Source organism: Mobula hypostoma, chromosome 1 (assembly GCF_963921235.1).
Source record: "Mobula hypostoma chromosome 1, sMobHyp1.1, whole genome shotgun sequence".
Classification (NCBI taxonomy): Eukaryota; Metazoa; Chordata; class Chondrichthyes; order Myliobatiformes; family Myliobatidae; genus Mobula; species Mobula hypostoma.
In genome coordinates this window covers 165,937,636-166,081,814 of record NC_086097.1, presented here as the reverse complement: position 1 = coordinate 166,081,814, position 144,179 = coordinate 165,937,636, and the positions used below count along the sequence as shown (strand labels likewise).

Here is a 144,179-nt window from a genome sequence, read left to right as displayed (position 1 = left end):
TTCAGAGTCATGATGAATGATGTTATCCACACCAGTTCAGAAGATGATTGTAGGTTAATAACTGTTCCTAAACCTAGTGGCATTGGACCTAAGGATTCTGTACCTCCTGCCCAATAGTGGTAGCGAGATGACCTGCATAGTGGGGTCCTTGATGATGGATGCTGCTTTCTTTTGGCAGCATTTGTAAATGAACTCAATAGTGGGGAAGTAGGACTGATTCCTATTGATTTTCCTGTGTCCTGAATTGAATGAAAACATGCTCCCTTCTTCTAATAGCTCTTTTGATTTTGCTGTAAACATCAGTAGAACACGGTTACACATAGAAACCAGAGAAACACTTACTGCTCAAGGAGAGATGTGGAGACCGACCCAATGAGCCAAAGAGCCTTTTACCATGCTGCATGGCTCTATCTACAGCTAGAACAGATGGTTAGCAGTGGAGTTCCCATGGAATATAATGCCTTCAGCAGGTAGTCAGCATTACAGTGAGACCAATGGCTCTCCCTGTGACTTATATAAAAATTGTAGAGCAACTTTAAGGGAGGGGGAATCCCTGAAATTGTAATACTATATTCTGCATCCTGTTTTTTTTTGTACGAGATCGATGTACTTGTATATGGAACAGTCGATCTGTGTGACATGTAAACAAAAGATTTTCACCGTTTCTCAGTACATGAGATAGTAATAAACCATTTACCAAATATCCAAAAAGAATTCGAACATACACAGAGAACATAGAAGAGTACAGCTCAGTACAGGCCCTTTGCCCATGATATTGTGTTGACCTTTTAACACTCTCCAAGACCAATTTAACCCTTCCCTCCAACATACCCCAGCAGTTTTCCTTCAATGATGTGCCAGTCTAAGAGTCTCTTAAATGTCCTAATGAATCTGTCTCTACCACCACCCTAGCAACATGCGCCATTCACTTACCACTATGGGTAAAAGCTAGTTCTGCCAGGGGAAGAGCCTGGGGAACAAAAATTTCTTGTTGTTCTTTTATCTTTTCCTTGTCAAATAGATTGATTTCCAGATTATTAATGTCAATTTGTTCCTTTGCGGTTTCATACCTCAGATAGATGCAAGCATGGCATCAGAATCTTCTCATTTTACTCTTTTGTTTACAAGCCTTGAAGCTTTTGGAGAAAATATTACTTTCTTTCCACCACATTCTTCTAACAATTTCTTTACATGACTTCAGCCTTTGTGGGTTTTGCTTTTTTTGTTCAAACAATTCCCTCATGGTTTTTAGAAAGCTTTTTCATGTATACATGGAGAAGTTGTTTACAGTGGTGCCAGGAATTGTCTCTCCCTAAAATCTGGAACGATTCATTTCTCATTTTATCTTGATCATTAACAGATGATCTACATGAATGTATCATTCCCAAATACTACACTATTATTAGAGTCTTACTTACAAAGATGCCATTAAGGGAATTAGTTTTGCTTTCAATTAGCATACAAGACAATAGATATGGTGCCAAGTATTCCCTTTTTAAATGGCATGCCTATACTTGTAATTTTAAATCTGAAACAAGTTTTGTCTTCATGCTTTAACTTCTGTAGTTGAATGAAATGAGTAAAGAATCATACTTATAAGTCATCTCAAGATCTCAGAAAAGCCATTTAAACTGCCGTCACTGTACTATGTAGGTAATATTTTTAAAACAATTTACGAACACCAAGCTCCCATGAATAGTGGTACGATAATGAGCAGGTAATTCATCTGCACACAACAGACTGCAGAGGTGGGAAACTGCAGCAACAAACAGTCTGCTAGAAGAATGCAGTGTGTTGAGCAGCATCTGTAGGAGGAAAGGGGTTGTCGACGTTTCAGGTCATCGGGACAGCTTCTATTGTTTTAAATCATCTGGAAGACTTGCATAAGGGATACATATTAGATTTACCTTTGAGAAAAAGTGTCAGGGCAATGATGGCGGCAAGATACATGCTGGTGAGTATCAGGATCAGGGACAAATAGTATTAGCCAGGACACTAATCATAGAGGTTCACATTTACTGGAAGGACAAGCAAACCAATGTGGCTGTCTTTTCCCACCATCATCCCCAGTACTCACTCCTTAGTTAGTCAAAGGGTCATGCAGCAGAAGAAGAGGTCCCCCTGCCCCAAGTGCATGACAACCATCTAGTATGCTAATCCTGTACTAATTCCATTCTGATATCTCCATAATCCATTAACTCCACCAGATTTTACCATCACTGATATACCAATATCAATATACACCATCAACTTACCACAGTGGAGAAACATCTTTAATCACTGATCCATTACCAGTAAGAAAATAAACAGTGGAAACTTTAGTAAATTACCAAGAGAGAAAAATAGCATTGGATTCCATACAGTGTCAGTGTTTTATTCAGAACAAAAAACAGTATGCAAATGAATAGACGATCAATTTAATTTGCACTATGGAGAGGGATAAACAGTCAAGGTCTTAGCATGAAACTTTGATTGTTTGTTCCTTTCTATAGATGCTGTCTGATCTGCTGAGTTCCTCCCACATTTTGTGTGAGTTGCTCTGGATTTCCAGCATCTGCAGAATCTCTTTTGTTTTCAATTTAATTTGTTCCAGCTCTTTCTGAAGTTCACATTTGTGTTGCTGCCTCAAAGTACCACGGTCCAAAGCTGATGTTAGCTCTTGCTGCTAAAACAAGAGTTTCCTCAGCTGCTATAGTTTCCATCCACATCCCAAATATGTGCAATTGGCAGATTAAGTTGCCATATGGTAAATCACCCCTAGCATTGAAGGCTAATTGGTGAACGAGAATGGCACTGATGTGAAGGAGAACAGGGTACGTGGAAATACGTACAGGAATGGGACTGATAGAAGTCAAGATAGTTGTGGTCTCCATCAAAGTTGTGGCTTAGACCTAGTTGTTTTTAAATTCCTATGGTTGATTTTGGAGACAGGGAAGGGAGTTAGGGGTCAGGTTAGAGCTTTGGATCAGTAATGCGGAGGAATTTAGGGACAAGGATGAGGAGGATTAGAGGTCAGGCCTCTGCTCTGCACACCTACAGCTTTCCATACTCGGTTTAGAATGGAAGAGGCAAATTGCCTAAATAAATTTGGGGTACCTGAGCAAGGCAGTCTCTGCCAATGCACCTCATGCAGAGTCCATTGTCCACACAAATCCAAGACTGGCTCCCTCAAAGAAGCTGAACATGATATAGTGCAGCCAACTTGATTTGGTCCTATTGCATTTACATGTATTTTTTGATTTAGGAATGAAGTGAAAAAAGTCACTTTCATGTCTGCCTCTGAGCTCCATTAGGGCTGGTCTAAAATGTCAGCTTAATTTTAAAAGCAGAGAGACTTGAGAAAATCAATAGAGATGAAAGGAAATATAAACTGCTGGATGATTATTTCTGTTTGAAGTCAGAGGGGCAATTACATTAAAGAAGTTACTGCTGGACTGTTTCCAATAAGGCCTCTAGTCATACAGATCACGGTACTACAGCAGAATTTAACATGCATGATGCATGCAATCCTCTTACATGGCTGAATTTCTCCAGTTATTTCAGCCCAGGTGTTAATCCACCGGAAGTTCAATTAACTTCAGTCAAATGTCTTTAATCGGAAACATTTCAGATAATTACGTTTTCAGGTTTCAGTAACCGAATTCAACTTTTTCTTAATCCTTTAAACTGTGTAATATTCTTTTTTTTTCAGTTTTCACAATACCCTAACCTTGCTTTTATCGTGTTTCATCCAACACTTCAGTTAAGCTCCAGTAATTATTTGCCCAAGAATTGTAATAGATGACAGGCTGCCTAAAAATAAAGTTTTGGCCTCAGAATTACTGAGGATATGATTCTTGTCATTGTACCCACCTGTGCTGACAGTTGTAACCCAACTGAATGCAGAGGCACCTACTCAGCATTGGTTTGGTAGTTACTCGTGAAAGAAAGCTGAATTTACATTTATATAGTGCCTTTCACGTCCTTGGGAGATTTCAAAGCTGCTAAAAGACAATGAAGCACTTTTGAAATGTAGTTCCTGCAGTAACAATAGGAAATATAACATTCAAGGTGCATGCAATGAGGTCCCACAAACACTGCTGACCAACAAATCTACTTTTAATGATGAATTTTGTTTAAAATGCAGACGCTGGAAATCTCAAACAAAATTAGAAAATACTAGAAATACTCAATTGGTCAGGCCACATCTGTACAACAACAACCAGACATTTCGGGTCCAAAACTAGGAAAGAGAGAAAGCAAACAAAAAACATAACCTGCTTGTTAACTGTCACGTTAAGTTATCTGGTCTCATATTGCCAAGAGATGTTCACATCCTTCCCCCATCTTCTCTCCTGATGAAAACTAACTGAATTGCACACAGCTGGGACCTACAGACAAGATAATCAGCCAGGTTTCCTGGAGACACAGGGAAGTCTACAGATACTGGAATGGAGCAACACACATAATAAAAAGCTAGAGGAAGAGGAGGCAAAGGGCTGAAAATGTTTTATAATCTGTGCATAGCAGTAGGGCTAATGCATAGTAAACTGAAGGAGGGAAGAAAGGGAAGCAGTTAATGGATCACAAGTACCTGGGATCCTTGCTAGCCCAATTGGGTATTATTTTGCCTCTTCTACTTATCACCTCCCAGCTTCTCAAATAATTCCCATTCCTCAACTCCATCTCTGACCCCTCTCACTGGAATTCACCTGTTACGCATTAACCAGCTCTTGCTCCTCCACCTCACTCCAGTCTTTCATTCTGACTTCTGCCCTCCTACCGTTCAGTCATGATGAATGGTCTTGGCCCAAAATGTTGACTGTTCATCTCCCCCTATAGATTTTGCCTGTCCCGCTGAGTTCCTCCAGCAGACTTTTCTTGTGTATTGAACAGATTTTCTGTTGCTTGTCGAGAAGCCAAAGAGGATCAGCTAACTAAAACAACAGGAATTCTGCAAATGCTGGAAATTCAAGCAACACACACCAAAGTTGCTGGTGAACGCAGCAGGCCAGGCAGCATCTGTAGGAAGAGGTGCAGTCGACGTTTCAGGCCAAGACCCTTCGTCAGGACTAACTGAAGGAAGAGTGAGTAAGGGATTTGAAAGTTGGAGGGGGAGGGGGAGATCCAAAATGATAGGAGAAGACAGGAGGGGGAGGGATGGAGCCAAGAGCTGGACAGGTGATAGGCAAAAGGGGATACAAGAGGATCATGGGACAGGAGGTCCGGGAAGAAAGACAAGGAGGATGGGGGGGGGACCCAGAGGATGGGCAAGAGGTATATTCAGAGGGACAGAGAGAGAAAAAGGAGAGTGAGAGAAAGAATGTGTGTATAAAAATAAGTAACAGATGGGGTACGAGGGGGAGGTGGGGCCTTAGCGGAAGTTAGAGAAGTCGATGTTCATGCCATCAGGTTGGAGGCTACCCAGACGGAATATAAGGTGTTGTTCCTCCAACCTGAGTGTGGCTTCATCTTTACAGTAGAGGAGGCCATGGATAGACATGTCAGAATGGGAATGGGATGTGGAATTAAAATGTGTGGCCACTGGGAGATCCTGCTTTCTCTGGCGGACAGAGCGTAGATGTTCAGCAAAGCGGTCTCCCAGTCTGCGTCGGGTCTCGCCAATATATAAAAGGCCACATCGGGAGCACCGGAAGCAGTATATCACCCCAGTCAACTCACAGGTGAAGTGTTGCCTCACCTGGAAGGACTGTTTGGGGCCCTGAATAGTGGTAAGGGAGGAAGTGTAAGGGCATGTGTAACACTTGTTCCGCTTACACGGATAAGTGCCAGGAGGGAGATCAGTGGGGAGGGATGGGGGGGACGAATGGACAAGGGATTTGCGTAGGGAGCGATCCCTGCAGAATGCTGAGAGAGGGGGGTAGGGAAAGATGTGCTTAGTGGTGGGATCCTGTTGGAGGTTGTGGAAGTTACGGAGAATAATATGTTGGACCCGGAGGCTGGTGGGGTGGTAGGTGAGGACCAGGGGAACCCTATTCCTAGTGGGGTGGCGGGAGGATGGAGTGAGAGCAGCTGTACGTGAAATGGGGGAGATGCATTTAAGAGCAGAGTTGATAGTGGAGGAAGGGAAGCCCCTTTCTTTAAAAAATGAAGACATCTCCCTCGTCCTAGAATGAAAAGCCTCATCCTGACAGCAGATGTGGCGGAGACGGAGGAATTGCGAGAAGGAGATGGAGTTTTTGCAAGAGACAGGGTGAGAAGAGGAATAGTCCAGATAGCTGTGAGAGTCAGTAGGCTTACAGTAGACATCAGTGGATAAGCTGTCTCCAGAGACAGAGACAGAAAGATCTAGAAAGGGGAGGGAGGTGTCGGAAATGGACCAGGTAAACTTGAGGGCAGGGTGAAAGTTGGAGGCAAAGTTAATAAAGTCAACGAGTTCTGCATGCGTGCAGGAAGCAGCACCAATGCAGTCGTCGATGTAGCGAAGGAAAAGTGGGGGACAGATACCAGAATAGGCACAGAACATAGATTGTTCAGCTAACTAATCCTGGTCATAGCATGTGGAAAATATCCTTCATGAAAGCTGGAATTGTGACTATTGTTAGTAGATAATGGAAGCTAATAAATTCCTTTCTTGTAAGGAAATGGAGACTGAAATCTTCAGCTGCGTCGTCAATGACCCTCTTTCCACCATAAGGTTAGAAGTGAGGAACTTCCCAATGTTCAGTTCCATTGGCAATCTCTCAGCAAATAAAGTCTTCCACGCCTGCATGCAGCAAGACCTAGACAACAACCAAGCAACAGCTGATAAACCATAAACACAAGAGGTCCTGCAGATGCTGAAAATCTTGAGCAACACCCACAAAATGGTGGAGAAAAATAGACTAGGTAGCATCTATGGAATGGAATAAAATGCCAATGTTTTGGGCCAAGGCTTGATAAGTCAGGCCTGATGCAGGGTCTCGGCCCATGGCATCGACTGTTTATTCCCTTCCATAGAAACTACCCGACTTGTAGAGTTCCTCCAGCATTTTGTATGAGCATCTGATAAATGATAAGTGACATTTGTGCTGTGAAGGTGCTTGGAAATTACCATCACAGACAACAGCGAATTGAAACCACTTTCCCTTTACATTCAGTGACGTGACTGAGTCCCCCACCATCAGCATCCAAGGGAAGGGAGTCTCCATGGACCAGCCACATCAATACCAGGACAAATGCCAGAACAGGTCAGAGACAGGCTACTTTGTGGCACATGACTCACCTCCCAACTCTTTTCACAATCTACAAGATGCAAGTGACGGTATGCCCCGAATTTGCCCCGGTGAGCGCAACAACACAAGTCATGTCCAAGACAAACCAGCCTGTCTGATTGGCACTCCATCTGGCGACGTAAATGTTTATTCTCTCCAAAGTGCTGCACTGCAGCTGTGGTGTGTACCATCTACAGAACGCACTAAGGTTACAGCCCCAGGCTACTCTGACAGCACCTCTCAAACCCTTGACCTCTCCACCAAGCAGGACAACATCAAAAGGTGAATGGGTGCACCACTACTTGATTTGGAAATATTTCATCAGTCCTACATCTAAATCATGGAACTCCCGCATCAATAGCATTGAGGGAGTGGGTCCAACAGAGGGAAAGCTGTTATTCAAGGCAAAGGCTCACTACTGTCTCTTCGAGGGCAATCAATGAGTCAGCAAGAACTGCTCATCTCGCCAGCAATACCTAGTTCCTGAAAAATAAATTAAAAGAAATCACAACCAGTTAGGTCCCTTTAAAACTTCAATGCCCTATCAAAAGCTGTAATCTCACTAATATGCATCTTCATCTCCAAGTCCAACTCTTCTCTGGTAACACTCAGCAGTTCAGTCAGCACCTGTGGAGAGGTAATAGTTCAGATGGAAGACCTTTCATAAATAATGGTTATCGGTCTCAGATCTGAAACATAAACTCCTTTTCTTCCTTCCACAGACACTGCCTGACTTGTTGAATATCTCCAGTTCTGTTTTGTTTCAAGTTCCCAACATTTTTAATTTGGCTTTGTATTTCCAAATCTACCAGCCCAGGGAAAAACAGGAACATTCTCCCGTATAACTTTTCCTTTCGGTTGAACTCGCTCCTTCGTTGAAATGATCACAAGCAAACTGAGGACTGTTGCAGTGGGTTACAAATTTGCTGATGAGTTATGATGCAGCAGGTTGAGATCCCATTTCAGAATACTGATATATAAAACTCAAGAAGTTGCAACTAAGATGAAGTAGTGAAGAAGTGCAGCTTTGCAGGGGAAAAGTTCAACTGAGATTTTATAAGTGCTTAACTGTTTCCTATACAGCCTGGTTGATGAGATTACAGAAGTACTTTGTTGTCTGTGAAACAGCACTGGTTATTGTGTAAGATACCACAGAGGGCAGCACAGGTAGCATAACAGTTAGCCTAATGCAATTACAGCGCCAGCAGCTCGTCTTCATTTCCCGACATGTACAAACTCCTTCCTGTCCGTAGGTAGTTTATATGTTCTCCCCATGACCACATGGGTTTTCTCTGGGTACTCTGGTGCTCCAGTTCCCTTCCACTTTCCAAAGGCGTACAGGTTAGTACGTTAATTGGTCACATGCGTGTAATCAGGCGCCACCGGCTCATTGGGCTGTGCTGTGCTGTATCTTTAAATAAAAATTAAAAATTAAAAATACAGATGTTCTTCACTCCATCTGAAGCAGAATCATGAACTGTACAGATATAACAGCACTCCTCCGATAAGTCATGATGCAGTTGAGGTAATGATCTGCTGCAAAGATGGAGCTGTGTCACTTCAAGGCCAAAAGTTTAATTACTATCAGCAGGGCCTATGCGCTGGAGGCTAATTTCCCTCAAGACTTCCTGAAAGCAATTAGAGGATGTTTGAGCATTGCTGCCGGTTGAAAATTAGTGGCTACTCTTTAACGCCAGATGAAAGAGTTTTCAAATGACTCCCTGGATCCTCTCTTTTCCTCAAGGCAGTCTCGCACCTGGTATGTGTGGAAAGTGTGAAATGACAATTATATGGATAGATCACAAGAAATTAGAAGGCAAGTGTAGCATAGTTCGGAAGCAAACAGCAAGTTGGTATTTATTGTAAGAGGATTGGAGGTTAGAAATAGAGAGGTCGTGTTACAAGTGCACAGGGCATTCATGAGACCAGACCTGCAGCACAGTTTTGGGCCCAAAGTTTAAGAAAGCATATACAAGCACTGGAGCCAATGCAAGAGATGCCCAAAAATAATTCCTGGGATTAGAAGGTTGCCCTGTCGCAAACAGCTAAAGAAGTTGTATAATATTTCTCGGGTTTGATGAAATAAATGTTTCCACTAGTGGGAGAGCGTCAAACAAGGGGATGTAATTGCAAGATAAGGAGCCAGTCATTTAAGATTGAGGTCATAAAGTCATAGAGTCATAAAGGACTAAAGCACGTAAACAGGCTGTTTGGCCCATCTAGTCTACACTGGCCTGATCTTCTGCCTAGTCCCAGGATCATAGCCCTCCATACCTCTTTCATCCATGCACCGATCAAGCTTTTCTTAAATGTTGCAATTGAACCCACATCCATCACTCCCACTGACAGCTCATTCCACAATCAAGCCAACTTCTGAGTAAAGACTTCCCCTAAACATATCACCTCTAGGTCTAGTCTCAGCCAACCTGAGGGGGAAAAGCCTGCATTCATTCACTCTATCTATACCCCTCATACCTCTATAAATTCTCTACTCAGTCTCCTATGCTCCAGAGAATGAGGCCCTAACCTGTTTAACCTTTCCCTAACTCAAGGCCTCACGTCCTGGCATAGGAATTTCATCTCACAGAGGATGCTAAATCTTTAGAATGCTCTACCCTGGAGGGATATGGAAATATTTACGAAGTAAATAAACTAACTTCTGAAAGATTAGGAAATTGGGGAACTGACACAAATGAGGAATTAAAAAGTGGGCAGAACAGATTTGATAATAGTGAATAGCAGGACAGGTTTGAGTAGCCAAGGAACTGTCTCCTGTTCCTATTTCCTTGTGATCTTGTGTAATAATAATAGACATGCAGCATTTTCATCATAGCATACCATCCCCACCTCCTCGGGCTTAGTCAATGTCCAACATTGTGCTAATTATTTTTGTCATGCTTAGTTTCTGACAAAGGTATAAGTTACAGGTATTTGGAAAATGATATTCTAATAAATAAAACTTGTTTTCTGGTGGGACAAGGACTGTAGACCCACCCCCCCCCCAGAATAATGTCTAAAAAACTCATCAGTTACCATTGTTTCTTAAAAGAGTTTAACATGTGAGGGTGTGGGGGCGGGGAGAAGGTTGAGGTCTGTATCTTGCAGAAAGAAGCACCCTGCAAGGTGCAGAATGAAGTTAGTAATATGTATGAAACCCCATCTGCAACTTAAGTGTAAAATCAGATGGAGATGCCCCTTTCATTTCCAGCCCAGTGAAGGTGGTAATAAGCACAGAAGAGACTCCCCTCCCCCAACAAACTGAAGTTTCTCAATTAGATCAGAAAGTTCACTTCCAGTTATAATCTGGTCTGCTCCATCCTTCATTCTTTCCCTACACACTTCCATGATACCTCATCATGACAGGTGCCTTCTTACCTCTTTTCCATAACATGACTTATTCCTGTCCACATACCCTTTGGAAAACCTTATATCATGGCAACTCAAAACTGGCAAATCTCGGTAGTTTTCCTGTTAGGCATCCACAGCTCATGGATTCAATTTAAATGAGAGCCAGTTCACAAAATGTCTTCTGTCTGTTTGCTCATCTGCGCAAAATCCAACAACAAATCCATCTAACATCTCAGTCCTGATGCTGCTTATTTCGCTTGTTGTTGGTTCAGGCAATAAAACAGTTGTTTATCTTGGTCAAAATATTGTAGATGTCACGTTTCCCTAGCTTCACACTTACAGGCAATTTTGTGGGTAATGAGTCAAGGTGAAAGATATAAAAGGAGGACTAACTAAAAGCAGCCAGTAGGCACACTGCAAGGTCAAGATCTGGGTCATAACATGCTGATCTGGAATAAACCAAGAAAAGGCTACAAATCATTACTTCCCCATGGATCCATTTGAAAGGCATACCTCAGCAATGCACTTTTTATTGGTTTGTGTGAATTTCGTACCGAACAAAGTGTCAGAAATTATTGGCTGAGTTTGGCAAGTATCAGGCATTCCTCAGCAAGTACATAGCTTGCTAGGTTAGCAGTGAGTTGAAGTCCTAATCGTTAACCTGAGCACAAATTCTAGGCTGATATACTACTGCATTGCAGATAGAATGCTACAAGGTCAGAAGTGCCATCTCCCAGGTGAGACTTTGAAAGTGTGAGCACCTCAGTACCTTCAGGTAATCCCTTGTAACTACTGTGAATACAATATCTTGAATTTAATTTTATTGCCATAGGCATCATACATACACGGTGTATAACTTCCATGAAAATTAGGTTTTTGCAGCAGCAACACAATACGTTACAAACATAAGTTAATGCAAATTTAAATGAACATAAATGATACATAACTTACACTTGTTCGGTACAGACATGACACAAATGTAGCTTGAGAGAGAGAGAAAAAAATACACTGTACACTAAGGTAGTGTTAAGATTTTTCAGGTGATTTCAAGAACCTGATCATATTGTGGAGAAGCAATTTTAAGCTATATTTATCCTTCAATCAATACTACATTGTTGCTTGTGGAAACTTGCCTTTCAGAGATTAGTTGTCACATTATTCACCTTGCAACAACAATAATATTTCTAAATTTTATTGACTGTGAAGTGCTTTGGAACCTCCTAGAATCTAAACTCTAGAACGTCCCAGAGTTTAAAAGGAGACAGCTTTATAGAGCGGGCATCCGAGGAGCAGGCGACGATGTAGAGGGAGACAGTGTAAGAAGGCCTTGGTTCAAGGGGGCTTCGCCGATAACGGGTTGAGGCGAGGTAGGTTGCCTGTGTAGAATACAGACAGGAGGAACATGTGTGAGGCCAGTGTTCTGTGCTGGGTGTCAGATGTGGGAAGTCTGGAAGACTCCCAGCCTCCCAGATGGCCATATCTCCACCAGGTGTGTTGAGCTGCAGCTCCTTAGGGACCGCATTAGGGAAATGCAGCTCGATGACCTTCGTCTGGTCAGGGAGAGTGAGGAGGTGATAGAGAGGAGTTATAGGCAGGTAGTCACACCGGGGCCTCGGGAGACAGATAAGTGGGTAACAGTCAGGAGAGGGAAGGGTAGGAGTCAGATGCGAGTGAGCACACCTGTGGCTGTCGCCTTAACAATAAGTACTGCTGCTTGAGTACTGTTGGGGAGAATGGCCCACCTGGGGGAAGCAACAATGGCTGCAACTCTGTCACAGAATCTGGCCCTGTGGCTCAGAAGGATAGGGAAAGGAAGAGGATGGCAGCCGTGAAAGGGGACTCTATAGTTAGGGGGTCAGACAGGTGATTCTGTGGACGCAGGAAAGAAACATGGATGGTAGTTTGTCTCCCAGGTGCCAGGGTCCCGGATGTTTCTGATCGTAAACACGGTATCCTGAAGTGGGAAGGAGAACAGCCAGAGGTTGTGGTACATATTGGTACCAACGACATAGGCAGGAAAAGGGAGGAGGCCCTGAAAGCAGACTACAGGGAGTTAGGAAGGAAGTTAGGAAACAAGACCACAAAGGTAGCCATCTTGGGATTACTGCCTGTGCCACCTGACAGTGAGTATAGGAATAGAATGAGGTGGAGGATAAATGCGTGGCTGAGGGATTGGAGCAGGGGGCAGGGATTCAGAATTCTGGATAATTGGGACCTCTTCTGGGGCAGGAGTGACCTGTACAAAAAGGACGGGTTGCACTTGAATCCCAGGGGGACCAATATCCTGGCTGGGAGGTTTGCTAAGGCTACTTGGGAGAGTTTAAACAAGGTTTGCTGGGGGGTGGGAACCGAACTAAAGAGACGGAGGAAGGGGCGGTTGGCTCACAAATAGAAAAAGTTTGGTGACAGTGCGAGAGGGAGGAGAGACAGGTGATAGAGAAGGGACGCGCTCAGACCGGTGGTTTGAGATGTGTCTATTATGAACAAAGCGGATGAGCTTAGAGTGTGGATCAGTACTTGGAGCTATGACCAGGAGTGCAGTACTGCTGGAGCGCACCGGAGCGCCACTCTGGCACCTTTGTAAAAAAAAAGTCAAAATAAATAACCGGGGAATTTAACAGCGGCCACATATTAAATAGAGGGAATTTTACGGAAGCGGAGGTTGGGGAGAGGGGCTGGTGGCTGGTGGGGAAAATACCACTAATAACATTAGGATATTTGATCATTTTTGGTGAAATCCTGGAGCTGTGACTGTTTTTTATTTAGGTATTTGTGAAATTCCTCCTCGCTCAACCCATTGTTCCTGCTGTAGCCTCCCGCCATTTTACAGATCCTCAGTCTCTCTCCAGCACTCGTTGTTCGAGCATTGTTTGCCAAGAAGATAAAAATCTTAGATCTTTTGGAAAGTGGCATGTCGCTTGCTGAAGTGGGCCGTAAGGTCGGTAAGAACGAATCCAGCATTTGCGCAATAAAGCAGAAAGAAGCTGAAATTCATTGAAGTGTTAGTGCTACCCTTACAATGGCAAAAATGGTCTCTCTGGTTCGTGATAAAGTGCTTGCAAAGAATGAGAAAGCATTAAATGTGTGGCTAGAGGACATGTCACAGAAGCATATCCCTGTTGATAGCAAAATTATGCCTGAAAAAGCATAATTTTCATACTTGATTACTTGGTTCCAATTTAGGTGGCTAAAAGTGTAAAAAACTTATTTGCTTTATTTCTGTTATTTTTATGCACTGCCAAGCGCTGTGGGCCCTGCTGTCTGCTTTGACTCAGGTGTACTAGTAAAGCTACATCTGTGGTGGTCCATGGATTACTCGCCAATACAAAAGTAAATTTTTCTCACTAACAACCCTATGGCTTCTAAGCAAACAATGTTAACTTCTTTCTTTCGTAAACAAGCTGAGGAGTGTAACAGAATAACGTACAAGAGACTGATAACAGTAAAAGTGACAAAAGCTGTGTTTCACCTGCTTCTAGTTCAAATTTTCTAACCGGGTCCAAATGCAGATCTGAAAGTAATGGTCCTTCGAAGTCAGGCTTGTATCCCTGTTCAGATGTTTGGACTGAAGAAATATGGATGAAAAAGAAGGAAACGTATCCCTGGTTAGACTTCAAGGATGATAAACTTAGGTGTAAAGTATGTGCAAACAAAAGCAATCTGACACTTTTCACTTCTAAGGGTTTGAGGCTGTCAAATGAATGGCAGATGTACCAAGTATCCTATGATGGAGCCAATCGAAGTACACGCTTGAAGTCTCTCAGAAAAAAAATTGTTGATCACAAACTATCAAAAGCTCACACTGCTGCTCTAAGTGTTGAAAATATAGCTAATGAAGATGCTCTTGGAAAAGTTTGAAGAAATTACCTTAACAAGCAACAACAAAATTGTCTTCATTAATTATCTACAGTTTCTTACTAGTCTTACAAACAACTTGCAGCACCGTATGTTCACGGCAACATCCTTGAAAGGCTCTCAAACTTCTAAGCCTCTTTACTTGCTTGATAATTATATTTTATGATAATTAGTGAGTGTAACCATGCAATACTTTGTCATACTATTAAATTAAGTTTTATATGTTTTATTGTACCAGTTATACACCGAAATGTAGCAATAGCTTTAATCTTGTTAGTGTCTTAACTATCACTATATTTCTGTGGAGCTCTGGAATTCATATATTTCTTTCATCTTGGTTTAGTGCTTGACATTATAAAAAGCCCTATTCATATATATGTCACACCCAATTTATATACCTGCTCATTATATGAATGGGGCAAGGAAGTTGCCCAGTACATGAAATGAGCAGGTACACAAATTGGGTGTGACATATATATATAGAGCGGATATAGGAAATGGCAAGCATTTTGTCAGCTCCGGCACCTAAAAAATTAGCACTGCACCCCTGGCTATGATGTTGTGGCCATTACAGACTTGGATGGCTCAGGGGCAGGAATGGTTACTTCGAGTGCCAGGCTTTAGATGTTTCAGAAAGGACAGGGAGGGAGGTAAAAGAGGTGGGGGCATGGCACTGTTGATCAGAGATAGTGTCACGGCTGCAGAAAAGGAGGAAGACATGGAAGGATTGTCTGCGGCGTTTCTGTGGAGGGAAGTTAGGAACAGAAAGGGGTCAATAACTCTACTGGGTGTTTTTTTATAGACCACTCAATAGTAACAGGGACATTGAGGAGCAGATAGGGAGATAGACTCTGGAAAGGTGTAATAATAACAGGGTTGTCGTGGTGGGAGATTTTAATTTCCCAAATATCAATTGGCATCTCCCTAGAGTGAGGGTTTAGATGGGGTGGAGTTTGTTAGGTGTGTTCAGGAAGGTTTCTTGACACAATATGTAGATAAGCCTGCAAGAGGAGAGGCTGTACTTGATCTGGTATTGGGAAATGAACCTGGTCAGGTGTCAGATCTCTCAGTGGGAGAGCATTTTGGAGATAGTGATCACAATTCTACCTCCTTTACCATAGCATTGGAGGGGGATAGGAACAGACAAGTTAGGAAAGCGTTTAATTGGAGTAAGGGGAAATATGAGGATATCAGGCAGGAACTTGGAAGCATAAAATGGGAACAGATGTTCTCAGGGAAATGTATAGCAGAAATGTGCCAAATGTTCAGGGGGTATTTGTGAGGTGTTCTGCATAGGTATGTTCCAATGAGACAAGGAAAGGATGGTAGGGTACAGGAACCGTGGTGTACAAAGGCTGTTGTAAATCTAGTCAAGAAGAAATGAAGAGCTTGTGAAAGATTCAAAAAACAAGGTAATGACAGAGACCTAGAAGGTTATAAGGCTAGCAGAAAGGAGCTTAAGAAAGAAATTAGGAGAGCCAGAAAGGGCCATGAGAAGGCCTTGGTAGACAGGATTAAGGAAAACCCCAAGGTGTTCGACAAGTATGTGAAGAGCAAGAGGATAAGATGTGAGAGAATAGGACCAATCAAGTGTGACAGTGGAAAAGTGTGTATGGAACCAGATGAGATGGTAAAGCTACTTAATGAGTACTTTGCTTCAGTATTCACTACAGAAAAGGATCTTGGCGATTGTAGGGATGACTTACAGTGGACTGAAAAGCTTGAGCATGTAGATATTAAGGAAGAAGATGTGCTGGAGCTTTTGGAAAGCATCCAGTTGCATAAATCACCAGGACCAGATGAGATGTACGCAGGCTACTGTGGGAGGTGAGGAAGGAGATTGCTGAGCCTCTGGCAATGATCTTTCTATCATCAATGGGGATGGGAGAGGTTCCGGAGGATTGGAAGGTTGCGAATGTTGTTACATTATTCAAGAAAGGGAGTAGAGACAGCCCAGGAAATTACAGACCAGTGAGTCTTACTTCAGTGGTTGGTAAGTTGATGGAGAAGATCCTGAGAGGCAGGATTTATGAAAATTTGGAGAGGTATAATATAATTAGGAATAGCTAGCATGGCTTTGTCAAAGGCAGATCGTGCCTTATGAGCCTGATAAAATTTTTTGAGGATGTGACTAAACACATTGATGAAGGTAGAGCAGTAGATTTAGTGTATATGGATTTCAGCAAGGCACTTGACAAGGTACCCCATGCAAGGCTTATTGAGAAAGTAAGGAGGCATGGGATACAAGAGACACTGCTTTGCAGATCCAGAACTGGCTTGCCTACAGAAGGCAAAGAGTGGTTGTGGATGGGTCATATTCTGTATGGAAGTTGGTGACCAGTGGTGTGCCTCAGGAATCTGTTCTGGGACCCCTAAACAGTGATTTTTATAATTGACCTGGATGAGGAAGTGGAGGGATGGGTTAGTAAGTCTGCTGATGACTCAAAGATTGGGGGTGTTGTGGATAGTGTGGAGGGCTGTCAGAGGTTACAGCAGGACATTGATAGGATGCAAAACAGGGCTGAGAAATGGCAGATGGAGTTCAACCTAGATAAGTGTAAGGTGGTTCATTTTGGTAGGTCAAATATGATGGCAGAATATAGCATTAATGGTAAGACTCTTGGCAGTGTGGAGGATCAGAGGGATCTTGGGGTCTGAGTCCATAGGACACTCAAAGCTGCTGCGCAGGTTGACTCTGTGGTTAAGAAAGCATACGGTGCATTGGCCTTCATCAATGATGGGATTGAGTTTAGAAGCCGAGAGGTATTTTTGCAGCTATATAGGACCCTGGTCAGACCCCACTTGGATTACTGTGCTCAGTGCTGGTTGCCTCACTACAGGAAGGATGTGGAAATCATAGAAAGGGTGCAGAGGATACTTACAAGGATGTTGTCTGGATTGAGGCGTATGCCTTATGAGAATAGGTTGAGTGAACTTGTTCTTTTTTCCTTGGAGCAACAGAAGACAAGAGGTGACCTGATAGAGGTGTATAAGATGATGAGAGGCATTGATCGTGTGGGTAGTCAGAGGCTTTTTCCCAGGGCTGAAATGGCTAGCATGAGAGGGCACAGTTTTAAGGTGCCTGGAAGTAGGTACAGAGGAGATGTCAGGGGTAAGTTTTTTTATGCAGAGAGTGGTGAGTGCGTAGAATGGGCTGCCATCGATAGTGGTGGAGGCGGATATGATAGGGTCTTTTAAGAGACTCCTGGACAGGTACATGGAGCTCAGAAAAATAGAGGGCTATGGGTAACCCTAGGTAATTTCTAAGGTAAGGACATGTTTGGCACAGCTTTGTGGGCCAAAGGGCTCGTATTGTGCTGTAGGTTTTCTGTGTTTCTAGAATCAGAAATGGCATTATACAAATGCAAATTCCTTTTCTTCAACTACTAATACTGATATATCAGGTATTATTGAAGTCAAATGGTTATGAGAAAGCAACAAATCATTCACTCCAAAGAGCCTCAACCACATCCTGAACACTGCAATTCTTCCCAATGAATATTCTTACCTTCTATTCTTTGGCCTTTAATTTGTTTATCTGAATTCTTTAACTATGGCCTTGTGCACATTTAAAATCAGGTCAGAACTGCTTTACATTTCTTTCATACATTGGAAAGAGAATAGACTGAAGAATTCATACTAACTTTCTAAAGGTGAAAAAATAACTCTATAACAGGCTTCCTTGCGTATTTAGATCTTTATATGTGAGGATACATGAAGAAAGAAAGCTTTGCGTTTGCAGTATGTGGTGTCTTTCATAGTCTTGGAACACCGCAAAGTTCTTTACAACTAACAAGATGTCCTCATCATTATCATCAGCAATGCTGCCATGAGGTTGTCAGAGTGAAGTTGTGCAACAGGGATAGGATTGTGGAAAACTTTGTTCAGGGGTCATTAAGTTAAAAGGCCAATGTCTCATTTGTTTCAGTGAACATGTTAACAAGTCGTCAGCTCAAGTTTATTGTCACTTAACTACATATGTGTACATGGCATACAATATATAACCATATAATGTATATAGAAACAAGGCAACGTTTCTCTGAAGCAGGATGTAAAGCACAGTAGTACATATATAATACATGATGATTTATGAAGGTAAGGATAAATTCAACACACTTAAATAACAAACTAAGGTTCATTAATATTAATAGATTAGATTAGATTCAACTTTCTTGTCATTGTGCCGAATACAGATACAAAGCCAATGAAATGCAATTAGCATCTGACCAGAAGTGCAAAAGAATAGTATTATTTACAAAATAACTGAATAAAAAGTAAGTGCTACAGCATGCAAATATAAAAGTACTGAGACAGTACAATATGGATGCAATACTGCTTAGCACTGTGATGAGGGGTTCAGCAGGGTCACAGCCTCAGGGAAGAAACTCTTCCTGTGCCTGCAGGTGCGGGAGCGGAGGCTCCTGTAGCACCTACCGGATGGGAGAAAAGTCCATGGTTAGGGTGAGATGCATCCTTGATAATGTTTTTCACCCTGCCCAGGCAGCATTTATGGTATATGTTCTCAATGGTGGGCAATTGGGTGCCGATAATCCACTGGGCAGTTTTCACCACACGCTGGAGGGCTTTGTGATCCAATACAGGACAATTGCCATCCCACACTGAGATGCAGTTGGTGAGTATGCTCTCAATGGTACAGCGGCAAAAGTCTGTCAGTATCCTGGGACAGAGGTGAGCTTTCTTGATGCTCCACAGGAAATAAAGGCACGGTTGCACCTTTTTGATCAGGATGGAGGAGTTCAGGGACCAGATAAGATCATCAGAAATGTGGACACCAAGGAATTTGAAGCTTGATACACACTCCACTACAGCTCTGTTGATGTAGATGGGGACATGAGTGTAGCTCCTGGCCTGCCTGAAGTCTACAATGATCTCCTTGGTCTTCTGGGTGTTAAGGGCCAGGTTGTTGTTGGTTGTTGCTGGACAATCCCCTTTGATCAGGCCAACCACTGTGGTGTCGTCTGCAAACTTGATTATGGAGTTAGAACCGTGTACAGGAACACAGTCATAGGTGAAAAGGGAGTACAGAAGGGGGTTCAGCACACAGCCTTGAGGCACGCCGGTGTTCAGGGTGAGAGTGGAGGAGGAGAGGTTGTCTAATTTAACTGATTGGGGTCTGTTCGTCAGAAAGTCCAAGGTCCAATTGCAGAGGGATGAGCTGACACCAAGCTGGCAAAGTTTGGCGATCAGCTTGGAGGGAATCACAGTATTGAGTGCCGAACTAAAATCAATGAACAGCATTCTGACATAAGAGTTGGAATATGACTTGGAGGCATCTTCAAGCATTGCCACCACACTGCAGCTCAACAATGGATCTTGGGGATGAACCTGGTCTAGAGTGCAGGCAACATTATTTGAACATTTTCTTATTTGCCTTGTAGATAACCTCGAAACTAGCAGGAATCTTGTCCAAGTCAAGGTGAGGCATTATGGTTCAGCACCTCAGTTTAACATTTCAGTCATAACACAGGATCTCCAACTTGCTTACTCACTCCGCATTGGACTAGTGTGAGAGCCTCATTTCTGGGGTAGGATTTGAACCTACAAGCTTCTGATTCTAAAGCAAGACAGCTACCTACAGCTGGCAACAAGTACTCTGTTAATAATTTTAAAGAATTGAATACTATTTAGAACTTTTAACATCTATATCAAGCAATCTCGCGCAATGAAAAATAACCATGCAGGAGTTAATACTAGGGTACACTAATTGTCAGAACTGAGCTGTTACAATGTCATGAACACTTGCAAATAACATTTGTTGAATCTGCTTGCTAGTTGTGATTACAACACAATCTCTTATTGTTAGATTAAAACAAATGCAAATTAAAGGTGATTTGGAGAGAATGGAGCAGTTTAAAACTTGCTACATTTGTAACTCAGTACACATGACAGTTTTGACACTCAGCTTGTTTCACCATTCATCCGGTTTCAGGCAAAGTTAAGTGTGAACAGTAGGCAGATTGACCTCATTTTGGATCAATGGGATCAAAGTGAAATCATTCTCCAGAGTGAAAGTATTTCATCAGATTAAAATTCAGTGTTCCAACCAATACTTCCTCCATGAACCCCTGCTAACTATTAAACTGTTCCCTTTGGTCCTGGTATAACAGCAGAACAGGCTGGTTATATGTCTTCACAATAAATAATATGAATTATTACAGGATGTTGGTCTATCACAACTACAACAGCAGTAAGTAACTGCATGTGTTTCTGGATTGGTTTTCACGGAACTCTGGGCTTATTCCAGATTCTGTGGATCTTGGAAATGTTCAGTCAATTTCCGTGAAGCTTCACATTCTACTTACCTGTAAAATTCTCAGAGTGTTCAAAGCCTCAGTCTAGCTAACATAAAATAAGGTATACACATCATTTTTAACACAATTATATCACTAATTAAATTAAAATTCATTAAATTAAAAAACAGTTTTGCTCAGGGAATCAAATGTTGGAAATGACACACAGTTGTCATTCAGTTTATGACACTACCCACAACATTATTGTGTTTACTATTTAATAAAGTACTCTGAAGTTTATCTTAAGCAACTTTTTTGTTTAACTTTGTTAATGTACTGTACACCAGGCTATAACGAGGATAGTACATTTTGCACTGGAAATTTTGTTTTTGAATTTTATGTTTGTCAAACAAAGATTTGCTATGGAATACTTAGTCCAAAGCCCCATTAATCATTTCCAAGTGAAGTAATCTACTAGCTCAATTTGGAGTAAAGCTCTCCCTATACTGACCCTGACTTTAGGTACTAGCACCACTTTTCTGAACCACAGAAATTCGTGTGCTAAAGATCTTGCAATGGTAAGAAGCTGCCAAACTTAAACCCAGTGGTGATAGGATAAATAATCACATCAGCCTGTGACTTGGAGGTGTTGGTGCTTCCTCAAACCTAGATGCAGTCATGGGTTTGGGAGAGGCTGGTGAGTTGTAGTGTTAGGTAGATGGGGATACCAATCAATCAGGCTGCCCTATTCTACTTAATGGTGACCTTCTTGACTGCTGTCATCAACTGTTTACTGCTGCCTGGCCCGCTGAGTTCCTCCAGCATTCTGTGTGTGTTGCCTAGATTTCCAGCATCTGCAGATTTCCTCTTCTCTTATCAGTTAATTTTGTTTTTGTTTTCAGAAAGTCCAAGTGCCATCTAGTAACACTTTATCTGTACTTGATAGCCTCAAGTATATTCTTTTACATCATGAGCTACCCTTTACAAATCTAAGTTGGCTGGAATAGCTGACTCTTTCTCAGTCAGTTTGATGTATTTATCCATGTCACTGAGCATGTGTATGTTTAATGTGGAGAATATACATGTGAGAATATTTTGCATTCAATCATGACATATGCTTCCTTTTGGAAACTACAGCACACAAGGTACTTACTTTGACTGCCCACCCTAACAATTAATCCATGCAGAGTGATCGTATGTCATTTATTTAAGCCATAAGAATCTGTGGTGAACTTCAATTGGGTAGCGCAGACTTCTTCTGTTCTTATACATATCTTCATGACCCACTTATATTTTAGCAGGAACATTCAAGCCAAGAACTTCTATTAAGTAGTACCATGTTTTCCATATTTATATATGCCACACAAAAGAATTTGAATGCAAAGTTGGTCATCCGATAGAGGACCCAAGAACTGAGATACTCTTTCTTGGTCCACCTGGACAAGAATAGTGGTGACATACGGTTTATCCTATAATTCTTAGTATCCTTCCCCAACAAAAACCTCTTGGTCACAGTTTTCAATTGGTTCAATACTTTCAGTTGCTTCCTCTACCCATCATCTTAAAAAGTGCCACCTAATATCACAATTGAATGATCAGCTTTGGCTTTAGGGCTGATTCTAGATTCCACAACATTAACACACAATAGTTTCTCTCTGTTTAAACTTCAGTTGCTAAATTGAACCACTCTTTATTTTTCTGTTCTCAAGAGAACATAAGTCTAACTGAACAAAATGCCTTCATTACTTAACATTGGCATAATTGGGTATTCACCAAGAAGAAGGCAAGATCAATATGTTGATATTAGAGCATGTCCACATTAAAAAGGAGGAGTTGTGGGGTAATTTGAAAAACATTAGGGAGGATCGGTCCCCAGGACCTGATGAGAAATACTGGGTGGGGGGGGGCAAATTGAGACAATCTCTAGTGCTTTCACAGAGATCTTTTACCTTCTATTTCCAAGGGTAAGGTCATAAAAGACTGGAGAATAGCCAGTGTTGTTCACTTGTTTAAGAAGGGCAACAGAGATAATCCAGGAAATTATAGGCTGGTGATCTCTACATCAGTCATTGGGAAATTATTGGACAAGATTCTTAGTGATAATATTTACCTTGTGGCGACCCACTTTCTGGCACCCACGAACCGGCTCACGAAACAGCGCGCGCAGGCAGAGGGCCGGCAGCAAAAAGGGCGCCAGGCCATCTTCACCAGCAGGGGGAAAATCCCGCGCGCAGAAAGGGTCTGGGAATATGCATTCCCCACAGTAGTCCCGCCCAGGGAGGGCGGGAACAGGAAGGCTTTAAAGCGGGCCGCGAAGTTTGAATAAATGTCTTTCATCGCAACTCTAACTCACCGACTCCGTGTGGTTATTCTAGCGCTGTGTGTAGCACACCGCTACAATTGGTGACCCCGACGGCCCAAACGATATTTGGACCAGAGATGACCGACGCTGCATCTGTTCACGCAGTTTCGTTAAAACTGCCACGCTTCTGGACGCTGCGACCCCATTTATGGTTCGAACAAGCAGAAGCACAATTCCACATTTGGCAGATAACCTCGGAGTCCACTCGCTACTACTACGTGCTGAGCTCACTCGACCAGGAGACTGCTGCACAAGTTGAGGAGTTTATACAGTCGCCCCCGGAGGACGGCAAATACACAGCATTCAAAGCCCTGCTCATAAGGACTTTCGGACTCTCACGGCGTGAACGAGCACGCCGCTTAATGCACCTGGATGGTTTGGGAGACAGGCTGTCGTCAGCATTAATGAACGAGATGCTGGCCCTGGCTGAAGGACACAAACCCTGCCTCATGTTTGAGCAGGCGTTCCTAGAGCAACTGCCCGAGGACATATGCCTGCTGCTGTCCGACGCAGAGTTCAGCAACCCCCGGGAGGTGGCAGCCCGAGCAGATGTGCTGTGGAATGCCAGGAAAGAAAGAGGGGCATCCGTCGCACAGATCACCAAGCCGCGTGCCCAACGACAGACCAGACCAGGCCCGGCAGCAGAGCCTACAAAACCCGGCGACGGGAGTGAGGAGCCCAACGAACAATGGTGTTTCTACCACCAGCGGTGGGGCACGGAGGCCCACCGCTGCAGACCGCCCTGCAAATTCCCGGGAAACGCCAGGGCCAGCCGCCGCTGATGGCTACGGCGGCTGGCCATCAGGACAGCCTCCTGTATGTCTGGGACAAGCAGTCGGGACGCCGCTTTTTGGTCGACACCAGAGCGGAGATCAGCGTCTTACCTCCAACGAGTTACGACACCCGCAACAGAGAACCGGGACCCACCCTGAGGGCCGCTAATGGCAGCACAATACGAACCTACGGCACCCGCACGGTGCGGCTACAGTTCAGCTCCAGCCGGTTCACGTGGGACTTCACACTGGCCGCCGTGGCCCAACCACTGCTGGGGGCAGATTTTCTACGAGCCCACAGCCTGCTAGTCGACTTGCAAGGGAGGCGATTAGTCCACGCCAAGACTTTTCAAACGTTCTCCCTGGGTGAAGCACGGTTGCCAGCCCCACACCTGGACTCCATCACGCTGTCCAACGATGAATTCACCAGGGTCCTGGCGGATTTCCCATCAGTACTGACACCGCAGTTCACGGCAGCCATGCCCAGACACGGAGTACAGCACCACATCCCGACCCAGGGACCACCCCTCCACGCCCGTGCTCGAAGGCTTCCCCCAGACAAGCTCCGACTGGCGAAGGAGGAGTTCAAGAAGATGGAGGAATTAGGGATCATACGACGGTCCGACAGCCCATGGGCCTCCCCCCTTCACATGGTGCCCAAGGCAACGGGGGGCTGGAGACCATGCGGTGACTACCACAGACTGAACGAGGCTACAACGTCAGACCGCTACCCTGTGCCGCACATTCAAGACTTCGCAGCAAACCTACACGGCGCAAGGATCTTTTCCAAGGTAGACCTCGTCCGGGGATACCATCAAATCCCTGTACATCCGGACGACATCCCCAAATCAGCACTTATCACCCCGTTCGGACTTTTCGAATTCCTCCGAATGCCGTTTGGTCTAAAGAATGCCGCACAGACTTTCCAGCGGCTAATGGATGAGGTGGGACGTGACCTGGACTTTGCATTCATCTATTTGGACGACATCCTCATAGCCAGCAGTAGTCGGCAGGAGCATCTGTCCCACCTCCGCCAGCTCTACTCCCGCCTGAGTGAACTCGGCCTTACAATCAATCCAGCCAAATGCCAGTTCGGACTCGACACCATCGACTTCCTGGGCCACAGGATTACTAAAGATGGGGCAACCCCGCTGCCCGCCAAGGTAGACGCGGTCCGCCACTTCCCCCGACCCAACACAATCAAAGGCTTGCAGGAATTCGTGGGTATGGTGAATTTCTACCACCGTTTCCTCCCCTCAGCAGCCCGAACCATGCGCCCCTTGTTCACTCTAATGTCGGGTAAGGGCAAGGACATTACCTGGAACGAAGAGGCCGCAACCGCTTTCGTTAAAACCAAAGAAGCCTTGGCAAACGCCGCGATGCTAGTGCATCCCAGAACGGACGTTTCTACTGCCCTCACGGTGGACGCATCCAACACAGCAGTCGGTGGAGTGCTGGAACAACTCATCGAGGGCCGCTGGCAACCCCTGGCGTTCTTCAGCAAACACCTACGACCACCTGAACTCAAATACAGTGCTTTCGACTGGGAGCTATTGGCACTATACTTCGCAATCCGACATTTCAGGTACTTCTTAGAAGGTAGGCCCTTCACCGCGTTCACAGACCACAAACCGCTTACCTTTGCGTTCACTAAGGTGTCCGACCCCTGGTCGTCCCGCCAGCAGCGGCATCTGTCCTACATCTCCGAGTACACGACGGACATCCGGCATGTCTCTGGAAAGAACAATGTCGTGGCAGACGCACTTTCCAGACCGTGGCAGAGGCACAGCAGGCAGACACTGAGATCCCCAGTTACAGGACTGCTGTCTCCGGTTTGCAGCTCCAAGACCTCCCCGTAGGCCCAGGTGAGAGGACCTTACTATGTGACGTAGCTACTGGCCAACCCCGCCCCGTCGTCCCAGCAGCCTGGCGCCGGCGGGTGTTCGAATCCATTCACAACTTAGCGCACCCCTCCATCAGGACAACTGTCCGGCTGGTCTCCAACAGGTTCGTGTGGCATGGACTGCGTAAACAGGTCAGTGAATGGGCCAAAACGTGTATACAATGCCAAACGGCCAAGGTGCAGCGGCACACCAAGGCTCCACCGCAGCGGTTCGAACCCACCCACCGGAGGTTCGACCACATCCATGTGGGTATCGTGGGGCCCCTGCCAGTGTCACGAGGAGCGCGGTACCTCCTAACTATGATAGACCGGTTCACCAGATGGCCAGAGGCAGTCCCGCTCAGCGACACCACCTCCGAATCCTGCGCCCGAGCACTGATCGCAACCTGGGTAGCACGCTTTGGGGTACCGGCCCACATTACCTCCGACAGGGGCGCCCAGTTCACCTCCAGCCTGTGGTCAGCTATGGCCAGCCTTTTAGGATCACAGCTACACCACACAACTGCCTACCACCCACAGTCGAACGGACTAGTGGAGCGCTTCCACCATCACCTGAAAGCGGCTCTCATGGCCCGCCTGGAGGGGCCTAACTGGGTGGACGAACTTCCCTGGGTCCTGCTCGGAATCCGCACGGCGCCCAAAGAGGATCTACACACTTCGTCGGCCGAGTTGGTGTACGGCGCGCCCCTGGTCGTCCCAGGAGAGTTCACACCAGCCCCAAGGGGGCAAGAGGAAGAACCCACAGCAGTCCTGGACAGACTACGGGAGAGGCTCGGTAACCTGGCCCCCATACCCACTTCACAGCACGGACAGAGCCCAACCTGCGTACCCAAAGACCTGCAGAACTGTAAGTTTCTTTTTGTACGACGGGGCGGACACCGGGCACCACTACAGCGGCCCTACGAGGGGCCGTTTAAGGTGATCAGGAACAACGGGTCCACGTTCGTGCTGGACATTGGGGGGAGAGAGGAGATTTTCACGGTGGACCGACTCAAACCGGCCCATGTGGACTTGGCGCAACCGGTCCAGGCTCAGGCACCGCGGCACAGGGGCAGACCTCCCAAACAGAGGCCGATCCAGACTGTGGACATTGGGGGAGGTATTGCCGGTTCCGGGGGGGGGGGGGTTATGTGGCGACCCACTTTCTGGCACCCACGAACCAGCTCACGAAACAGCGCGCGCAGGCAGAGGGCCGGCAGCAAAAAGGGCGCCAGGCCATCTTCACCAGCAGGGGGAAAATCCCGCGCGCAGAAAGGGTCTGGGAATATGCATTCCCCACAGTAGTCCCGCCCAGGGAGGGCGGGAACGGGAAGGCTTTAAAGCGGGCCGCGAAGTTTAAATAAATATCTTTCATCGCAACTCTAACTCACCGACTCCGTGTGGTTATTCTAACGCTGTGTGTAGCACATCGCTACAACCTTATATTTGGAGAAGCAAAGCATGGACGTTAGGGATAATCAATATGGCTTTGTGTGTGGGACATCCTGTATCACAAATTGGAATGTGATTTTTGAGGAGGTAATGAAGATGACTGATGAGGATCAACTTTCTCTGGAACATCAGAGGCTGAGGAAGACCATGTGGAAGAACATAAAATTATGTTTACCATGATTGTATACGCCACACAATCAGATAGTTATCAGGTTCAAATATGGCCCAAGTGCAGAGTGAGACACACTGAAGCAGGTCGATAGTTCGCAGACTTTAATACGAATGGTGTTAAAGGGAAAATAAAACAATAAACACTACGCCAAACAGGGCTGTTAGCTAAACCTCTCAAAAGGAAAACGAAGCCTAAACTATGGCTGAAAAGAACATCTAAACATTAAACGAATACTGCTAGTCTTCAGAGTCAGTTGACTTGAAAGTCCAACATCTCAGGGAAGGCCAAATGCAAAACAGAAGCGAAGCATTGCTGTGCTCTGTCCAGATCTCGACAAGCACTACAATGACAAGTATGGAGTTAAATACTACCATAATTAAATATTAATTAGTTGACATGTGCAAATTCACAAGCGCAGTTGCCATATCTACTGCACTGCCGAATCCATGGTTGTGATATAGATGCCGTCGGTATGGTAGAGAGGGTGTGTTCCTGTGCTATTCTATGTTCTATATTCTGATAAAAAGTCAGAAACCTACAACTAGAATCACACAAAAAGTTACCTCTGTAACAGAGAGAAATTCACATCAGATCTATGGTATTAAAGCAATAACTCACCACTGGACCAGTAGCAATCAGATAGGAGAAGTTGGGAGAACACACATCAGTGCTCATTGACAGATCGGAGGTGGAAAGGGAGAGCCATTTCAGCTTCCTGGGTGTCAATACTTCAGAGGATCCATCGCATGTCCAACATTTTAATGCAATCATGAGGAAGTGATACCAACAACTTTATTAGGTGTTTGAAGAGATTTGGTATGTCACAAAAAACTGTTTCTAATTTCTACAGAAGTACAATGGAGTGCATTCTGTCTTGTATGGAGCCTCCAATGCATAGAATCAGAAGTGCCTGTAGACTTCACAAGATCACAAGACAAAGGAGCAGAAGTAGGCCATTCGGCCCATCGAGTCTGCTCCACAGCTCCCCCATGAGCTAAACTATTCACCCATCTAGATCCAATTTCTGGCTTTTTCCCCATATCCCTTGATACCCTGACTAATTAGATACCTGTCAATCTCCTCCTTAAACACCCTCAATGATCGGGCCTCCACAGCCATATGTGGCAACGAATTCCACAAATCCACGACCCTCTGGCTAAAAAAATTTCTCCTCATCTCTGTTTTAACTGGGTACCCTCTAATTCTAAGACTATGGCCTCTTGTCCTGGACTCACCCACCAAGGGAAACAATCTTTCCACATCTACTCTGTCCAACCCTTTCAACATTCGAAATGTTTCTATAAGATCCCCTCTCATTCTTCTATACTCTAATGAATACAATCCAAGAGCCGACGGACACTCCTCATATGTTAGCCCCTGCATTCCAGGAAGCATCCTCGTAAATCTTCTCTGAACTCTCTCCAACATGAGTACATCCTTTCTAAGAAAGGGGGCCCAAAACTGCACACAGTATTCCAAATGAGGTCTCACTAATGCCCCATAGAACCTCATCAACACCTCCTTACTCTTATACACTGTTCCTCTTGAAAGGAATGCCAACATAGCATTCGCTTTCCTTACCGCCAATCCAACTTGGTGGTTAACCTTTAGGGTATCCTGCATAAGGACCCCCAAGGCCCTTTGCACTTCCGATTTTTGAATTTTCTCCCCATCTAAATAATAATCTGCCCGATTATTTCTTCTTCCGAAATGTACAACCGTACATTTGTCAACGTTGTATCTCATCTTCCATTTCTTTGCCCACTCTCCTAAACTGACTAAGTCTCTCTGCAACCTTTCCGTTTCTTCAACATTTCCTGCTCCTCCACCTATCTTGGTGTCATCCGCAAACTTAGCCACAAAACCACGTAATCCATAATCCAAGTCATCAATATACATCGTAAAAAGAAGCGGCCCCAACACCGACCCCTGTGGAATACCACTTAGTCAGCTTCTTAATGGCATGACCATTCCCACCATCAAGGACATTTTCAAGAAGCTCAAGGCGGCAGATTCCATCACCACCTGGAACATGACCTTTTCTCATTACCTCCATTGAGGAGGAGGTACAGGAGCCTGAAGTCCCACACTCAGCATTTTAAGTACAGCTTCTTCCTGTCTGTCATGAGATGTCTGAGTGATCCATAAACCCATGAGCACCACCTCCCTATTCCTCTTTTGCACTATCTATTTATTTCTGTAACTTTCAGTAATTGTTATGTCCTGCATTGTACTGCTGCTGCAAACAATTTTCACAACAAACTGCATACCAGTGATAGTAAACCTGATCTTAATTCTGAAACTAACAGAAATTCACCTCTGCACCAATGTGGGGAATCAAATGTCTCATAACTGAGTTAGATATGGCTCTTGTAGCTAAAGGGATCAGGGGGTATGGAGGGAAGGCTGGTGCAGGGTTCTGAGTTGGATGATCAGCCATGATCATACTGAATGGCGGTGCAGTCTCGAAGGGCCGAATGGCCTACTCCTGCACCTATTTTCTATGTTTCTATGTTTCTATAACAGTGATCGTCAAGGTAGTCATGTATATATTTAAATTATCACCAAGGAGTCAACTACATTCTAACCCAAGATCCAGCAATGAAGAATCAAGAACTTCAAACATTGTACCCACCTAACTAATTAGGAAATCAGATACACAACCATTATGTCAAATGATTTTAGAATGGGTCAGGCTTAACTGATCCAAACAAGTTCTGGAAAGTGGGAAGAACCATTTTGATTTAGGATTTTCCACCCTGCATTGGAAGGAGTAATGTGCCCTACCTGATGCAAGTATCATCAGGAGTCAATTGTCAACCCCACCTCAACTCCTCCATATGGGGGATGGGGTATTCCATCTTTCAAGCAGCCTGTATTGGTCTGAGTTGAAGTGAAAAAAAGGGATCAGCAGAAGCAAGCCTCAGATGTTATTCTTAAAGTCTGAGATGCACACCTCCGGAAGGAGGCATGCCCATAAAGAATGGAAAGTGACCACCAAGCTGAACATGGTTTGACATTTCTGGTTCTGTTTGGTCAGAGGTGTATATGTTGCACAACATTCATTCAAGGAAACTTAGACACCTTTCAAGTTTATCTTCAGTTTTATTGTCACAGTCATACTTACCCAAGGTATAATGTTATGAAAATTAGCATTTTGCAGCAGCAGCACAGTACCTAACAGTACAAATATGACAAACATAACTTACATAAACTTAAATTAATATAAATTATACATAACTTACATGACAAAATAAAAATAACATCATTAGTGAAATTTGAGAGTGAAAAAAAACTCTGAGGAAACAAGACTGTGAGGAAGAGGTTGTTATTGAGGTGTGTGTCTTCAGGGTCCTGTATCTTCTTCTTGAAGGCAGTATCAAGAAGAGGGCACAGCCTGGATGGTGGGGCTCCCTGCTGTTGCTTTTCTGAGACCTTGCCTCTTATAGATGTCCTCAATAGCCCAGTAGGGTCAATAGGTACATTTAATGTCAGAGAGATGTACGCAATATACATCCTGATATTCTTTTTCTTTGCAACTATCCACGAAAACAGAGAAGTGCCCCAAAGAATGAATGACAGTTAAATGTTAGAACCCAAAGCCCCCCCAGAGCTCCTCTCTCCCAGCAGCAATCGATGACCACCCCCCCCCCCACACCATCCCCACCAGCAAAAGAGCATCAGCGCCCTCCACTGAGCACTCAAGCGTGCAGCAAAGGATCAATAAAGACACAGACTTACAATACCCCAATAAGTACTCGTTCACCTGGTAACTTGACATACCACAGGCTCTCTCTCTCTCTCTCCCCTTAATAAAGGAAAAAGAGATGTCCCCATTTCACAGCAAGAGGAGAGAGTTGTACCAGTGATGGGACTAGCTGAGTCCACTACTCTTTGAGGCCTCTTGCATTCCTGTGCATTAGAGTTTCCGTAACAAGTTTTGATGCAACCAGTCAGATCTTTCAACTGCATATCTGTACGCTGTTCCAGACTCGTCACAAAGTCCTAGAGATCTTCTGGGAGCAGTGTTTTGATCTCATCCCGTACCTGAAGTTTGCAGCAGCATATGAGTCTGCAGGTAATAAAGATAAACTGAGCAGCTAGAACAAAATAATAAAAGGACACGGTTATCTATAGGAGATTGCATATTCTCCCCATCACCACATGTGTTTACTGTAGGTGTTCTCATTTCAAAGAAGTACAGGTTAAGGTTAGTGAGTTGCGATGTTGGCATCAAAAGCATGGTGACACTCACAAGCTGCTCCTAATACAATCCTCATTGATTTGATGTGCTGCGAACAATGCAGTTTACTGTTCATGTGACAAATAAAACTCATCTTAAATCACATTTTTAACCTGTTTGAAAACAAGTTTTTAAAAATGGAGGTCTTGGTGGAAAAGAATGTTGAAGTGGCTGGAATATGTGGAGATGTGAGGTCAGATGACCATGAAATCATACAATAGAGGTGGCAATTACACCTAGCATCTGCATGCTGAATATGAAACCTTCAAAAGTAAGTCCAAGTAAGTTATGTATTCTATTATTTGATTCTAGGAAACATTATTTTTTCTGTTATATTTTAGGATCCTTGATCCTGATTTGAATTCAAACAAGAAAAGCAAACCTGAAGAAATGTTTGGAGTTAAATGTGAACGTCTATCTGATTCCTTTCAAGATACAATTGGTGTGTGTGGTCTAAAAGTGATTAAATAACTGCAAAGTTCTGGATTAGAAGCAACAGAATAGAATAAACAAGAGTGTAAGGTTGTGACATCAGAAGAGGGAGAAAGCTCACATTTTCTGAAACTTTTAATGGTTTTTACTCAGCGAAACCCTTTGATAACATTCCAGACCGACATTTAATACTAATTGTAACCAGAAAATATTTTTTGACCTGAGCACAGTTGTCCTTTGCTGACAAGGGCATGTCAAAGGAGTCTCTGACAAATGGTTTAAGTTTCATTTCATCCTCTAAGTAAGAATGATGGATAGCAGGAAGATAGAGTTGGAAATATCCTCCCTTCTTGAAGCTATATTTGGCAATAAATAATCATTTTCCAAAACTTTTCCATTTGTTATACAGATTGTTCATTCCAGCCAGAGAAACGCATGTTGTCACAGAGCAGGAAAATCCTGATTTATATCTGCAGATAAATATGTTTCATGTCCACAGATACTCTCAGCTGAATGGGACAAAGAAACCTCCTCAACTAGGCTAGAACAAATCTCTTGTAGAGAATTCAAAAGCGCACTGGTAGGCGCAACTATCTAATGAGTTTCTAAAAAGAAATTGGAAAATTGCATTGTTAATCCAGGCTGATTATAAAATATGCAGACCATTTGCTGATTTCTTAATTTAAGCTGTTTGAATCTTTATTTTATTCACTTTTAAAATAGATCTCAAACCTACAAGTCTCCCGGCCTCATGTGAATTATAATTTGAAGTTCCTAAATTGATTTCAGTCAGATTACCACACAATGGAAAGAATGGTATATGTTGATTAAATTCATACTGATAATTAGGCATAAATCTATGATTTTATTTTTTTAAGAAATTCCATTCCATCATTGTTTGCTTTTTTTTATCACCACTGGTAACTACATAAAAATTCTCAGTGTTGACCTATATGAAATCGCTCCTGAGCCATCTCCCTAAGAGGTGCTGGGTAATCAGCTGTGTTTATTCAGAGGTTCTGTATTATTGATGGGAAATCAGGCTGTGTTAACTGTTAGTATTTATATTAATGGGCTGAATCCAGCTTGACACCCACCAATCTTACATTCACCATTAGGACATGCCTGAACTTAGTCCATGTCTTGCTAAATTTACTGAGAAGTACAATGATGGTGCATTTGTTAGGAGCTAGGAGTTTGAGCAGTTTCAATATGTCACCAAAGACTCTTAGAAATCTCTGCAGATGTATGGTGAAGAGTTTTACAGCATGGTATGGATGCTCCAATGTGCAGGATTATAGACTCTGCTACCTCCGTCAAGTGCACAACTCACTCCACCCTCCACCATCAAGGATGTCATCAAGAGGCTGTACCACAAGAAGGTGGCATCCATCGCTGAGGACCCACACCATCAAGGCCATGTCCCCTGCTCTTCACTACAACCAGGGAGGAGGTACAGGATCCTGAAGACCCACACTTCCCTCCACCATTGGATTTCTGAACAGATCATGAAACCATGAACATTACCATATTATTCATTTCTCGACATTGGAACACACTTCATTTTCCCTGTTCAGTTTTTTTACATGACAATCTGTTCCACCTTCCCTATACTTACAGAGACACTTATTCATTTCTTCATCTAAATTCGTAAAGTATTTTCTTCCCCACCTCCCCAAATCTCCCAACTGAAAGGCTAGTGGAAGTATTATTAACAATATGCGTATTGCTTGGACTGAAGTATTATTAACGAAAAGAGTGGTCACGACTGGAGAGTCAGTGACAGCCCGGAGAGACGGCAACCAGGGCAGAACGGGCTGGCAACCCAATCTGTGTCCTCTGAAAGGAGGACCCCCACAGAAGCCACAAAGAATCTAAGGAAAAGATACCCCCAGGGGTGCCCGAGAGGGTGGGGGGGATGAGCACCTCAGTCGGATGGACACAACGACATCAGACCCAGGCGATGAACAAACAATGATGAGGAAGCAGTATGCATGTGGCAAAATCTGCAAGAACGATCGCGGCTTGAAGATCCACCAAGCGAGGATGAAGTGTTTGGTGGGAGCAGGAGCAGCACAACGCGCAGGTATCCAACCTGGTGAGACGAAGGAGGGGCCAGGCCCGGAGTCACCCCATAGTGCCCAGAACCTCCAAGTGTTGCAAACTAATCCCTCTAACATGAAGTCTAACAGGAGGCGGATCAAATGGCCTGCAGCTAACATGACTTCACTGTGGAAGCAGTTTGATGAAGATGTTAACCAAATTCTGGAGGCAACGGCAAAGGGAGGGGTTGATAGGAAGCTGCAAACCATGACAACAATTATTGTTAGTATCACAGCGGAACGGTTTGGAGAAGAGGAGAAGGAAGGCTCCAAAACATCTTCCCAGTGGAGGTTGGTTGTAGGGGATTCGTAGCCCATTCTTTAGTTAGAGCCTTCAGCATTTTGGGCATCGAGGGAGAGAGGAAGAGGAGAGCCATCCGCAGTACCACCGATGCGGCAGAGAGGGCCTCAAGATGGCTGTGGCTCAAAAGAGGGGAGCCATGGAGTCATAAGTAGCTAGCCATTTGGACACAAGCTGGGGTCTGATCAGCCCCGGCTGGGTCACCTGGAGGAGGTTGTATGATGTTGAAAGACCCGAAACATCCGATGATTCCAGGAACATCACTGAAGATGTGTCCAGAAGCATCAATAGATGTATGTACACAACAATATGTGTATTGCTTGGACTTCCAGCATCTGCAGGTTTTCTCTCAACCCGAAACGTCAACTGTACCTTTTTCCAAAGATGCTGCCTGGCCTGCTGAGTTCCTCCGGCATTTTGTGTGTGTTGCTTGGATTTCCAGCATCTGCAGATTTTCTTCTCTCCCCTCCCCCACCTTTTAAAGCTACTCCTCATCTTTTTTCCCACCAGTCCTGCTGAAGGGCCTCGACCCAAATCGTCAACTGTTCCTTTTTCCATAGGTGCTGCCTGGCCTGCTGAGTTCTTCCAGCATTTTGTGTGTGTTATTTGGAAGTATTATTCTTCCTTTTCCTGCTCACAGTCATGAAGTGGATGAATGTAAAGCCCTTCTAGAGCTCAATTCATTATATTTCTAACCAAATTGACAATGAGCCAAAGACCAGCCCAGTAAATTGATGACTTGATATTTAAAGGGATAGACTAAACCATTTCCACTTCTTGTTATCAAGACAGCACTACCTCTGGGTAAACCAAAATTATTTTCCTAGATGGATAGATACTTTATTGATCCCAAAGGAAATTACAGTGTCCAGTAGCATTACAAGTGCACAGATATACAAATAAACAAATGTTAGAAGAGAAGTAAGAAAGAATTTAAAAAAATTACCTCTAACAGTGTAACAGGAGGGGGTCATCACCTCCCCATCTATAGGTTGACTCATTATAAAGCCTAATGACCAAGGTTAAGAACAACTTCATATGACGCTCTTTGGCAATATAGGTGTCTGAGTCTATTACTGAAAGTGCTCCCCTGTTCGACCAAGGCAGCTCGCAAAGAATAAGTAACATTGTCCAGAATTGCCAGGTTTTACCATAGGGTCCTTTGTTCTACCACAGCCTCCAGTGTGTCCAGTTTGACTCCTATAACAGAGCCAGCCTAGATTACAACATTAATTTACCTCTATTATTTCTTTCAGAAATAGTGGTAGATGATGCTTTTTAAGCAGGCTGATGACTCCCACAAGCAATTGACAATCAAACAAGTAAGAATGAAGAAGTCTGGAATTACCAGAATCTTTTCAATCCCTTTTTGTATGTATTATCTTGACACAGAGTCATACAGCACAGAAACAGGCCCTTTGGCCCACTGTATCTATGCTGACCATTGAGTATCCATCTATACTAATTCTACTTACCAGTACTCAGTATTTATCGTACTATGCCCTGGCCATTCTAGTACTTGTCCACATCCTTCTTAAATGTTGGGAGTGTACCTACCTCTACCATCTTCTTGGGCAGTTGCAATTAAATTAAACCATCTAAAGAAGCTATTTTCTGCTAAGTCATGTACTGTATTTCATTTCAACACCCTTACACATTAAGTGGCCTGCATTACGGGACAAGTTTAAATGTATTATAACTATTATACATCGAAACATCAAAGTGTACTGTAAAACGTGTTGTTTTCCTCTATGACCAACACAGTCAGAGGATGTGCAGGGCGCATCTCAAAGTTGTCACTCTGCTTCCAATGCTAACATAGCATGCCCACAACTTACTAACCCTAACCTGAATGTGGGAGGAAACCAGAACATCCCAACAAAACCCATGTGGTCACAAGGAAAACATAAAACTTCCTACAGATAATGGTGAGAATTGAACCCTCATTGCTGGTACTGTCAATCATTCCACCAACCACTACACTATAACGCAGCTTGTTCTGCATAGTGTCCTGAATAAGAGGAGCTTCTTGCTTTTTTATACATTATTTTTGGAGATGTGAGAGTTAGTGACATGGCCAGTAGTTAATGCCCATCCCTAAATGCCTATGAGAAATTGATACCAGGGTAATCTTTTCAACCTTTAGGTTAAGGCTCTCACACATTGTTCCTGCATAGGGAGTGTGAGGATTTAGAATTACGAGATTAGGCAATGAGATAGGGTGGGTGACAGAAGCATGTGTCAGGAACACATTGCACCTAGTGATCATAATGCATTAGTTTCATGGTAATTGTGGAAAAGGATAAATCTGGTCCTGGGTTTGAGATTCTAAGTTGGAGAGAGGACAATTTTGATGGTATCAGAAATGGTCTGGCAAGTGTGGATTGGAACAGGTTGGTTTCTAGTGAAGATGTAATTGGTAAGCAGCAGGCCTTCAAAGGTGAAATTTTGAGAGAAGAGAGTTTTGTATGTTCCCATCAAAATGAAAGGCAAGGATAACAGATTTAGAGAACCTTGGCTTTCAAGAGATACTGAGGGCTTGATTAAGAAAAAGGAGGAGGTGCAGAACAGGTATAGGCAGGCAGGAACAAATTAGGTAATTGAAGAGTATAAGAAATGCAAGAGAACACTTAAGAAGGAAATCAGGAGTGCTAAGAGAAGACATGAAATTGCTCTCGGAAACAAGGTGAAGGGTACTGTACAAAAGTTTTAGGTACATGTACATAGCTAGGATGTCTCAGACTTTTGCACAGTATTATAGTAACTTTATGCATTACTTTTTGTGTGGACAATACCCTAGCTATATATATGCACCTAAGACTTTTGCACAATACTGTATATTAAGAGCAAAAGGATAACATGACAAAATTGGTCCTCTGGAGCCAAAAGAGATAGGGGATATTTAAAATAAATTATTCACATCTGTATTAACTCAGGAGATGGACAAAGAGTCTATGGATGAGAGGCAATGCCGCAGTGAGGTATGGACCCTATACAGATTACAGAGGAGGAGGTGTTTGCCATTCTGAGGCAAGTTAGGGGGGAAAAATCCTCAGGGCCTGAACAAGGAGTTCTCTCAGACCCTGTGGGAGACCAGTGCAGAAATTTCACGGGCCCTAGCAGAGATATTTAAAACATCCTTAGCCATAATTGAGGTGCTAGAGGATTGGAGGATAATTAATGTTATTCCATTGTTAAAGAAAGGCTTTAAGAAGAAGCCAAGAAATTATAGGCTGATGAGCCTGACATCAGGAATGGGAGTGTTTTTGGAAGGTATTCCAAGGGATCAGATATATAAGTACAGGTGTCCCCCGCTTTTCGAACGTTCGCTTTACGAAACCTCACTGTTACGAAAGACCTACATTAGTACCCTGTTTTCGCTAACAGAAGGTGTGTTCACTGTTACGAAAAAAAATTCAGCGCATGAAAAAATCAGTGCACGATAAAAGGCAGTGCGCGTCCCGAGCAGCCGCTCTCCCGCGGATTCGGAACTGCATTCTCGCCGGCGTTGCTTAAACACATGCCTGTGTGCAGTTGTTTGCAAGATGAGTTCTATGGTATCGGAAAAGCCTGAAAGAGCTGGTAAGGGTGTTACACTTAGTGTAAAACTAGACATAATTAAGCGTTTTGATTGTGGTGAACGAAGTAAGAACAAAGTGAGTTTGGCTTGTGGAAGCTGACGAACATGATGTTGAAGAGGTTTTGGCATCCCATCACCAAGAACTGACAGATGAAGAGCTGATGCAATTGGAAGAAAAAAGGATAACAATCAAAACCGAATGAGTAATGATAAAGTACGAATTTAATTTTGAAAGGGTACGTCGGTTTTAGGAGATATTTGCAGGATGGTTTGAGTCCTTATTAAAGAACTGTGTGACAGAAAAATGCACGAGGCTCAGCAGTCGAGCAAGCCTTCCACATCAGCCACAGCAGACGACGAACCTTGACCTTCGACATCGAGGCGAGCAGTCATAGGAGAAGATGAGCTGCCTGCCTGATGGAAACAGACGAAGAGATGACACTCCAGTGTCCCACCACCCCAACCCCCAGGCCACGGACAGATACCGATTCGCGGAGAATGCAGCAGTAGCCGGGAGGCACACAGGACATCTTTAAGAAAAAAGCCAAAATAAACATGCTAATTGATTAGGTGCCGCCGACACGTAATTGTCGGCCCAGATCAGAGGCGATGCAATTGGAAATCAGCACTGATCTGGGCCGACAATTATGTGTCGGGCGGCACCTAATTAATTAGCACGTTTATTTCGGCTTTTTTCTTAAAGATGTGCTGTGTGCTTCCCGGCTACCGCTGGACCCCTGCGTGCTTCGCGGCAATGTATTGTTCAGCGGCCTGGAGGGTGGGGGCCACTGCACCACCCAAACTCCGACTCAGTCTAACACACCATCATCAGTGTGCTCGGCAAGTTATCTTCCCGATTCCCGTAAGTGATACTACACTGTACATACATTATTTCTACTTTATACAGGCTGTGTATTTTTATGTGTTATTTGGTATGATTTGGCAACTTCATAGCTTAAAGGTTACTGGAGAGAGTGTTCTTGCCAACAGCGCTTGTGTGAGATTTTCTGCCGACAGTACTTGCGTGAGATTTTCGCTACGGAGAACAGTTCAGGCAATGATTGTGGAAAAATATTTCTACTTTATATAGGCTGTGTATTTATCATATCATTCCTGCTTTTACTATGTGTTACTGCTATTTTAGGTTTTATGTGTTATTTGGCATGATTTGGTACGTTATTTTTGGGTCTGCGAACGCCCACAATATTTTCCCATATAATTAAATGGTAATTGCTTCTTCGCTTTACGACATTTCGGCTTACGAACCATTTCATAGGAACACTGTACCTTCGGATGGCAGGGGAAACCTATATTTGGATAGATAGGGACTGATTAGAGATAGTCAACATGGTTTTGGTAAGTCACATCTAACCAATCTTATGGAGTTTTTCGAGTAAGTTACCAGAAATGTGGACGAAGGGAAGCCAGTGGATGTTGTCTACATGCACTTTAGCAAGGCACTTGACAAGGTCCCGCATGGGAGGCTGGTCAAGAAGGTTCAGTCACTTTGCATTCAAAATGAGGTAGTAAATTGGATTAGACATTGGCTTTACAGGAGAAGCCAGAGCGGGCCAGTAGATCACAAACAAGAAAAAATCTACAGACGCTGGAAATCCAAGCAAAACACATAAAATGCTGGAGGAGCTCAGCAGGCCAGGCAGCAACTATGGAAAAGAGTAAACAGTCAACGTATTGGGCCGAGACCCTTCATCAGGACTGGTGATGTGGTAGGCGAGGACAAGAGAAACCCCATCTCTGGCAGGATGGCAACAGGGTGAGTGCAGACATGTGTAAAATAGAAGAAATGTAGGTGAAGGCAGTGTTGAGGGTGGAGGAAGGGAAGCCCCTTTCTTTGAAGAAGGAGTAAATCTCCTTAGTTCTGGAATAAAAAGCCTCATCCTGAGAGCCAATGCAGCAGAGATGGAGGAATTGAAAGAAGTGAATGGCATTTTTACAAGTAACAGGATCGGAAAAGGCATAGTCCAGGTAACTGTGAGGATCAGGGAGATTATAAAAGATATCAGTAGATAAGCTCTTTCCAGAGATGGAGGCAGAGAGATCGAGAAAGGGGAAGGAGGTGTTGGAAATGGACTAGGTAAATTTGAGGGCAGGGTGGAAGTGGGAAGTAATGTTGATTAAGTCGACGAGTTCTACATGGGCGCAGGAAGCAGCACCAATGCAGTTGTCAATGTAGCAGAGGAAAAGTTGGGGAGTGACTTTTCCACGTAGCCACCCAAAAGGCAGGCATAGCTGGGACCCATGTAGGTGCCTATAGCTACACCTTCTATTTAAAGGAAGTGGGAGGAGACAAATGAGAAATTATTGAGAGTAAGGTCCAGTTCCACCAGACGGAGGAGAGTGGCAGTGGAGGGGAACTGGTTGGGTCTGGTGTCCAGAAAGAAATGGAGAGCTTTAAGGCCTTCCTGGTGGGGGATGGAGGTATATAAGGACTGGACATCCATGGTGAAAATAAGATGATCGGGGCCAGGGAACTTGAAATCACTGAAAAGATCAAGAGTGTGTGAAGTATCTCAGATGTTGGTAGAAAGGGACTGAAATGTGGGGGGGGGGGAGGGGGATCAAAACTGAGTCAAGGTATGATAATGTAAGTTTGGTGAGGCAGGAACAAGGAGAAATAATAGGTCTACCTAGACAGGCAGGTTTATGGATCTTGGGTAGGAGGTAGAAAAGGAAAGTGCGAGGTGAGGAAACTATGAGGTTGGTGGGGGTGGATGGGAGATCCCCAGAGGTAAGGTTGGTAATGCTGTGGGAGACAATGGCCTGGTGCTCCTTAGTGGGGTCCTGTTCGAGAGATAAGTAAGAGGAGTTGTCTGACAGTTGTCGCCTGGTAGAGGTTGGTCTGCCAGACTAGTACAGCCCCCCTCTTATCTGCGGGTTTGATGGTGAGGCTAGTATTAGTGCAGGGAAAGTGGAGAGCAGTGCATTCGGAAGGAGTGAGGTCAGAAATGGAGAGAAGAATGGTGAAGTCAAGACTGTTGATGTCTCAACAGCTGTTAGCAATGAAAAGATCCAGAGCAGGCAGAAAACCAGAGCTGGGTGTCCGGGAAGAGGAGGATGGTTGAAGGTAGGAGAAGGGGTCATCAGTGCAGAGTGGAGAGTCCTTGCCAAAGAAGAAGGTTCAGAGACAGAGGTCGTAGAAGAAGAGCTCAGCATTGTGGTGGCCAAGAAACTCACTGAGATGTGGGTACGGGGGACAGTAAGGTCTTACTGAGGATAGAATGTTCTGCCTCAGAGAGGGGAAGGTAGAAGAGACGGTGAAGACCAATCCGGATGAGAGCTATGAGAAGAGGGGGGAAGGGGGTTGATGGTGGCAGAGGAGGGGGAGGGTTGGGATGTTCAGGGAAGGTGGGGTGAGAGGAAGGTGGAGTCTCCGAGGACCCAAGAGTTGACGGTGAGACCTGAGAGACCCGGGATTGCAGAGGGGTGGTGGGAGAAGGGGAGACTGGTGTTCCAGCAGCACCATATAAATTCCCAGCCTGGAGGTGCTGCCAGTCATAGTTGTAGTAAATGGTTGCCTCTCTGACTGGAGGCCTGTGACTAGTGGAGTGCCACAGGATCAGTGCTGGGTCCATTGTTGCTTGTCATCTGTATCAATGATCTGGATGATAATGTAGTTAACTGGATCAGAAAATTCACAGATGACCCTTAAATTGGGAGTGTTGTAGACAGCGAGCAAGGCTATCAAAGCTTGCAGTGGGATCTGCACCAACTGAAAAATGGCAGATAGAATTTAATGCAGGCAAGTATGGGCATTGCACTTTGGGAAAACCAACCAGGGTAGGAGTATTGTGTGCAGTTTTGGTCACCTACCTACAAGAAAGGTGTAAATAAGATTGAAAGAGTGTAGTGAATACGTACAAGGATGTTGCCAGGACTTGAGGACCTTATTCCCTAAAATGTGGAAGACTGAGGGGAGATTTGACAGGGTATACAAAATTATGAGGGGAATAGATAGGGTAAATACAAGCAGCCTTTTTCCACTGAGATGACGACTAGAGGTCATAGGTTAAGGGTGAAAGGTGAAATGTTTAAGGGGAACATGAGGGGGAGCTTTTTCACTCAGAGAATGGTGAGAGTATGGAATGAGCTGGCAGCGCAGGTGTTGGATGCAGGGTCGATTTCAATATTTAATTGAAATTTGGATAAGGTACATGGATGGGAGGAGTATGAAGGGCTATAGTCCAGATGCAGTTCGATGGGACTAGGTAGAATAATGGTTCTGCACAGATTGGGTGGGCAGAAGGCCCTGTTTCTGTGTTGTAATGTTCTATGACTCTATGAGCTCAAAACTCACAAGACCAGAGGAGAAGCAGATTTTCCTTAGTGGCTGAGAAGGATTTATGTGGTTGATCCATTTGCTTCATGGTAACTGAAGATGACAAGTGGCTGGGCTCACCCTTGAAGACGGTCACTTGACACTTATCATCCCATGCCTGAGTTTGTCTAGTCTTGCACACATTCTAGGAGAGACTGTCTTGGTCATGTTGCATTCAGACAGTGGCTGTTTCATTTATTGAGAAGTTGGGGATAGAACTGAACAAAAGCACCAGCTAATATCCCTAATTCTGATTTTATGATAAAAGAAATGTCAGTAGTGGAACAGCTGAATCTAGGACAACATCCTAAGGCACTCCTGCAATGATGTCCAGCGGCTGGAATGACTTACCTCTATTAAACACAACCACTTTCCTCTGTGTGTGATATGACTCCATTCATTGGAGTGTTTATCTATGGTGCCCACTGACTTCAGTCTAGGCTTTCAAGATGCCACACACTGTGGAGTACTTCTTTGATGTCAAGGGCAGTCACACTCACATCACCTCTGGACTTTAGTTCCTAGGTCTATGTCTGAACCAAGGCTGTGATTCGGTCTGCAAGCAGGGTAATCCTGATATTTTTGGTTATTGGTGAGTATGTCCGTTTGATTTCCCTGTTGATGAGCCATTTCCATCATTTTGATGATGATTGAGAATAGACTGATTGGACAGTGGATTGGATTGGATTTGTCCTGTGTCGACTGTTTACTCTTTTCCATAGATGCTGCCTGGCCTGCTGAGTTCCTCCAGCATTTTGTGTGTGTTGCTTGGATTTCCAGCATCTGCAGATTTTCTCTTCCTATCAACTGCATATTGGTTTAAATAATCTATCAAGTTCTACGCTATTTGATTTACATTCCGCACATTCTCGACTTTCATTCCTCAAAGCCTCAGATCTCTGTTTCAAGAATGTCTGTTTTCTCTGTAACTGGGTTTCAATGAACCCAGACTATTAAAGCTTAAAATAATGATAAATGTACTGTATTTGCTGATGCTTCTTTTCAAAACAATACACACTGAAGGCTTCAATCTCTTCTTTGAGTGTTGTTAAGCTGGGCATCAGTCTGTTAATATTTCCCATTCTGTTTATATCCTCCTTTGCAATTCTCTGTGCAGGATTATATCTCGTACTGTAGGTGCAGACATATATGTATATTTTCAAACACATTATCATAGCAAAGGAACCATACAAAATGCTGGAGGAACTCAGCAGGTCAGGCAGTTTCAGGTCCTGATAAAGGGCCTTGGGCCAAGAATTTAACTGTTTATTCCTTTCCATTGATGCTGCCCAACCTACTGAATTCCTCCAGCACTTTGTATGTGTTACTCTGGATTTCCAGCATATGCAGAATCCCGTGTGTTTATGATATCAGGTGACTTTCTGTTACTTCTAGCTAAATAGCTCCAGATTTTGCTTTCTGGTTGTGATTCCAATTTTGCTTTTGGATTCAGCAACTCTCCCAGCATAAAATTCTGATTATTTTCATTCCCAATCTTAATATCTTGCATTCATCTCTGTTAAATTCTTTTAGCTATCCAAGTCGCTATATATTTGGTCCACCTGTTTCCAATATCAGATCATATTTCCACTACCCTCTCAATATGGTGTTAAATGGAAATGTACACTTCTCCATTCCTGACCCTCTGCCTCATATCACATACACAGTGGACAGTAGTTGATGAAGTTTTATTCCATTTTAGTAGTAACGCTTGCTTAGCTCCATTCACCGCTCATAGAATAGAAATAGAAGCATAGAAAACCTACAGCACAATACAGGCCCTTTGGCCCACAAAGCTGTGCCGAGCATGTCCTTACCTTAGAAATTACCTAGGGTTATCCATAGCCCTCTTTTTTTCTGAGCTACATGTACCTGTCCAGGAGTCTCTTAAAAGACCCTATCGTATCTGCCTCCACCACAGTCGCTGGCAGCCCATTCCACGCACTCACCACTCTCAGTGTAAAAAACTTACCCCTGACATCTCCTCTGCACCTACTTCCAAGCACCTTAAAACTGTGCCCTCTCATACTAGCCATTTCAGCCCTGGGAAAAAGTCTCTGATTATCCACACGATCAATGCTTCTCATCATCTTATACACCTCCATCAGGTCTCCTCTCATCCTCCATCGCTCCAAGGAAAAAAGGCAGAATTCACTCAACCTATTCTCATAGGCATGCTTTCCAATCCAGGCAACATCCTTGTAAATCTCCTCTGCACCCTTTCTATGGTTTCCACATCCTTCCTATAGTGAGGCGAACAGAACTGAGCACAGTAATCCAAGTGGGGTCTGACCAGGGTTCTATATAGCTGCAACAAAGAAAGCTAATGACATGTTGGCCTTCATAACAAGGGGAGTTGAGTATAGGAGCAAAGAGGTTCTTCTGCAGTTGTACAGGGCCCTGGTGAGACCACACCTGGAGTATTGTGTACAGGTTTGGTCTCCAAATTTGAGGAAGGACATTCTTGCTATTGAGGGAGTGCAGTGAAGGTTCACGAGGTTAATTCCCGGGATGGCGGGACTGTCATATGTTGAAAACTTGGAGCGACTGGGCTTGTATACACTGAAATTTAGAAGGATGAGAGGGGATCTTATTGAAACATATAAGATTATTAAGGGATTGGACATGCTAGAGGCAGGAAATATGTTCCTGATGTTGGGGGAGTCCAGAACCAGAGGCTACAATTTGAGAATAAGGGGTAGGCCATTTAGAATGGAGCTGAGGAAAAACTTTTTCACCCAGAGAGCTGTGGATCTGTGGAATGCTCTGCCTCAGAAGGCAGTGGAGGCCAATTCTCTGGATGCTTTCAAGAAAGAGTTAGATAGAGCTCTTAATGATAGTGGAGTCAAGGGATATGGGGAGAAGGCAGGAACAGGGTACTGATTGTGGATGATCAGCCATGATCACAGTGAATGGTGGTGCTGGCTTGAAGGGCTGAATGGCCTACTCCTGCACCTATTGTCCATTTTCTATTGTCTAACATTACCTCTCGGCTCCTAAACTCAATCCCACGATTGATGAAGGACAATGCACCGTATACTTTCTTAACCACAGAGACAACCTGCGCACCAGCTTTAAGTGTCCTATGGATTCAGACACCAAGATCCCTCTGATCCTTCACACTGCCAAGAGTTTTACCATTAATACTATATTCTGCCATCATATTTGACCTATCAGAATAAACTACCTCACACTTATCTGGGTTGAACTCCATCTGCCACTTCTCAGCCTAGTTTTGTATCCTATCAATGTCCCACTGTAACCTCTCACAACCCTCCACACTATCCACAACATCCCCAACATTTGTGTCATCAGCAAAATTACTAACCCATCTCTCCACTTCTTCATCCAGGTAGTTTATAAAAATCACAAAGAGTAAGGGTCCCAGAACAGATCCCTGAGGCACACCACTGGTCGCCGACCTCCATGCAGAATATGATCCGTCTACAACCACTCTTTAGCTTCTGTGGGCAAGCCAGTTCTGGATCCACAAAACAATGTCCCCTTGGATCCCATGCCTCCTTACTTTCTCAATAAGCCTTGTATAGAGTACCTTGTCAAATGCCTTGCTGAAATCCATATACACTACATCTACTGCTCTTCCTTCATCAACGTGTTTAGTCACATCCTCAAAAAATTCAATCAGCCTTGCAAGGCACGACCTGCCTTTCACAAAGGCATGCTGACTATACCTAATCATATTATACCTCTCCAAATGTTCATATATCCTTCCCCTCAGGATCTTCTCCATCAACTTACCAACTACTGAAGTAAGTCTCACCAGTCTATAATTTCCTGGGCTATCTCCACATTTTTTCTTGAATAATGAAACAACATCTGCAACCCTCCAATCCTCCGGAACCTCTCCTGTCCCCATTGATAATGCAAAGAACATTACTAGAGGCTCAGCAATCTCCTCCCTCGCCTCCCACAGGAGCTTTGGTTGTTGGGTGGTAATGGAGTTCAGGTTACAGGGAAAAGGAAGAAGAATGCGGTTAAGGCACAAAATCAGCATTGATTGATTGGTGGAGCAGAGTTGGCCAATCGACCTACTCTACTGCTTTATCTTATGCTCTTGCATCCTCTTCAATTTCTTCTTCCCTCTCTTTCACCCTTCCTCCCTATTTGCCACTTATGATAGTGGGACTCATGTTGGGAAATGATTCCATTATCACCTACAATGCACAAGTGTTTTACCCATTGTGAGCAAGATATACCGGTAGCTGAGTTGTGTCACAGCAACAACCTTGCACTCAACATCAGCAAGACCGAAGAGCTGATTGTGGACTAAAGAAGGGTAAGATGAGTGAACACAAACCAGTCCTCACAGAGGGATCAGAAGTGGAAAGAGTGAGCAATTTCAAGTTCCTGGGTGTCATTATTTCTGAGGACCTAACCTGGGCACAACATATTGATGCAGCTGTAATGAAGGCAAGATGGCGGCTATATCTCATTAGGAGTTTGAGGAAATTTGGTTTGCCATTTAAAACACTTGATAACTTCTACAAGTGTATCCTGGAGAGCATTCTGACTGGTGCATCACTGTCTCGCAAGGGGGTGGGGGGTGCTACTGTACAAGATCGAAGTAAGTTGCAGAAACTTGTGAAAATTGGGTCTCTCCAACATGGGTACTAGCCTCCGTAGTATAAAATTCATCTTCAAGGAGCAGTGCCTTGGGAAGCGTCCATCATTAAGGATCCCCGTCACCCAGGATATGCCCACTTCAGACTATTACCGTCAGGAAGGAGATACAGAAGCCTGAAAGCACACACTCAGCGATTCAGGAACAGCTTCTTCCCCTGTGCCATCTGATTTCTGAATGGACATTGAACCCATGAACACTACCTCACTACTTTTTTAGTTCTGTTTTTGCACTGCTTATTTTGCCTATTTAAAAGTCATATATAAACTTAATATAATTCATTTTTTCTCTATTTATTTATCATGTATTTCATTGTACTGTTGCCATAAAGCTAACAAACTTCACGATGTAAGCCCCTGATATTAAACCGGATTCTGATTTTGATTCTGATTCTATCAGCCATTCTTCATATATGGTGTTGTGTGATGACTATCAGTGACTATTTCCCACTGCACAGTATCATATTCAAGTCTAATGCGACCCTACCCCAAACTCACATACGTTCTGGTAGGAACATACATCAAAGTTGCTGGTGAACGCAGCAGGCCAGGCAGCATCTATAGGAAGAGGCGCAGTCAACGTTTCAGGCCGAGACCCTTCGTCAGGACTTGAGCAGTCCTGACGAAGGGTCTCGGCCTGAAACGTCGACTGCGCCTCTTCCTATAGATGCTGCTTGGCCTGCTGCGTTCACCAGCAACTTTAATTGTATGTTGCTTGAATTTCCAGCATCTGCAGAATTCCTGTTGTTTACGTTCTGGTAGGGATCATTGTACAGACAGCAATCAGAGGAAATCTCACAGTTTTTACCCTCTCAAACACAGCAATATTCAGGCTCATTAGGTGTGCCATCCACAGGTGGAATTAACTAATTTAGCATTGACCTGCAATCATCCTGGAGTCTTCCTGGTTGATACATAGCACATACAGTGGTGATATGATTAAAGTGCGGAGCCATATTTTACTTACAAAGATTATTTTGAACAAAAGCTTATGGCAAATTGTAATCTTAATTACACCCAAGCCCTAATATTAAAAGGAAAGGAAAAATGTAGCTTATTGGTTTGTATTTTATAGGACAAAAGAGACTATTGAGATTCTATCATGTCTTTATTGCAGCTAACCACTTGATCAGGAACAGGTTAAATTCTTTACACCACAAGCTGTTTCAGCTGGAATAGTGCCCGGAGCTCGCTGCCAAGGGAGCAGATACAATAGCAACATTTAAGAGGCATTTAGGCAGATACATGAACAGACAGGAAATAGAAGGGTCGGGAACATATGCAGTCAGATAAGAAAAGTTAAAGTGGCATTACATTTGGTATAAAGCTGGTGGGTTATAGAGTCTGTCCCTGCCTGCACTGTTCTATGTTTGAGCTCTGACAAACATTTTATTTTAAAGTTAACACCAGACATGCAGAGTAAGCCTATTTGTTGCTGATTCTGCATTCAGAATGTATTTCTTTTCAAATGTCATAATAATTTCTATTTAAAGATACAGCACAGAATAAGCCCTTCCAGGCCACTGAGCCTCACCACCCAGAAACCCACCGATTTAACCCTCGCCTAATTGTGGAGGAAAATATTGTGAGTTAAAGATTTTAATAGACAAAGGGTTAATATTGACTTTTTAAGTATGGAAACCAACGCAGCTTAGTTTGTTATAGATATGGCCTTGGCTTTCAGCAGAGGCGACTCTTAGAATAAATTCTTGCAGTTGCTTATCTTGTAAGAATTAGAATCAGGGATATGAGACGAACTGTTTGTTAATACAAAGTTGTACACAGGAATGAATTCTTAATTTTTGGCTGTTGCTGTGGGTATAGTTGATCACAAGAGAACTGCATGTGAACCGGGCTTATCTTTTCTAATTCACAAGGTTAATCGAACAGCCTTTGCTTTTGCTATTGATTTCTACATGCATAAAAGGAACCATGCTCTCTGTATCTATCTACTATTTGGAATTCGAAACCCACTGTTAGAGGTTCCACTCCACATGATATCGTGAACAAAGCTCCCTTTACTTCGAAGTCCATGTCTAATTTACTTGCAATCAACTTTAATCGAATTTCATTAGCAAATAAATTTCCCTAACATTAATCACAGGACAATTTGCAATGACTATTACATTACCACTTCTAGCAAGTACACCTTTGGACAGTGAGAAGAATACTATGCGACCACGGGAAGGAAATTACAAACTTGCTTACAGGAGACACTGGAACTGAACTCTGATCTCTGACGCCTCTAGCTGTAATAGCATCGTGCTAACTGCTACACTGCCATGGCATCCCACATGAGTGCCTCATAATTTGTCATCATTTGGCTCATAATCAAAGGCTTCTTAATAATGTCATTATCTTGATGAAAATAAAATCCAGTAATTGAACAATGAAGGTCTTAATTAACGAACAAATGAAACAACAACCGAGCAAACTGGCTTTGGAGGCAGTACAGAGGAGGTTCACCAGGTTGATTCCAGGGACGAAGGGGTTAACCTATGAGGAGAGGTTGAGTCACCTGGTACTACACTCTCTGGAATTCAGAAGAATGAGAGGGGATCTTATAGAAACATATAAAATTTTGAAAGGGATAGATAAGATAGAAGTAGGAAAGTTGTTTCCATTGGTAGGTGAGACTAGAACCAGGGGACATTGCCTCAAGACTCAAGGGAGAAGATTTAGGATGGAGATGAGGAGAAACTGTTTTTCCCACAGAGTGGTGAATCTGTGGAATTCTCTGCCCAGGGAAGCCATTGAGGCTTCTTAACTAAATACATTTAAGATACAGTTAGATAGGTTTTTACAAAGTAAGGGAATTAAGGGTTATGGGGAAAAGGCAGGTAGATGGAGCTGAGTTTACCAACAGATCAGCCATGATCTTATTGAATGGTGGGGCAGGCTCAATGGGCCGGATGGCCTACTCCTGCTCCTATTTCTTATGTTCTTAAAAGGGAGAAAAAATACACAATCTACTCAAGCTGCCCATCTCAGATATCATTTTGTCCTCAGCCTTTCTGTGATTTTCATAACTGAGCATAACTTGCCCTCTAAACTCAATGCCAGAAAGATAAGGATGGAGATTATCAGCCTTAGTACTCTCTTAATGAGGGGATTATTTTTAACAACTCTATGTATTTTTCTCATGATGTAAACAGCTAGAGTCCCAGTAATCTTATTTTTTCCTATTTTCTAAAACAAGTTTATTCGGTAATTACAGCATCACTGCAGTACTGTTGTAACTGTGAACAAAGTCGCTGGGGAGACACTGAAAATGCTGCGATAAAAGTCTTTATTTAGCACAACAAGTGAACATTATAGAGACACACATAGTAAGGACTCACAAACTCAAAAGTACATCATATTTTTAATACGCTTGACAAAGGTAACAGTAGGTGATACAAGCAACACACATAAAAAAATGCTGGTGAGCGCAGCAGGCCAGGCAGCATCTCTAGGAAGAGGTACAGTCGACGTTTCAGGCCGAGACCCTTCGTCAGGGCGTCAGTGTCCTACTAAGGTGTACTGGTGGTAGCAGGATGTTTAGAAGACTCACAGCCTGGGGCAAGAAGCTGTTACCCAGACTAACGGCCCTAACTCTCTGGGTTATGAATTGTTTAGAACTCATTAATTTTTTTAAATATCATATGTTTATATTACATTCATCTATCCTTTCCTAATCTTCTTTCATTCTCCTTATTACTCTTTCTGTGCCTGATTTGACAATGAATTCACTCAGTGTAATTCGACCTCCATCTCAGTCCTCCCCTAGCTTATTTCACAGTTCTTTATTTTCAACATCTTTGTCTCATTGTTCACCCAAATCAGACACTTTGCTCCCCTCAGTGACCATTATCAGCTTCCACCAATTTTAGGACAAATGGTTCTGATATTGGAAAATGAATGAGTCTAACTAAAGCACAAGATTCGGCAGATGCTGAAATCTGGAGCAAAACTCAAACTGCTGAAGATGCTCAGTGGGCCAGGCAGCATCTATGGAGGCAGAGGGATGACTGAGGTTTCAGGTTAAGACCTTACACCAGATTTCCTGACCAACTGAGTTTCTCCAGTAGTTTTCCTTTAGCTAACTAAAAATCATGATACTCCATTCCAATTGATCCAGCCTTGGGATTTTAAAAAAATTAAAATGTATTAGCAATGATACGTATTGTCACAGAGTTACACAGCAGAGAAACATACACTTTCATCCTTTAAGTTCATACTAACCATCAATAGCCTTTTAAGATTCCTTTACTCATCCATTTTTGTTTCCTCACACTTGCGTCAACTTCACCCAGATTCTATCACTTACGTACAACTCAGAATGACTAACCCAGACGTTCTGGAATGTGGGAGCAAACAGGAGTACTCAGAAATTCACAGTCAACTCCACGTCGACAGTACCTGATATCAGCATCAAACACAGGCCACCGGAGCTGTGAAGTAGCAGCTCTGCTAGTAGCACCATTGTTTCATTACTGGTTTCACTTTATGCCTCCCTGTGTTCTAAAACAAGTTGCAGCACTTTCATTTGTATCAGGCAACAGATCACGATGCTGCTCTCATTCAATCTGACTTGGCAGTTTCTTCAGTGAGAGCTTTTCCTAAACAAGGACTTGATGCAGGGTTTTGACCCAAAATGTCGACAATTCCCCTTCCACCACTGACGCCGCTTGAATCAATGAGCTCCTGTAATAGTTTTTTTCTTGCACTGGATTCCAGCATCTGCAGTCTCCTGAGTCTACATTTCCAACTGTGTTCAATCCTTACAGAATGTAAACTAGCATCATGTGTTTTCATTTCTAAATGGACTTAGCAAGGACTTCTGTTAGTTGATAAAGACTCCACTTCTGTCAAACACAGTTGTTATTTTTGTCTATATTCATTATCTGCTTTCATACTGGCACTGTGACTCTTCTACATTACATATTTTCATCTCTATTATATTAAGCTGCTGATAATTCAGAGATGTAATCATTGGCTCTGTTTTTGAAATGGTCTTCAATAAGTAATGTCACCCCACATCTGGTGAGAAAGTTAAGAATTCAAGTCCAGTGCTAGAGACCACAATATCAAGACAGATAGTTAATTGCCATTTCTCATAGAGTGAATACAGCACTATGGAGCAGACACTTTGCGAGAGACCGCATCGTCATGGCAACGCAATGGAGACAGATGAACTGAGAGAATGGAATGGAGGAAGTAAGTATTGTCAAGATACTCATGGGAGTCTGTGGGCTTGTAATAGATGCTTGTGGCTAGCCTTAGTTTCATATTGGTATATTACTGCCACATACCAAGGTAGAGTGAAAAGCTTGTCCTGCATACTGCTTATATCGATCGAATCATTACGTAGTGTGCTGAGGTAGAAGAAGGCAAAACAAATAACAGCACAGAATAAAATGTAAAAGTTGCAGCGAAAGTGCAGTGCAGGTAAATAATAAAGTACAAGAACATAAGGAAGTAGATTGTGAGGTCAAGAATCCATCTTATTGTATGCTGTCATCCATTCATGCATTTGATAGCAGTAGAGTCAAAGCTATCCTTGAGCCTGGTGGTACATGCTTTCAGCCTTTGGTATCTTCTCTCCTGCAGGAGGGGAAGTAGAGAGAAGATCCAGGCATGTAGGGTCCTTGAGGAGTGGGGCAAAGTCAAGATGGCACTAAATGACGACTACTTTGCTTGCATCTTCAGAAACAGCTCTATCTCTATCTTTGATCCCTCTTTTTTTCCTTTTCAAGATTCTTTTGAACCCTGACCTGGAGTTACACTCTGACTTTGGTTCTTTGTGGGAATAGGATCCGCTCTCAGGGCCTCACAACCAAATGTGTTTTGATATCCCAAGAATGCGGCCTGGAAGGCGATCGCACCTTTCACGGTTCTGTGTCTCTGGGGACGTGCTGATTCTAGGCCGGTGCCCCTGACTGAAGCGTTATGAGAGAACACGGAACATCGAGAGCAGGGGGTCAGTTGCTGGGAGTTGTGTACCTGGAGAGCTGCACCTTTTTGGTGCCGACTTTCTGGGCGCAGAGCTCGGAAAAAGCGCGCACAGACTTCTAACATTGTAAATCAGCGAGTTGTTTGTTATGTCTCCCCTCTCGCTGTGAAATGGGGACACCTCTTTTTCCCTTATTAGGGAGAGAGAAAGAGCCTGTGGTATGTCGAGTGACCGGGTGAACGAGTAGATTTGGAGTAGTGCAAGTCTGTGCCTTTATTGATGCTTTGCTGCACGCTTGAGTGCTGACACTTTTTTGCTGGTGCAGGGGGTTGTTGCCTTGCTGCTGCTTGTGCATGGGAGGGGGGAGCTGGGGGGCTTTGGGGTTTAACTGTCATTCATTCTTTGGAGCACTCCTCTGTTTTGTGGATGTTTGTAAAGAAAAAGAATTTCAGGATGTATATTGTATACATTTCTCTGACTGTAAATGTACTTATTGACCTATTGACCCTTTGACTATTAATTGCCAGCACCTGCAGTGTTTTTTTTAAATTTTCTAAGTATTGGGTTCAGTTTCCTGGCTTGATTAATATGTGCTGTGACCACAGTTGATTTGTATACTTGGACTCTCTGATTCCTTTTTAGATCACCCCAGTTAGATCCTTATTCTCCATTATATGCAGTCCTCTATTTTCTGAATTTTAGTATTTCACACCCTTAACTTGCATTAGCCAAATAAAGTACAGTATATGCACATTCTGTGGAACCAATTGTTTCTTATACTTTGTCTTTTCAGTGTTGATAATCTTCTCTCACAGTTTTGCGCCATTTCCATATTTTTAAAAACTTGTTTTTGATTCCAAATTTTAAAGAATTAAAACAATCTGCTAAGAAAACCAGTTTGTGGAATCTCACCTTCCGCTCTATATCTTTATCCTTGCTTTCTGCTTAGGATCTTGCAGACAGGCAGATATCCATTCTATTGTTTATCGTCTTCCCTATTCTGTGCTTTAAGAGGCAGCAAAAATACATGACATTTCCCAGCAACAGGGATTGTCCTTAGACACAGCAAGTGAGAGCTCACCATTATGAAGTAATTCTGTATTATAAAACTCAGTGTAATCTCATTCCCAATAATATGTGGACAAAAATGTTGTACATCAAGTAAGCAATTAGCCGAGCCCCATTTCCACATGCAAGGTACTTAATGTAAAATATGGCAGTATAGCTAGCAGTTAACCTGCGAAATAGCATCGTCTAAATAGACAAATCCAGGTAATTGTCACTGCAAACTGGTATGCTCAGTTTATCAACTGCAAGAGCCATTGAACTTCATTTGACAAGCAAAATAGATATTATTTCCCATTATAATATTTTCAACACAAAATTGAACACTTTGAAATCAGACATATGCTAGATACAAACTTTAATATAGAAGTGTAGAATGGATTTATTTGGCCACTTTCCTGCTAATAGCACTTAATACAGGAGGTGAAAATGAGATACACTAAATATTTTAACAGTTCAACAGTATGTTCTTCATAACAATATAATGCAAAAATTAAAAGACTGGAGGAGGATTATAAAATGTACTTTAATATGTTTAAGTAGATATGGCCCTGGACTAATTTCTTTTAATGTATATATTGGTCTGATTTTTAACCTTGGAGTTTAACAATTCATATTATTTACATACCTCCTGTACCTAATAAAGTGGCCACTGAGTGTATGTTCATAGTCTGTTGCTGTAGACCATTCACTTTAAGGTTCAACTTGTTGTACATTCAAAGATCTGTTTCTGCACACAAGGGCTGTAATGTGTTGTTATTTGAGTTACTGTCGCCCTCCTGCCAGCTTGAACCAGTCTGGCCATTGTCCTCTGGCCTTTCTCATTAACAAAGCATTTTCACCCACAGAACTGCCACTCACTAGATTTTTTTTGTGTATTTTGCACCATTCTCTGTAAACTCTAGAGACTGTTGTGCATGAAAATCCCAGGACGTCAGCAGTTTCTGTGATAATCAACCCACACCATCTGGGATGAACTTCTGGTTTAAGAAGGCAATATTGAAGAGGTGCTACAGGTAGCTGGTCATTCGCAAAGAAAGGAATTTGACTAAAAACATTACTAATAACACTTTTATTGAAGTAAATTGTGGTAAACTATCACCGCAAACAATGAGGAGGTGAGTGAAGACAAAGTGAATTTGCAAGATGTGCCCTGCTGGTGCACTGCAAAATCAATGCATTTGGAGATGAGCCATGCTGGTTGGAGTCAATGACTCAGAGAGGAGAAGGTGAGGCAGAGGAGGTCTGATGCCCATCCAACTAACCCAGGTGCAAAGGTGGATTGCTCGAAGTGCCAACTCAATTTGGAGTGGTCAAGAACAGCTTCTTCAGCAGCGAAATCTAGGCCTGGAGTGATTCGCAGCAGCGGTGCCTGGGTCTTACTGAGAGATATGATCCACTGTTCAGGCTATATAAACATCTGCCCAGAGATCCTGGGGGCTCCTTTCTTCATGATGCTAAGGCTGTGAGACTGCTGTGCTTTGTGACTGCAAACTTTGCGGCGATTTGCCCTGTTAATATGATGAACGGAATACAAAGGCTTTGGGCCTACTCTGGGTTGCTCCAGCTGCACTGGCTAACGAAATCCACCCTCATCTTTCTTCTAAAGGGACATCTTTCTATTCTGAGGTTGTGCCCTCTGGTTCTCTAGACTCACCTACTATAGGAAGCATCCTCTCATTATCCACTCTAAGCCTTTCAACATTCAATAGGTTTCAATGAGATCCTCCTAAACTTCAGCAAGTACAGTTCCAGAACCATCAAACTCCACTCATACCTTAACCTTTTCATTCCCAGAATCATTCTCGTGAATCTCCTCTGAACCTTCTCCAATGCTGGCACATCTTTGACTTCCCTTGTCAGCCACGGTTGCCTCATCCTCCCTTTAGAATACTTCTTCATCACTGGGATGTATCCATCCTGTGCCTTCCAAATTGCTCCCAGAAACTCCAGCCATTGCTGATCTGCTGTCATCCCTGCTCGAGCCCACTTCCAATCAATTTTGACCTGCTCCTCTCTCATGCCTCTGTAATTCCCTTTAGTCCACTTTAATACAGATACATCTGATTTTATCTTCTCCCTGAAACTGCAGAGTGAATTCTATCATATTATGATCACAGCCTCCTAACGCGTCACAATCATGGTCTCTGCCATGGGGCCTGAGAGCCCTTGCAGGCTGACTGCAGAAAGGGGTCACAATCACTGTCATGAGTTTGCACATTCCAGCTGATTTGAATTTAATTCTGATTGTATTTAACTCCCTCCCTCTCGCTGCAGTCTTGTTGAAACTTAACCTTAAGCACATCAATGTCAACGTTCTCCATGTACATTTATCCTTATTCCGGGAAGAAAGACTACTGTTTTGACTAAAGGAGCAGCATTTATATAGTATTAGTTACTGCTTCCAAACCATAGTATCAGCGTTAGGTTTCAGTTTGAGAGGTTTAGTTAATGGCCTGCTGGCCTAGCATTTACTTTTTTATTTTCCTTTAATTCTTAATCTAATCTGCTTCATTACACAACATCCAATCCAAAATTGCCTTTCGCCTAGTGAGCTCAACTGCAAACAAGAGAAAATCTGCCGATGCTGGAAATCCAAGCACACACACAAAATGCTGGAGGAACTCAGCAGGCCAGGCAGCATCTAAGCAAAAAAGCACAGTCAACGTTTCAGGCCAAGACCCTTCAGCAGGACCGGAGTAAAAAAGGTGAGGAGTAGGTTGAAAAGGTGGGGGGAGGGGAAAGATAAACACAAGGTGACAGGTGAAACCGGGAGAGGGGGAAGGATGAAGTAAAGAGCTGGGAAGCCGACTGGTGAAAGAGATACAGGGCTGGAGAAGGGAGTGTCTGGCAGAAGAGGACAGAAGAAAGAAAAGAGGGGAGCAGCAATAGAGGGAGGCAATGAGCGAGCAAGGAGACAAGGTGAGAGAGGGAAAAGAGGATGGGATGTGGAATGGCAAAGGAGAGGACGGGGGTGTGGGGAGATCAACTACAAGCTGCTCTGAAAAGCCATCTTGTAGGCATTCTACAAATTCCCTCTCATGGAATCCAACACCAACCTGATTTTCCCAATCTACCTGCATACTGAAATGCCACATGACTATCATATCATTGCCCTTATCACATGCCTTTTCTATCTCCTATTTAATTTAGATCCTACATCCTGGCTACTCTTCGGAGGCCTGTATATACATAACTCTCATCCCTTGCAGCTCCTTAACTCTACCCACAAGGGGATTCTACAACTTCTGACCCTATGTTATCTCTTTCTAAGGATTTGATTTCATTTTTCGCCAACAGAGCCACCCCAGCCCCTCTGCCTACCTAACTGTTCCTTCGATACAATGTGTATCCTTGAACATTAAGCTCCCAACTATGATCTTCTGTCAGCCATGATTCAGTGATGCCCACACATCATACCTACCAATCTCTAACTGCGCTACAAGATCACCTCCCTTATTCCAAATACTGTGTGCATTCAAATATAACACATTCAGTCCTGCATTTGTCATTCTTTTCTATTTTGCTCCCATGTTACATTTCAGCTCATCGCACTGACTGTAATGTTGCCCTATCATCAGCCTGTCCTTCCTCACTGCCTCACCACACACTGCGTCTACTTGTATGTCAACTGCCCTATCCTCAGCACTATCATTCTGGGTATCATCCCCCTGCCAAATTAGTTTGAACTCTCCCTAACATCTCTGACGAACCTGCCCGCAAGGATATGCGACCCCTTGTTTTCAGGTGTAACCCGTCCTTTTTGTACAGGATCTCTTCTCATTCCAGGAGGAGATCCCGATGATCCAGAATCCTGAAATCCTGCCCCTTGCACTGCTTCCTCGGCCACTCTTCCATCTGTCCTATCATCCTATTCCTGTTCTGAATGGCACACGTTACTGCTCTTTGGCCTTTTCCCTATCTCACTATACTCTCCGCATAGGACTTAGGAACATAGCAACACAGGAAACCTCTAGCACAATACAGGCCCTTCGGCCCACAAGGCTGTGCCGAGCATGTGCTTACTTTAGAAATTACCTAGGGTTACACATAGCCCTCTATTTTTCTTAGCTCCATGTACCTATCCAGGAGTCTCTTAAAAGACCCTATCGTATCCGCCTCCTCCACTGTCACCAGCAGCCCATTCCATGCACTCACCACTCTCTGCGTAAAAAATTTACACCCTGACATCTCCTCTGTACCTACTTCCAAACACCCTAAAACTGTACCCTTTCATGATAGCCAATTCAGCCCTGGAAAAAAGCTTCTGACTATCCACATGATCAATGCCTCTCATCACCTTATACACCTCTGTAAGGTCACCTCTCATCCTCCATCACTCCAAGGCGAAAAGGCCAGGTTCACTCAATCTATTCTCGTAAGGCATGCTCCCCAATCCAGGCAACATACTTATAAATCTCCTCTTCACCCTTTCTATAGTTTCCACATCCTTCCTGCAGTGAGGTGGCCAGAATTGAACACAGTACTCCAAGTGGGGTCTGACCAGGGTTCTATATACTGTAATGTTACCTCTCGGCTCTTAAACTTAATCCCATGGTTGATGAAGGCAAATGTAGCGTATGCCTTCTTAACCACAGAGACAACCTGCACAGCAGCTTTGAGTGTCCTATGGACTCAGACCCCAAAATCCCTCTGATCCTCCACACTGCCAAGAGTCTTACCATTCTGCCATCATATTTGACCTACCAAAATGAACCACCTCACACTTATCTGGGTTGAACTCCATCTGCCACTTCTCAGCCCAGTTTTGCATCCTATCAATGTCCCGCTGTAACCTCTGACAGCCCTCCACACTATCCACAAAACCCCCAACCTTTGTGTCATCAGCAAATTTACTAACCCATCCCTCCACTTCCTAATCCAGGTCATGAAGAGTAGGGTTCCCAGAACAGGTCCCTGAGGCACACCACTGGTCACCGACCTCCATCCAGAATATGACCTGTCTACAACCACTCTTTGGCTTCTGTGGGCAAGCCAGTTCTGGATCTAAAAACCAATGTTCCCTTGGTTCCCATGCCTCCTTACTTTCTCAATAAGTCTTGCATGGGGTACCTTATCAAATGCCTTGCTGAAATCCATATACACTACATTTACTACTCTACCTTCGTCAATGTGTTTAGTCACATCTTCAAAAAATTCAATCAGGCTCATAAGGCACAACCTGCCTTTGACAAAGTCATGCTGACTATTCCTAATCCTATTATGCCTCTCCAAATGTTCATAAATCCTGCCTCTCAGGATCTTTTCCATCAATTTACCAACAACTGAAATAAGACTCACTGGTCTATAATTTCCTGGGTTATCTCTACTGCCTTTCTTGAATAAGGGAACAACATCTGCAACCCTCCAATCCTCCAGAACTTTCCCTGTCCCCATTGATGATGCAATCATTGCCAGAGGCTCAACAATCTCCTCCCTCACCTCCCACTGTAGCCTGGGGTATATCTCGTCCGGTCCCGGTGACTTACCCAACTTGATCATTTCCAAAAGCTCCTGCACATCCTTAATGTCTATAAACTCAAGCTTTTTAATCTGCTGTAAGTCATCCCTACAATCACCAGGATCCTTTTCCATAGTGAATACTGAAGCAAAGTATTCATTAAGTACCTCTGCCATCTCCTCCAGTTCCATACACACTTTTCCACTGTCACACTTGATTGGTCCTATTCTCTCACGTCTTATCCTCTTGCTCTTCACACACTTGTAGAATGCCTTGGGTCTTCCTTAATCCTGTCTGCCAAGGCCTTCTCATGGCCCCTTCTGGCTCTCCTAATTTCATTCTTAAGCTTCTTCCTGCTAGCCTTATAATCTTCTAGATCTCTATCATTACCTAGATTTTTAACCTTTTGTAAGCTTTTTTTTTCTTCTTGACTAGATTTTCAACAGCCTTTGTACACCACGGTTCCTTTACCCTACCATCCTTTCCTTGTCTCATTGGAACTTACCTATGCAAAATGCCACGCAAATATCCCCTGAACATTTGCCACATTTTATGCCATACATTTCCCTGAGAACATCTGTTCCTGCCTAATAGTTTCATATTTCCCCTTACTTCAATTAAACACTTTCCCATCTTGTCTGTTCCTATCCCTCTCCAATGCTATTGGAAAGGAGATAGAATTGTGATCACTATCTCCAAAATGCTCTCCCGCTGAGAGACCTGACACCTGACCAGGTTCATTTACCAATACCAGATCAAGTACAGCCTCTCCTCGTGTAGGCTTATCTACATATTGTGTCAGGAAACCTTCCTGAACACACCTAACCAACTCCACCCCTTCTAAACCACTTGCTCAAGGGAGATGCCATTTAATATTTGGGAAATTAAAATCTCCCACCACAACAACCCTGTTTTTATCACACCTTTCCAGAATCTGTCTCCCTATTTGCTCCTCGATGTCCCTGCTACTATTGGGTGGTCTATAAAAAACACCCAGTAGAGTTATTGACCCCTTCCTGTTTCTAACTTCCACCCACAGAGTCTCAGTAAACAATCCCTCCATGACTTCCTCTTTTTCTGCAGCCGTGACACTATCTCTGATCAACAATGGCACACCACCCACTTCTTTTGCCTCCCTCCCTGTCCTTTCTGAAACATCTAAAGCCTGGCACTTGAATTAACCAGTCCTGCCCCTGAGCCATCCAAGTCTCTGTAATGGCCACAACATCATAGCTCCAAGTACTGATTCACGCTCAAAGCTTGTCCACTCCGTTCATGATGCATCTTGCATTAAAATAGATACATCTCAAACCATTGGTCTGAGCATATCCCTTCTCCTTCACCTGTCTATCCTCCCTCTCGCAATGTTTCCAAGCTTTTTCTAAATGTGAGCCAACCGCCCCTTCCACCGTCTCTTCAGTTTGGTTCCCAGCCCCAGCAATTCTAGTTTAAACTCTCCCCAATAGCAAACCTCCCTGCCAGGATATTGGTCCCCTTGGGATTCAAGTGCAACCCATCCTTATTGTACAGGTCCCGCCTGCCCGAAAAGAGGTCCCAGTAATCCAGAAATCTGAATCCCTGCCCCCTGCTCCAATCCCTCAGCCACGCATTTATCCTCCACCTCATTCTATTCCTGTACTCACTGTCGCGTGGCACAGGCAGTAATTCCAAGATTACTACCTTTGAGGTCCTGCTTCTCAACTTCCTTCCTAACTCCCTGTAGTCTGCTTTCAGGACCTCCTCCCTTTTCCTACCTATATCGTTGGTACCAATATGTACCACGACCTCTGGCCATTCACCTTCCGACTTCAGGATATCGTGGACGTGATCAGAAACATCCCAGACCCTGGCACCTGGGAGGCAAACTACCATCTGCATTTCTTTCCTGCATCCACAGAATCGCTTGTCTAACCCTCTAACTATAGAGTCCCCTATTACTGCTGCCTTCTTCCTTTCCCTACCCTTCTGAGCCACAGGGACAGACTCTGTGCCAGAGGCGTGGCCATTGTAGCTTCCCGCTTTCTATCTATGTTATTGACTATGAGGCATGATATCTGATATTTTGTTATGAGCATTTTGTATAGTTGTACATTTTTACTACCGAATATATAAAAAGATTAATGACTGTGTTTTAAAGGAAGCACATGTTTTCCTTTTAGCGCGCTCTGAGGATGATTCTTTTAACCAGCTTAGATTTGGCTTTTAGGAACGCAGATCAAACAATGATCCATCAAACCTGTACTGTAAACACACCCCACGTCCAAGGTCCCTGAGTGCAGAATTGAACACGAAGCACTCTATGCAAGTGACTGCTCTCTACAGGCCACACAGAGTCCGGTCTGCAACTCGTTATTGACAGGTTCACAGAAACCTCGCCATCAGCCAAGACAAAACAGAGGCCTTATTTCAGCCTGCTCCTGGAGCCACTGCTGCATTGCCTTCCATCACCATTGAAGGCACAACACTGAGGGTAGTAAAGGAATTTAAAGCCCTCAGCACTGTCTTCTCCAGTGATGGTTCCTCAGATAAAGAACTCAATGCCAGGATTTGCAAGGCTAGTCAGAGCCTGGGCCACCTGCGATCACGTGTGCTAAGCCAGCACAATATCCAGATGTCCACTACGATCAACTTGTACAAGGCTGTTGTCCTCACTGGCTTCCTGTGAGGTTGTGAACCATGGACCATTTACAAAAGGAAACCCAAACTGCTGGAACGCCCTTACGTCCACCATTGGTATTTGCTGGCATGATCATATCTCAAACTCCTAAGTCCTCGATAGGGCAATGACGACCAGTATTGAAGCTATGATCCTGAAAGGACAGCTTCATTGGACCGGACATGTTATATGCATGGAGGTCTCCAGACTCCCTAAGCAGCTGCTGTATGACCAGTTATCACAGGGAAGCAGAGACCGTGGTAGACCTCGTACATAAGAGGTATAAAGACTGTGTGGAAGCCAGCATTGCTTAGAGTGGGCTTACTCCCCGGTATTTGGAACATTGGGCATGAAACAAAACTGGTTGTCGTGCATTGGGTAAACTTGCTCACAGCAACTTATCAGACAAGCATCACAAGGCCCTGGAGACCACGTGTCAGAAGAGGAAAACACCAAGAACAGCTATGCCTATGGAAGCAGGACAGCTCCCTCATCCCCACTGTGAACACTTATGCTGTTGAAGAGTTGGTCTGTACAGTCACCTCCAAACACACATCAGATGAGATGCACAAAATCATTGTCAAAATCGATGGACAACCAACACATTTTCCTATTAGTTCTCTGAATTTCCAATAACAAGGAATTACAAAGCAAATATAAAGATGAAAGGAACATCGGGATCTAGCAGTGTCCTTGAAAAGGCAGGTATCTCAAGGAAGAAGTTTTAAAAAACACCTTGAAGCTATGGACACGAGCTAGGAACCTTTACAAAACATTGTTTCCGCTGTATCAGAAGTACAATATCCAGTTCTAGTCACCACCCTTCAGGATAGCGAGTCGCAGAAAAGATTTGCTATTAAGATTCCATGGATAAAAGAGTTTATTTACCTGGATAGGTAATTTTTTTTAAAATTCTGTCTTTGGACCTGCCTCTACCATTTCCTCTGGCAGCTTGTTCCATGTTCCCACCAACCCCAGTGTGAAAACTTGCCCCTTAGTTCCCTTTTAAACCTTTTAGTTCTTGCCTTAAGTTAATGCCTGTTATACACCCATACACTTGGAAAAAGACAGTGACTATCTTGTGGCTATCTACCCTAGCTAAAAAAAATGGAGGGCCATATGAGAGGGAATGGTTAGATTGACCTTGGAGTTGGCACAGCATTGTCGCTGTAGGACCTAGACTATGCTGAAGAGTGCTATGTTCTGTGTTCCTTGTCATTTTATGAAGCTATATAAGATTGCCCTTCAAAGTCCTGTGCTACAGTGAGAACATCCCTAGCTTATTCAATCTCTGCTTGTAACTAAAACTCTCCATTCCAGAGGCAGATGCAAAAGGGAATTGGATAAATACTTGAAAGAATACTGTTTCAAACATTGTGAACAGAGGTTGGAAGAGTGGGCTAGTTGAATTGCTCATAGATAGAGTTGGCATGGACCTACTGGGGCAAGTGGCTGTTTTCCAAGCCGTGGCCTTCCCTTGATTCTGTAAATAAGCAATCTCTTTAATAACTAGCCTTTAATAGAACTATTCGACTTACTTTCCCACAGAAAACTCTAAAATTACACCGCACCTTTCAAAATCCCAAAATATTGCAATATGTTTTACAGCCATTTATGTGCTTTTGAAATGTTTTTAAAGTTTTAATATAGAAAAAGTGGCATAGATTTGCTACATAGTAAGGTGCTTACATTGGAATAATATATTCACTAAAGGACAGTGTGTAACGTTAATGTTTTAGACAGGTTCCCTTTCAGAACAAATAGATAATCATTGAACTAAAAGGTCTGTTTCTTTCTCTCTCCGCAGCTGCTGCCTCACCTACAGACCAATTCCAACATTTTTTGCTTGTATTTACATTAATTTTGTCAACAGTGTCAGTGTAGAGATTACAAATCTGAAATTCCTCTCACCAAAGAAAAGCATTCTTATGGTTTAGACACAAGGGAGTCTGCAAATGCTGGAAATCTTGAGTAACAAGCACAAAATGCTGAAGGAACTCAACAGGTCAGGCAGCATCTATGGAGGGAAATCAGCAGTTGATGCTTTGGGCCAAGACCCAAAGGAAGAAGGCAGAAGCCAGAATAAGAGGAGGGTGCAGGGGGAGTACAAACTGGCAGGTGATATGTGAGATCTTATAGTTTTATGTCCTCCACATATAAAGAGTACATTTTAAGGTTTCCTAAACTTGTAGCTGTTCAACTGCTAAATTTCTCTATCTCTCCACCACCCTACCCCCACCCCCCGCCCCACACATCAATCTACATCTTTGGTCACTTTTCTCTAATACTTTGTTAAGTAATGGTTTTAAATTCCATCCTAAACAGCATGCATGAATTGCCTTACTAATAATTGTCTGGTTACGGAGTGGGTGGTACCTACATACAAATTACTGCTGGAAACTGGGGAGAATGGAATTTTTCGGATCAGGTTTTTAAATTCAATAATCTTTCTTGAGCCCAGCAGCATCAGCCGGAAGTGGAATTTCCTGATGGCCCAATGTTTTAATTCCAATTCCCATTCCTGTTCCGACATGTTGGTCCATGGCCTCCTCTTGTGCCCCCCTCAGGATGGAGAAGCAACGCTTTATATTCCATCTGGGTGGCCTCCATCCTGATAGCATGAATATCATTTCTCCTTCTGGCAAAAAAATTTTCCCTCCCCCTCCCTTCTTATCCTATTCCTCACATTTGTCTCTTACCTCTCCTCATCTGCCTATTGCCGCTCTTTCTTCCCTTTCTCCCCTTTCTCCTATGGTCCACATTCCTCTCCTATCAGATTCCTTCTCCTCCACCTCTTTATCTTTCCCAACCACCTGGCTTCACCTATCACCTTCTAGCTGTCCTCCTTCCCCTCCTCTCACATTTTCTATTCTAGCATTTCCCCCTTCCTTTCCAGCCCTGAAACATCAACTGTTTTGTTCATTTCCGTAGATGCTGCCTGACCTGCTGAGTTACTTCAGCATTTTGTGTGTGTTGGCTCTGGATTTCCAGCAACTGCAGAATTTCTTGTGTTTGAGCTTTGTATTAAGTTACAATTCAAACAGCCATGTTACAGAGATTTAATCTCCAATAATATTCTCTTTTCCTTAGAACCACAATGAGGTTGTCCCAATACTTCAGACTTCCCCACTATATTGTTCCTGTTTCCATGAGTGATATAATGTGCATACAGGACATATAATTCCTAAACTCTACAAGGCCTTTCTCTGAAGCACAACATCCTGCTACCTCAGACTATGCTACGAGCTGAAGGTTATGAGGGCAGCACCCAATATCTTGCGTCCAAAACATATAGCACCTGAAACATAGTTGAAGGTCTATGGTAAGGCATCCCCCTGGGCAGTACCACTGAACAATGGCCTAAGCAGTCAGTTAGAGACAAAAGAAGAAAAGCTTTCTTGACCTCAGGAAGTCGCAGTGCATTATAGAGCCAAATAATTGTTTTGAAGTTTGATCGCTGTATGATGTACCCCCCCCCCCACTTGTGTGCAGCAATCACAAACAAATATTAGCGTGATTATGGCCACATAATCTGCTTTTGTCATGTTGATCCAGAAATAAATTCCTGCAGCATATTTATTTTAACTCTTCCATGAGCCTATCAGGCAATAAGTAATGGACAGGACATAACTGTAATCATAGAGAATTCGAAAATTATGCCCTCTGAGTTTGTTCTTATGTTTGCAATTACACACATGCGTGGCTAAGTTTCAGAAGGAGGCTGCCTGTGTGAACTCCACTCTGTGTAATTACCACAGTGCCTCACCAGTGGGAGGCCAGAGGTGCCAGGTTTGCAGCATGAACGTGGAGGTTGGTTATAAAGTCAAATGAACTAACAGCCAGAGTTTGCTAACTTATTTAGGCTCTGCACTACAAGAATAATCTCAACGTCTTATAAAGGGTGCAGAACAAGTTCAAGTTGATTCATACCTAGAGTACAAGTGCCGTGAACACGTGCTTTTTACAGCAGCAGCACTGTATATTACAGATATGTTACATTTACTTAAATTAGCATAATTTACATGACAAAAATAGATGTGGCAACATTAGATTTACAGGATGTTCGTGGATATGTTCATTATGTTTTGAGTGTACCTCTCTGATCTTTGACCTCTCCTGTTGTTTACTGCAAGTTATTGCCACCTTCCCAACTTTTAGTAATCAAGCCTGGACCATCAGAATCAGGTTTATTGTCACTGACGTACAGTATGTCGTGAAACTTATTGTTTTGCGGCAGCAGTACAAAGCAAGATATAAAAGTTACTATGAGTTACAGAGAATAACTAAACAAGAAGAAGAAGCTGTTTATAAAAAACAGTCATGAGTGCGCATCTTCGGGCTCCTGTACCTCCCATTGATAATAGAAATGAGAAGTTGGCATGTTGTGTATGGTGAGGGTCCTTCATGATGGATGCTATCTCCTTGAGTCATCGCCTTTTGAAGATGTCCTCGATGGTGGGAATCTAGTGTCCATGAAGAAGCTAGCTGAGTTTACAACTTTCTGCAGCTTTTCCCAATCCTGTGTATTCACTCCTAAGTGATACAACCAATCAGAATGCTCTTCGCTCTACACCTGTAGAAATTTGTTAGAATATTAGGTGACATCCACAAACTCCAGGTGAAAAGTAGCTGCTGGTGTGGCTTCTTTTGTAATCGCCTCAGTATGCTGAGTTCAGAATAGATCTTCAGACATGTGGACAGCCAGGAACCCAAAGCTGCTCACCCCTTTTCGCCGCTGACTCCTTGATGAGAACTGTTGGGTTATCTCCCGATTAGCCCTTTCTGAAGCCCACAGTCAATTTCTTGGTCTTGCTTATGTTGTGTACAAGGTTGTTGTTATGAAGCCATTCAACCAGCTGATCTATCTTATACCTGTATGCCTCCTTGTAGCTATTCAAGATTCTACCGACAACAGTTGCTTCCATAAATTCATTGGTGAATTTATGGATGGTGTTTGAGCTGTGCCTAGCCACACAGTCATGAGTGTAGAGAGGGTAGAGCAGTGGGCTAAGCACACATCGTGTTGACTGTCAGCGAGGTTATTTCTGATCTGCACTGACTGTGGTCTCCCGATGAGGAAGTCAAAGATCCAGTTGCAAAGGGTGGTACAAAGGCCGAGGTTCTGAAGCTTGTTGAAGTATTGAAGGATGATGGTGTTGAAAGCTGAACTGTAATTAATAAACAGAAGCCGGATGTAGCCTGTCTGTCTAAATGCCTCTGCAACATAGTGTTTTTATCTGATTCCAGCACCTGGTCTAGATATCAACCGCTCTCCATGTAAAATTCTTTCTCCTCAGATTCCCTTTAAAACTCCTTCCTCTACCTTAAAATTGTGCCCTATTGTTTTTGATACATGAAAAATGATTTGAACCATCTACCCTACCAGTGCCTCTCATAATTTTACATACTTCTCTCAGCTCACCTCTCAGCCTCTCTTCTCCTGGGAAAATTAGCCCAGCCTATCCAATCCTTCCCATAGGTACAATGCTCCAATCCAGCCAATACTAGAACAAATTTCATTAATGAACTTTTGTCACTAGAAGTTACCTTCTGTTGCCCTGGCAGCGGAGCTGAATGATGAGAATGTTGAACAATATTTTCATTCAGTCGTCATTCACTTTGACTGAGTCACATTCTGCTGAATGTATAGAGTTATGGAGTTGTATAGCAGGAAAATATCCACTTCTGCCACGTCCAGACACCTGCAGTACACATCTACATGAATCCCTTTTACCACTTTAGATCTGTAGATTCTACACCTTAACAATTCAAGAATGTGTTTGGATATTTATTAAATGTCATGATAGTATCTTCTTCCACCACTACTTCAAACATTAAAATTTTACATTAGCATGAAATAGTTTGTTATGCATCAGCTGTAACTTTCATGCTATTTACTACCACAGTACCAGATCTGCCTCGGCAATACTTCCGCAGTATATAACATGGCTGCTAGGAATTATTTTTTTAAACTGACTGCTCCTGAAAAGAATTTGTTCAAATGCTTTCCTAAATTATGCACCCTTAAGGAGATAAATACATATTCTACAAAACTGCCACATAACTGTGCATGGCATAAATGAAGGTACTCAAATTTTCATTGTCCATCTGTCAAATTGTGAGTTTATTTTCATAGTGTACAGCAGTCAAGAAGCAGACATTCTGTGCACAGCTCCCCCTAGCGTGTCCATCTAAACATCTATAACACAACAGCAGCAGTGGAAAGTATTATCTACAACTCCTGTCTCTTGTTCAAGGTTGTGTGCAGATATTTCTTAAAAGTCATGATAGTATCTTCTTCCATGCTACTTCAAGCATTAAAATTTTGTATTAGCATGTAATGTAATGTAGCTTATATGTCTGGAGCTAATAAATTGTTATGCTGTATTTGTAAAATACCTTTATATAACTTTAGGTCTATGTTGAAATTCAGGTGCATCTCCAACAGTACCTCAAGAAGGAATCCTCGATCATAAAGGACCTTCACCACTGGGTCAAGCCCTCTTCTTAATACTACCATCAAGGAGGAGTTACAGCAGCCTGAAGAGCTGCAGTCTATGTTTTAGGAACAGTTTCTATCCTCTACCATCAGATTTCAGAATTGTTCATGAACCCATTGTTCCTACAATTACGACAGAGAAAGGACTCAGGAAGCTGAATAGTCTAAAGGTAGATAAATCTCCCAGACCAGATAGAATGCACCCTCGTGTTCTGAAGGAAGTAGCTGTGGAGATTGCGGAGGCATTAGCGATGATCTTTCAAAAGTCGATAGATTCTGGCATGGTTCCGAAGGATTAGAAGATTGCAAATGTCACTCTGCTATTTAAGAAGGGGGCAAGGAAGCAAAAAGGAAATTATAGACCTGTTAGCTTGACATCGGTGGTTGGGAAGTTGTTGGAGTCAATTGTCAAGGATGAGTACCTGGAGGCATATGACAAGATAGGCAGAACTCAGTATGGTTTCCTTAAAGGAAAATACTGCCTGACAAACCTATTACAATTTTTTGAGGAAATTACCAGTAGACTAGACAAGGGAGATGCAGTGGATGTTGTATATTTTGATTTTCAGAAGGCCTTTGACAAGGTGCCACACATGAGGCTACTTAACAAGATAAGAGCCCATGGAATTACAGGAAAGTTACATACGTGGATAGAGCGTTGGCTGATTGGCAGGAAACAGAGAGTGGGAATAAAGGGATCCTATTCTGGTTGGCTGCCGGTTACCAGTGGTTTTCCACAGGGGTCCGTGTTGGGGCCGCTTCTTTTTACGTTGTACATCAACGATTTGGATTATGAAATAGATGGCTTTGTGGCTAAGTTTGCTGATGATACGAAGATAGGTGGAGGGGCCGGTAGTGCTGAGGAAACAAAGTCTGCAGAGAGACTTGGATAGATTGAAAGAATGGGCAAAGAAGTGGCAAATGAAATACGATGTTGGATAGTGTATGGTTATGCACTTTGGCAGAAGAAATAAATGGGCAGACTATTATTTAAATGGGGAGAGAATTCGAAGTTCTGAGATGCAACGGGACTTGGGAGTCCTCGTACAGGATACCCTTAAGGTTAACCTCCAGGTTGAGTCGATGGTGAAGAAGGTGAATGCAATGTTGGCATTCATTTCTAGAGGAATAGAGTATAGGAGCAGGGATGTGATGTTGAGGCTCTATAAGGTGCTGGTGAGACCTCACTTGGAGTACTGTGGGCAGTTTTGGTCTCCTTATTTAAGAAAGAATGTGCTGACGTTGGAGAGGGTACAGAGAAGATTCACTAGAATGATTCTGGGAATGAGAGGGTTAACATATAAGGAACGTTTGTCCACTCTTGGACTGTATTCCTTGGAATTTAGAAGAATGAGGGGGGACCTCATAGAAACATTCTGAATGTTGAAAGTCATGGACAGAGTGGATGTGGCAAAGTTGTTTCCCATGATGGGGGGGTCTAGTACGAGAGGGCTGACTTGAGGATTGAAGGGCGCCCATTCAGAACAGAGATGCGGAGAAATTTTTTTAGCCAGATGGTGGTGAATCTATGGAATTTGTTACTACGGGCAGCAGTGGAGGCCAAGTCATTGGGTGTATTTAAGGCAGAGATTGATAGGTATCTGAGTAGCCAGGGCATCAAAGGTTATGGTGAGAAGGCAGGGGAGTGGGACTAAGTGGGAGAATGGATCAGCTCATGATTAAATAGCAGAGCAGACTCGATGGGCCGAATGGCTGACTTCTGCTCCTTTGTCTTATGGTCTTATGGTCTTACCTCTTTTGGACTATTTATTCATACAATTTTATACCTTAATAGTAATTTTTGTCCTGTACTGAATTATTTCCACAAAACAACAAATTTCATGACATGTCGATGATAATAAACCTGATTCTGATTCTTCTGAAGTGCTTTGCATTAGTACAAAGCAAGAGTTGACAACAGTGGTTACGAAGAATAAGCTCTCTTGTACACTGGTCATACAATAACAGCATCATCTTTCATTTAAATAGCTCCCTTAAACAGAAGTGCTTCATGGGGTACCTCACAGAAAAATTACCAGTCAAAATCTGACACCTAATCATATAAAGGTATTAGAGCAGATGACCAAGGGTTTGGTCAAAGAGATAAGTTACCAGAAGTGAATTCAAAGAAGCTATCAATAAGCTTGAAAGAGTGCAGAGAATATTTACTAAGATGCTGCCAGGACATGAGGAACTGAATTACAGGAAAATGTTGAATAGGTTAAGACTTTTATTCCCTGAAGCACAGGAGAATGAGAATTAGGGACGTGTACAAAATAATCAGATATACAGCATAGATAAGATGAATGCATGCAGGCTTTTTCTCTCAGGTCAGGTTAGACTAAAACTAGATGTCATGAGTTTAGGGTGAAATACTTAAGAGGAATCTGAGGGGGAGTTCTTCACTCAGAGGTTGGTGTGGGTGTGGAATGAGCTACCTGCAGAAGTGATAGATGCGGATTCAATTGTAATATTTAAGACAAGTTTGGATAGGTACGTGTATGAGAGAGGTATGGAAGGCTATGGTCCGGGTGCAGGTAGATGGGAGAAGGTAGAAGATCATGTTAACATGGTCTAAATGGGCTAAAGGGCCCATTTCTGTCTATGGTACACTAAGAGAGGAGTGGAGTGAGGAAGGGTTAGGGCACAAGCTTCACAGCTGCCATCAAAACATCAAAAATAAATTTGTATTTTTACAGCATCACAAAATTCCCTGAGGATCAAGAGAATAATTTGAAGAGATAAGCCACAGTATGGTAAATAATATTGAGGCTTTAACTGATATGAAAAGTTCAAAAAGGACAGAAAGAGGTCAATCATGCAGGAAGTGAGTGACACCATAGTTTCCTGTAAAATTTAGGAGCCTTGGTAGAGGGTATAAGAACAGAGGAACGCTGAGGATGACAGTCCCTGAGATAGAATGTGGCTTTGTAAACAGAACATGAAAAAAGCACAAAAGCAACCTAGTCAGTCCAATCAAGCTAGTTAGCATTCACAGAAACTATCAGTTCTAATTGCTTTTATCCATAGTTCTAAATGTTTTTATCCATACCCTTTACCTTCTATCTTCTTGTCCACTTGCTCTACAAGCTCATGAATGCTCCCATTGATTTGGCTTCTATTGCCATCCTTGGTAAAGCCCCAATGCACCAGCTAAACCCCAGTCATCATTGCACCTCACCTTCTAACTCTGGGATCAGGAAGATAGGAGCATTCTCCTATACCAAGTTAGTAGAAGAGTGCAGGGGGGAAAGTTTTAACAGGAGACAAAATTTGGCCTAAAGTTTCCTTGATCTTTATTCTAAATCATTTGTTTCTCAGTATCCATTAGCCTAGATAAGTTGCTAAATGAGACAGGAAGTCTGCTGTTTCTATCAACCCTATTCCATTCTTTCTTAGTTACCAACATTTCCAGCATGCCACTCCACAATCTGCATAAACACAAGACTGACTGAGCCCATGGAGAGATTCTCAATGGAAAATAGGGATCCAGAATTTACTATTCTGAGGGCCATGAAGACAGTGGGAAACAGCAAATAGACAACACTCATGGTAGTCCTCCTCCACCCAAGCAAAGATTTAACATCCTTACAGAGAAATTCAGGAGAGAAAAATGTAAATGGAGTGAATTATAAGATCCCCATAAATGTAAAGGACGTTGCATTCTGCTTTACAACCACTGTGCTGTATGTTCTTGTTATAATATTTTAATGAGGAATAAAAGCAGAGAATGCTTAAAATAGTCAGCAGATTAGGCAGTACCTGTGGAGATAGAAGCAGAGCTTTTGATTACCACTGAACTATTCTTACAATTATACATAGCAGTCTGATGAAAGATAAACACAACAGTTAAATTATTCATGATGTCATAAAGATATTCTTTCTAGAGTCTAAGAATATATGAGAACTATAGAAATAAGTATGGCCTACAGCCGTTAGAGACTGCTCAAATTTTAATGAGAATTATTGCTGCTTATCACTTCATCACTGTTCCATCTTCTTATTCTTTGGTTACTATGATGTCCAAAATGTACTGCTTTAAACTGAAAAAAATCAGAGTTATATCAACAGACCACAAGAAACTGCAGTGAGCTGTGAACGTTAGTTAGCACATCACAGAAACTAGCATCCGCTCCACAGATTCTGTTTATATTTCATAGTGCCTGGATAAAAAAAAAACCAGCTTAGTTTAGTTAAAGACAACACCTACTCCAAACATTCTCTTTTCTCCCCCCTCCCATCAAGCAGCAGATACAAAAACTGAAAGCATATACCACCGAGCTGAAGGACAGCTTCTATCCCATTGTTATAAGACTATTGAACCGTCCTTTAGCATGATGAGATGTGGTCTTGACCTCACAATCTACTTCATTATAACCTTGAACCTATTGTCTGCCTGCACTGCACTTTCTCTGTAACTGCAACACTTTATTCTGCATTCTGTTTTGTCTTTCCCCTGTGCTACCACAATGCACCAATATGATGAAATGATCAGTATGGATGACATGCAAAACAAAGATTGTTGCTGTACCTCAGTGAATGTGACAAGACTAAACCAATTTACCAATTTAACTTAAATGTGTGGAATTCACATTAGATAAAAGTTAATATTTTTATCCATCTACTTTATAAAAAACTGAGACAAGAAGTAAGTCCGTTTTTCTCCTGTTTTGCACCATCCTCTCTGATGAAGGTTAAAGGTGTTATAGTGAAGCTTAAGTATATTCTTAGTTACCCATGAATTACATAAATCTGTCTTCTGCTCTGCTCTACACTCTGCATATATCTTTCTCTAGCCTGGGTTTACAGAGATTAAGTCATTTTAGTCATAGACAAAATTTACTGTTGCTGCACGTACAAATTTTTTCACACAGTTTATTTTTACTGCATTCCATACACTCCAGCATTATCTTCATCAGAGGTGTTTCATATGGCCCAGAACATAAAAATAATAATCACTTACTTCATGCTGACTTGAAATTTATTAGATGGTGGGAAAACAACATGACAAGAACTATTTCTTCCTTCAAGCAACTGTAAATCTGCCATACACAGATCTTCTACAGCTGTAGTACAGAATTTGTCAAACAACAGTGCTGTGATAAGTTTTCTTTGTAGAGTTACGAACATATTCCACAACTTAGTTTTCCTGCCAATTTATGAAAATAGCATTTCTACCCATTCCTTGCCATGTTGATAAAAGCAACCATATTCGGAGCTGCCACTGTGTCAAATCGACTCGTTATACCTACAGAGAGATAAGACGGGTTGTGGGGTACAGTAGCATAGTAATATCACTGCTTTAGGACTGAGTGGCTGAAGTTCAAATCTCAATAGAGCAATCAGGAAATTTAAGCGTGTTTAATTCTGGAATGAAAAAGCTGTGAGTGATGATGATGATGATCAAGAAATTATAGGACTGTCTATAATCATTTTAATTCACTAATGCCCTTGAAGATGAAATACAAGGCGCACAAGGACGCAAGAAAGTAGCAACAAGCCACCAGGCCTAGCAAGCTTGTTACACTGTTCGATATGAACATAGTCGCTTTGCTTCAGGCCTCCACCCCAGTACCTCCTAACTCTCAAAAAAACAGTCTTTCAATTATTTATCCACCTCCACCTTAAATATTTCTATTAATATAGCCTCTACCCAAAAAGGATTCATTACCTATTGAGAGAAGGAATTTTATGAAATCCTTCATAATTAATGGGCCAGGTACTGTACAAATGTGATTGCATAGAGCATAGAAAGTAGAATGGGAACAGACCTTTCAACACGTGATGCTGTGTCAAACTAATCAAGCTATGAGCCTAATTAATCTAATCCATTCTGCCCATGCATGACCCATATCCCCCCACCCACAACATTGTCCGCAGATTCAGAAGCCTATCTAAGAGTCCCCTAAAAGGATCTGCCAATCCTGGCAGTGTATTCCAGGCACCTACCATTCTCTGTGTTTAAAAAAAATTTGCCCAAACATCTTCTTTGAATTTTCCCCCTCTCACCTTAAATGCATGCCCTCTAGCAATAAACATTTCTACCCTGGGAAAAAGATATCAGCTGTCTACTTTCATAATTTTACAAACCTCTATCAGAGCTCACCTCAGCCTCCACCACTCCAGAGGAAAATAGCCATCATTGTCATTCTGAAATGGTTTCTGTAGCCAGTCAGTTCCTGGGCAGTTAGAAATGGGAAAAGATGCTGGCATTGTCCATGACGTCCACATCCCAAAGGTAGATTTAAAGAAATGCCAGAACAGAATAGCACATAAACTTCCTGTGGGGAATTTTCTTCGGTAGTGCTTTGGGTTGGTGGTCTTGCACTCCTGTTCTTGGGCTCTGAGTCTGTGGGCAGTTCAGTGGTACAAATGGTTTAGTGTTACTGGTTCACAGCTTCAAGAACAAGGGTTTAATCCAAACCTCAGGGGGCAAGGCACTGATCTGTGTGGAGCTTGCTCATTCTCCCTGTCATGGTGTGGTTCCAGCCGAGTGTTAAGGTTCTCCTCCACATCCCATAGTGCCACTGGTAAGTTAAGTCACTATTGCAAGGTAGCTGTGGCAAAAAAAATCCAAAGGGAGGTGATGAACATATGTACGTGTGCATGCAGATGTACCCATGTGTATATGCACACGTGCATGTGTGTGTGTGAGAGAGGGAGAGAGACAAAGCTCCAGAGCTACAACAACATGAGTGGGGATTGCCCTACTGGCAGCTGGCACAGTAGGTCCAAGTTTCATCTAGGTACAATAGGTGCTGCTTAATGGGATGGGTAGGTGTTTAGGACACTGTGCACTATTTCCATTGTTGGCTCTTGGGCTCTGAATTCAAGTTTTCGGGTCTGGATTTTCCTTCTCCGTTCTGAGCAGTGATGGACCAGGGATTCCTTGCTATATTTCAATCAAAAAGATTTGAGAAATCCTTAAAGCATTTTCTCTGTCCTTCTGGAAACCTCTTACCATGACCTCTGAAGATCTACGTGTCGTGGAGTTTTCACATTTACCTTGGGACCATATGGGAGCCTTCCAACTGACCTGGTTTCTTCCCTCATCCCAAAGTCATGCTGATTGGTTAATTGGTATTATATGTGAGTGAGTAGCTAGACAATCACAGGGAGTAATTGGACATGTGGAAGAAAATGGGTTGGTGGGAAATAAGAGGGAGACCAGAATTGATGGGATGGCTCTGAGATCTGGCATAGGCTCAATGGGCTGAAAAACCTTATAATTTGTCATAGGGACAGTATGAAGTACGAAACAATGAGTAATGAATCAAGCTCCTGATTAGCGCATCTGGTTCCTGATTCTACTAATGATGTAGCCTGCTTATTGGAAGTATTTCAGTGTGATCAAGTTTCAATGCTGGGATGTTGGCCTGAAACGTGTGGACACATTTGCCTATCCTGCCGAAAGATAGGGAGGATTTGCATGGCCTCTCCTCCATTGCCTTGGTATCGACTGTAGAGGGGTCGTTGCTCCTTAGTACACTAGGAACATAGTGTGAAATCTGAGCTCCTCGTCTTTGAAATTCTTTCTCTTGGTTGTCTAAAGGTTATATTAGTGCACTGGATGTAGTAATGGCTTTCATTGTCTACGTCTACCCAGCTGAGGAATGGCTCTCAGGATAGAGAAAGTGACCGGTATTTTCCAGGCCATCATTGTGGGTTTTGATTAATGTGTTGAGCAGTGGAGGTGGGAGAGTAGAGGACATCACCTTAATGTGACATCCTTCTTCTGACTTTCTTTGGTGATGGGATCACCATATGAGCACTCTAAATTGATGACTGATCGACCTCAGTCAGACTTCAGACTTCTGTACCTCCTGTCCAATAGTACTGTTAGCAAATTCCATACCAACAGGGCACAGGTCAGGACTAACACCAGTTCTGTAGCACTGAGGCACTGAAGCAACATCTCCACTAGTTGTATCACTGTGATGCACAAAAAGAAAAGCCTTAACCAGCAGTCATTTACAGTGAAATCATTCAAGCAGAAAAAAAAATCAGAATAATTACTATTAATACAGTTTAAGTGTTAAAAGATTGTAAATTGTAGACAATTCCTTCCTTAGTTCTGTGAGGAAGTCCTATTTATCTCAAATAAATAGAACATAGTAAGTCCTTGAAATCTGAAATGGAATGAGAAGATACTGGGAACATGCCTAAAATATGAATGTGTCATTTTCGTTCATACATTAACAACATGTCCATCTTTTTCAGATTGTTCGTTCCAACTTGCAAGCGTTGCCTGGAGTCTTCATTTGATGTCAAATGTCCTCGATACTTAAAGATGTCAACAAATGAATAGTAAGGTAACTTGAATTGGTCAATTCACTGTTCTACTGAAAGAAATTCAGCTGATTACCATTCCCATGCATGAATTACCTGACCCTTCTCATTATTTTGATAAGAATCGGTTAGCTCCTCTCTCTTTACTCTGTATCTCCAACGGGCCTTTTCAGTTAAATGATCAAAAAGAAGAACTTCAATTAGTCACAGACTAATCATCAAGAAATACTGAACGCAAACAGGCTGTGTGAGCCACTGAGCTTGTGCCAACCATCCAGAACCCAATACACTAATTCTAAATTAAGTATAATTACTGTTAAATTAAGTTTATGTTAACTTACGGTTGTACTCTGCTGTTGCAGCAAGAAGCTCATTAACATCACATTTATACCCTGTGTATGTACTGTATGTCTATGACAAAAAACTTGAACCTGTACACTGTTATTCAATGCTGTCCCTTTTTATTCTCCTATATCCCAATAATGCCCAGCCTCCCAGATTCGATCACTCATTCCAACTAGCAGCAATTTACACTGACCAATTAACCCATCAGCCTTCATGCTTTTCGGATGTGGGATGAAACAGCAGCACCCAGGGCAAGGCCATGCAGCCCCAGGGAGAAGATACAAACTCCAGACTGACAGCACCAGGGGTTAGGGCCGAACCCAGGTCAGCGGGGGATCTGAAGCAGCGGCTCGCCTTCCTGTAGCTTTCTTCAACCTCCTATTCTAAAGTTTGCATCATATCTCGGAGGTAGCCCTTGATGTGACTGATGAGGAAAGTAGTGTCTGTTTGGAAAAGCGAATTAAACAAAAGCTGTAATTTTGGAGAGTGATGTTTATAAAACTGATGCAAGTGTTTTTTTTTAATGACAGCAATATTATGGGGGCAGGTAGTTCAAAGTCAAAGGCAAAGTAAATTTATTATCCGTGCATGCTTTTTACCATACAATACCTTGAGATTCATTTTCTTGAAGTTATTTACAGGAAAATAAAGAAATACTATAGAATTTAAGAAAAGTTATTTATAAACAAAGACTAACAAACAATCAATGTGCAAAAGACAAATTGTGCAAGTAAAACTGAGAACATGGCTAAAGAGTATTCAAAGGTTGCTCCACTCTCAATTTGAGTAGAATTCATTTGAGTAATTGCATCCAGGATGGATAAAGCAGGATTAATAGAATTTCCACCTTTCACCTTGTGTGCCTATCTCTTCTATTAGAATATGTTAAAACATTTATTGATATAAAATACATTTTGTTCACCTCTCTACACTTTCTGGTGCACCTTGTTGTTTCTTTAGCATATTGTCTGTTTGTTTTTATGAGGCCAAGTTGCTAGCTCAATGCTCAACCCAGCATGAATGGAAAGCATGCAAATTTGAACCCAGGGCCACTCGCCTCGCAGTCCAGTGCTGTCGCCCCGGACAATACCGATATGAGTAACTGGCTGTTAAATAGTCAGCTCAGGGTCAGTACGCACAGTAGCCACTTTATTAGGAGTATCCGTGGTCCTCTGCTGCTGTAGGCCATCCGCGTGAAGGTCATGCATTCAGAGAGGCTCTTCTGCACACCACTGTTGTAACACATGGTTAATTGAGTTACTGTCTTCTTCCTGTCAGCTTGAACCAGTCCGGCCATTCTCCTCTGACCTCTCTTATCTACAGGGTAGTTTTGCTCGCAGAATTACAGCTCACTAGATTATTTTCGTTTCTTTCACCATTCCCTGTAAACTCTAGTGACTGGTATGCATGAAAATCCCTGGAGATCAGGAGTTTCTAAGATACCAAAGCCACCCCCTGTTGCACCAACAAACATTTCATGGTCAAAGTCACTTAGATCATATTTCTTCCCCATTCTGATGTTTGGTCCAACAACAACTGAACCCCTTGACCATGTCTGAATGCGTTAATGCATTGAGTTGCTGCCACATAATTGGCTGATTAGATATTTGCATTAACAAGCAGTTGTACACTTGTGCCTAATAAAGTGGCTGCTGAGCATACATTGTCATGTGTGCAAAAGTACGATGAGACACAGAGACAATGAAAAGCTTGTTTGCCGTGGTAACACAGGCACTTAGATTCAGACAGCACACAGAACATAAATTATAAATGAACCAGAATCCGTCAGGTTTAACATCACTGGCATATATTGTGAAATGTGTTGCTTTGCAGCAGCAGAACAATGCAATACGTAAAAAGTACTATAAATTACACTAAGAAATATACATATTTTAAAAATTAAATTAAATTAAATAGTGCAAAAAGGGTGCAAAAGTGGTGAGGTAGTGTCATAGGTTGGTTCATTGTTGATTCATAAATCTGATGGCAGAGGGGAAGAAGCTGTTCCTAAAATGTTGAGAGCGTGTCTTCAGGCTGCAGTACCTCCTCCCTGATGGTAGCATTAAGAAGGGAGCATGTCCTGGGTGACGAGCGTCCTTTATGATAGTGAAGGAAAAAAACTGAAAACCAAGACCTTAGTGCAAAACGACACAATCAGAGACAGTCCATGTTAGTGTAAGAGGCAGTTCGTAGGATTCTATTTCTAAGGTAGGCCAGGGTTATGCAGGTCAGTTCAAGAACCAGGTGGTGATAGAAAAGTAGCTGTTCCTGAACCTAGTGCTGTGAGGTTTCAGAGTTCTGTACTTCCTGCCTGATGGTAGCAGCAACACTGGGACTAGGATTCCTTGGTGATAGATGCCACCTTCTTGAGGGCATTGCCTGCTGTGGTTGTTTTCAGTGGTGAAGAGGGCTATGCCTGTAATGGAATGGGTTGAGTCCACTACTTTCTGCAGCCTCCCGGGTTCCTATGTATTGAAATTGCCATACCAGGCCATGTTGCAACCAGTCAGGATAGTTTCAGCAGTTCATCTGCAGAATCTATTAGAGAATTTGATAACATGCCAATTCTCCTGAAGGTTCTCAGTAAACAGAGACAATAGCATGCCTTCTTCATGATTGCATGGATGTTCCAGACCCAGGTCAGGTCGCTTGGGATGCTAACTCCCTGGGATTTGAAGCAGCTACCGCTCCCCATTTCTAACCCATCAGTGAGAACTGATATGTGGTGTTCCAGCTTATACCTGAAGTGTAGCTTTTTTGTGGTCTCAGGATATTCCACAGCTTTTTATAGCTATGAGGGATGATTGATAAGTTTGTGGCCTAAGGTAGAAGGAGTCCGTTTTAGAAAACCTAGCACATTTATTTTTCCTACATTTACACATTTAGTCCAGCAGTTGTGGAGCATACAGATCCTTTCTTTGTAGAAGTCGGTGTCTTGGACCTCCAGAAGTGGTCCACAGCAGGGATGATTGATAAGTTTGTGGCCTAAAGTAGAAGGAGATAAGGAGAAACTTCAAAATTTCTGCATTTTCACTCAAAGAGTTGAACTGCACGTGCATGTAACAAGAGCTGTATAACTCATCACCTTCTACCTTAAGCCACGAACTTATAAATCACCCCTGCTGTGGACCACCTGGAGGTCCAAGACGCTCTCGTTACATGCACGTGCAGTTCAACTCTTTGAGTAATAATGCAGAAAGTTTGAAGTTAATAACTCATCTCCTTCTACCTTAGGCCACGAACGTATCAATCACCCCTGCTGTGGACCACTTCTACAAAGAAGGGATCCATATGCTTCACAACCGCTGGACTAAGTGTGTACATGTAGGAGGGGACTATGTTGAAAAATAAATGTGCTAGGTTTTCTAAAATTGACTCCTTCTACCTTAGGCCACAAACTTATCAATCACATTTTGATCCTGTGCTGGAGTGTCATATAAAGGGATGGTTAATCAATGCCAAGTGAACTCCCTTAAACAGGACTGTAAAGAGTTTAAGCAACAGCTCCCAAAGGAAGCTTCCCACAAAGATCTGCAATGTGAAATTCTCTTTACTCGCTTTTAATTGCATCAGACATATGTTCAACATGATCCCTGGCACCCAACACCAGAGATGTCCTCAAATTCACTGAGCAGTCAACCACTTTAAAGAATGTTCCCAGACAGCAAGCTAGCATGGAAACAAAACATAGTTTTCACTGATCCTTTAATAAAAGACCATTTTCAATTTTAATCTGTACAAAAGCTGCTAAATAAAGACAGGAACTCTTAAGATTGTGGCAGAAAATGAAAACCATCAATAAGCTGCATGAAAAATAAAACAAATTGAAAAATTTGTAGTTTAATGAATTATAATCCACATACTTAAAATATAACAGTTACATTTTGATACTGATTTTTTTTTTGAGCTCATCAAAATTTTCAGAGCTCTCTTCATATAGGGCACAGCCTATATATGTAGAGCAGTTAATAGCAATATTCTCTGCCCAGAACAAGAGAGATACGGCTATTTCACAGTGATTTCAAACTGGAGCAGGTTTTAAAAAGGGGGCTCGGAGTATGAAGGGATTTGAAATCTTGAAGAGGATTCTTAAGAATGGGGTAGGTCCTGGAAAACTTTTTCCCATGGCAGAGGACAGTGTCGGTACCCTTTATTATTTCATTATTGTTAGTTTTACATTTCTTTCAACATTACTTCAGATTTGCATCGTTCTGATGTTCTTGTGCTCATTGCTGGGGTTATTGTTAATTTATTATTACCATCCGTCCTGCTTTCTCTCCGAACTTCATGCAAGCAAGGAATTTCATTTCACTCTGGTGTAAACTAATCCGACTCTGAATCTGTAAGGAGTAACAGATTTACAACAGAATTAAAGAAGATTTTTTTTCACCCAGAGAGTGGCTGCAGTTTGTAGTGCACATCTTGAGAGGGTTGTGGGAGCAGAGACTCTCACAATATTTAACAAGCATCCAGACGAATATTTGAATTGCCAGGGAATTAAGAGGCTACAGACCAAGTGCTGGATGATGGGATTAGTACAGATGGGTACTTGATGGTCTGTATAGATATGACAGGCTGAATGGCCTGGTTCTGTGCTATATGACTTTACGACTTTATGCTTTAAGCACCAAGGCCTGAGAAACCACCTGAAAATAGTTAGCGCAGTTTCCGAAAAAGACTGTCAGTCAGATCCATTGTGTCAGACTTAGATGGACGCAAAGGACCAGTAATAGAAAATATCTAAATCTTTAATGGTAGACACTTAACTCCAGTACCAACCATGCCTTAGAGACAATGCAAAGGTATAAATGAAGTCGAAGTATGTTTGGAGGACGTGAAGGGCTCTACAAGTGTATGTTTACTCTGCACCTCCAAAGACAAAGCGCCACAACACTGGTCTGAGAGATCCTGGGACAAATTTCCTTTGGCAATACCTACTGTCAGACAGGATCCCCACACCCAGCAAATGATTCATCATCAGATGGAACTCCTGATGGACTTGACATACGTCTTGTGTATCCAAGCAATGAATATTCCAATGTGCTGCAGAAACTTTGTACAGTAGCTTTGCAATTAACTTGGTAGATTATAAATCAAACCAATGTAAGGATGCTTCATAGAACAAAGGTCCTCATTCCCTGCTTTTAGAGTCATGGAGTTACAGAAGGATACAGCATTGAAACCGAACCTTTGGCTCAATGAGACTACATTGTCCACCAACCAACCATTCACCTCAATCCCCATTCATAGTCTCCCCACATTCACGTCAACACACTGCAGATTTCTTTTCTTGCCCTCACACCTGCGGCAATTAACTTCCAACCAGGACTTGCTTTGGACGTGAAAGGAAACCCCAGCACCCAGTGCAAGCCCGTGCTGTCACAGACAGAACGTGCAAGCACCGCACAGACAGCAGCCATGCTCAGAGCTGAGTCAGGGTCACTGGAGTGGGAAGGAACTGGCTCTACTAGCTGCCCCTGGTTAGGTATGATTAGAGTCAGATTAGGAATGGGCTCCTGTATGATGCTGGGTTTTCCATTAAAACAAACACTTATGGGTAAGTACTGTATTACCCTTCAACCATCAGGAACCGAAGGGGATATCTTCACTCACTGGATCACTGAAAATGTTCCCAAGGACTCTTCATCTCATATTCTCAATACTTATTGCTTACTTATTGTTATTATGTCTTTCTTTTTGTGTTTGCAGTTTCTTGCCTTTTGCACACTGGTTTATGCACAGCTGCTGAGGTCTTTTATTGATTCCATTATTTGAATTGCTGAGAATGCCCACAATAAAATGAATCTCATGGTGATATTTTGATAGTAAATTTATTTTGAACTTTGAACTTCATGGGTGACCACCAACAGCAGCAGAATAAATCACACCAGGTGAAATTGACCCTTGCACACCAGTGCCATCCAGTCTTTCATGTTCATGTTGATAATAAGGATTGTATTAACAGACTAAACTGAAATCATTTTATTATATCTGATCCTCTAAGAAGTTATAATCATGTACTTTGGCTCCCCAACACACAATGCCTCCCTTGTAAAACTCTGTCCTTGTCAACCCCCTCCTTGTCTCTCCCTGACCTGCAACCCTGACTGAAATCTGCTCCTCTGAATCTGACCTGATCATGGTTATAATTGCTCTACCACTGGCTCCTTGCCAAGTTTTTGGGGCTCCCTCCAACCACGGCTCCTTGAAGATACTCTTTAAACCTCTTTAGCCAAGCTTTTAGTAGCCGTCCTCTTATTAATTTGTACATTCCTGCTCATTGATTGGAGACGCATGTTGTTGCCGGTTAAAGACGCCGCAGATGAGTTTATTAGCTCCGTGAACAATGACATTTATTGTTGATATGAAGCTGATACCAACGCATGAGAACAATAAATATAATGATATCAGTGTAAGTTTGCCGCTGCAATTTAGTATCAGGTGAACAGATCATTGTTCGTTTTATTCGGAATGTGTTAAAGTAGCAAGTTTAATCTGCTGTCTGAGCAAGTATAAGGCAGCGACTTGTAAACTAATTTCCTTCCCCATCTAAAGCGAAAACTTGCTTTGAAGAGATGGTTCATTTATCAAGAAGTACCTAGAGGGGACGTTTTGGGAGGGGCGTGGTCGTGATCTTCCTCTGCACCGACAGAGGTTGGAAGCTCTTAAAAACCAATAAAAGAACACTCTTATTTGTTCCTGAGACGCCGGAATGAGGGTCATAAACGCATCCCTTTGAAGCGGCGCTGAAGAAGCAGCGAGTCTCCACCTCCCGACCCTCAGCCAGTGTTGATGCGCTGGGGAACAGAGAGGCCTCCCGCACCACGACAGACATACTCGCTGACAAACTCTGGGCAGCTGAGCAGAGTGTAGCAGCGAGCCCGCGGAGAATTCGCACGGCTCCCGGTGTCTCTGCAAGTGGTGCTTTAACGAGGACACTTTTGTACAAAGCAAAGGGGGTGGGGCGAGTTTTTAATCACCCTACATCACACACAGAAAGTTTCTCAGAAACGTCTCTTGTTTCTTTTGAACATCCGCACAGTCTTATCTCAACGAACTCGCGCGGACTTTTAACTGCGCCGCCACTGGAAAGTGATCATCGCAGTAAACAAGCTAAAATTCAGCCTGCGGAAGGGGGCAGAAGGGAAGGGGAAAGTCACAAATAAGCCATTCTCTCTTCCTCTTCTTGGGTGCCTGCTAGCTTCACACGCCGATGCGAACTGAACTTGCTCTTCACGAGTCTGTCTCAAGGCGGTTCAAAGCGGGGCCTTGATTCGTGAACTGAATCTGTTGGGTGGAAAGAGTTTCAGCAGAGTTTGCGGTGTGCGTCCGAAGGGAAATGGTGGCTTTACACCTCCTGAAACCAGTCTTCTATTACCTGGTGCTGACGCTATATTTTCCTGGTGAGTTATCCATCAATCTCCGACGTGTGCGCGCGTGCGTGTGTGTGTGTGTGTGTAATGTGTTTACACACATAGATATAAACTTACGGCTCACCACTGTGCATCGACATTAATAAACCTGTTGATAACAAGAGAATAGAGATGCTGGAATCTGGAGCAACAAAATGCTGGAGGAACTCAGCGGGTCGAGCAGCATCTGTGGGGGTAAAGGATTCGTCAGCAATCAGGGTCAGGACCATGAAACAGGACACCTGTCTTTTTTTCCCAAAAAGATGCAAGCTGTTGGAGGAACTTAGCAGGATCTATGAGGGGAGTGGACAGTTGGCGTTTCGGGTGCACACTTTTTTAAAATGCTGTAATAACCTCATCATAATAATTCGTTGAGGGTTTGATTACATGTTCTGTCCACGTGCGATTGGATTCAGTGGCATTGGGATGCTGAGAGTTCTCAGTGAAATGCTGTATCACAGGTGGTTGTAGTTCTAAGTGGTGACCGCGTTTGGCAAATGGCCCGTGTGCTTTCTTCACGGACCATTCCTCTTAGCTTTAGTACCCGCGAGTTTCAGTGCGCCCGGCCGAATCGTCAGGATCGCACGGCGGGCACTGATTGGAAAGCTCGGCGCTGAACATCAAAGCTGGCCAGGCAAGTGGCGAGGTGCAGGTCAATAAATTCACGGCTAAATGTAAAGGTCATTGGTGCGGGGACTTTGTTTCTGAAAGAAATATAGTTTATGTCACCTTTCCGAATCCCTGCTGAAATGAAGTTACTCAGGAAGTACTCTTACGCATTATTTATTTATTTGTAGGTTTATTATTGTTGCTGTAACTTACAGTATTTTATGTCTTGCACGGTGCTGCGGCAACTAGCAAATTTCACGACAATAATCAGTGATAATAACCCTGCTTCTGAAGTTATTTTTAAATGTATTTAAATATGTTGAGGCGCAGGTTCTAAAGAGTCGGCATTTTATTTAGCAATTTAAAAGTTGGAGATCTGTTGGTTAAACCGCACCGTAACTTTACCCAGCGGCCGATTATCAATATCGTGCCTCTTTCGTTCACTTAATCAAGCGCCGCGGCATCCATGAAAGACAACCCTCTAAACACGACAGATTTCAATGCAGGGCACTGAAAGTTCTACTGGGACATTAGCGGCCCGGAGCTGCGAATCACTGAGGTTCAGACCTCATCTATTTGATAAGATAAATATCTTTCTCTCTTTCTCTCTCTCGACCTAGCGTTGTACCTTGAGGTTGATGAAAAGAATGCAGAGTTTCTGACTTGGTTCGTTCAGTCCAAGAGCAAGGTGCGGCGAGGCATCCCACGCAACAGTCCTGTACCTTGAATGATTCCAAGTAAATCCAACACCCAGTGGAAAGTTTAAAGATGTGCGGGATAAGTTTTTTTTATCATGTGCCTGGAACGGGCTGCCGGGTTAGTGGTGGAAACAGATAGGATAATGGCTTTAAGTTGCTTTCAGATAGATATGGATATGGAGTATATGCAGGCAGGACAGATTTAGCTTAACTTGACATCATGTTCGGCGCTAACGTCGTGGCCTATCCCTGTCCTAGATTCTATGTAAAATTGAACTGACGTTATTGTACACAAGTGCGCAAAATAGTTCATTGAATAATCATCTCTGACATGGATGCAGATGAGAAGGCTTTCAGTGGGATGATATTAGCTGTGCAAGGAAAACAATGAACAGTTTCTTGTAAACTCCACCACTTGAATTTTAATTAGGTCTTCAATTCAGTTGGCAGTCCCCTGCTGTTTGTCCCTAGACAGATTATTTGTGCACTGGTGTCCCTGACCAGATATCAGGAAGTTGGACTAATGCCAGAACAGATTTCCTGGGACCTGCTCCATCTCCATAAATAAGTGCATCTTTTTTTAGTATAAACCTGACTCTAGTGCACTGATCCACCGTTACCAATCTCCCAGACCTCTCACTTCTAACTCCATCCTACATTTCTCCCCATTTGTTCCTGTCTTGGGTGGATTTAATTCGAGAATGGAGTGAAAATAGAGCAGGACTATGTGTACGTGGTGTTGCCTCCTGAGAATCAGAATCAGGTTTACTATCACTGACATACGTCGAGAAATGTGTTGTTTTGCGGCAGCAGTACAGTGTAGGTATAACTAAATACCATAACTTTCAATGAAAAAATAATAAACAGTGCAGAGAGGAATAGCAAGGTAACATCCATGGACCATTCAGAAATCTGAATGCCGAGGGAAGAAGCTGTTTTTAAAATATTGAGTGTCTCTTTGAGTTCCTGCACCTTCTCCCTGATGGTAGTACTGAGGAGAGGGAATGATGAGATAGGAGTTTAGAATGTGTGTGATCTCTGCTAAGCTGTGTTTAGCCCATGGAAGAAATGGGAGCAAAGTCCTAATGCGGGGTTTCAAACCAGGATGTTGACAGTTACTTTCATCCCATAGAATTCACCTGACCTGCTGAGTAGATTGCTCCAATTTCCAGTATCTGCATTCTTTTGTATCTCCTCAGAAGAATTGGGATGGGAGACTCTATACTGATGCTTTTTTATGGGTTCGAGCCATCTGTTGTGATATGTGCTTAATGCTGCCAGGCTCCATTCTGTCCTCAGCCATGTCTTCTGCTCCGCATATCCAGATCATCCACTGACATCCACCATTCAGGGAATATCACCTTAACACAAGCACAGATCTTTGCTTTCACAACTGCTACAATCCAAATGTATATTGGAGAGCGCAGTATCAGAGCTGGTAGAGTCACTGATGAAGCTGGGTTCTATTGTGGCCTTTAGTGATGTCTGTGTCCGCAGAGATCTCCTCTGGATACTTGTGTTTTCAGCCACATCCCAAAGTAAATTAATTGGCCTCTGTGAAACATCCTTGGTATGTAAGATAGCGGTAGACCCTGCTGGGAGTTGAAGGAGATGGGAAGACAATAAAAATGGAATTGCTTTACATAAGTGGATGGTTGAGGGTCAGCATGGACTTGGTGGGGTGAAGGGCCTGGTTCCTACTGTATTTTTCTAAGGCTGTATGTTGCACACTTTGAGAAAAAGTTAATCCCAAAGCACTTCATGGAAATGCCAACAAAACAGCAAAAATTGATCAAATACTTGAGTGTAAATTCTGTCAATGCATGTTATTACTTCAAGTGAATTAGAATCCTCAGGCACTGAGACTCAGCAAAATAATGCTCTCTCTATAATTCATCTTTCTTTGTCTCTGGAGGGAGCAATGAAGGAGTCATCACAAAAACAGTGTTGCTAAAGGGAAGAGGGAGATGTCTTTATTTGGGCTGTTGTAATACTCTACCAGTGGGAGGTTGGTTGTGACAGAAATCATTAGGGAAGAGGATAAATACTGAGGCAGAATGTTTTGCTGGGAGAGCCAGGGAAGTGGAATTAGTCTTGGATCATTCCATCAAAGTGCAACTAAACACAGAGCTGAATGATTTCCTTCTGTGCCAACTGCCTTCATGGTTATGAATAAAATATTTGATAATCCTTTTAATAAATGTGAAATTGATGCTTGCAGTTTAACATAAGTTCAGTCTAGCTGACACATATACACCAGAGAGAATTCACACTTCCACAACCCGTATACCCATCAATCATATTTAGAAGCAGAGAGCCGACAGCCACTTCTCTCCAATTATTTTAGGTGAGGTGAAGCAAGTTTCAGTTTTGCTCAAGGCTCTAGTGGATCCTCTAATTCTCTTTATAAGTCGGTTTGCTGCTACACTGAACTTACAACCCATGCATGTCAAACTAAAGCTCTGTGAGATTACTGTCTCCAGGGAATTTCATTTCACTTTGCTCTATGCTCCACCTTGTGACTGCAAGTTCAGCATTGGTAAACTCGCACTTTAACCGTATCTTAACTAATGCATTGAGCAGTTGCAAACAATTATCGAGCTAATGAGTGGAAGGTGGGTAGGAACTTGGAAGCAGTTTTTTCAGGATTCATTCAATGTAATTGAGCTTCACTGAAAGTAATCTAGCAGTGAGAGTAGTTCCAATGAGTCATATTGAGATTAATAGCTTTCAACAAAATAAACATATTATCACGCAACAATTTATAAACGGAAATAACATCAGCTTTTGTCCTGAACCTGTCCTTCCCACCCCTCTATAGAACCCCAGTTTGCATGCTACTTCATTAACAGGAGATTTGATTAATTTCTAAATGACTCATCTTTTGATAGGCTTATTTATTGTATATTGGAGCTGTTGTTGCATGTTTGAATACCAGTCTAGTTGATGGCTTCTTCATTTGGGAGTGGAGGTACATTATTATTACTGAGGATAAGACTTGCCTTGTTCCCATTATGGATTGTATGAAACACTGCGGTGGGAGAATTACTATGATACCAAGGGGCTGAAGACCCAGTTTACAAAGCCTCAGAGTAAATATTCCTAAGGGCTATATCACCTTTTGGCGCCTCAGTATCAGAATTATATTCAACCAAAGATGCTGGAAATCCTGATGGAATGCTAGAAATATTCAGCAAAGCCGCAGATCTGAAGAGAAGGGAAGAAGTTAAAATTTTTAGGCGATGACTTTTTCATTTCTGATGACATGTTCAGACCACAAACCCAACAGCTGCTGCCCGACCTGCTGAGTATCATTAGCATTTTATTTTAATGTTGAGTTAATGAGTTAAAATGTCTTCTGCACCCTCAGCCCAAAGAGATTCTTTGGTTCTTATTCTTCTGATAATTGCATCAGGTTAATTTGCATGTTGACTCGAGAACTCCTATTAAAGCATTAAAGACATCGTTACCAGCAGGAAAGTCTTATGTTCAAAATGTAACAATGAATTTGTACAAGACTTGAGCCAAGAGTACTGTAATCACAAACAAAAGAAAATCTGCAGATGCTGGAAATCCAAAATGGTGGAGGACCTCAGCAAGCCAGTTAGTATCTATGGGGGAAAAAAAGTACAGTCGATGTTTCAGACCGAGACCGTTTGCCAACAGTACTCTTAGCAGGATCAGACTCAGTACTGGTGGAGGGCTATTAAGGTTATAAAGACACTACGAATAAATAAGATGATGCCTAATGTGAGCAAATGTAATCAGGAAAACAAAAATAACTCCATTAATGAGTGGTCTAAAACTAGAGGATACAAATGAGGCAGGCTGAGAAATAATTGCTTAACCCAGGGTGTGGTTGTCAGCAGTGAAACTCACAACACTCGAATTGGCAAGGCATAATAAACAAGCAAGTGCTGGCAAATTGAATTAGTCGAAGTGGGTACTTTAAATGTCAGGATAGACATGGTGGGCTAAATTTATTATCAAAGTACAACAGTGAGATTCATTTTCTTGCAGGCATACTCAATAAATCCAATAACCATAATAGAATCAATGAAAGACTCAACCAATAGGGCAGATAACCAGTGTGCAAATACAAAAAGAAAGTAATAATAATAATAAATAAGCAATAAATTGGTTAAAAAGGAACATACATTAAATGCTGGAGGAACTCAGCAGGCCAGGCAGCATCTATGGAAAAGAGTTCAGTAGACATCTTGGCCCGAAACCTCAACTGTACTCTTTTCCGTAGATGCTGCCTGGCCTGGTGAATTCCTCCAGCATTTTGTGTATTGCTCGGATTTCCAGCATCTGCAGATTTTCTCTTGTTTTTTGCTTAAACTTTATAACTCAGTAACAACATTGAAATATGAGGCTAGTTCTCTTTAACATAAGGGTATTTGTCAAGTGTTTAAAATGCTGAATAGATGGGATAGGGTTGATTGAAGCTGAGGGGTTCTGCTTGTTCAGAATCTAGACTTAGCAAGCAGATCCAAAAGGGGCTTAGAGCAAAAAGCAGAAAAGACATCATTGTCTCAAAGGTTGTGGAATTCAGTGTTAGTGATTGAAGCAAAAATAATGTCAATTTTCTCAACGTTAACTGTGCCAGAGGAGGGAAAAGGATAAAGTGCTGTGTAGGGTTGAAAAAGAAAACAAAATATAATATTGTAGCTACAAAGTGCAGTGCAGGTAAACAGCTGAAATGCAAGACCATAACAGGATAGATTGAGAGATCAAGAATTCAAGCATCAGCCCGACAATTCCTAAAAGCCTTTGAGTGTCTCTGTCAGGAAATGATCAGGCAAATGGAAAGCAGCGGAAATTATTTCAACCTCTTGAACCGGAAAATCATTCAGCTTGACTCTTGCTGCCCCAGCCCACCAGATATCACCTTCTTCCCTCTGGCCTTCACTATCGATGAGGCAGAGACAGAGAGGTCCTGTCCCTTCAGTTTCATTAAACATATTGGAGCAATGGAGGAAATTCCTGACTGACCTGTTTAATCATTGTGGGGTTTTTATCTTCACTTCTTCACCTGGCAACCAGCTAGTTTCAACTGGATGACAAGCCTGTGGGTAGGATGCAATTTATAATATGTTGTACATCATTTATGTAGTTGAATTTGGAAAAAAAGTTTATTATTTTGCACTTCTGCCTCAAGTTACACTACTGCTTTGAAACGCTGTGGCCTATGAAGGGTTAATGTTAATTGCCTTCCATTATTCTCCAGTTTTTCTTGGCTGGCTCAGAATAAGTGCCACGGTATCAGTGATGCACCAGTAACCCGCACAATCAAATAACTTGACTTGAACAGAACAGCCATTGTATGGCAGGATTTGGAGTGAAATTCTGCTGAGATTATTTCACTACATGCTGTCAGAAAACGCGGCAGCACATATTATTGCAAAATTAGGCATTGCCGCAGAGCATCTCCAAACAGTTAAAAATTTATAATTCTTTTTCTTTTCTTCACTTAAATCACACAGTTAAAGTAATCTTAATCTAGCTGCTGTAATAAGTGAGTAGGACCTTGCCACTGTCAGTGCGGTCAATTTTAACCTCTCAGTCAATCCGCCCTTGTGCTGAAACACTTGTGTAATAATAAAGTCCATCAAGAATCCTGATTCATTATCTCAACTTGCAACAATGCCTCCGGAGATGCTGCCGAACCCACTGAGCTGCTCCTGCTGCTTGATTCTCGCTCCAGGTCCTGACATACGCATTTGACACATTTAGGCAGCAGCGACACAGCTGGTAGAGGTTCTGCCTCACAGGTCCAGCATTCCAGGTTCGATCCAGATCGCAGGCATTATCTGTGTGGAGTTTGCACGTCCCTCCCTTTGTCTGTGACAGTTCACCAATGCCTCTACTTCCCCAGGAGGCCAAAGAAATTTGGCACATCCCTTTCGAGTATTACCACTCCTTACCAGTGATTGACCATAGAAAGCACCTACCTAGGTGCATCATGGCTGGTCTGCAATTGCTCTGTTTGGGACCACAAGAGACTAAAGAGACTTGGGGAATTCAGCAGGCCAGGCAGCATCTATGGAAAGAGAATAAACAGTCAATGTTTTGGGCCGAGACCCTTCTCAAAACGTCGACTTTTCCATAGGTGCTGCCTGGCCTGCTGAGTTCCTCCAGCATTTGATGTGTATTGCTTTGGCTTCCGCATCTGCGTATTTTCTCTTGCTTGTGAAAGAATGTAGATCTAGGCTCGAGGACAGCTTCTCCCCACTGTTATAAGACTATTGAACAGTTCTCTAGTATGATGAGTTGGAATCTTGACCTCACAACTATCTCATTATGATATTGCACCTTATTGTTTGGTGGCACTTCCTCTGTAGCTGTTACACTTTATTCTGTATTCTTATTGTTTTACCTTGTTGTACTTCGATGCACTGTGTAATGATCTGATCTGTAAAACAATATGCAAGACAAGCTTTTCGCTGTATCTTGGTACATGTGACGAGAATAAACTAATTCCAATTCCAATTCCACCAAGCGCCTTGCTTTCCCCCCACAGCCCAATGGCATGCAAGTTGTTAGGTTAATTCTTCCTACTGTGATTGAGGGATACATCTATCGTCAATGATCCACACCTTCTGGGTCATGCCATCTTCTCACAGCTACCATCAGGCAGGAGGTACAGAAGCTTGACGTTCCACACCACTAGCTTCAGGAACAGCTATTTTGCTTCAACTATTCAGTCCTTGGACCAACCGTTGTAGTGTAAAGTGGTCAGAATGTTACCATATTGAGGAAATGATTAGGGGCAAGTATTTCCCTGTGGGAAGAATGAAAGCAATCAGTTAAGTAGGTCATTAAGGAACTAGCCAGGCAGTGTTGCAGAGGTGTTTGGGGGAAAGGTCAGCTGAGGATAATTAGGTTAGGCATTGAGACCGATATCAGTTATCAGGGTGCTTTCAATGGTAACTTAGAAAAGAAGCAACAGGCAAGTTCATCTGGGGAGAAAGCATTTCCTTTCTGAGCTCAGATGAAGGCAATTGTGCTACTAGAACCAGAATCAGGCTTATTATCCCTGACGTTTGTCATGAAATTTGTTGTGTTGCAGGTAGCAGTACAGTGCAAGACATAAAGAAACTATGCTAATTTAAGAAGTATATAATAAATAAATAGGTAGTGTAAAAAGAGAGTAGAATCGTAAGGTAGCTTTCAGAATTCTGATGGCAGACGGGAAGAAGATGCTCCTAAAATATTGGGGTGTGTGTCTTCAGGCTCCTGCACCTCTTCCCTGATGGCACTAATTAGAGAAGGGCATGTCCTGGATGGTGGAAATAGGTGGTTAATATCAAAAATTAATTCCATTCCCAGGCTCATTGTGATTGGGGGATACTGTGATATCCCATTTGATGTAACCCAAGCAGTTTCTCTTTTTGAGATCCTCACCACCTTTCAGGATAAAGCAGCTCACTGATTGTCAAACCCATCAATCATACCAAACAATCACTTCTGTCACTGCCGGTGCAAAGTGATTGCAGTGTGTGCCATATACAAAATGCACTGCTGTAACTTGCCCAAGCTTCTCCCACAACTCTGAACCCAGCTCTTCCACCAACAAGGTCAAGAGGAACAGCTTCTGCGAACTGTATGGGGCTATTAGCGAACTGCAGAACGCACACCCTGATGGACTGTTTATTGTCGCCGGAGATTTAACCACATGAACCTTCAGTCAGTGCTCCCCAAATTCCATCAGTATGTGGATTTTGCAGCGAGAGGGAAGAACGCGCTGGACCTTGTTTACACAAACATTCCCGACGCGTACTGGGCGAAGCCCTGCCCCCACCTCAGTTACTCAGACCACATCTCTGTTATGCTAATCCCAGCATACAGACCGCTCGTCAGATGCTCCAGACCAGCTCAGAAGCAGGTGAAAACCTGGCCAGCAGGAGCCATCTCTGCTCTTCAAGACTGCTTTGAGCACACTGACTGGCACATATTCAGGGACGCTACAACCGATGGCGACTCTACCAACTTAGAGGAGTACAAGACAACACCACCTGCCTGTGCTGGTGATGCCTCTCTCCAAGATGCGTTGAACAACGTCTATGCTCGTTTTGAGGCAGAAAATGACGTGGCAGTGAGGAAGACCACCCCTCCTCCAAACAACCAGATACTGTGTCTTACTGTGGCCGATGTGAGGAGAACCCTGTGCAGGGTCAACCCACGGAAGGCTGCTGGACCAGACAATATTCCTGGCAGAGTGCTTAGAGGATGTGCAGATCAGCTAGCTGAGATTCTCACTGACATTTTCAACATCTCCCTGAGCAGCACCGTCGTTCCTATGTGTTTCAAGGCCGCCACCATCGTCCCCGTGCCGAAGAAGTCTTCAGTGTCCTGCCTCAACGACTACCGTTCTGTCGTATTCACACCCATCATCATGAAGTGTTTCGAGAGGCTCGTCTTGAGGCACATCAAGACCCTGCTGCCCCCCTCAATGGACCCCCTGCAGTTTGTGTACCGTCCCAACCGTTCAATAGACGGCGCCATTGCCATCACCCTCCACCTGGACAAAAAAGACACATACGTTCGAATGCTGTTCATAGACTTCAGTTCAGCATTCAACACAATCATTCCTCAGAAACTGATTGGAAAGCTGAGTCTATGGGCCTAATCACCTCCCTCTGCAACTGGATCCTAGACTTCCTGACTGGGAGACCTCAGTCAGTCCGGATCGGGAGCAGCATCTCCAACACCATCACACTAAGCACGGGGGCCCCCCAGGGCTGTGTGCTCAGTCCACTGCTGTTCACTCTGCTGACCCACGACTGTGCTGCAACACACAGCTTGAATCACATCATCAGGTTCGCTGATGACACGACCGTGGTGGGTCTCATCAGCAAGAATGATGAGTCAGCATACAGAGAGGAGGAGCAACGGCTAATGGACTGGTGCAGAGCCAACAACCTGTCTCTGAATGTGAACAAAACAAAAGAGATGGTTGTTGACTTCAGGAGAGTACAGAGAGACCACTCTCCACTGAACATCGACGACGACTCCGTTGAGATCATTAAGAGCACCAAATTTCTTGGTGTTCACCTGGCGGAGAATCTCACCTGGTCCCTCAACACCAGCTCCATAGCAAAGAAAGCCCAGCAGCATCTCTACTTTCTGCGAAGGCTGAGAAAAGTCCATCTCCCCCGCTTCCCCCATCCTCACCACATTCTACAGAGGTTGTATTGAGAGCATCCTGAGCAGCTGCATCACGGCCTGGTTCAGAAATTGCACCATCTCTGATCGCAAGACCCTGCAGCAGATAGTGAGGTCAGCTGAGAAGATCATCGGGCTCTCTCTTCACGCCATTACAGACATTTACACCACACGCTGCATCCGTAAAGCAAACAGCATTGTGAAGGACCCCACGCACCCCTCATACAAACTCTTCTCCCTCCTGCCATCTGGCAAAAGGCACCGAAGTATTCGAGCTCTCACAACCAGACTATGTAACAGTTTCTTCCCCCAAGCCATCAGACTCCTCAATACCCAGAGTCTAGACTGACACCAACCTACTGCCCCCTACTGTGCCTGTTGTCTTGTTTATTATTTATTGTAATGCCTGGACTGTTTTGTGCACTTTATGCAGTCCTGGATAGGACTGCAGTCTAGTGTAGTTTTGTGTTGTTTTACGTAGTTCAGTGTAGTTTTTGTATTATTCATGTAGCACCATGGTCCTGAAAAACATTGTCTCGTTTTTACTGTGTGCTGTATCAGCAGTTATGTTTGGAATGACAATAAAAAGTGACTTGACTTGACTTCATGGGAATGCTGCCACCTGCAGATCAATCTGTGAACTGCATCCCATCGCCAGTCCTTTGTCATCGGGTCAGGAATGCAGTGGTTCCATCACTCTCCCAAGGGTTATTAGGGGTGGATAATAAATGCTGATCTTGCAAACAACACTCACGTCTAAGCAAAGATAATATATAAAAGGTTACATAAAACTCAGCAGATTAACCAGCATATTGGACCAGAAATGTTAACTCTGTTTCTCTTTTTTTCACAGTAACTGCCTGGTTTGTTGAGCATTTTCAGTATTTTCTGTTTTTATTTCATATTTGCATCAGTTTTGTTATAGTGCTTATTGAGTCAACTAAAGAGATTTTTCTTAAGAATATACCTAACTAGCAGAATTTTAATTTTATAGCTTTTAATACATTTTTAAAATTTCCAACTCCTATATGAAGCAAGATATTAAGGATATATGTCTTACTAATGGGATTGAGTTCTCTGGGGAGATAACTAAGAATGAGGAAGGGAGGGTGGGAGATGTCTCTATTAGTAAGACATTTGACAAGGTCCTGCATGATAGACTAGTCCACAAGGTTACAGCACAGATGAGTAACTGCAGGAAAGTATTGCTGGGGTAAAAGGTCAATCATGATCTTTTCTTATTTTCTTATTTCGAAACACGTTTTAAAAGTCTAGCAGTTTAGAGTAAAAAAATGGATCTTATACAACTTGAAACTGAAGATCTTGAAAATTGGCCAGATTAAGAAGATTATGACACCAAATCATTCTATTTGTGAATAGCTTGTGGCATTCTTTATTAAATTTGTAAACTTGAATTGATTCCTGGAATTTCCTCTCATGATTCCCCATGGAGTGTGTGTTAAAGAATTCAATCAAGAAGTTGGTATTTGCCATGTTCAGCCTGGGTTCACTTCTGTGATCTATTGTATTGTGTTTCTTTCCAGGACTGTATGATGCTTCATCTTTACACTACTCGGAGGAAGTGCTCAACAGACCCATTGAGAAGATCCTTGGGAAGTTTAGCAAAGATTTTCAATGTCACCATATGTTAAAGCACCTGTACAATGGAGCTAGGATCACTGTACAAATGCCACCCCAAGTGGAGAGCCACTGGGTCTCCACAAGGTGAGTAAACACCAATTACAGCCCTAGTTGATAATGTTTATATGAAAATCTGATGATCAAGTATTTCTGCTAAGTGAATGAATATTGTGGTCCTTTTCCATTCACGATCCATTTTATTTCTAGAGGATTAACAAAAACATAATCTTGTCCCCAAGCACTGTTCATTATCTCTATCATCAATTACTTCTTCCACTGGTCCTGTAAATATCTAAATATATTGTATCTCTCTCTTTTAGCATCCCCTCAAAATGTTGCCTTTAATATTCCTTATTCCTTTATTTACAATACTCTTAAGCTGCTGAGCATCTGTTTTTCTTACCCTTTACAGTCAATTAAGTCTTAAGATTACATGCTGCTTTTGAAGATTTTGCACTAATTCTTTCAAACTTGTTGATTTGGACACGTAGTCTTTCATCCAATTTAGAATAATTCAGAATAGCTTAGAACCTGGCCAGCATTATATGGATGTTCAGTTAATGGGATCACTCACTATTTATCGTTCAGCTCGGGTTATACAAAGCTACCTGTACCTGAATTTATGTTGTTTGTGCCAGATTTAACCCTCTTGACTCAGAAGCTTTTTGAGTTAAAATCTCTTCAGACATCTCTCAAAAAATCTAGACTGGCAGCTCTCTGTTGGCAATCTAGGCCGACTGCAGGTTAGGGCAAGGCTCTCTTCCTGAGAAATGTTTATTAACACAAAGAGTTCCCAAATCAGAAACATGATCTTGCACCAATTTCCTACATGGTAGAAGATGCCTGCAGCCCCACAGCGGCTGGTCTTTCAAACGCTTGCTTACCTGTATGTGTACAGGCTGTACAAAGCCAGGCATTCATAAGCTGTGGAGGCACTGCACCTTCTTCATTTGAATTGTTAAGGCAAGGACTTGTCTCGTCTCTCAGGTGAACATAAAATATCCAGTTGCTATTTTGAAGATGGAGGGTGAGATATCCTGGTTAATATTTGTCTCTTAGCCAATGCCAATTGTGTATATGGCCGGGTTACACAATAAAGCTATAAATAAAAACGCTAGAGACGGGAGCTAAGTTAACAGGGTTCTTTACTGACTGAAACCGAACTGAACACACACGTACAGATCAATACTTGCCTAATAGTGCATGCTCAATACGTGCCTAATACTTTATACTTTATTGTCGCCAAACAATTGATACTAGAACGTACAATCATCACAGTGATATTTGATTCTGCGCTTTCCACTCCCTGGATTACAAATACTTAATATTAAATATATTAAAAATAGTAAAAATTAGTAAATATTAAAAATTTAAATTATAAATCATAAATAGAAAATAGAAAAATGGAAAGTAAGGTAGTGCAAAAAAAAACGAGAGGCAGGTCCAGATATTTGGAGGGTATGGCCCAGATCCGGGTCAGGATCCATTCAGCAGTCTGAATAGCGCATGCAACGATGTGTCCCTACAACATAAAGTAGTCCCATATTATACAGTAGCTATACAGTACACCAATATTATCAGATTTGCCATTTTCAAGTAATTAGTGTGTGCAAATTGACTGCTACGTTCATTGCACTTCAATTCTGTGTATACAAATTATTCACAGGCTTTGAGGTGCTTTGGATTGGTCAATGCATGTCTTATTATTTATTTTTTACTAAAATCCTACTCTAACAATATAAGTCCAAATACTTTCTGTTGAAGTAACTGTCAATTATTTCTTTGTGGGACCATTTAATTGTCCGTCACCAAATTCCTCCCTGACCTATCTCAGTAGAGTTACAAATTCATGGAGAAAGAAAATGTTTATAAAGGCCACATAAAAAAGTTCTTTCAATAGCATTTGCCCTTTTCTGTGTTCCCTGGTATTTTCAGTTATCAATAAAATGAAAAGAACTGTACAATTGACAACTTTACTAGTACACAAAGAATTCCCTGAGTAAGTAAAAGTACAGAAGTCAGTCTCCTTGCTACATAACACCACCTATTAAGAGACAGAAGGGACTGCTGAGGGGGTGTAGAATTTATTTGGTAAAATATGCAGGTGGGAAGCAAAATCAAAAGTCAAGTTTAATGCAGACAAATATAAACTATTGATGCTCAGAAGCATCATTTTGCATCAAACGTATTTGTAGATGAATGAGCTCAAGGCACCATTTTGAAACACTGGAGAGTTAGCTCTGGTGTTCTGCTTAATACAAATTCTCTGTCAACCCTACTGGAAATAAAACAGATCATCTGGTGCTTTTGGTGCTTGTGGGAATCTGATGTGTGCAAAGTGGCTGTTGCAATTTTACAATGGGGCGACACTTTGTTTAGAAGAACCTTACTGACTGATGACCACAATGGGGACATCTGTGGGTTTGTCAACCATATCCAAGCAGATTATAATAAATTACATAAAATGTTAGAAAGCTTAATAAACTTGACAGTCCTCCGAACAGACCACAAGTTGCATCCAGAAATTCTGATTGAAACAATTAAAATGTTCTTGTGTAAATCTGTGATGACTTGAGTTATTGAAATAGAATTGAGGCACCTAATAGGTGATCCTAGAGCTATGGAAAGAGAAAACTTAGAATGCTTCACTACAGGAAAATAAAGGAGACTATGGATGTCCGGTCAGTATATATCTCTATCTCCCATGAGGAAGGCCTCAAAGCTCTCCATTTCTTTCTGGACACCAGACCCAATCAGTCCCCCTCCACCACCACTCTCCACTGTCTAGCAGAACTTGTCCTCACTCTTAATAATTTCTCCTTTGACTCCTTCCACTTCCTTCAAACAAAAGGTGTAGCTATGGGCACTCGCTTGGGTCCCTATGCAGCTATGCCTGCCTTTTTGTGAGCTACGTGGAACAGTCTATGATCCAAGCCTACACTGGTGTCCATCGCCCACTCTTCCTATGCTACATCAATGACTGCATTGGTGCTGTTTCCTGCACCCATGCAGAGCTCATCGACTACATTAACTTTGCCTCCAATGTTCACCCTGCCCTCAAATTTACCTGGTCCATTTCTGACACCTCCCTCTACTTTTTCATCTCACTGTCTCCATCTCTGGAGACAGCTTATCTACTGATGTCTATTATAAACCCACAGACTCTCACAGCTACCTGGACTATGTTACTCGTAAAAATGACATCCCCTTCTCTCATTTCCTCCACATTTGCTCTCAGGATGAGGCCTTTCATTCCAGAATGAAGGAGATGTCCTCCTTCTTCAAAGAAAGAAGCTTTCCTTCCTCCACCATCGATGCTGCTCTCATCCACAACTCTTCCATTTCATGCATGTCTGCTCTTACCCCATCCTCCTGCCAGCCTATCAGGGATAGGGCTCCTCTTTTCCTAACCTACCCAACCCAACAACCTCCGCATCCACCACATAATTCTCCAGAACTTCCACCATCTCAAACAGGTGATTGTTTGCTGGAAAGTAACGATATAAGAACAGATTATATGTGAACGGCACCGATAAAGGATTTTTGTGACTTCTTACTAACTTTTATCTAAATATCCCATGCTGTAAAGATTGGAAAAAGTTATGTTAGTGTTGCAAAATCAAATATTATAGCTTTATTGTGAAGCTAATTAATATCTCTCTCTACAGCTGTGAGGTAAGGCCTGGCCCTGAATTCATTACCAGATCCTACAGATTTTACTCCAATAATACCTTCAAAGCTTATCAGTTTAATTACGGAGACAATCACTGTACGCAACCGACCTACACACTGGTGATCATGGGAAATCTCCGACTGCGCCAGGCTTCCTGGATCATTCGGGGGGCAACCGAAGCAGACTACCATCTGCACAGGGCCCAGGTCATCTGCCACAGTAAAGAGAAGGCGGAGGAACTGAGCCAGAGGTTGAACAGGTCGTGCCCGGGTTTCTTGCCAGGACGGAAGACGTGGGAGCCCAACGTGCGGTATGACCTGGAGGGTGAGGAAGGTGGCTGCGATTGTTTCCGAGCTCTGAATTTCGCCATGCATGAACTGCAGCTCCTTCGGGTGGAAAAGCAGCACCTCCACCACAATCCCGAGCAAGTGGTGCAAGAGTTGTTCCTGGGGGACATCCACACTAACTGGTCGCAGAGGATGTACAGCCGACCCTCCAGCTATCAGCCCCCACTGCAGGATGCTAAGGTAAACCTCGCTTCCTGGTAACATTCAAAGCAGGTAATGCTGGAAACCAGCTCTCTAAGATAGAAATAAGTCTGTAAAACCATTGGCACTCAAAGTGATTCCAAAATACATCATGAAAATTTAGCTTCCTTAGACGTTTTTCTTCAGTTTTAAATATTAGTCAGAGCGAAGATTTGGAACGCTATAATGTGGCATTACTATGAGGTAAGTGTCGGGTGTTCATTAGCATGAGGTCGTGGCAGAAGTGGAGTGAGAGAGGAGGCGGGGGTGGGGGACGGCAGGAAATGAAGAGGACAAGAGGTGGAAGGATTTGAGGGAGTGCAGGGTGTGGGGGAAAATAGAAAATCAGTAACAAAATGTGGGTGTTCTATTATGAGTCAGTCTTATCCACCAGTACAAAGTGATTGTCTCCATGAACTGCGCTTCCTTCACATGTCAGGCATCTTCTGTATTTTCAAAGGTAGCTGCAGACCTCTCTGCTTTATACTCCTTCCGGCACCATCACCACCCAGCTCCATCTGCACATTCCATTTGTTGCCCTGACCAAATATTCAATATATGGCAAAAGCTGATGTGTTTGTGCAAATGATTTGTGCTTAGTTAATACGGTAATGTCTCTGATTTATTTCAGTAAGTTCTAGCTTCCTTATAATGCATCGAATGTTGCCAATTAAATATATCTAATGAATTATCAGGAATCTTTCCATTTCCAACTTTGCCTGTCTTGGCCCAGGGTATAGCATTCCACTACAAGGACATTCCTTACTCACTTTTCCATTCTTAAACAGTTAGGTGGTGCCAATCTTTTACTTTAATACAGTGCATTGTGGTTTAAGGATCATATTAGGCAAATATTAACTGAAGTTCAGCAGCATTAATCATGTAGATTCTATCACCAGTTAAATGAGTCAAAGGATTTCTGCTGCTGACATGAATAAGCATTTCGACATTTGCTAGTCAGTTTCCATGCTAATGATCCTTTAAGATGTCAGGTGCCGCAGGACAGCAGTAAATTGTAATTGTGGCCGGATTAACATCTCAGAAAGCACCTCCCAGACCCATGATTCCCAGCACCTACAGTAAAGACAGCAGGTACATGGGAAGACCACCACCTCACAATCACACTCTATCCTGCCTAGGAATGTATTGCTGGTCCCTAATCATCACTGGGTCAAATCCTGGAACTTCCTGCCTAAATGGTACTGTGAGAGCAGCCATACCACAAGCACTCCAGCCTTTCAAGAACACAGATCTCCTTCTGCATCTCGTTGCTACTGATATTTCCAGGGGCACCTTTAATTTATAATTGAATTGGAAAAATCCATTACGTGAGACACATGGAGCAAGAAAGTTGGAGCAAAAAACTGCAGATGCTGGAAATTATAAAAAATAGAAATAGGAAGTAAAAGAAACACTCGGATCAGGCATCAATGTGGGGAAAAACAGAGACAACATTACAAGTCAAAGATCATTCATCAGAACTGGAAAAGAAAACAGCAAGCATGTTTTAATTTACAGAGAAGGAAAGGGAGGCAGCAGGAAGAATGTGCGTGACTGGATGTAGACCAATGTTGTAACATTACACTTATAAACAGAACAGACAGAAGAGGAAAAATAACATAGTCATAGTCATAGTCATACTTTATTGACCCTGGGGAAATTACTTTTCGTTACAGTTGCACCATAAATAATTAAATAGTAATATGTAAATTATGCCAGGAAATAAGTCCAGGACCAGCCTATTGGCTCAGGGTGTCTGACCCTCCAAGGGAGAAGTTGTAAAGTTTGATGGCCACAGGCAGGAATGACTTCCTATGACGCTCTGTGTTGCACCTCGGTGGAATGAGTCTCTGGCCGAATGTACTCCTGTGCCCAACCAGTACATTATGTAGTGGATGGGAGACATTGTCCAAGATGGCATGCAACTTGGACAGCATCCTCTTTTCAGACACCACTGTCAGAGAGTCCAGTTCCATCCCCACAACATCACTGGCCTTACGAATGAGTTTGTTGATTCTGTTGGTGTCTGCTACCCTCAGCCTGCTGCCCCAGCACACAACAGCAAACACGATCGCACTGGCCACCACAGACTCGTAGAACATCCTCAGCATCGTCCGGCAGATGTTAAAGGACCTCAGTCTCCTCAGGAAATAGAGATGGCTCTGACCCTTCTTGTAGACAGCCTCAGTGTTCTTTGACCAGTCCAGTTTATTGTCAATTCGTATCCCCAGGTATTTGTAATCCTCCACCATGTCCACACTGACCCCCTGGATGGAAACAGGGGTCACCAGTACCTTAGCTCTCCTCAGGTCTACCACCAGATCCTTAGTCTTTTTCACATTAAGCTGCAGATAATTCTGCTCACACCATGTGACAAAGTTTCCTACCGTAGCCCTGTACTCAGCCGCATCTCCCCTGCTGATGCATCCAACTATGGCAGAGTCATCAAAAAACTTCTGAAGATGACAAGACTCTGTGCAGTAGTTGAAGTCTGAGGTGTAAATGGTGAAGAGAAAGGGAGACAAGACAGTCCCCTATGGAGCCCCAGTGCTGCTGATCACTCTGTCCGACACACAGTGTTGCAAGCACACGTACTGTGGTCCGCCAGTCAGGTAATCAAGAATACATGATACCAGGGAAGCATCCATCTGCATCGCTGTCAGCTTCTCCCCCAGCAGAGCAGGGTGGATGGTGTTGAACGCACTGGAGAAGTCAAAAAACATGACCCTCACAGTGCTCGCTGGCTTGTCCAGGTGGGCGTAGACACGGTTCAGCAGGTAGACGATGGCATCCTCAACTCCTAGTCGGGGCTGGTAGGCGAACTGGAAGGGATCTAAGTGTGGCCTGACCATAGGCCGGAGCAGCTCCAGAGCAAGTCTCTCCAGGGTCTTCATGATGTGGGAGGTCAATGCCACCGGTCTGTAGTCATTGAGGCCGCTGGGGCGCGGTGTCTTCGGCACAGGGACGAGGCAGGACGTCTTCCACAATACAGGAACCCTCCGGAGCCTCAGACTCAGGTTGAAGACATGGCGAAGTACTCCACATTGCTGAGGGGCACAGGCTTTGAGCACCCTGGTACTGACACCATCCGGTCCTGCAGCCTTGCTTGGGCTGAGACATTTCAGCTGTCTTCTCACCTGTTCAGCCGTGAAGCCCACCGTGGTGGTTTTGTGTGGGGGAGGGGTATAGTCATGAGAGCAGGGTGGGGGACTGTGAGGAGGGGTAGGAGGGGAGAGTGGAATATGTGTTGGTTGGGGGCCAACAACAGATGACTCGTGGGGGATGGGCAGGGGCCACAATGTCAAATTTGTTAAAGAACAGGTTAAAAGTTTGTTGGCCCTGACCACATTGCCTTCAGCTCCTCTGTTGCTAGTTTGCCGGAACCCAGTGATGGTCCTTATCCCCCTCCAGACCTCTCTCATGTTGTTCTGCTGGAGTTTCCACTCAAGCTTCCTCCTGTACCTGTCTTTAGCCTCCCTGATCCTGGCTTTCAGGTCCCTCTGTATTGCCCTCAGCTCCTCCCATTTCCATCTCTAAACACCCTCTTTTTAGCGTTCAGGATGTCCTTAATGTCCTTTGTTACCCGTGGCTTGTTATTTGAATAACAAAGGACAGTTCTTGTCGGAACATTGCAGTCCACACAGAAGTTGATGTAATCAGTGATGCAGAATAGCACAGCCACAACTGTGATGACAAGGAAAAGTGTAGTTATCTGAAATGGTTAAATTTATTGTTAAGTCTCAAACGTTGTAACATGCAAACACGAGGAATTCTGCAGATGCTGGAATTTCAAGCAACACACATCAAAGTTGCTGGTGAACGCAGCAGGCCAGGCAGCATCTCTAGGAAGAGGTACGGTCGAAGTTTCAGGCCGAGACCCTTCGTCAGGACTAACTGAAAGAAAAGATAGTAAGAGATTTCCTCCCCCTCCCACTTTCAAATCTCTTACTATCTCTTCTTTCAATTAGTCCTGACGAAGGGTCTCGGCCCGAAATGTCAACTGTACCTCTTCCTAGAGATGCTGCCTGGCCTGCTGCGTTCACCAGCAACTTTTATGAGCGTTGTAACATGCCCAGATAGAAGATAATGTGTGGTCCTTGAGCTGATATTGGATACCACTTAAAAGTGTAGAAGGTCAAATAGGGAGTTCAAATGGGTGACTGGAAGCCCAGGACCAATTTCACAGACTAAACAGTGGTACTCTACAAAGTAGTAATCGAATTCGCACTCTGCCCTTCAGTGCAGGGAATGGCCACAGTGTAACGCAATATGCAATTGGAGGGGTAGGTGCTGCGTGGAGATGAGTGAGTGGACCAGCCAGTCCCCTCAGAACAATGAAAGAGGAAGATGTCTATGGAGAAACCGTATTGCATTCCGTGGTCCTGGAGTGAGCAGAGTAGCTGACTTACTTACTAGACATTCCCTTTCGGTCCCCAGAGGTGGCATTGGGCTTCCAGTCCTCTGTCACTTCCCTCTGCTCTGACCTCTCTTCAGCCTTCTATGTTGAGGCTGTGGCAATGCCCAGCATGGACTTGGGAAGCAACAACTCAACTCACAGCTGGGCATGTTGATACCTTCAGGATCCAATTTTGAATGTAACAATTTCAGGCAAACTATTTCTTGCCTGCCATAGATGGAGGACCAGGAATAGGCGATTTAGCCCATTAAGTCTGAACTGCTATTCAATCATGGCTAATTTTTTTTCAGCCCCATTCTCCGCCATCTCCTTGTAACCCTTCACAGTCTTCCCAGAAAAGAAGCTATCAATCTCTGCCTCTGTAAGTACAGCCAATGACTTGGACTCCACATCCTTCTGTGGCAATAAATTCCACAGATTCACTACCCTCAGGCTAAAGACATTCCTCCTCATCTAAGTTTTAAAGGGTCATCTTTTTGAATTTTTATTTCTCATTCTTCATGGCTGTAACCTTCTGTATCAATTTGTTGCTTTTATCTCTTCTGCTCCCTAACCAAATGTTTTCAAAGTAACACACATCAAAGTTGCTGGTGAACGCAGCAGGCCAGGCAGCATCTCTAGGAAGAGGTACAGTTGACGTTTCAGGCCGAGACCCCTCGTCAAGACTAACTGAAGAATGAGCTAGTAAGAGATATAAAAGTGGGAGAGGGAGGTTAGTTAGTCCTGACGAAGGGTCTTGGCCTGAAACGTCGACTGTACCTCTTCCTAGAGATGCTGCCTGGCCTGCTGCGTTCACCAGCAACTTTGATGTGTGTTGCTTGAATTTCCAGCATCTGCAGAATTCCTCGTGTTTGCATTTTCAAAGCAATTGTAACTTTGTGCCTTATCCTGTGCATCCCTCTGTTCTCTCCACCCTCGCCCTCTCTGCAACTTAAAGTATGCTTGCTTTCTTACCTATCCAGTTCTGATGAAGGGTCGTGGATCTCAGATGTGAACTCCATTTCCTTCTCCACAGATGCTGCCTGCCCTGCTGGGCATATTTAGCATCTTTTGTTTCAGAACAGGAAAATTCTAAGTTCCTTGCCTGGCATATAATCAAGCTGAATGTGGGGTTGTTTGGGAATAGCTGAATAGACTGGGGAAATACAATATATGGGAATCCTCATTAATATTTCTCTTGTTAGAAATGTGTGATACATAAAGAGACGAGTACATCTATGGATTCTTTCTGTCGAGGTCAGTTATACATGCAACAACTGAGCAAGAATTCTGCTTTGAACCTCTATAACGAATATTTGATTTGGCCTATGGATTTCCTGCAAACTCAAACATTATGTTCCTGCCATCTGACTTCCAATTCCAGTGTAGAATCTCAAGCTAATACGAAGCCTTTTATCTTGATTGAAGTCCAGCAAGTTAACGACACTACATGATGTTTTAACACACTAAAGACCCCTAGAGATTTCCTTAGCAAAGCTCCATGTCCCAATGCAGTTGCCTTGTCCTTATTTTAAAGGGAGTGATAATTAATTTATAGGATGCAAGCAGACATTTATTGCCTGTCTTTTAAAACGAGAGGCTAATAGAGCCATTTCAGAGAATACATAAGAATCAACCACATTGTTAAGGGTCTGGTGTCATCTACAGGCAGTCTGGGTGAGGGACAGAGATCTCCTGGGCTGACTAGCTTGTTTCTAATTATCTGTTATATGTATAATTGTTCACTGACAATCACCTTGACAACAAATAATCTACTGAAGTGTTCTGAAGTTGAAACACTAATTTACAATTAACAATCAACCCTTTGATCTCCCAGAAGGGTAGCATTACAATAAAATTAGTATACTAAATATCTAATGATGATCCGGAGAGGTAAGTTTAGAACCCTACACTACAGCTGGGAATTTTAATTCACGTAATTAAATCTGGAGTTAAAAGGTGGGTGTGCAAAGCTCATTTGCTTCATTCATGTCCTTCATGGAAACTGCTACCCTTACATTGCCCAGAATAACATATGTATATGTGACCTTAGACACACAGCACAGCACAGCCTAACAAGCTGTTCAGTTTGAGACCTATTATGGATATTTAATAAGGAGCCCTGTCCCACCTCTTCTTATCCCTTCCTTGCATGCTTAATTTTCCTAGATCTAGACAGATGCACCCTTTGCCCCACCTTTGGTGACAGAGCTTTTAAACATTGCCCTTTCTCTTTGGAACTCCCAGTCAAATGTCCAATGTTTATATGTTACACAGTCCTCAGAACTGCTTTTCAGAATCTGGTATTTGTCTACTATTGCCACGTATACCGAAATGCAGTGAAAAGGCTTTGCTTTGTGTGCCATCCAGACGACTTATGCCATATATAAGTACATTGTGATTCTAAAGTAAATCAGAATACAGACTGTTAGGTTGCTGTTACAGATGTAGCCCCCTGATAAGCCTCAGGCTCGCTCAGCTCGCTTCCGTCTGGGGAGAGCAGCCTTTGGCCCCGCCAAACTGGGTAATCAAGTTTGGGTGGATGCTGTGTGTTGTGTCCCCTGTGTAACATTAGTACCCTGAAATAACATTCAGTCCACAATGTGTGGTTAAACGAGTAAGATTTTATATTTAAGTATGGGGTTAGTAGAGAAACAAAAGAAAAGGAAAACAAATAAAAGGTGCCAATAATCTCATAAACATGTCCAGTGCACAAACGTTGGAGCTCACGGATTCCCTGTCACTGATCCTCCTTCGCTCGTTGTCGACCCCTGGGCTCCCGCCCCGAGCCCAGGCCCAGTGGGTCCGGCAACCGTCTCCTCAAGCCATGTCTTCTCTCTTCATCCTCTTCGCGCCTTCTCACCATAGCCCGCGCAAACTAACAGCTTTCACACAGACAGAAAGAATAACACCTATCCCAATTGGTTAGCAAATGAATACGTCCCATTATCAATAATTATAACCCAAACATACTGCTATAGAGAACCACTGTCTCAGCAGTTAACAGTACAGAGAAGCCATTTTATTCACCTTAGCAGTAACATAAAAGAAGAAACCCTTACACAGAGAAAGCGCAAAGCAGGCGCAAGGATCACGAAGAGGTAGAAGGGAGATCAAGGTTTCATCTTCTAACATATGAAAGGTTCATTCAAGAGTCTGATAACAACAGGATGGAAGCTGTCCTTGAGGCTAGTGGCTCATGCTTTCAGGATTTTGTATCTACTGCCCAACAGGAGAGGGTAGAAGAGGGAATGGTCAGGGTGGGAAAGGGTCCTTAATTATGTTGGCTGTTTTCCCAATACATAAGTGGTTTAGATGGAGTAAATGGAGGGCAGCCTTGTTTATGTGATTGAGTGGGTTCTATTTACAACTTCCTACAATTCCTTGCACTTTTGGAGCTGCTTTCTTTGTTTGTTTCTGTTTTATGGATAGCCATCGTGGCAATAGTGTGTGCTGAAGGGCTTGTTTCCATGGAGTATGACTCTAGAATAAGGACTCTATAAATGGTTGCAATGCTGATAAGTTTTACAAAGCCCCTAAAACTGTAGAAGTTTGATCTGAAAACAGCATCAACATGACATGGCATTAATTAGATCCGAGCTCCCTGATGTTGGCCAGAGATTGGAAATGAAATATTATGAGTGCTTTCAAGGAAGTAAGTTCTTTCCACTCTGTGAACAGGTGTACTGCATTCACATTGCCTGTAGTCATTCTGTTTAAAATTCAAACAAAGGCTATCCCCATGGCAACGGGTATTTTCAAATTCAGCAGAACAAATACATATGGTATAAATGCTTTGTGATCATTGGAAATTTTCTCCTCCATGAAGCCATTCATTCTATGAGTCATAATGGGCAAAACATTGAATGAAAAGCTCAGATCTTTTCAATGAGCTAGTTGATTCCACTAACATCAGAGAACAGAATGTGGTGACTCCATGTATCATCTGTTCGGTAAGTCCCTGGCAATGAAAACATACACGGGTCGCTTGTCATTATCTTCTAAGTTGGATACACTTCAAAGCTATGGATTTTGTATTAGAAAATAACTAGACATCTCATTCCTAAGCATTGTCTAATTACCTCCATGGAAAATGTATGCTTACAGATATCCGGTCAGGACAGAATTAAACATATGCCATTTCTCCACTCAAACCCGTCCCTCTCCACTGTGGAACAGAACATTGAATTTCACACTTAAAGAAGGTTTAGTAGGAGAGGGTAATGGTTGTGGAACTATGCCCAAAAATGATTCATCCTTCCCATTTACATGTTCGCTGCGGAAGAATACACTGGAGAACAGTTACTCTGAAAGCAACCATAAGACCAGAAGATGAAGGAGCAGAATTAGACCATCAAGTCTGCTCCACCATTTCATCATGGCTGATCCAATTTTCCTTTCAACCCCAGTCTCCTGCCTCACCCCTGTATCCCTTCATGCCCTGACCCCATTAGGAATCTATCAACCTCTGCCTTAAATATACATAACTTGGCCGCCACAGCTTTTTTTGTTAAAGAATTCCACGGATTTACCACTCTCTGGCTAAAGAAATTCCTCCTCATCTCCGTTCTCAAAGGAAACCCCTCTATTATGAGGCTGTGTCCTCTGGTCTTGGACTCCCACCATCCTCTCCACATCCACTCTATCAAGGCCTTTCACCATTCAAAAGGTTTCAATGAGGTCACCCTTCATTCTCCTGAATTCTAGTATATACAGGCCCAGAGCCATTAAAGGCTGTTCAAATGACAAGCCATTCAATCCTGGAATCATTTTCATGAACTTCCTTCAAAGCCTTTCTAGTTTTAACACATCCTTTCTAAGATAAGTTGTCCAAACCTGTTCACGATACTCCCAAGTGAGGCCTCACCAGTGCTTTATAAACTTTCAACATTACACTCTTGCTTTTATATTCTAGTCCTCTTGAAATGATAGCTAATATTGCATTTGCCTTCTTCACCACAGATTCAACCTGCAAATTAACCTTTAGGGAATCCCGAACAAGGACTTTGAAGTCCCTTTGCACCTCAGTTTTTTGAATTTTCTCTCCACTTAGAAAAATAGTCAACCCTATGAGCCCAAAACCTGGATCACTGAATGCCCATTTCTTTTGCAGGGGTAGGCAGTCCCATTTGGACTTTACCCGGAGCAAATTGCACAAATGATCATTTCTGAATGAAAATAAAGCAATTGCAAATTTGCTCCAAGTATTTTTTACATATGATGCATTCTCCCCAGTACTACATCTCAATATGCAGCCCATTGATCACAACAATTGAAATTGTATTTCAAGGCCACAAGTTATAAGCATCATGAAACAACCTCAACAGCTTGGAAATCTGAGGTCCATGAACCAGACCTCGTCACAGGATCAGAGGTGGAGAGGGTTAGAAACTATAAATTCTTCGAGGTTATCCTTTCAGAGGACCAGTCCTGGACTCAGCACATTAATGCAATTATGAAGAAAGCATGACAGCATCTCTACTTCTTTATGAGTTTGCAAAGATTTGATTAACATCTAAAACTTTGAATAACTTCTATAAATGTGTAGTGGAGAGTATATTGACTGGCTGCATTACAGCCTGGTATGGAAACACCAATGCTCTTCAATGGGAAATCCTACAAAGAGTTGTGGATATGGCAGTCCATCACAAGTAAAGCCCTCCTCACCATTGAGCACATTTTCACAGAGTGCTGCTACATGAAAGCAGCATCCATCATCAGGGATCCCACCATCCAGTTCAAGCTCTCCTCCCGCTGCTGCCATCAGGAAGAGGTACAGGAGGCTGAGGACTCACACCACCAGGTTCAGAAACAGTTACTACTCCTCAATCATCAGGCCCTTGAACCAGAATGAGAATCAGATTTAATATCACCGGCATATGTTGCGAAATTTGTTAATTTAGTGGCAGCAGTACAATGCAATACATGAAAAATATAGAAAAATAAATAAGTAAATTAAGTTGCAGTAAATGTATGTGTATGTATATATGTGTGTGTGTATATATATATGTACCAGTTCGCCTACCAGCCCCACTAGGAGTTGAGGATGCCATCGTCTTCCTGCTGAACCGTGTCTACGCCCACCTGGACAAGCCAGCGAGCACTGTGAGGGTCATGTTTTTTGACTTCTCCAGTGCGTTCAACACCATCCGCCCTGCTCTGCTGGGGGAGAAGCTGACAGCGATGCAGGTGGATGCTTTCCTGGTGTCATGGATTCTTGATTACCTGACTGGCAGACCACAGTACGTGTGCTTGCAACAGTGTGTCCGACAGAGTGATCAGCAGCACTGGGGCTCCACAGGGGACTGTCTTGTCTCCCTTTCTCTTCACCATTTACACCTCGGACTTCAACTACTGCACAGAGTCTTGTCATCTTCAGAAGTTTTCGGATGACTCTGCCATAGTTGGATGCATCAGCAAGGGAGATGAGGTTGAGTACAGGGCTACTGTAGGAAACTTTGTCACATGGTGTGAGCAGAATTATCTACAGCTTAACGTGAAAAAGACTAAGGAGCTGGTGGTAGACCTGAGGAGAGCTAAGGTACTGGTGACCCCTGTTTCCATCCAGGGGGTCAGTGTGGACATGGTGGAGGATTACAAATACCTGGGGATATGAATTGACAATAAACTAGACTGGTCTAAGAACACTGAGGCTGTCTACAAGAAGGGTCAGAGCCGTCTCTATTTCCTGAGGAGACTGAGGTCCTTTAACATCTGCCAGACAATGCTGAGGGTATTCCACGAGTCTGTGGTGGCCAGTGCGATCATGTTTGCTGTTGTGTGCTGGGGCAGCAGGCTGAGGGTAGCAGACACCAATAGAATCAACAAACTTATTCGTAAGGCCAGTGATGTTGTGGGGATGGAACTGGACTTTCTGACGGTGGTGTGTGAAAAGAGGATGCTGTCCAAGTTGCATGCCATCTTGGTCAATGTCTCCCATCCACTACATAATGTACTGGGTGGGCACAGGAGGACATTCAGCCAGAGACTCATTCCTCCGAGATGCAGCACAGAGCGTCATAAGAAGTCATTCCTGCCTGTGGCCATCAAACTTTACAACTCCTCCCTTGGAGGGTCAGACACCCTGAGCCAATAGGCTGGTCCTGGACTTATTTCATAATTTACTGGCATAATTTACATATTACCATTTAACTATTTATGGTTCTATTACTATTTATTATTTATGGTGCAACTGTAACAAAAACCAATTTCCCCCGGGATCAATAAAGTATGACTATGACTATATATATAATATAAAGTAGTTAAATAGTGCAAAAACAGAAATAATAGTTTTTAAAAAGTGAGGTAGCATTGGTGGGTTCCATGTCCATTTAGGAATCAGATGGGATCGGGGAATTGCTGAGTGTGTGCCTCAGGTTTTTGTACTGACGGGAACAATGAGAAGAGGGCATGTCCTGGGTGATGTGGGTCCTTAATGATGGACGCCACTGCCTTGAATACTACAGAAGCTAGTACCCAAGATGGAGCTGACTAATTTTACAACTTCCTGTAGCTTCTTTCAATCCTGTGCAGTAGCCGCCCCTCCCCATACCAGACAGTGATGCAGCCTGTCAGAATGCTCTCCATGGTACTTCTGTAGAAGTTTTCAAGTGTCTGAAGTGACAAACCAAATGTCTTCAAACTCCTCATTAAATTTAGCCACTGTCTTGCCTTCTTTATAGCTGAATTGATCTGTTGGGACCAGGTTACATCCTCAGAGATCTTAACACCCAGGACCTTGAAATTGCTCACCCTCTCCATTTCTGATCCCTCTGAGAAGATTGGTTTGTGTTCCCTCGTCTTCCCCCTCCTGAAGTCCACAATCAGCTCTTTGGTCTTACTGACTCTGAGTGCAAGGTCATTGCTGTGACACCACTCAACTAGCTGATATGTCTCGCTCCCATATGCCCTCTCATTTCCATCTGAGATACTGAGAATAATGATTGTATCATCAGCAAATTTATAGATGGCATTTGAGCTATGCTTAGCCACACAGTCATGGGTATAGAGAGAGTAGAGCAGTGGGCTAAGCACACACCCCTGAGGTGCACCAGTGTTGACCGTCAGCAAGGAGATATTACTACACATAGATTGTGGTCTTCCAGTTACGAAGTTAAGATCCAATTGCAGAGGGAGGTACAGAGGCCCGGGTTCCATAACTTATCGATCAGGACTATAGGAATGTTGGTGTTATCCAAAGAGGATAACTTCACTCAACTTTACTTGCCCCATCACTGAAATGTTCCTACAACCTGCCAACTCACTTTGAAGGACTTTTCTTTCTCATGGTGTCGATATTTATTGCTTATTTATTATTATTATTCTTTCTTTTTGTGTTTGCACTTTGTAGTCCTTTGCATACTGATTCAATGCCTAAATTTGTGTGGCCTTTCATTGATCCTGTTATAGTTATTATTCTATTTATGGATTTATTGAGTATGCTGGCAAGAAAATGAATCTCAGGGTTGTATATGATGGCATATATGTACTTTGATAATAAATTTACATTTAACTTTACTGCTATGTAAAGACATGCAATAACAAGCTGGGTAACTGGACAAGCAGCAAAGTTCCATATTTCCATATGCAATGTATATGCTATGTATACATCTGGCCTATCAAGTCTATGCCAGCTCAGAGATACTTTTATAGATATGGCACAGAAGGTATAACACTCCCCACAAACAAAGCACAACTCTGCTCTAGTAGACAAGCAGTATCCCAGAAACTTTTCCAAAAATAATAGTACTTTTCACATACGGGGGGGAGTTAAGAGTTAAGGAAAACATAGACTAGTCGCTATGCCATAGACAAGCTGTGTCCCAGAAGCTTGTCCAAATATAACAATACTCTTCACATACAGAGGAGTTAAGAATTAAGGGAAAGCATAGACATCAAAGAGGAAACGCTGATGCTTTGAAGAGATAAAGTTCCACACCAGGCCTAAATAAATAAGAACAAGAATGTGGATATCAGTACATGAAGGATATTGTGAACGCATCAAAGTGAACAGTGATGGCTCTTAATTCTACTTACAAGAGATATGAAGAAGTGGCTTTGAAATTATGCTGTGCGAAGGATTGGGAGACCAAAACTAATATCTTCATTTAACATTCCTCCCTGTTATCTTAGAGAAGCTACCAAACCACATACTTTCAACAGCTGAACTTGTATAGAAGTGAAATTCCAAATGAAAATTTAAAAATAAGTTATAAAGTAAAACAGCATATTATCTAAGTGATGAGAGAATGCAGAACTCAGAGATGCAGAGGCATTGGGGTCCTGGTGCATAATTTACAAAAGGCTACGGAAAGCAGTGAGGAAAGCTAACAAAATGTTATTATTTATTGCTAGAGGAAATTAATACAAAAATAAGATTAAGCTTCAGTTATATAGTGCATTGATAAGACCACTTCAGGAGCACTGGGTTTAATATTGTTCCATTTATTTAAAGAAGGATATTAATACTTTGGAAGTAGTTCTAAGGGACAAACACCTGGAGAGGTAGGGTTGACCAATAATGGCTAGGCTTGTAGCAGCAGAATTTAGAAAAGTAAAGAGACTTCATTTACTCACATGAGATCCCAAGTGGGCTTAACAGGGTCATTCTAGAGAGGGTGGTTTATATTGTGGGGATGGCCAGAATGAAGAGTAAGTATTTAAAAATAAGTTGTTGCTAAAATAGAAATGAGATGTGATTTAGGAATTTAGGACATGGAACAGGCCCTTCATTCCGCAGTGTCTGCACTGTCTGCAATATTGAATGAAACTAATCCCATCTACCTGCACATCATCCATATCCCTGCCTTTCCTTCATGTTCATGTGTCTGGTTAAACGCCTCTATCATCTCTGTTTCCTACACCATCCACGACAGCGCATTCCAGCCACTTCAAAATTCACAAAGTAAATTTATTACCAAAGTACATATGTCACCATACACAGCCCTGAGATTCATTTTCTTGCCAGCATACTCGGTAAATCCAAGAATTATAATAGATTCAATGAAAGACCGCACCAACTAATCAGACAAGCAACCAACCTGCAAAAGACAACAAACTGTGCAAATACTAAATAGAAAGAATAATAATAAATAAATAAGCAATGAATATCAAGAACATGAGACTAAGAGTCTTTGAAAGTGAGTCCATAGGTTGTGGGAATAGGTCAGTGATGGGGCGAGTGAAATTGAGGCTACGTCCACACTACGCCAGATAATTTTGAAAACGAAGCTTTTTCTCTTCGTTTTGACCTTCCATCCACACTGAAATGGCATTTTCAGCCCCCAAAAACGGAAATTTTCAAAAACTGTCTCCAGAGTGAATAAATCTGAAAATGCCTAATATCCGTTGCAGTGTGTATGGGGTAACCGGAGCTTTTTAAAACCGCTGTCGTGACGTGCCGGAACAGATGGCGACAGCACGGCATTTCATTGTTTTCTTATTATTATTATTATTATTATTACTACTATATTGTCGCCAAACGATTGATACTAGAGCGTACAATCATCACAGCGATATTTGATTCTGCGCTTCACAGAACCTAACAATTTCAGAACAGACAGCAACAAGACTGAAGCCAGAAGAGTTAGAAATGTACTCACCAAATACTTTGACCCATAGCTTACTGAATAAATAAATATACTCACTTTGCCCTGTTTTCTGTTCTTGCTTGTATGAAGGTGGTTTACCTATTTATGCAAGTACTTCTCTGACAATAGATGTGTAACAGCCTAATGTAACATTGTATGGAAATACAAGATAACACTGATGCAGACATGTTTTATACATTTAACAAGGTGCTTTATTAATGCAACAGAGTTAGTCAGTTTTTCAATGTTCGTCGTCAGCCGGATCATGAACTCCCTGTCAATTGCCTCCATACGCTCCAGTATTTGTTTTTTTTACTTTTAAGTCCTCCTGAGCAAGAGCCAAGAGCAATTCCTTTTAAGTTTTTCTACTCTGTAACTGGACAAATGCGCACTAAGTATACCGTTTCCTCTTCGCTTGTTTTCTTTATGTCCTGCGCGTGCCCAGTAGAGGAGATTTCCCAAATATCTGTGTTAGTGTAGACAGAGATATTTTGAAAAACATTTAGTGTGTACACCTGTCATTTTTACTCAAAGCTGGCGTTTTCAAAATTATCCGGCGTAGTGTAGACATAGCCTGAGAGAAGTTATCCCTTCTGGTTCAAAAGCCTGATCGTTGAGGGGTACTAACTGTTCTTGAATCTGGTGGTGTGGGTCCTAAGGTTTCTGTACTTTCCTCCTGATGGCAGCAGTGAGAAGAGAGCATGACCTTGGTAGAGGGAGTCCCTGCTGATGGTTGCTGCTTTCATGCAACAGTGCTCCATGCAGATGTGCTCAATGGTTGGGAGAGCTTTACTCGTGACGTGCTGGGTTGTATCCACTGTTTTTTTTGTAGGCTTTTCCATTCAAGGGTAATGGTGTTTCCATACGAGACGGCGATGCACCCACTCACTATACTGTCCACCACATATCTGAAAAAGTTTGTCAAAGTTTTAGATGTCATGCCAAATCTTCACAAACTTCTAAGGAGGTAGAGGTACTACCTTGCTTTCTTCGTAATTGACCTAACATGCTGGGTCCAAGACTGGTCCTCTGAAATAATAACACCAAGGAATTTAAAGTTGCTGACTCCCTCCACCTCTGATCCCCTGATGAGGACTGGCTCCTGGACCTCCGGTTTCCTCCTCCTGAAGTCAATAATCAGCTCTTTGGTCTTGCTGACATTGTCTGAGAGGTTGATGTTGTGGCACCACTCATCCAGATTTTCAATCTCCCCCCACATGCAGATTCGTCACTACCTTTGCTTCGGCCGATGACAGTGGTGTCATCAGCAAGCCTGAATGTGGCATTACTACTACTATTATTACTTTGCTTTGTGTAAAAGAACTTGCCTGCTTATCTCCCTTAAACCTTCCTCTCTCACCTGCAAGCTATGCCCTCTAGTATTTGACAGCTTTGCTCGAGAAAAGAAATTCTGAGGATACAAATGCCTTTAGATATTTTAAAGCAGTGTTACATAGATTGTTTTTAAAGCAAGGATGAAATATTATCATGGTTTACAGGAATGTGGACTTTAGATTATAATCAGATAAATCATGAGTTCATTAAATGGCAAACATAGGATTTGAGAGATCAATTCCTGTTCCTAATTCATATAGTCATCCATACAGCCTTTTGGCACATTGAATTCAAGCATCCATTTATATTAATCCTGTATGAATCCTTTATTCCCACCAGATTCTAATTGATTCCCCAAGATTCAACCACTTACCTATACATTAGGAACAATTTAAATGACTAGTTCCTCTCCCAACCCACAAGTCTTTGGGATGTGTGGGAGAAGGGGATAGAGCACACATAGTCACAAGGACAATGGTGAATTCCACATAAACACTACCAGAGTCCGGATTGAACCTGGGATCACTAGAGATATGAGGCAGAAGCTCTACTGGTTACACTACTGTCCCTCTCCATTCACTTATTCGTCTTGCACAATGTTCACTCCCACACCACCCTACCTGGCTATAATGTGTATCATCAACAAAATGCATTGTTTTCCTTATTTAAGCTACTATTAGTGTCTTCCAGACCCATGATCTTCCCCACCTAGAAGGGCAGGAGCAACAGATAATGTGTGCGTCTCTCTTGTAGTCATACACACCATCTGGACTTGTAATAATATTGCTGTTCCTTCATCGACACCTTGACTGCGTTCTGGGATTCCTTGTCCAACACCAGTACTTTCTGGCACTACAGATGCCAAAGATCTGAAATAATGAGGCAGCGAGCAAGCGCCAGCAACAGCCTCTCTGGACCTGGTGTTACTTTTATTTATTTATCTGTTTATTTATTAACTAAGGCACAATTTTTTTTTAATTTGCACATGGACAATGGAGCAACCGGTGTTCATATCTACCATTGCCAGACACTGCTACAGTACAGAAATTGCCCAACAACAAACCTTCACGAGGATCTGCTGGAGAAGCTATGCGACGTCGGCCTGCTTCGGGGACCAAGCCTACAGTCCTCGGTGTCGCCTGATGTCGGTGGCCGGGGTGGGGACGTCGTAAGCGGTGTGCGAGGGAGCAGAAGCACAGCAAGCGGGCAGGGGTCCGTGCTAGGCTAAAAACACACCCTAGCCGGCCAGCTCTCCCGTCCATTCTGCTCTCCAATGTCCGCTCCCTGGACAATAAGTTGGACTACATCCAACTCCAGCAGACTACTCGGCGAGAGTTCAGAGTCTGCTGCGCTTTCAATTTCACGAATTGTGGCTTAGCGACAGAGTTCCGGACACCGCCATTCAGTTAGCTGAACTCGCTTTGTTTCAGGCTGACAGAGATGCAACTCTCTGCAGTAAGACTTGTGGTGGGGGCGTGTGTATTTACATCAACACAGAATGGTGCAAGAACTCTGTGCTGGTCTCTAGTTACTGCTCATCGCCAGTGAAGTTTGTGACTGTTAGATGCAGACCATTTTATTTAACACAGGAATTCACCACTGTCCTTGTAGTTGGTGTGTACATTCCCCCCAGCGCTAATGCTAAGGAGATGCTCTGTGAAATGTTTGGGGCTATTTGTGAACTGCAGAACGCACACCCTGATGGACTGTTTATTGTCACCGGAAATTTTAACCACGCGAACCTTAAGTCAGTGCTCCCCAGATTCCATCAGTATGTGGACTTTGCGACGAGAGGGGAGAATGCGTTGGATCTTTTTACACAAACATTCCCGACACGTACCGGGCAAAGCCCTGCCCCCACCTCGGTTACTCAGACCACATCTCTGTTATGCTAATCCCAGCATACAGACCGCTCGTCAGGCGCTCCAGACCAGCTCAGAAGCAGGTGAAAACCTGGCCAGCAGGAGCCATCTCTGCTCTTCAAGACTGCTTTGAGCACACTGACTGGCACATGTTTAGGGACGCTACAACCGATGGCGACTCTACCAACTTAGAGGAGTACACGGCATCAGTGACAAGCTACATCAGCAAGCGCATTGATGATGTCACTGTGGTCAAGACCATCACTACACATGCTAACCAGAAGCCATGGATGACCGCGGAGGTGCGTGCGCTGCTGAGGACCCGTGACTCCGCCTTCAGAGCAGGCGACAAGGCAACCCTAACAACAGCGAGGGCCAAGCTGTCCCAGGCCATCAGAGAGGCAAAGCGTACACACGCCCAGTGAATCCACAACCACTTCCAGGACAGTGGCGACACACGACGCATGTGGGAGGGCATTCAGGACATTACCAACTACAAGATAACACCACCTGTCTGTGCTGGTGATGCCTCTCTCCAAGATGCATTGAACAATGTCTATGCTCGTTTTGAGGCAGAAAATGACGTGGCAGTGAGGAAGACCACCCCTCCTCCAAACAACCAGATACTGTGTCTTACTGTGGCCGATGTGAGGAGAACCCTGTGCAGGGTCAACCCACGGAAGGCTGCTGGACCAGACAATATTCCTGGCAGAGTGCTCAGGGGATGTGCAGACCAGCTGGCAGATGTTCTCACTAACATCTTCAACATCTCCCTGAGCAGCGCCGTCGTTCCAACGTGCTTCAAGGCCGTCACCATCATCCCCGTGCCGAAGAAGTCTTCAGTGTCCTGCCTCAATAACTACCATCCCATTGCACTCACATCCATCATCATGAAGTGTTTCAAGAGGCTCGTCATGAGGCACATCAAGACCCTGCTGCCCCCCTCACTGGACCCCCTGCAGTTTGTGTACCGTCCCAACCGTTCAACAGACGATGCCATCGCCAGTACCCTACACCTAGCCCTCACCCACCTGGACAAAAAAGACACGTATGTTCGAATGCTGTTCATAGACTTCAGTTCAGCATTCAACACAATTATTCCTCAGAAACTGATTGGAAAGCTGAGTCTATGGGCCTAAACACCTCCCTCTGCAGCTGGATCCTAGACTTCCTGACTGGGAAACCTCAGTCAGTCCGGATCAGGAGCAGCATCTCCAACATCACCACACTGAGCCCGGGGGCCCCCCAGGGCTGTGTGTTCAGTCCACTGCTGTTCACTCTGCTGACCCACGACTGTGCTGCAACACACAGCTCAAACCACATCATCAAGTTCGCCGATGACACGACCGTGGTGGGTCTCATCAGCAAGAACGATGAGTCAGCATACAGAGAGGAGGTGCAATGGCTAATGGACTGGTGCAGAGCCAACAACCTGTCTCTGAATGTGAACAAAAGAGATGGTTGTTGACTTCAGGAGAGCACGGAGCGACCACTCTTCGCTGAACATTGACAGCTCCTCTGTTGAGATCATTAAGAGCATCAAATTTCTTGGTGTTCACCTGGCGGAGAATCTCACCTGGTCCCTCAACACCAGCTCCATAGCAAAGAAAGCCCAGCAGTGTCTCTTCTACTTTATGCGAAGGCTGAGAAAAGTCCATCTCCCCCGCTTCCCCCATCCTCACCACATTCTACGGAGGTTGTATTGAGAGCATCCTGAGCAGCTGCATCACTGCCTGGTTCAGGAATTGCACTGTTTCAGATCGCAAGACCCTGCAGCGGATAGTGAGGTCAGCTGAGAAGATCATCGGGGTCTCTCTTCCCGCCATTACCGACATTTACACCACACACTGCACCCACAAAGCTAACAGTATTGTGAAGGACCCCATACACCCCTCATACAAACTCTTCCTCCTCCTGGCATCTGGCAAAAGGTACCAAAGCATTTGGGCTCTCATGACCAGACTGTGCAACAGTTTCTTCCCCCAAGCCATCAGATTCCTCAATACTCAGAGTCTGGACTGACATCTACATCATTTATTATTATATTGTAATTTGTCCTCTACTGTGCCTATTGTCTTGTTTATTAATTATTGTACTGCCCTGCACTGTTTCGTGCACTTTATGTAGTCCAGTGCAGGTCTGTAGTCTAGTGTCGTTTTTATGTTTTACGTAGTCTAGTGTAGCCTTGTGCTGTCTCACATAATCTAGTGTAGTTTTGTGCTGTTTCATGTAGTACTAGGGTCCTGGAGGAAAGTTGTTTCATTTTTACTGTGTACTGTACCAGCAGCTTATGGTCGAAATGGCAATAAACTTGATGACTTAAAAACAGTAAAAGCTGGAGGTCAAGCGGCATCTGTGAAAGAAGAGCTATGGCTTCAAGTTGAAGAACTGTCATTTCAGCAAAGAATCTCCAACCTGAAATATCAATACTCTTTCTCTTTCCACAGATGTCACCTAACCTGTTGAGTGCTTCCAGAATTGAGTGTTTTCATTAATAACGAGGAAGTAGCCTCATCAGAACTGCAGGATTCAGGGTGACCTCTACCAGCACCCTCACTAAGCAAATAGGGTGAGAAATAAACTCTGGCCTTGTTAGAGATGCTCTCATACCAGGGTCTGAACAAGGCTGGCATTAGGGTGTAAAAATTTTCACCTTTGTGTTCATTGAGTGAAAGAACCTGGACTTTGTGGCACTACTTGTATTTTTATTTTGTTCCGTTCACAGAAGAATCTGGTGAACTGCCAGAGGACTGGGCATTGTGCAATGAAGTTCAGAAATAAGCTTGAATTATCAATCAGTTCACTGATAGAAAGAAAATGACCTGGATAAAGAAAGAGTAAAACTTTTGGGAAATCCTGAATTAATCAAAGGATGAACATTAAGTATAGCCGACATCATAAATTCTCATGTGAATCTTTTGACATTCGCCGGCACACAACTTTGAAGTTCTGCCATTAGTTAGTCTGGTCTTTAGCAGAGTGACTTATGGACATGGAATGCTAACATTCCCAGATCCAGTTTACTGCAGACCCTGTGATAAAATGTTTCTTATAAACATAAGTGCCCAAGAAAAAGGCTTTAATTTAGATAAGAAAAGAACTCTTCAAAGCCAGTGATTCTTGCTGTTTCCCACAGTCTATTAACATCGGAGATTGGGGGTGGGGGAGAAGGGTGAAGAGGTTGGGTGGTGACTCAATAGCATCTAGGTTTGTTATACTTGCCTCCAAATTCATCCAACCAGACAGTGGCACTTAGTACGTAGGCTGAGAAAGATTTCAATAGAAATTAATTTTGGAGGCAGGTTCACACAGCTGCCTCTCCCACATTCATATGTTTGGTTCAATCAGCGGCGATACATTTCTAAGCAAAGTCAGCTTTTGTTAAGTGAAAAGCCTCAACTGATAATTTGAATCATTAGATTAAAACAGATGGAATTTTTTTTTTGCATTGGTATTTAACTTTGCTTGTAGGGTATCTGAGGAAACATCATGGCTCCAATTGGCGAGAGTCAATCAGATTTCCAAGGGTCTTCCTCTGCAATGCGAGAATTAATGCTGGGTGTCACCCACGTTTCCTAAAGGGAAGCCCAGTTTCAAGCACGGGCGCAATCTTCCGAGCTGTCGCCCGTCCTGCCAACTTTTCCTGCATTACATCTCAGAGGAGCTGCCCTGGGACCTACACATTGTGGCAGTCATGAGGAAGGCACGCCAGCAGCTGTGCTTCATTAGGAGTTTGAGGAGATTTGGTATGTCACCAAGATACTAGCAAAATTCCACAGATGTACAGTAGAGAACATTATGATGTGTCACACCACCATCTGCAACAGAGGCTCCAATGCACAGGATCGCAGAGGCTGCAGAGGTTTGTAATCTCAGCCAGCTCCGTCACGGGCGTAAGCCTCCCCACCATCAAGAACACCTTCAAATGGCAGTGCCTCAGGACGGCGGTATCCACCATTAAGGATCCTCACATTCTGGGGCATGCCCGCTTGTCATTACTAACAGCAGGAAGGTGGTACAGGAGCCTGAAGATCTACATTCAGTATTTTAGGAACAGCTTTTTCCCCTCTACCAGCAGATTTCTGAACAGTCCATGAACTCATGGACATTAACTTACCAGTTATTTTGTGCACTATGTATTTTTTTTATTGTAAATGATAGTAATTCTGAGGTCTTGTGCTGCACTGCTGCAACAAAACAACAAATGTCATGACATTGTCAGTGATAATAAACTTGATCCTTATTCATTACACATGTGGTCTGGTCATGGGTCAGTATAGACTTCAGCAGGTTTTCCAGCTCACAAGCTACACTGGGCCTGTTCCAAGTTAAACCTGATATGTAAAAATGAATGAGGAACATTGGCTTTAATGTTTTTAATTATCTGTAACGTTCAATGGTGGCGTTGACAGCTGATGAGCTCGGGAAGGAACCTCACCAGCTGCCATTAGACGTAGAACATAGAAGAGCACCGCACAGGAACAGGCCCCCCTGTCCTTAATGTTGTGCCCAACTAACTAAGGTAATGACACCTAATTACACTAAATACTCTTGCTTGCACATGGTCTCTATCCCAGCATTCACTGCATATTCATCTATCTAAGAACCTCTTAAAAACATCATATCTACCTCCAGTACAAACTTTGGCAGTGCATTCCAGGCACCCATCACTTGGTGTAAAAACACTATTTGCCCCATACACATCTCCTTTGAAACTGCCCCCTCTCACCTTAAATATATGCCCTTTGCTTTTAGACACTTCAGCCTTGGGACAAAGATTCTGGCTATGCCTTTCATAAGACAGTAATTAGAATTAGGCCATTTGGCCCATCGCATCTGTTCTGCCATTTCATCATGGCTGATCTAATTTTTCTCTCTGCCCCAATCTCTTGCCTTATCCCCTATCCCTTCATGCCCTGACCAAACAAGAATCTATCAACCCCTGCCTTAAATATACATAAAGACATCCTCCATAGCTGCCTGAGGCAAAGAATTCCACAGATTTACCACTTTCTGGCTATAGATATTTATCCTCAACTATGTTCTAAAAGGACGCCCCTCTATTCTGAGGCTGTGTCCTCTGGTCTTAGAGCCTCCCACCATAGGAACATCCTATCCACATCCACTCTATCAAGGCCTTGCACCATTCGATAGGTCTCAATGAGATCACCCCTCATTCTTCTGAATTCTAGTGAATATAGCCCAGAGCCATCAAACAGTCTTTATATGACAAGCTGTTTAATCCTGGAATCATTTTTATGAACCTCCTTTGAACCTTCTCCATTTTTAGAATATCCTCTCTAAGATAAGGAGTGCAAACCCATTCACAATACTCCAAGTGAGGCCTCACCAGTGCTTTATAAACTTTCAACATTACATCCTTGCTTCTATATTCTTGTGCTCTTGAAATGAATGCTAACATTATATTTACCTTCCTCGCCACAGATTCAACCTGCAAATTAACCTTTAGGGAATCCTGCTCAAGTACTCCCAAGTCCCTTTGCACCTCAGTTTTTGTATTTTCTCTCCATTTACAAAATAGTCAACCCTTTCATTTCTTTTACCAAAGTGCATGACCATACACTTCCCAATGCTGTATTCCATCTGCCATTTCTTTGCCTATTCTCCTAATCTGTCTAAGTACTGAATCCCCTCTAGTTCCTCAAAACTACCTGCCCCTCCACCTATCTTCATATTGTCCGCAAACTTTGCAACAAAGCCATCAATTCCATCATCTAAATCATTGACATATAACGTACAAAGAATCAGTCCCAACATAGACCCCTGTGGAACACCACTAGTCACCAGCAGCAGCCAGAAAAGGCTCCTTTCTTTCCCAGTCCTTGCCTCCTGCTTTATCTATTCTAGAATCTTTCCTATAATGCAATGGGTTCATAGCTTGTTAAGCAGCCTCATGTGTGGCACCTTGTCAAAGGCCTTCTAATAATCCAAATACACAACATTGTCCGATTCTACCTTGTCTATCCTGCTCACAAACAAGAGAAAATCTGCAGATGCTGGAAATCCAAGCAACACACAAAAAATGCTGGAGGAACTCAACAGGCCAGGCAGCATCTATGGAAAAAAGTATAGTCAACATTTCGGATTGTGAGTGTTGCTTGTGTCTATCCTGCTTGTTATTTCTTCAAAGAATTCCAACAGATATGTCAGGCAAGGTTTTCCCTTGAGGAAACCATGCTGACTATGGTCTATTTTATCATGTGCCTCCAAGTACCCTGAGAACACATCCTTAATAATCAACTCCAACATCTTCCCAACCACTGAGGTCAGACTAACTGCCCTATAGTTTCCTTTCTTCTGCCTCCCTCCCTTCTTGATGAGTAGAGTGACATTTGCAATTATCCAGTTTTCCGGAACCATTTAGTGATTTTTCAAAGATCACTACTAATGCCTCCATGATCTCTCCAGCCACCTTTCTCTGGGGTGAATACCATCTGGTCCAGGTGACTTATATACCTTCAGACCTTTCCGTTTCCCAAGAACCTTCTGTCTACTTATGGTAACTTCACACACTTCATTCCCCTAACAGCTGGAACTTCTACCATACTGATAGTGTCTTCCACAATGAAGATGATGCAAAATACTTATCCAATTCATCTGCCATTTCATTGTCCACCATTACTACCTCTCCAGCATCATATTTCAGCAGTCCAATATCCACTCTTGCCTCTCTTTTACACTTTATGTATTTGAAGAAACTTTTGGCATCCTCTTTAATAATATTGGCTAGCTTACTTTCATATTCCATCTTTATCCAACTTTCTTGGTTGCCTTTTGTTGGTTTTTAAAAACTTTCCCATCCTCTAACTTCTTGGTAATTTTTGTTCTATCATATGCCCTCTCTTTGGCTTTTATGTAGGCTTTGACTTCTCTCGTTAGCCACGATTGTGTCATCTTGCCCTTAGAATACTTCTTCCTCTTTGGGATGTATATATCCTGTGCCTTTCAAATTGCTTCCAGCCTTTCCAGCCATTGCTACTCTGCTGACATCCCTGCCAGCATTCTTTACCAATCAATTCTGGCCAACTCCTTTCTCATGCCTCAGTAAACCCCTTTACTGCATTGTAAATACATCAGACTTTAGCTTCTCCTTCTCAGATTTCAGGATGCATTTGATCATATTGTGATCACTTTCTCCTAAGGGTGCTTTTACCTTAAGCTTTCATCAATTCTGGTTCATTGCAGAACAGCCAATCCATAATAGCTGATCCTCCAGTGGGTTCAACTATGAGCTGCTCTAAAAAGCCCTTCTCGTAGGTGCTCTAGAAACTCCCCCTCCTGTAATTCAGCACCAACCTGATTTTCTCATCTACCTACATATTGAAGTCCCCCTTGACTAATGTAATATTGCCCTTCTGGCATGCATTTTCTATCTCCCTTTGTTATTTGTAGGCCACATCCTTACAACTATTTTGGGGTCTGTATACAACTCCCATCAGGGTCTATTTACCCTTGCTGTTCCTTAGCTCTACCTACAATGATTCAACACCATTCGACCCTATATCACCTCTTTCTAATGATTTGATTTTAAATTTTTTGAACAGAGCAATGCCACCCCCTCTGCCTTCCTGCCTGTCGATGCAACATATTATATTATAATATCATAATATCATAAACATTTTTTAGATCACCCCACAGCCTCCATTGGACCAGAGAAAAGAACCCAAGTTTGTCCAATGTTTTCTCTCGCCCATCAGGCAATAGATACAAAAGCCTGAAAGCACATACCACCAGGCTCAAGGACAGCTTCTCTCCCGCTGTCATCTGACTCTTGAACACACCTCTTGTATGATAAGATAGACTCTTAGCCTCACAATCAACCTCAATATAATCTTGCACTTTATTGTTGAGTGCACTGCACTTTCTCTGCAGCTTTTTCACTTTATTCTGTATTGTTATTGTTTTACATTTTTCTTGATCAATGCACTGTATACAATCTGTATGAACCTTGGTACATGTGACAATAATAAATCAAAACCAATACCCATATTTCAAGCTTCCTGTAATTGGACTACTTTGCTTTTATACTGTGCCTTTGTTTTTGTCCTATCAGGGCTCCCAACCTGGGGTCTATGGACCCATTGGTTAATGGTAGGGGTCCATGGCATAAAAATGGTTGGAAACCCCTGTTAGGTCATTAGTGTCATTAGGGCAGCACAGTAATTAACATGCTGCCTGTATGGAGTTTGCAAGTTATCTATGAGACCATATGCATTTCCCAGGCTGCTCTGCTTTACGCACCCATCCTAAATTTGAGCTGGTTGGTAGGTTGGTAGGTAGTTTGGTTATTGTATATCATCCCTGGTGTAAGTGAGCAGCAACAGATTCAGAGTGGCATGTGAGAGAGAATAAGTTGCAGGGATATGGGTGGATGAATAGAATGGTTGGGATTGCTACAAGAGCAAGAATTTAGATTGGTCAAATGGTCTTCTATCATCTATGAAACATGGGGTCTATGATTAAATTGAAATGTGTATATTCTTACAGCAAGACAAGCTGATGGACAAATACTCTGTAGACACCCAGGCTACCCAGTAAACAAAAACATTGTCTTATCTGTATTCTTACTGGAAAATATCGGAGAACTGTTGTCAGTATGTGATATATATGAACTAAAGCTATTCAGTTGAAATAAAACATCTGCATTTATCAAATATTAAACAATCAATATTTGTCTCAAGGATAGTATTAACTACCCTCTTTTTTATTTAGATTTATTTCAAAATTACCAGACAGATTTTTCTGTTTGCATTTGTGCACAGAAATTTAATATATACGTAATTCAGTTCTGCAATGTGCAGCCTGACATTTCTGCTTCTCTCTTGTTTCAGAACCACGACCATACCTGTGTGGCCTGTCGCATAATTTACCGATCAGATGAGTTTCACCCTCCTATCTTACCCCCAAAGGCAGACCTGCCTGTGGGACTACACGGCCACTGGGTGAGTCAGCGTTGTGAGGTGCGGCCTGAGGTGCTCTTTCTCACCCGTCACTTCATATTTCATGACAACAACAACACATGGGAAGGACATTATTATCATTTCTCAGACCCCGTGTGCAAGCACCCAACTTTCACCATCTATGCCAAAGGCCGATACAGCCATGGAATTCCATCTACAAAAGTAATGGGAGGAACAGAATTTGTGTTCAAAGGTAATTTGAAGCAGCTACTCTCATTATACTTAAGAACTGTTTGAGACAAGCACTTGAGCTGTCATTTAAATGGATGGCTTTGGACCAAGTGCTGGTGAATGGATTAGTATTGATGAATGTTAATGGTTGGATTGTACCTGCTAGGCCGCAGAGCCTGCTGCTGTGCTGGATAGCTCTGTGAAATTGATGGATTCCATTGAACCCCCATTCATGACACAGCTGTCACCATTCCATCCTTAATATACAAATTGATGTAGTTATTATTTGCTCCATCTTTCATTAAAACAGCTATGATCTGGTTAAAATAACTTAAAAATATCAAGGCAGAACTGATTAACTAGCAACAATTTTTTTTGATTAAGGAAACTAAATCTGGTGAATTAAATTGCTTCACAATGTGCAAACACAAAGCTGTAAAAGTCCTGAACTGATGATAGAGGTCAGCCAAGGCAGGGTTACCTACTTCAGACATCTATTGCTCTCTTGCCTCTGTCTTTGCATGAACTTAAGAAAAATGACAAAACAGCAGGTCTCAGTAATACCCTCCAAGATTTTGATTTAAGATTTTTTTTTATTTTTACCACTTTACAAGTTAACTGTTTTCCCATCTGTCATAAAATCAATTCAAAATAAGTTGGGTTCTATAAATTGGTGAATGGTCCACCCTGCTGGATTCAGGAGCAGACTGGTTTGGTTGTTACTGGCTTTGTATCTTGACTTCATATCCAACCATTGCAGAGGGTATTCTAAAAATCAAAGGAGTAAAATAACAAGTGTAGCTAATGATGATCATGAAAATATCTGAGATTTATAAAAGTACACCTAGCTCTGTAAAGGCTGCCAGGAAAGAAAATTTCTTATTGCACAGTTGGACTGTGGTGTGATGCCATATCCACACATCAATAAGGTGGACCCATTGATATCTTTTGAGATGGCCTGGATGGAAAATCAAGATCACGAGGAATTCTGATGGAATCCTTGAACAAGGTAATGAAAAGATTGTGCTGAAGAGGAAAACCAAGACTCCATGGACATTCATCCCAGCTAGCCAACTGTTGTTTTATCTGAATGTAGACAATCACAACATTCCCAGTATTGGGCAGGACCTTAAGTGCTTAGTCTTAACACGGAGGCATGGTTCCAGCCAAGTTACATCTTTCAGAAGAATGATTGGACTGTCCCAGGTTTCTGGATAGTGATGAGGCTGGGAGTTCAGGGTTCTTCCTCTTGAAAAGAAAGAAAGGAAGAGAGAGAGAGAGATGAAATATTACTGGGTGAAACATTAACTGTTTCTCTCTCCAGAGATACGGATTTAGCAGCTGTGTTTTTTCAGCACTCTGCTTGTATTTGAGATTTCCAGTATTTGCGGTTTTTATATTCTTTACTACTAACTTATCCATTTTCCTACTTACAGTGAAAAAATCATTTTGTGTCCAATTGTGCAAGACACCATTTTTATATTTGGCATTGTTAAGTTTTACGTTCTTAATGCACTCCCGAGATGTGTTATTTCATCTCCCAACTTTTGAGTTTGTTCTGTGTCAGTCATTGTCTTAATAGTTGATGAGTGTCTGCACGCAGGAATGCTAAGGAATGCACAATCTAACAACGTAAATTTACCTGTAGTGCAATATATTTCTAAAAGCAAAACAAGATGTTTGCTCATTCTGTGCTTGAAAAGACAGGCATTCTGCTGTGCTTTATTCCTGGCCATCTGCAGAATATCATTTGCTTTGGCCTTTGCATGTAGAACAAGGACGTACATTCCTGAGGGGGAGAAACCTCCTATTTAAAGCATTCTCACTTCACTGCCATTATTAGGATGCTGCCTATAAAATTTTAATTGAAAACTGAATCATAGTATTCCTTGAGGCTGGCTCAATGCAGCCCAGTAAGGAATGGGTTCCATTTATATAAATGTTTGACGGTCATCTGTATGTCAACAATATACAAAAATCACTCTGTAAGGTAACCACACCTCAACATTTTGCAAGAAATGGCATCAAAAACACATAAGACTGATAAGAAAGAAAAATTACTAGAAGTAGAGTGTGGGAAAACTAGGTTTTCCATTCATAATATTGAAGGTACATGAGATTTTTGAAGTTAATAATATGAAAGGATCTTGATCACAAGTATGGGGTGTCCATAGGTCAGATGTTCATTACTGGGTCAGCCTGTAAAGGAAAGAATTTCAATTCTTACTTAAAATCCCTTATTTTGATGAGCACAAAAACACATATTTGAAAAGTCTTCACTGAGAAGAGTTGTCACCTAATGTAACATGGGCAGATGTGAATATAGAGGGATATTGTTCAATAGTAAATGTTCATCATAACCATTTAAAATCTTGTTTCAGTGAACCACATGAAGGTGACTCCAATGGACGCAGCTACTGCATCACTCTTGAACGTTTTTAGCGGCAATGCGTGTGGGGCTGAGGGATCATGGCACATTGGAGTGGAGCAAGACGTTACACACACCAATGGCTGTGTGGCCCTGGGGATAGGTCTTCCTCATACAGAATACGAACTCTTTAAGATGGAGCAGGATACTAAAGGTCGATACCTGCTCTTCAATGGACAGAGACCTAGTGATGGATCCAGTCCAGACAGACCAGAGAAAAGGGCTACATCTTATCAAGCTCCTTTAGTCCAATGTGCTGTATCTGTAGATGGATTGGATGGTAGCAATCAAAGCAAACAGTCCAACAATGGATCAGCGAGATATCACCATTCTACAGGTGCTGTAATAGTACTGTTTATTTGCATGGTTATACACGTCTTCAGCTAAGCACAGTCTGTGGCTTCAATGGAAAACTCAGAAAATAGTTTCTTTCTTCATTCAGACAGTTTATTTACTTGGCACCCTTCAATGGCTAAATACTGTTCCTCTGTTGAAGGTGTCAGTATGAATTTTCCACTTTGAACTCCCTCCAGTCAATTGCAAGCATGGAACGAGTAGCATCTACTGCACACAGTAACAGCACTTTATTACGATGGAAGATTTTATCCAGCTCGCACTGTAAAAAATGTACATAGTTTGCCAAGTAACGTAATCTGCAGCATTCTCCTCCTGATGACTGTATTTTGGGTAACTCTGGAGGGTAATTTTAAATAGAAAATTGAGAAATTACTTGTATATTTAAAATCAGAAGTTTCAACATGCAAACTCTAGAGCTGTAAAAACAAATGATGGCAAGAAAAAAAGAAACTTGTTAAGTATGGTAGTTTTGAAAATACTACTTCTTCATTTTATTTTTTCTTATAAGGATACGAGTAAAAATTGTCCAATTTCTATAAAAATAGTAATGTTTCTGCTCTGGATGTTGTGTGGCACTTGATTTCAGTTGCCTTATTGAAAATCTAGAAGTAGGTTTGGCATTATTTATATTCTAAGGCACCAGATGTTTCTACTAGTGTATTCTTAACCTCTTGCATAATTAATTTTTTGTACATGCTTGATGTATATTCTAAAATCACATTTTTCAAAAGTGCATTTGAGCAATAAGATTATAACTAAATCATTATAATGTGGTTTAAACATATTTTGATTTACACAGTTGTCTGTTTATTATTGCCTTATATAAAAAGCTTCAAATTAAATTGAGGTACTTGACAATTGTTCTTAAATGCACACAGTATCATGTTGAGAGAAAACACCTGCTTATTTTAAAAGATACATTATGACCTCAGTATTAATCCAATGAAATACCAAATAATGTAATGTCATGAATTATTTCAAGTTTTAGAAGCAGCTAGTGGGCTCTTTGTAGGAGTGAATAATGTTAATCTGCATTGAATAAAACTGCAAAATGAAATCACAGCCCACTTTCTTAACAAAGAGTTTTAAGGTGCTGCCATATAAGAAAACAAAATACAATGGATTCCAGTTAATTCAGACACATCAGGACCAGTACATTTTGGCCCAATTAAGTGGTTGCTCCAATTAGCTGAGATTTCATTGAAATAGTTAAAAGGTATAAAAAAAAACAAAGTACTGTTTAACTGAATAATAAATTATGTATTTGAATAAAATACACAGAAAATTAGAACACTGCCAATGTTTCTACAGTATTATAAAACTGTGTATTAGTTCCTATTAGTTATTGACGGAGGAATTCCTCCAGTATATGGGATGTCCAGGGAGGGGTAGCATCTTTGGTGAAATAGCTTGTCACGTCCATTCTGGGGCAGCTCACTCACCTTTGGTCCCCACCAAAGTGTGGTTCCAAGTAGCTGTTCACACGTGACAGCAGACACACCCTGATACACCGCTTCAAAAGGTGGGCTAAACCAGGTGAGGGTAGCTGGCAGGCCTCATACCCCAGTAAAATAGGGACTTGTCTGTGAAGTCAGCTCCAGCAGACTGGGCGGATGAGATCAACAGTGAGATCCAATGGCCAAGAAGGCGATACTGCAACACTTCATGAAGAGTGAAGGACATGATAAACCATAAAGTCACGGTTATCCACGGCAACCAAGGAAGCCACCCCCCCCCCCAAGTTTGTGATGATTATTCGTACCGCTGGACCTGGGCTTCCAAGGTCGAGAGAATGGAACTGTCCCAGTGCAATGGCTTTTCCACTTTACAAACTCTCCCACTCAAGTTTCACACATGTCAAGCAGCGAACATGTTACTGTGTTCTTTTGATTGACTGTAAATGAAGTAAATTAGCACAGACATCTAGTGAAAATAATGGACTTCACACAATGTTCTTGACAATTCAATCCTGCATATCTTCATTTTCATTGTAACATTCAAGATAATTATTGACACCTTCAAATTTTTCATAGTTCCTAACTTGTTGAAGTAGGGAAATTGTTTCCTTTTCACTCCCGCTCATTTCTGGCATTTCCATGCCCTAATACAGGAAATCACAATGAGCAAAACAATTCTAAATTGTCTTACTGCTTAACTATCAGTGACAGAAATCACTGTTTTTGAACACAAATACACATAACTGATGCTGCTTAATAACAGTTCGCCTTAAGCATGGTGTAGTATCTAATGGCCACACAAGAGCACGCAACTGACACTAGTTAGAAACTATTCGGAAAGTCTCCTGTCCCAAATAAATGAATCCCGGCTCTATTCTCTAATTTCTCTAATTTTTGTTCTTTAAGAGTTGTCTCTGTTTGCTCTGATTAACCGAAGGACCAGTTAACCAGAATCCACTGAATAAGGACACAAGAAATTACAGATGCAGGAATCTGCAATAAAACGCAAAATTGCAGGAAGAATTCAGTGAGTTGAGCTGCATCTGTAGATGCAAAAGGATAATCAATGTTTTTTTGTAGAGACCCTGAATCAGGAGTGAGAGGAGGGGTAGAGCTGACTGTAACTAGATCCAGGTAAGGATGGGGGTGAGAGGCAGATACAGGTAGGTGGAGTGTGGAGACAGCAGCTAGTGGGTAATTGGAAGTGATAACTTATCCCTATATTTACCTGTTGTACCTGTCAGAGACAACCTCACCCTGACCCCTCCACCAGCATTCCTGCATAGAAATATAATTGATAGATTTGTACAAATCTCCCTCCCAACTACAAGTGCATATTATGTAAACTATCTCTGAGCACATAGATGGGATTTTGTTTTATTTGGGCTATTTCATCGTAAATTTATTTTATTTATAAATTTTACATTATAATTATGGTAGCAACACAGTTGTTAAATCACACTCAGCAAATGTGTGTGGTCAGCCAGCAGAATATTTTTCATCAATTATTGCCTCTCATCCTTTGTGAAGAAGTATCTTTCAGTACCTCCTCCCAATTGTTGCGGCTAAAATTGAGAAAACTATACCTCAGATATGATAATCTATCAATTTATCATTGATCTGAACTTCCTTACTTTAAAGGTTTCCATTGGGTATCTACCAGTAGAAGGCAAACAGTATAAATTGGGCCATTCTTAATAATAAATAGTTCCAAAAGATGATCTATCAGTCATCACATTGGCACTATCTGGAAAAAAAGACAGAAGCCAAATGTAGTGAGATTAGATGATTTTTAAGTATGCTCACTCACTTTGTGGTTGCATTGTACATTGTATTAGTAGCAGGTTAAAATAAAACAGCAATAAGAATAACTAGAACAGATGCAGGGTTTATGCTTTTACCTGGGACTGCGAACAAGTGGCAAGAAGCTGCCCAAGGTGAATATGAAGACTGACTTTGAGTAGTGCATCCCAAAGAAAACAAGTAGCCATATCTATCAATATAATATCAAGGCTTTATGATATCTAGGCGTTATGATGCATTGAAACCTTCCGCAGTATTTTCGGTAACCCTGTGTCGATGCTGTAAAGTTAATTATCTTGTTCGCCTTCCTGAACCTGGAAGCATAGGGATTTCACCAATATGTCAGCATTGCAGGAAACCGTGATATCTGGTATTCCTTTTCCTGTGAAGTATGGCATGATTTTTACTGAAGTTTCTAATTGGGGGAAACCCGACAGCTTTCAAGGGAGGAGGATGCTTGAAGATGCATGCATCCTGTAATTTATTGCAGCAGGTCTATTTGATGAGGGTAATGCCATGCTCTTTACATTGCTGCAAGCAAAGTACTGCCATCCATCGACAAATTAAAACACATCATCAGAGATTGTCTTTGATACCTTGGTTAGAACAACCTCCCTACTAGATAATGCAATTTCATCCTTTATCCTTTTCAGTGAATCCTAAACATCACAAGCACTCATTTGTGGGAGAGGTGGTGCAAGATTTGACAAGAGCCCGGGGCTTTTTCAGGACTTTTCGGTGGCATTCAATTATCATAGGTACTCACTTGTCAGAGAGGCACCATGAGGTTTTAAAAGAGCTTGGGGCCTCTTGGGACTTTTCTGCAGCCTTCAGTCATAATTGATAATTAGGTTCTTGGTAAACACCAATAAAAAGAAGTGAGGTATGAGCAGAGCAGCCATTGTTGGAGTGGGACAGTGTTAGAATGGTTCGGCTTTAGTGACAGCAGGCTGAGGCTAAGGGTGCTCAGTTACTTGGAATCATTTATTTGATTGTAGAATAATGATTAGTGGTGTTCTGCAGGGGATCTCTTCTGTTTATGATGTACATAAATGACATGGATGAAAATGTAGATGGGTGGGTTAGTAAGTTTACAGATGATATAAAGATTGGTGGTGGTGTGGATAGCAGAGAAGATTTGCAAAGAATACAACTAAGATATAGATTAATTGTGTATATTGGCAGAGAAATGGTAGTGGAGTTTAACCCAGCCAAATGTAAAATGTTGCACCCTGGCCGTTTATATATAAAGAGACAGTAGACTGTTAAGGGCAAAATCCTTAACAGTGTTGACGAGCAGAGGGAGCTTGGGGTCCAAGTTCATTGCTCATTGAAAGAGGCAACAAAGGTTAGAGTCATAAAACACTACAACACAGAAACAGGCCCTTTGGCTCATCTAGTCTGTCCCAAACAAATTAATCTGCCAAGTCCCATCAACGTGCCCTCCATGGGCCATAGCCCTCCATTTCCCACTCATCCATGTACCTATCCAAATTTCTCTTAAATGTTGAAATCCAATAAACATCCACCACTTGCACTGGCAGCTTGTTCCATATTCCCACCACCCTCTGAGTGAAGAAGCTCCCCTTCATCTTCCCCTTAAACATTTCACCTTTCACTCTTAACCCATAATCTCTAGTTCTAGTCTCATCCAACCTCAGAGGAGAAAACCTGTTTGCATTTACCATTTCTATACCATTCATAATCTTGTATACCTCCATCAAACTTCCTCTCAATCTTCTATGTTCTAGCAAATAAAGTCCTAACCTATTCAACCTTACTCTATAACTCAGGTCCTCAAGTCCCAGCAACATCCTTGTTAATTTTTTCTGTGCTCTTTCAATCTTATTAACATCTTTCCTGTAGGTAGGTGACCAAATCAGCACACAATACTCCAAATTAGGCTTTAGGAACATATTTCACAACTTCAACATAACATCCCATCTCCTGTACTCAATATTTTGATTTATGAACGCAAATGTGCCAAAAGCTTTCTTTGTGACCCTATTTACCTGTGACACCATCTTCAATGAATTATGGACCTGTATTCCCAGATCCCTTTGCTCTACCACACTTCTGCACCTACCTCTCACCATGTAAGATCTATCCTGGTTTGTCCTCCCAAAGCACAAACCCTCACACTTGTCTGCATTAAATTCCATCTGCCATTTTTCAACATATTTTTCAGCAGGTCCAGTTTCCACTGCAAACTTTGATAGTCTTCCTCGCTATCCATTGCACTCCTAATCTTGGTGTTATTTGCAAATTGCTAATCCAGTTTACCATATTATCATCCAGATCTTTGATACACAGTAGATGACAAACAACAACAGACCCAGCACCGATCCCTGCAGCACACCACTAATCACAGACCTCCAGTCAGAGAGGCAACCATCTACAACTACTTTCTGACTTCTTCCATGAAGCCAATGTCTAATCCAATTTACTACTTCATCTTTCATGTTATAATTATGTGGTTTTGTCAGTGTTAGTCTTTGGTTTCTCCCGTTTTTTTGTAATATCACTCTGGAAGAACATTGTATCATTTCTTAATGCATGCATTTCTAAATGACAATAAATGAGGACTGAGTGTCCTCATAATCTAATCTAATTTACCTCGAGACAGCAAGCCCCTCCTCTGTAATTTACATATGGTCGATGATCTTGTTGCTGCATTCCTCACATCTATAAACTCTGTATCCATCTCCCAAATAAACACAGGTTCAGAAAAATCAACTTAACTTCTCCCCCATCTCCTTCAGCACCATGCTTAGATGACCATTCTGATTTTCCAGAGGACCAATTTTGTCCCTTGCTATCCTTTGCTTTTAATATATCTGTAGAAGCTCTTAGGATTCTCCTTTATCTTGTCTGCTAGAGCAATTTCATGTCTTCTTGCGTTTCCTCACAATTCCCTTGCACTTGTTACAAGCATCTCATTTATTCCTGCCTGCCTATACCGGTGATGCACCTCCTTTTTCTTAAACAGGGCCTCAACATCTCTTGAAAACCAAGGTTCCATAAACCTGCTATCCTTGCCTTTTATTCTAACAGGAACAAACAAAATTTGTGCTCTCAATATTTTACTTTGGAAGGCCTCCCACTTATCAAGTACACCTTAGCCAGAAAACAACCTATCCCATCCTTCCTGATACCACCAAAACTGAACTTTCTCTAATTTAGAATCTCAACCAGAGGACCAGACCTATGCTTTTCCATAATTACATTGAAACTGATGGCATTATGATCACTAGATGCAAACTTATCCTAGACAAACTTCTGTCACCTGCCCTGTCACATTCCCTAATAGGAGATCTAGTGTCACACTCTCTCGTTGGGACTTCTATGTACTGCGTAAGGAAACTTTCCTGAACACATTTGACAAACTCTTTCCTATTTTACCCTTTTACAGCATAGGGGTCTCAGTCAATATGTGGAAAGTTAAAATCACCTACTATCACAATCTTATGTTTCTTGCAACAGTCAGCAATCTCTCTATAAATTTGCTCCTCTAAATCCTGAGGACTGTTGGATGCTCTATAACATATAGCGCGCGCGGCCTCTCCTGTGATGAATATCTGTAATCTGTCAAGTAGGATGCTGTGCACAATTCTGATTTGATGGAGGCAGACGTGAGAGCACGGAGGAACATCTGGTGAAACTTCTGAAATGCCTGCTTCGCTGTTGTTGCTATTGTGTGATCCAAAATCTCCAGAGGGGAAGGCCCCGAATCCTTGGCTTTGCCTGTTGCTTGGCGGCCGGGGCCGGGGTCAAAGTGCTCAGCAGAGATGGTGCTCAGTGTCAGAGGGCTAGTCGGATGCTCAAAGTTTTCGGACGGACTCAGAGTCGGACTGTGGTCGGGTGCTTCCAGGATGCTGCATCAGCAAGTTTGCGGCGCTGGAAGCTCATGGCAGGGAGAGTTTCTTCCTCCTACCATCTGCGTGAGATATTGGGGCTATCGGGACTTTGAGACTTTTTTTTTACCATGCCCATGGTCTGCTATTATCAAATTACAGTATTGCTTTGCACTGTTGTAAAAATATGTTATAATTATGTGGTTTTGTCAGTTTTAGTCTTGGTCTGTCTTGTGTTTCTACAATATCATACCGGAGGAACTTTGTACCATTTTTAATGCATGAATTTCTAAATGACAATAACTGAGGTCTGAGTGTACTCATAATCTAAAAAAAAGCCTATTAATGTGGTCATACATTTCTTATTCCTCAGTTCTACTCATAAACCCTCACTAGACAAGCTTTCCAGTCCAGCCTGACTGAGCACTGTTGTGACAATTTCCCTGACTAGTAACACCTCCCCCTTTAATCAATCCCGCTCTATCACATCTAAGACAATGGAACCCCGGAACATTGAGCTCCCAGTCCTGCCCCTCCTGCAACCAAGTCTCACTAATGGCTACAATGTCATAATTCCACATGCTGATCCATTCCCTAAGCTCATTTGCCCTTCCAACAATACTCTTTGCATTGAAATATACACACTTCAGAACATTAGACCTACTGTGCTCAGCCTTGTGAGTCTTGACCTTAAATGTAGGCTTAACAGCATCTTTCTCTATACTATTCTACTATATGTTCAGACACTCTAGTTCCCATGTCCCTGCAACTCTAGCTTAAACCCATGTGCACCACTAGCAAACCTTCCCACTAGTATGTTAGTCCTCCTTCAGTTCAGGTGCAAGCTGTCCCTTCTGTACAGGTCACACCTTCCTGGAAGAGAGCCCAACAATGCAAAAATCTGAAGCCCTCCCTCCTGCACCAACTCCTTAGCCATGTGTTAAATGGAATGATCTTATTTCTGGCCTCACTAGCATGTGGCGTGGGTAGGAAACCTGAGATCACAGCTCTGGAGATCCTGTCATCTAACTCCCCAAACTCACTTCGTCACCCATCCTCTCCATGACATTGGTACCGACGTGGACCATGAACTCTGGCTGCTCACCCTCCCACTTAAAAATGCTGTGAACTCAATCTAAGATATTCCTGACTCTGGCATCTAGGGAGCAACAACCCATCCAAGGATCTCGTTGTCATCCACAGAAGCTCCTTTCTGTTCCCTCTTCAATGAATCTGCTATCAATTCAGCTCGCTTCCTCCCCACTATTCCCTTCAGAGCCACAGGGCCAAGTACTGACCACTGCAGCTCCTCCCTGGTAGGTCACCAACCCCCCCCCTGCCCCCTCACCAACAGAATCCAAAGCAGTATACTTATTATTGAGGAGAACAACCACAGGGTACTTTGCACTGGCTGTCTATTCCCTTTCCCTCTCCTGACAGTCACCCAAGAACCTGCATCCTGCGACTTAGGGGTGACTCCTTCCCCGTAGCTCCCATCTTTCACCTCCTCATGAGCCATGGGTCATCAGGCTGCCACTCCAGTCCCTTAACGCAGCCTTTAAGGAGCTGCAGCTCGGTGTATTTAATGCATATGTAGTTATCTGGGAGACTGGATTCCCAAATTTCCCACATCTCAAACAAGGAGCATACCACTAACTCTGGACCTACTTTCAGTGCACTAGTTATGTACTAACAGGAAAAAAATCATACTGGAAACTCACTTAGAGCCTCATCTGTGCTTGTCCTAACCTTCTCCAGCTTAAGCCTGTTGAGCTAAAGCTGGACCACTCTGACATTAACCCACTCCAACAGTGGCAGCTCCACTTCCAACTTCTTTCAAACAATGACTGACTCACAACTAGACTTGCAGTTTTCAAATGGCTGCCACCCTGCAAGATGTTGCTCTCCCACTCACTACTTCAAGCAGGACTCACTCCCAACAAGACATGCAGATTTTAAAATGGCTCCCACCCTGGTAGACGTCGTTCTCTCACTCACTACTTCAAACAGTGACACAGTCCTGAGGAGACACGCAGTTTTCAAATGGCTCCTGCCCTGAAAGATGTCTCTGTCACTTGTTACTTCAAACAGTGACCTACTCCCAACGAGATTTGCAGTTTCCCAAAAGGTTGATAGGGTGGTTAAGAAGGCACATGCCTTTATTCGTCAAAGCACTGAGTTAAAAAGTCAAGAAGTTATGTTGCAGCTTTATAGAACTCTAGTTAAGCCACATCTGGAGTATTGCATACAACTCTGGTAACCCCATTATAGGAAGGATGTTAAGGCTTGGGAAAAAGTGCAGAAAAGGTTTACCAGGACGTAAACCTGGTTAGAAGGCATGTGCTATAACAGGTGTTGGACAAGCTTGGACTGGTTTCTCTGGAGCAGTGGAGGCTGGAGATCTGATAAAAGTTTATAAGATTATGAAAGCCATAGATAGACGCAAACACAAGAGATTCTGCAGAGCTAGAAATCCAGAGCAACATACACAAAATGCTGGGGAAGCTCATCACGTCAGACAGCACTTATGGAAATTAATAAACACCAATGTTTCAGGCCAAAACCCTTCCTCAGAACTGGAAGGGAAGGGGAAAGACACCAGAATAAAAAGGTGAGAGGAGAGGAAGGAGAACGAGCTGGACGGTGATAGGTGAGGCCAGGTGGGTGGAAAGATAAGGGGCTGGAGAAGAAAGAATCTGATAACAAAGGAGAACGGACCATGAGAAAAAAGGAAGAGGAGGGGCACCAGAGGGAGTTGATAGATAAGTGAGGTGAGGAGAAAAGGTAAGAGGCCAAGTGGGGAATAGAAGAGGGAAGAGGGGAAGGGAGGTTGGATAGACAGGCAGTATTGTGCTTCAAGGGCTAAACTGTCTAATGCCAGAGGGCATGCATTTAAGGTGAACAGGAGTAAGTCCAAAGGAGATTGAGGAGTAAATAGTTTGCCTGGAATGCACCACCTGGGGTGGTGGTAGAGGCAAGTACATTAGGGATTTTTAAGGGTGCTAGACAGGCACGTGAATGTGAGGGAAATGGACGGAGATGAACCTTGTGTAGCGATTAATTTAGTTGGCTATTTGTTTATTCAATAAATTCAGCACAACATTGTGGGCAGAAGGGTCAGACCCTGTGCTGTACTGTTCTATATTCTATAAGACTATAAGACCATAAGATACAGGAGCAGAATCTGGTTATTTGGCCCATCAAGTCTGTGCTGCCAATTCATCATGGCTGATTCTAATTTCCTCAATCTCCTGCTTTTTCCCCGTATCCCTTCATGCCCTGACCAATCAAAAATCTATGAACCTCTGCCTTAAATAGACAGAAAGATTTGGCCTCCACAGCTGTCTGTGGCAAAAAATTCCACATATTCACCACTCTCCGGCTAAAGAAATTCCTCCTCATCTCCGTTCTAAAAGGACACCCCCCTATTCTGAGGTTGTGTCCTTTGATCTTTAACTCTCCTACCTTGGGAAACATCTTCTCTTCATATACTCTATCAAGACCTTGCACCATTCCATAGGTTTCAGTGAGGTCACCCCTCATTCTTCAGAATTCCAGTGAATACAGGCCCAGGGCCATACATTGATGAGGGTCTTCCGCTTGGACTGAAATTGATGGATTGAGCGGCCCATTTCCTTGCTGTATAGTGATATGACTACTTCAGGATATTTGGAGCTGCATTCCTGCATGGAAACAAATATGCTAACACAATCCTAACTTGAAGTTTGCCAAGTATGGCAAGGAGGCCTACCTTAACACCCATGGTATTTATGGGACTGGCCCAATTAAACTTACATTGAATATTAAACTTACAGGGGAGATGATGTCAGGAAATTCAGCAAGGATAATGGGCTTAATTTTAAGGTTCGAGGTAAATTTATTATCAAAGTACATACTGTCTGCGCCACCATATACAAGCCTGAGATTCATCTTCTTGTGGGTATACTCAAAAAATCCACATAAAAATTAAAACAATAGTAGAATCAATTAAGCAGGTGCACCAGCTTGGGCATTCAGCCAGTATGCAAAAGACAACAAACTGTGCAAATACAAAAATAAAGAAACACTAATAACAACTAAAAAAGCAATAAATATCGAGAATATGAGATGACGAGTCCTTGAAAGTGAGTCCCTATGTTATGAGGATATTTCAATGATGGGGCAAGTGAAGTCAAGTGAAGCTATCCCTTCTGGTTCAAGAACTTGATGGTTGAGGGATAATAACTGTTCCTGAACCTGATGGTGTGAGTTCTGAGGCTCCTGCACCTCCTTCCTGAATTAAGCAATGACAGCATGTCCTGGGTGGTGGCAGTCTCTGACGATGGATGCTGCTTTGCTGCGACAACACTTCGTTTAGATGTGCTCAATGGTGGGGAGGGCTTCACCCGTGATGGACTGTGCCACATCCACAATCAGAATCAAGTTTAATATCACCAGCATAAGTCATGAAGTTTGTTGTCTTTGCAATACATAATAATAGAAAATCCATTATTACAGTAAGTACATATATTAAATAGTCAAATTAAATAAGTAGTGCTAAAATAGAAATAAAGAGCAAGTGAGGTAGTGTTCATGGGTTCAATGTCCACTCAGAAACCAGATGGCAGAGGGGAAGAAGCTGTAGCTGAATCGTTACGTATGCGCCTTCAGGCTTCTGTATGGAAGCAATGGGAACAAGGCATGACCTGGGTGATGGGGGTCCTGAATGATGGATACTGCCTTCTTGAGACATCGTTCCCTGAAGATCACCTGGATACTACAGAGGCTAGTGCCCATGATGGGTCTGACTAAGTTTACAAACTCTCTGCAGCTTACTTCAATCCTGTGCAGTAGCCCCCTCACCCCCGCAAAACCAGATGGTGATGCAGTCAGTGTACTCATACCACACATCTATAGGAGTTTGTCAGAGTTTTCGATGTCATGCTGAATCTTCGCAAACTCCTAAGCAGAGGTGCTGCCATCCTTTCTTCATAATCAAGGAATTTAAGTTGCTGATCCTCTCCAGCTCTGAACCATCGCTGAGAACTGGCTCATGGACCTCTAGTTTCTTCCTCCTGAAGTCAATAATCAGCCCCTCGCTGATTCAATGCTGACATTGAATAAAAGGTTGTTGTTATAGCACCACTCAGCCAGATTTTCAATCTCCCTGCGAAATGCTGATTCATCACCATCTTTGATTCAGCCTACGACAGTGGTGTCATCAACAAACTTGAATATGGCATTGGAGCAGTGCTTAGCCACAAAGTCATACGTGTAAAGCGAGTAGAGCAGAGGGCTAAGCACCTATGCTAATGGAGATCGAGGAGGAGATGTTATCAATCCATAGTGACTGGGGTCTGTAAGTGAGGAAGTAGAGGATCCAAACGCACAAGGAGGTATTGAGGTCAAGGACTGAAGCTTATTGATTAGTTTTGAGGAGATGATGGTTTTGAATGCCAAGCTGTAGTCAATAAAGAGCATCCTGGTGTATGCACCTTTATGTAGAACATAGAACAGTACAACACAGGAACAGGCCCTTCGGCCCACAATCTTGCGCCGAACTAGCTAAAAATAAAATTTTAAAGTCAAAAACACTAATCCCTCCTACCTACACAATGTCCATATCCCTTCATCTTTCTCATATACACATGCCTATCTAAACATCTCTTAAAAGCCTGTGATGTATTTGCCTCCACCGCCACACCAGGCAGCGTATTCCAGGCACCCCTCACATCCCCTTTGAACTTATCCCTCGCACCTTTATTGCATGCCCTCTCATATTAAAAATTTCTACCCTGGAAAAAGAATACTCCCTGTCTATTCTGTCTATGCCTCTCATAATCTTATAAACCCCTATTGGATCTCTCTGCAGCCTCTGCTGCTCGAGAGAAAACAACCCAAGTTTGTGCAGCCTCTAATGAAAGCACATGTTCTCTAAACTAGGCAGTATCCTAGTGAGTCAGATAAGCAAATCCAAGAGAATATACACATCAAAGTTGCTGGTGAACGCAGCAGGCCAGGCAGCATCTGTAGGAAGAGGTGCAGTCAACGTTTCAGGCCGAG

General features: G+C 42.8%; 1 protein-coding gene across 6 annotated transcripts; it reads left to right on the top strand.

The window, feature by feature from the left end:
* Positions 1–56,511: 56,511 nt before the first annotated feature.
* On the top strand, positions 56,512–132,202 carry LOC134352080 (protein APCDD1-like). Of its 6 annotated transcripts, XM_063059264.1 has the most exons (7): positions 56,526–56,631; positions 68,474–68,709; positions 76,760–76,851; positions 96,608–96,788; positions 100,373–100,904; positions 127,939–128,260; positions 130,620–132,197. In XM_063059264.1, exons 4-7 carry the CDS (start codon positions 96,709–96,711, stop codon positions 131,051–131,053), a joined length of 1,368 nt encoding a protein of 455 aa, XP_062915334.1. In that variant the 5' UTR covers positions 56,526–56,631; positions 68,474–68,709; positions 76,760–76,851; positions 96,608–96,708; the 3' UTR covers positions 131,054–132,197. The 6 variants fall into 6 exon arrangements, with proteins under 6 accessions (XP_062915324.1, XP_062915334.1, XP_062915297.1 ...); XM_063059254.1 differs by lacking the exon at positions 68,474–68,709 and having other exon boundaries at positions 56,512–56,631; XM_063059227.1 differs by lacking the exons at positions 56,526–56,631; positions 68,474–68,709; positions 76,760–76,851 and adding an exon at positions 83,843–84,576 and having other exon boundaries at positions 130,620–132,193.
* The last annotated feature ends 11,977 nt before the right edge of the window (positions 132,203–144,179 follow it).

What these genes read in the sequence shown, in the direction of transcription:
- LOC134352080 (XM_063059236.1), top strand. Translation starts at nt 84,741, where the DNA reads ATGCTGGAGGAACTCAGCGGGTCGAGCAGCATCTGTGGGGGTAAAGGA. An exon ending in AGGATTCGTCAGCAATCAGG is followed by an intron (nt 84,805 to 96,607) that starts GTCAGGACCATG and finishes GTTTCTTTCCAG; the next exon opens with GACTGTATGATGCTTCATCT. An exon ending in CCCCACTGCAGGATGCTAAG is followed by an intron (nt 100,905 to 127,938) that starts GTAAACCTCGCT and finishes CTCTTGTTTCAG; the next exon opens with AACCACGACCATACCTGTGT.